At 41.7% G+C, this 123,620-nt stretch overlaps 6 protein-coding genes across 15 annotated transcripts in view; 4 read left to right on the top strand and 2 right to left on the bottom strand.

Annotated features, from left to right (window-relative positions):
- Positions 1 to 16,714: 16,714 nt before the first annotated feature.
- lmbrd2a (LMBR1 domain containing 2a) lies at positions 16,715 to 28,646 on the top strand. The gene is made up of 17 exons (XM_078285259.1): positions 16,715 to 16,888; positions 17,285 to 17,388; positions 18,732 to 18,830; positions 19,053 to 19,220; positions 20,886 to 21,096; positions 21,408 to 21,482; positions 21,651 to 21,764; positions 21,949 to 22,132; positions 23,057 to 23,238; positions 24,000 to 24,133; positions 24,382 to 24,487; positions 25,241 to 25,338; positions 25,665 to 25,768; positions 26,266 to 26,312; positions 26,460 to 26,568; positions 27,328 to 27,427; positions 27,999 to 28,646. The coding sequence occupies exons 1-17, from the start codon at positions 16,715 to 16,717 to the stop codon at positions 28,060 to 28,062; spliced, it is 2,073 nt and encodes a 690-aa protein (XP_078141385.1). The 3' UTR covers positions 28,063 to 28,646.
- An 806-nt stretch (positions 28,647 to 29,452) lies between these two features.
- golm1 (golgi membrane protein 1) lies at positions 29,453 to 39,402 on the top strand. 2 transcript variants are annotated; one of them, XM_071917995.2, is made up of 11 exons: positions 29,453 to 29,624; positions 31,259 to 31,400; positions 33,082 to 33,261; positions 34,044 to 34,098; positions 35,309 to 35,411; positions 35,844 to 35,967; positions 36,545 to 36,722; positions 36,967 to 37,194; positions 38,155 to 38,316; positions 38,741 to 38,839; positions 39,015 to 39,402. In XM_071917995.2, the coding sequence occupies exons 2-10, from the start codon at positions 31,272 to 31,274 to the stop codon at positions 38,836 to 38,838; spliced, it is 1,257 nt and encodes a 418-aa protein (XP_071774096.2). In that variant the 5' UTR covers positions 29,453 to 29,624; positions 31,259 to 31,271; the 3' UTR covers position 38,839; positions 39,015 to 39,402. The 2 variants fall into 2 exon arrangements, with proteins under 2 accessions (XP_071774096.2, XP_078141409.1); XM_078285283.1 differs by having other exon boundaries at positions 29,455 to 29,499.
- Positions 39,403 to 44,715: 5,313 nt separating this feature from the next.
- LOC139926304 (trypsin-like) lies at positions 44,716 to 47,635 on the top strand. The gene is made up of 5 exons (XM_071917981.2): positions 44,716 to 44,777; positions 45,490 to 45,652; positions 46,513 to 46,805; positions 46,889 to 47,028; positions 47,143 to 47,635. The coding sequence occupies exons 1-5, from the start codon at positions 44,741 to 44,743 to the stop codon at positions 47,296 to 47,298; spliced, it is 789 nt and encodes a 262-aa protein (XP_071774082.1). The 5' UTR covers positions 44,716 to 44,740; the 3' UTR covers positions 47,299 to 47,635.
- A 712-nt stretch (positions 47,636 to 48,347) lies between these two features.
- Positions 48,348 to 62,665, bottom strand: naa35 (N-alpha-acetyltransferase 35, NatC auxiliary subunit). The gene is made up of 23 exons (XM_071917979.2): positions 62,607 to 62,665; positions 60,407 to 60,535; positions 60,198 to 60,231; positions 59,094 to 59,208; positions 58,359 to 58,433; positions 57,534 to 57,701; positions 57,015 to 57,081; positions 56,753 to 56,796; positions 56,593 to 56,643; positions 55,587 to 55,670; positions 55,294 to 55,408; positions 54,554 to 54,732; positions 53,898 to 53,957; positions 53,535 to 53,641; positions 53,291 to 53,357; positions 52,837 to 52,935; positions 52,123 to 52,301; positions 51,802 to 51,938; positions 51,594 to 51,661; positions 50,917 to 51,057; positions 50,616 to 50,738; positions 49,840 to 49,920; positions 48,348 to 49,310 (listed from the first exon to the last, which is right to left on the bottom strand). Exons 2-23 carry the CDS (start codon positions 60,525 to 60,527, stop codon positions 49,251 to 49,253), a joined length of 2,175 nt encoding a protein of 724 aa, XP_071774080.1. The 5' UTR covers positions 60,528 to 60,535; positions 62,607 to 62,665; the 3' UTR covers positions 48,348 to 49,250.
- A 343-nt stretch (positions 62,666 to 63,008) lies between these two features.
- agtpbp1 (ATP/GTP binding carboxypeptidase 1) lies at positions 63,009 to 97,811 on the top strand. 2 transcript variants are annotated; one of them, XM_071917975.2, is made up of 26 exons: positions 63,009 to 63,106; positions 64,433 to 64,491; positions 65,997 to 66,127; positions 73,655 to 73,722; positions 74,570 to 74,633; positions 75,149 to 75,295; positions 76,304 to 76,435; positions 76,591 to 76,684; positions 76,865 to 76,902; positions 77,564 to 77,772; positions 78,509 to 78,686; positions 80,210 to 80,310; positions 81,001 to 81,117; positions 81,646 to 82,451; positions 83,250 to 83,333; positions 83,569 to 83,658; positions 83,913 to 84,061; positions 84,433 to 84,520; positions 84,923 to 85,067; positions 85,787 to 85,937; positions 86,313 to 86,493; positions 87,300 to 87,429; positions 87,747 to 87,878; positions 89,511 to 89,687; positions 90,689 to 90,849; positions 94,872 to 97,811. In XM_071917975.2, the coding sequence occupies exons 2-26, from the start codon at positions 64,460 to 64,462 to the stop codon at positions 95,047 to 95,049; spliced, it is 3,783 nt and encodes a 1,260-aa protein (XP_071774076.1). In that variant the 5' UTR covers positions 63,009 to 63,106; positions 64,433 to 64,459; the 3' UTR covers positions 95,050 to 97,811. The 2 variants fall into 2 exon arrangements, with proteins under 2 accessions (XP_071774076.1, XP_078141437.1); XM_078285311.1 differs by having other exon boundaries at positions 94,869 to 97,811.
- A 23,521-nt stretch (positions 97,812 to 121,332) lies between these two features.
- ntrk2a (neurotrophic tyrosine kinase, receptor, type 2a) overlaps positions 121,333 to 123,620 on the bottom strand; it is a 77,151-nt gene continuing 74,863 nt past the window's right edge. For all 8 annotated transcript variants that reach the window (XM_078285133.1, XM_078285136.1, XM_078285132.1 and 5 more), the window contains one exon: positions 121,333 to 121,586. In XM_078285133.1, the coding sequence (XP_078141259.1) occupies positions 121,401 to 121,586 (186 nt within the window). In that variant the 3' untranslated portion in view covers positions 121,333 to 121,400. The remainder of the gene's footprint in view (positions 121,587 to 123,620) is intronic.

Here is a 123,620-nt window from a genome sequence, read left to right as displayed (position 1 = left end):
ATATTTACCAAGTGACGGTGGTACAACTGGTACCATGCAACTTTTTGCTGTGAAAGAAACAATCTGTGCTAACAGGAATGATGACAAACTGTGCTTTGGAGTCCGGGGGGGGGGTTTGGTATCTTATGAGCTGACTACTGTGGAAGTGAGCTACACACAGGCCAGTCCTGACAGGGCATACACACAGAACAACACAGGGGACACAGAGTTTGAAAGGAAAGTTATTTTGGCTGCTCACAGGAGCATTACAAGTTTAGTGGAGTAAATTTTATCTCAGGGAAGCTTGGCAGCAGAACTCAGGAATTCTAAGTTGGGCTTGTGCAATGCGATTGACTCTGTGAGTGTGTGTGCGCGGGCGTTTGTGTGTGTGGGTCAGGGTGTATGGGTCTGAAAGAGTGTGAGAGAGAGATAGAGAGGGGGAGAGGAGAGGGGGCAGAGGAGGGCATCCTTTGTGACTCATACTATGGGAATCCATGTTTGGCCGTGAGCGTAATAAGGCTGTGAAATGTTTCAGCTGTCAGTCAGCACACACACCGTACCTTATACTTAAATGACCTTCGCGACATGGCCTCCCCCCGTCACTCTCCCATGTTTCCTGTCATTATGCAGGACGCTGAACTGTCTAAGAAAGCAGAAATACCTTAAAAAATACATAAAAATTGGCCAGTAGATTTTTTTTAGAGGGACTTTCAAATATTTCCCACCCCTCCTGCCCTGCTGACTGTAAAAATCAGTTAAACACTTCCCATTCACTTGTTTTACCTCATTTCTGTTCTGTAAAGAATAAATAATGCTTTCATCTCTGGCAGTATAAAAAGGTATAACAACATAATCTCCAGTTGGTTACAACACAAGACAGCCAACCACCAAATGAACAAATGACAAAATAAATATTCAAAATAAAAGATATGACAATTATACTTTGAAAAAGTAGTAGTAGCACTACTAGTTGTAATGGTGGATTCAGCATCCCACTATTCGAACAGACACGTGGGCACGCTGCAGGTCGAGACCTTTGCAAGCGCAGAGAGAATCCTTGGGGCTGTCAGCTAAAAACATCATTCATAATATTACTGAGCGACAAAGAGAAGCATCGGATTGTTAGCGATATAATCGTTCCTCAGAGATGCTTAGATAACCATCATTAGCCTTGGACAAACAGGCAGTTAAGGGCTGAATAGCAGAGAAAGGGAATCCCCACAGTGTTATGGTCTTCCTCTGTCTTCCCCAGGGCCTCAGAAACACTGGACAGCTCCTCTCAACACTTAGGCTAAAGACTGGAGACTGGGCCAGAGCCACTGGCATAGTACACATACACACACTGGCTATTGCAGTTGTCAGTGGCAGCCATGTCAGAGCCAGAGATCCAGCTACATCGCTGCTGCTGCTGCTGCTGCTGTGCTGCTTATATTTAAACGCAGAGCCATTGATTACTGTAAAAGAGTTTGGACATCATTACCTTTGGATTCTCATTCTTGGAGTGTTGAGTTTCTGACCATGGTGATGTTTTGTTGGGCAATGAGTATTATAGATGTATTTGCAGGACGCAGTTTGTAGATTAGACAATAATTGAAAACAGCTGAATGCAGAACATGTCTGCACAGGTGCCTATATAACTGAAAAGACCTCAGGAAAACACCCATCATATTGACATGACAGTAATGTTGGAAAATATCTATTAATTACCTAGACCAGGGATAGGAAAAATTTGCAGGGAGTACTTGGATGTGATAGGAATATTCCTATTGCAATGGGATAATCAACAAGCAGCAACATATTCTGCCCGATCCTACAGCGCATTTGTGCTGTGGGACTGAACAGTTTATCTGAATGTGATCTCAGCTTTCTGAGATCTGGTCGGAGGAAACGTAAGCCAATTTCGGTGTACAGTTTTTCAAACTGGAAGGTTTAATGACATAAAGACCGTGATTCACTTGACCACACGTGAGTGACAGTACTAGTACTTTTATATATTGTCAGAATCTGCATTGTTTGCATTTGTCTGTGCTAAAAATTTGATTTTGAGACCTGTTCCACCATACAATGGCAATGAATGGGGAGAGAGAAAAAACACAATTCTCCAATCATCTCTACCGGAGCAACAGATAACAGAGAATCACCAATTTTGGGGTTATATCATGTCCAGGAAGCTACACAAGCCAAGGTCCTACCAAAGTTCAACATCACTTTAACATGTTTACTAAGGCAACAGTGAGAAAAACGGTATGGTATGAGATGGCCGTTTGAATCATTCCCCCCTGTACTGTAACATGTTATATGTTATCTGTTACATATATGCTTTTGCTTTTATGTGTAACAAAAAGAGAACAGACACAGTGTTTAATGCTGAAAGGATAACATTTTTTGTTATTTTATTTCAGAATAAGGATCAAGCAGAGGTCTGCGGGGGTTGAAATTGAATGTAACAGAAAAAAGAAAAGAAGAAATGCAGAGAAGGCTTTGTGGGAGTTCTCAGTCCTGCTGGGCAGTCAGCCTGTGGAGAAAATAAATAAGAAATAATTACCCCTCAAAACACAAGGAAAGGTACCAGTTCATGAAGATTAAAGATTGACCATTTTGAATGTTTCTCTCTATTTACGTTTGCACCATCTTTGAACATTTACCTCAGCCTCCTCTTCTGCCAGATGGTCATTCTTTTCTTGGGAGCATCGGGAGAAGATTCCTCAGCGATTTCTCCTGCTGAGTTGAAATCTGCGGTACAGTATCCATACTTCTGTTGCCACTGGATTCTGTAGGCCTCTTTCTTGGCGACCCACTTCTTGTACCGCTCCTCTTCCTTACGCCTGAGCGCCTCCTCCTTCCTCTGTTTGTCGGCCTGGTTTTTCTGCATCCACTCATCAAAGCTTTTGCGGGTGTTGCCCAGCCTCTCCATCGCACTAGGGGGCCTTTTGCAGGTTCCCAAGGAGCCTGTGCTTGCTGCTGGTTTGGCTGTTTAGAGAAAATGAAGACTCATTAAGCAGAGGTGGGGACTCGAGTCACAATTTTAATTGCTTGAGACTTGACTTGACTTGGGTTCTGCTGACGTGGGACTTGACTTTGACTTGAAAAGATTTCTAAAGTCTTGGCAAAAGATCTTGTGTTTGTGTAAATGACTTATGAGATTTGTTCCACCAGACAACTGAATTTAAATTCTGTCTTCTGACTTTATATGGAATGATTGAATTTGTTGAAGTTGAAACTGATTATAGGTTATGATGCTCTTTCCAAGTTTTTATCCTATTAAAAAAATATTGCATTGAAAAGTTCTAGATATTTTGTTTTCTTTAAGATATTAAATTGATACTGGACTCTTGATTGGTTCTGGCTTGACTTGGTATCTACATTTAGACTTGAGACTTGGGACTTGACTTGAGACTTGTGCCTCAAGACTTGAGACTGGCTTAGTCACACCTCTGTCATTAAGTACGGATAACATTGCCGATCTAAAGTTGGATACAGAAAGTAGAGAAGATCACTGGAACTACTTTGTTGAAACTTACCTGTAACGTAGAGGTGATCTCCCTCCGCCTCCTCTCCTCCTCTCTCTCTGATCTTTCCCTCTTTGTGGTCTTTCGGTTTTCCATTGATCCACTTGAAGGATGGCGATCGATGAATGCTTTCATCTTTGGCCTTCACATTGTACTCTTTGGGCATTTCAGCAGCGGCCAGTTTTTCTGGCTCCTTCTCGGTCTTTCCAGCCGCTTCTGTTGACGATTCTTGCGTTTCTGTATGCTGACCTGAAGGTTTTAGCTGTTCGCCCATCTGTTTCTGGAGGCCTCTATCATCATCATCATCATGCTGGGATATATACTCACTGCCCTCTGTCTCGGGGGTGACCCAGTTGTTGAATTTAGGCTTATGCATGTGTTTTGCCTGCTGGGTCTTCTTTTCCTCTCCCTTCTGTGTTTGGACAACTCTCAGCGGCTTCGCTCTCTGTTGGGTCTCCTCTCTCTTCCGTTCTCTCTCTTTCTCCAGATGAATCAGTCTTCCTATTCTTTCAATTTCACTCTGTCTTTCCTCCTGGAGTCTCTCCATCTCTTGCTGCTCTTGTCTCACCCTGTCTTCTTTCATTTGTTTCTGTCTGCTCAGGCTTCTGATTGCGTTATTTCTTTCCTCCATTTCCATCTTTTCCTTCTGTATTTGCTCCAGCACAACGCGCTTTCTGCGCTCAAGTTCAAGTTCTTTTAGTTCTTCATACATGCGTCTCTTTGCCTCTCTGTCTTTCTCTCCTCCTCTGTTAGTTTCATGTCTTTTTAAGCTCTCTATCTCCATTTCTAGTCTCAATGCTTTACTCTTCCGTTGTGAAATGAACACACTTTCCACTAAGTGCTTTGTGATGTTACAGAATGTCACAGAATGTCCTTACAGACTTAATTGTGGCATCACTGCCTTAGAAGACGTGTTCTAGAAGAACTGTGGACTAAATTGAAATTGAGGAGTTATGGATTATTAATAGAAGTAATGATAATAAAAACTGTAGTTTTAACATTATAACATAACTTTTAATGCTATAAAATAGAATAATAAGAAAAAACAATAACAAACAATCACGTGTAATTAAGGAAAACATGCACCTCATACTGGTCTCTTTTAGAATTACAGCCATTTATTTCTGTCTACACCGAGTTTACTTTGACCTCAATCATTTTTCAATATATGCTGTATGTGATTATATTTTTAAACATTTTAACATTTTTTTGTTGTTGTTTATTGTGTTGAATCTTTGAAATTAACTGCAGTCCTAACAAAGACGTCCCAAATAAGCAGACGTGAATGTGACAATAAAGTTTGTAAGGCGACATGTTGCTGAGGGATTATTTCCTGGTTGAGACTTCAATTTCTTCCTGTGGGTGTCAGGTGATTGACAGCAAGCAGAGCATAATGTAATTCACGTACTTATATGTAAACACTCTATGATAGAACAGAAACTTTGACTAAACCAAATTACGACTTCATATTTATTGTGATGGATTATCCATCTTGGGCAATTTTCAAGCTGTATTTCATATTGTACAAAAGTGAATGGCAACAAATGGTTTCTTCTGAAGGGAGGACATCTACAACTACATTGACTGTGTGCAGATACGATAGGAGAGGGGCAACCAAAAACTTCCAAAAACAATGGTATTATCCTTTAAGGCCACTCAGCAGAATAGAATTAGCATATTTTTAGCAGTCAAATCAAATAATGCACCCACTGTATTTGCTTGATTGATACATGTAGTTAGTTATTTTAATTTATATTCAGGATGGTCCTGTTTCTAGCAGATTCTCATTCATAATTCACTGTGTCGGTATTGAGACAGTAACGCTACCCCAACTAATGCTGTGAATGTAGGTGCACACATTATCATAATGTGCTATGTGCAGGGATTTAATTTTACTTAAGCAAACAAAATCACATGGATAGTAGTTCATTAACCTCACTAACTCTCTTTTAGTCAAAAGTCGCAGATGTGATCTCCTTAATCTGTTTTGGTCAGTGCAAGACAGTGGTGTGTGTGTGTGTGTGTGTGTGTGTGTGTGTGTATGTGTGTGTAGGTGTGTGTGCGTGTGTGTGTAAAATAACTGATGCGAAAAAATGTTAATGCTTCACCATAGCCCACAGGTCAATGAAACCGCATGCAGACAAACCACTACTGCTCCTTTTAGTCACACTTTTTCACCCTCCTCATTGTGAAACAGATTTTTCTACTTCCAACTAATCTACCAAACCATGTCCAAGTAAAAGAATCAAAGTAACAAATTGTGTGTGTTTGTGTTTGTGTGTGTGTGTGTGTGTGTGTGTGTGTGTGTGTGTGTGTGTGTGTGTGTGTGTGTGCGCGCGCTTTGAAGGAGCAGCCAATTCTTCAGTGACACCAAACCAAACAGGAGGACAAATTCCTGGTTTTCCGCTCATTAAACCTCAGCTCATCTGGAAGGCGTTGAATCCCAGACTCCACCATTCTTTACTCTCACCACAGCGACCCATGGCATCCGTCACACAGCTATCCCAACAAGCAACAACAGACTCCTTTGTCTTCGCAAGACACAGCAGGGATCGGCTGGAGAGGATATAGCTTGTAAATTCAGGAAAGGAAGAGTGAGGGACAGAGAGAGAGGCAACAGACAAACAGGTGAATGTGACACATCACTGGATGCTGGATAGAATTTGTCGCCTTTGGAGTGTGTATGCATGCATGTGTGTGCGTGTGCGTGTGTGTGAGTGAGTGAGTGAGTGTGTGTTTGCTTGTGCGAACAACCCCAGAATTGTTCAAACATGAACACAGCTGGCAAAGCTACAAACCTACATATCATCTAAGCAAAGATACTTTCAATGAATAAACTTGCAACTGCAAATTATAACATTTTGACCAAATCTATCTATCTATCTCTCTCTCTCTCTCAAGTGCAACTACAATGGGTTTGTCAGATCCTCCCCTTTCTCTCTCCCGTCCTTCCAATACAAAGCCATAAAAATATAGAAATACACAAGTTCACTGCACTTGCCAAAGGAGCAGCAGGGTGAGGAAACTCCTTGAACTCCTTGAATACTTCTACTTGAATACTGAATACTTGAGCTAGAAGTCTGGTTTCAGCTCTCTGTTAAATAGATTACAGGGGGAATGTGGAACGAAATGGGTTTGTGTTTTTCCACCCTGATGTGATGATCTGTTGATCATTCCTCGTCGACGATAGGAGCCCGCATGTGACTATTGGTATCACATGTTCTGTGGGGATTTAAAGGGATCAAAGATGTGGACTCAGACCCAATTGTGTTATAGCTGTATTGGCAAAAACATGAGCCAGTATGGAAAATGCGCTGCTTTTCTGCTCATTAATGTTTTGTTTTAGGCTTTGTTGTTGCCTAAAACAGGAAACAGGTTTAGGGTTGACTTTGATTTTCAGTTTGTTTGAAAAAATCAAACATTTGCAGAAAGAGGTAAGGCATCTTTCTTTTCCTGTACAGTGAAGGAAATAAGGCTAATGTGGTCATGTGCGAAATGCTGGGCAACTTCGTCATCTCATCCCAGCTGCTTTTGCACTGCAACTACAGTATATGATGTCATCAGCAACCTATAGTCATTCAATCAAAGGCCTGGATTGTAGGTGACACACACACATACACACACACACACACACACACACACACCCACAGACAGGCCGTGCCCTCAATCTCAGCGTGGTTGAGTGTGTGTAACTCTAGCTGGCCCAGGCGGCCCTAGCAGGCCAGTAGATTCAGATGGGAGTGGTCCTCTCCCAGGGGGGTGATGTATCCAGGACAGGTTATAGGATCTGCAGTCTACGGTGGCCCTCTGGGGACACACAGAACTGGGTCCACATTGTTCACCGGCATCATTGTGCACCAGGGTTTCCCATGGATCAAATGTTATGGACTTCAAACCCCGGGGTCTCAGCGCGCTCGTAGCTGTTGTTCAGTGGGCACGCTGGGAGACGAGGCTGTTCACACACACAGGCTGTTTCTCACTGATCTGAATAAGGCCACACTGGATCCGGTCCCACTGACTAACTCCTCGTCTGGCTGTGGACAAGGAGGGAGGGGAGCGAGGCAGAAGAGATGCTAGGAACATGGATAAGGAGACGGGGAGGCAGAACAGTAAGGAGAGAGAGAAAGAGACTGAGCATCTAGAGGAAGCGGAAGAGGCAGAGGAAGTCTAGACACTTGGTAACCGTAGCAGACTGGGTTCAGAAACAGGGTTTCCCACAGAGGAAAGCAAACATCCACCTGTCAGCCAAGAAGGAATCCCTCCTGGTGCTGGGACGTTTTTAGGGTTTTGAGCAAAGTCATTCTGCTGCACTAGAGAGGGAGGAGGAAATGTCAAAAAGACACCCGGAACACTGAGAAACCTGGACCTTAAGTCTAACGTCTAACGGGGTGAAAGAAACAGGATGAGCAATGATAAACTATAATCTCTAACTGGAAACAAGTTAAGAATTAAGTATACAAGGCATGGATTCAGAAACAGCTGTTAATACAAGTCACTTTTACAGTCATGCATAGTCTGGTCTGGTGGTGCTGCCACTGGCTCGTTTGCAACCTTTCCTCTTACATTTGTAACTTCTACAAATGAAGTGAATGAAGGACAGTGCAATAAAAATAAGTCTATGTTGTGAGATCATCATGGTTTTTTTCTATACTGAATAAAAATATAAACGCAACACTTTTGTTTTTGCTCCCATTTTTCATGAGTTGAAATAAAAGATCTAAGAATTTTTCTATGCACACAAAAGGCTTATTTCTCTCAATAAAAGGCCACGCTAAAATGTGCAGTTTTTATCACACAACACAATGCCACAGATGTCGCAAGTTTTGACTGCAGGAATGTCCACCAGAGCTCAATGTTGCAAAACTGTTCTTGCAGGGGCCTGCATACTCACCAGACATGTCACCCACTGAGCATGTTTGGGATGCTCTGGATCGGCGTGTACGACAGCGTGTTCCGATTCCTGCCGATATCAAGCAACTTCTCACAGCCATTGAAGAGGAGTGGACCGACACTCCACAGGCCACAATCAACAACCTGATCAACTCTATGTGAAGGAGATGTGTCGCACTGCATGAGGCAAATGGTGGTCACACCAGATACTGACTGGTTTTCAAAAAATGCATATCTGTAGCCCTAGTCATGTGAGATCCATAGTTCAGTGCCTAATAAATGTCTTTTTTCAAGATAAAACTGCACATTTTAGAGTGGCCTTTTATTGTGACCAGCCCAAGGCACACCTGTGCAATAATCATGCTGTTTATTTAGCATCTTGATATGCCACACATGTCAGGTGGATGGATTATCTTGGCAAAGGAGAAGTGCTCACTAACAAACAAAACAAAATTAACAAACTAACAAAATTTGAGAGAAATAAGCCTTTTGTGTGCATAGAAAAACTCTTAGATCTTTTATTTCAACTCTTTTATTTCAACAAAACCAAAAGTGTTGCGTTTATGCTTTTGTTCAGTGTAATTTGACATATCCACCATGTGAAATAAAGTCAGAATTACTTTTACAAAATCGTAAAATAAACCATGTACTTTTCAAAGGATGCTATGTAACTTAAATCATTGGTTGTCAAGATGATAACACTTTTACAGACTAAATCCTTTACGTTTTAGAAATATTGAATGATGAACCTTTCCATGAATATAAAGCATTTTGTAATTGAACTTCAGTTTATTTATTTCTCAAGAACTTGTGGTGTGACAGCGGTATATACAAGTCATTTCAGACAGCACAGGGCCCGGGTGCAAGGTTTAATTTTCCTTCCTCGGTAATCTGTGCCCTGTGGTGCCAAGGGGAGTGACCAGAAACCCGACCGTGTCTTTGTTAGCAGTGTGTTTAAGGTTACGTTCCCTCTCAAAGAATAAAACACGACACTCATCTTTATTGTCCAGTAAACAGCTGGTGTAAGAAGCCCATCATTTTGAATATGAATAGAAGATGAAAGTATGACAATAAGAAGAAAGAGGGATGATAGAGTGAAGGAGAAATAGAGCTGTGTATTTAAACAAGTGAGTGGGAGTTCAGACAAGACTATCTCAGCTTATCACTGATGCTGCGATTGTTTGGTTTCAGTCTCAGCACCTTAATACCCATTTCAATTAAACTGGAGGCTTACAAGGAGGGAAGCAAAATGGCCACAGAAGGGAGCTGTAACACAAAATGAGAGAAAATAAATGGACCTTTTATGGGTGCAATTGATTTCTTCCGTAAATATTTAGAAAATGCAGTTTTGCTATATGCAATTTCCCTTTGCAGAAGAAGCGTAACACTACATTACTGTGCATGTGGCTCAGTTTGTGTGCTAGGCCATCATGAACTGCCACTATATGACATATATTTTGGCTAATTTCAATATATAGTATATTGAAATATATATTAAAATGCATGGATGCATGATGTGCCAGTTTTGTATAATGGCAGGAGCGTTAACTGGATGATCCCTGCTTGGCTCTGTCTCTCTCAAAATTTGTTCTCTCAAAATTCAACTCTCCAGTTGAACTGTGTTGAACTGTGTTGAACTGTGTTGTCTCACTCGACTGGTAGATTTTGTTTTACTCATTTCAAGAAATCACAGTGAAAAAGATTTGACCGGTATCAACTTAGTAAAGACTCTCAGATGCACTCTACATGCTTTTGACTTGTTACAAAAAAAGGATTAAGACCAAGAACAATCACTTGTTCAGATGGATGATTGTTAGTCATATTGTTTGTTCTCTCTCTCTCTCTCTCTCTCTCTCTCTCTCTCTCTCTCTCTCTCTCAATTCAATTCAATTCAATTCAATTTCAATTCAGTATGCTTTATTGGCATGAATGTCAGATGAGCAATATTGCCAAAGCGTCAAGGATAATACAATTCAATAATGAGATGTGAAAAAAAATATATATATACAATTCATTAAATAAAATAAAATAAATAAATAAAAACAACAAGAAAATGGCAGAAAACAGTAAACACGTTTTGTGTTTGTGTTTCTCTCTCTCTCTCTCTCTCTCTGTCTCTCTGTCTCTCTCTCTCTCTCTCTCTCTCTCTCTCTCTCTTTTGGCGTATTCCTCCACTTGTCTGAACTTTGACTCATACAATTACCGAGCTCTGAGGTCGCCTTAGGATGCATAACTAGCAATTCCATTTTTTTTTTCTGCTCACTACACAAACAGATTACATAAGTGTTCTTATTGTTTTCTTTCGAGAGAAGTATTTGAGTGTCTGGAGTTGTGACCTGACAGTGCTTGACTGAACAAGACTGAATGAAATCAGATTCTGAGGTAATTTGATAAAAATGCAACACACTTTATTTTAGTTTTATTAGGATTAGTTGCATTAGCTGGCAGAGCAGAAGTAACTAGTCTCTCTGTTGTCCAAAAAACAAACATCTAATACAAAACTTTAATATATTTATGTAAGCAGAGCATAAAGCAGAAAAGATAAATATATATATATTTTTTTTAAATACTGCATGTGTACTGATATACACACAATATGCCAGTACACATGATATAACTATGCAGTATCTGATTCCATATTTCTTCCTATAGTGGATATGTGAGACTAGGCTCTGATGAACATAATATTTAATATATGCAGTGGGTTATTGGTTCAGATTTAATCACAGATGTGGAAGAATGTTGTTATTTCCCTCAAATGCTTCCAAAAAGATTGCTAAGAAGTGTGTTGCATTTAATAATCTTTATTAACAAGATAGATTCCATCCTGCTCTCACCCCCTCACAATTTCCCCATCCCTTTCCCCCGGTAAGTCGTGTAATGAGATGTAAGAGTAAGAGAATTCATTAGCTCCATCTAGTGGTGGCAACTGTAAAATAGATTTTCATCTGGAAACCGACTGCTGACAACAGGTGAGAGGCGTTCAGTGTAACCACACCTGTTAGTTAACTATTTACCTAACCGACTAGCTACGGTTATCAATGGGAATTTCCATGACAACAGGCAGCAATAGTACTGGATCATGCTGAACTAAGTTGCAGAATGGCTCTCTACATATTAACAACTAATTCTACAGAACACATCCACACTGTTGCCTCACATCAAGAAGCTCCTGGGTTCGATTCTCAACCCCGGTCCTGTGCAGAGTTTGCATGTTTGCACGCTCCGGTTTCCTCCCACAGTCCAAAGACATGCAGGTCAACTGAACTGGAGACTGTCATTGTCTGTCTATCTATGTTCACCCTGTGATGGACTGGCGACCTGTCCAGGGTGTTTCCCTGCCTTCTGCCCAGTGCATGCTGGGATAGGCTCCAGCCTCCTGTGACCCTGAGTAGGAATAAGCTAGTATAGAAAATGAATGAATGAATGAATGAATGAACACATCTACACACTGAGTGCAAACTCTTAAAGTAGAGCTACGACATTGTGATTCACTCAACAGCAGTGTGAACCACATAACCATCACAAACAATAATAAATAGATAACAAATACAATATAAAAATCACATTGAGTTATTTAAAAGGCCAATGGCAGCAGGGACAAAAGAGTTCTTAAGTCTATCGGTCCTGCATCTTGGCAGATTGTATCTGCGGCCAGACGGAAGCAACTTGAACTCTTGGACAGGGGGTGGCTAGAACCAGCCAGGACTGACTGGGCAACAAAAAGGTAACAAGAGGTAACAAAATTGTCCAATCCAGTAGCAGAATAATTTTTTTCCCTCAATAAACCCAGGCTCTATCTGTCATAGTGTCATATTCTTCCAGCAGGCTTGAATGAAGGAGAAATTAATGAATGGTTGAATGAATGAATGAATGAATGAACAGGTGAACTGTCAGGTCTATGCATGAGAATACTGAGCGCATAAAGGCATAAGGGGCTGAATGACTGATATATAGATGTATAGATAGGTAGATAAATAGATAGAGAGAGAGAGAGAGAGAGAGAGAGAAAGAGAGGAGGATAAGGTGAAGATAGACTGACAGATGGCCTCACTAAGCTGGTGCTGACACTGCCGCAGCACAGCATGGATCAGGACTATTAGCCTACCTACTGCAGGGAGAAAGACGCAGACAAAACGGCAGAAAGAACGAGAGGAATAACGCAAAAGTACAAGCAGAGTCTACAAACGAAACAAAGGAACTAGGAATGGATTATTAATCTACACTGGCCTGCATTATGTACACAACGGAGTTACAGGATTTATTTGGTTACTGATGTGAACTCTAAATAACCGTATAAACCAGATGGAGCTGATGGACAATCTTCTAGAGGACTGGCCAGAGTCTCTGGACATTTTTGGGTCGGTGTGGATGGATGCACTGGGCGGGTCCGGCGCCATTGAGGACTGGTCGATTTGTCTAAACCTTCTAGAACACCTGTGTCTGGACTTGCTGGGCCAGATGGAGTTCCTGCTGGACCACCGGGCCGTGTGCTTCGACCTGCTGGGCCCCCTGAACGCCGATGACCCCTATGTGTGGATGTTCCTCTGCAGCTAAAATGGGTTGAGCATGGGGACTTTTATTTTGTTCCTTTTTCTTTTAGCATTTCTCCGTGACATTTTTACTTGGGTGGAAAGGCCTGTGAAGCAGCATTTAGATCACAAAGTGAAACCAAAACTCTCCACTGGAACCAATACCAATGCTTTTTTTTAGGCAGGGTGCAGCTGATTTAGTTGAGGGGATCCTCCTTGCCTTTTCAACGGTAGGGGAAATACAAATTGTTTTATCGGATGCTTCTGCTTTAACAGACAGTGTACAGTTGAGAGTGACAGGAAAGATGAGAACATCCATGGCTGACATCCCCTTTGTTCCTATAAATAATACAGTTGTAGATTTTAGGGGAAAATGTAAGAGAACATGCTGTAAGAGTACAGCATCACCCTTGATGAATTTTGACAAATGATCTGCCAATTGTAACTGGACATTGCATGTTGAAGAACTGAGCTGATGGGACCGAACTGCAAAGCAAAAAGTGTTGCTGCACCTTGCTGCACTGCACAACAAAGTAAACATAAAGGCATATTTTGCTGAGGTGTCGTAGACTTCTAAGAGAACTAACCCACTGAGCACTAGACGTCATTTCAACATTGCGTCTATGCTTTGGCTCTCACACAGCCCAGGATCTTTTTGGCAATGTATAGCCCAGTTTTAGACCAAGCAATACATAAATTATTATATATTTAAACAATGCATAAACAGCTGTAAATATAAAAAAATATGCACCAGAGAAGTACAAGATAATGCTTTATTTTTGTCATTTACTCCAGAAGACGTAGTCTAAGATGTAGATGTCTACTAAATCTTCACTGTTAAACTCTATGTAGACTCATTTTAGACATCTTTTAAATCAGTGTAAAATTGCTCAGTGGGAAGCCAAACATATGTATGGATGTCCAACACCTGAATCATTGTAGCCTACTGCTGTCATATTCCATCATCATGCCAAATTATTTATTTTCATGCTGGGCCAAGCTGCAGCAAAGAAAGTTGGCCCAAACTGTACTGTACTGCAAGCTGGATATGTATAACACATGCTGGAGCCGACACTGTGAGAGAAAACTGTTAATCTAGCCTGAACATAGCTAGAGGGGCACGAGAAGATGTGTTCTCTCTGTGCACCAAGCCATGGGTTTTAATCTTCTGGGTTCAATGTATTTGGATCAGCGCTTTTGGGATGTTCCTCAACAGCTGAACTGGGTGAAGCTGTAGGTGGCCGATTCATATTAACTGAACCAAACTGGGTTGGGATACATTGCGTTGTACTGAACTGCATGTGGCAACATTGATGAGACAATGTACAACAATTAAAAAAGTGGAAAAAATATGAGCCTGAGCTGTACTGGTGTAGTACAGTACTTGTGTAGCATGTGTAGTTAAGTTACATTACTGCTCAAGTGACGGTTGACAGTAAAGTGTAAAAACAAATGTGACTCTCAGCACTGAATGTAGAGGACATTTATGATAAGATGATGATGGGCGAGTTAAATTGCGTTTTTGTCTCCTGGGTTGCCTTTTTGAATCCTCGGACCAGTAGACTTTGCTGTACTGTGCAACTCCCAGGTGAGAATATGTGTAACTGAAAAAGTGTTTAGCAGGGTGTTGCTGAAAACTCAGCATACATGTTCAGCAAACCTTCCCAGGCTAATTAACAATGACAGTATGTGGGAGCATGATTCAATTTTATTCTATTTCAGAGGACTGAATGTGCGTCTCACATGACCAGACCAGAGCTCTGACAAGATGTGGAGCAAGCAGCAAGGTTCATGCATTTCTGGCCAATTACTCCTGCATGCAACAAGTTTGTCTGGCCTCTGAAAGCCTACACTTTCCAAATTGATTCAGTTTTTTTGCTCAATTACCTGATTTCGGACTTTGAAGAGGCCAGCTGCACAACAAGGAGGGCAGGATTGACACAAGGAATGAACAGGATTTGTGTGTGTGTGTGTGTGTGTGTGTGTGTGTGTGTGTGTGTGTGTGTGAATCTGCGGTAAAACATCATGATGTACACCTGAAAATCTTTATTCAGAATAGTGTGGCTAAAACATTTTAATATGTGAAATTGGATGAGAACCTATAGCTATTCAGGGAGAACTGTGGAGGATATGACAGCTGTTTACGGAAAATCTTTTACACCATTGCAACAAATTATGTGATAATATGATAAAATCTGTGAAAGAAGTAAAGACGTGCGTCTGGAAGTAATTATTTTATTTTTATTTTACATTCAGCTCCAAGACTGTTGGTTATCACTTCATCACCATGCACGACCATTATCTTTATCTTCATCTTTATCTTTCAACATTCCTGGACACTATCAGTTTGCCCACTATCAGAAATAGCCTATAGAGTTTTACGCTGGGTAAAACGCTGGGTAAAAGTTGGGTAAACGCTATTCTGCAAATAAAAAAGTGGGTAAACTGGGTGTAGGTGCGTTTACCCGGATGATAACCACAGTAGGGAGAGTCAAATATATGATCAAAACAGTCATCCTTACTCATTCTGTCATTGATAAAATTTACTATTCCTCATTTTTCCTGGGACCCACTGCAACCCCATTAAAAAACACACTGAAAAGCCTTATTTTCCATTCTCCAGCATTATCTCGCCTACAATACCCAGAATTCCGCGGAGGAGCCAGCCGCGCTGTATGCGCGTTACGCAATGTTGTTTCAAAGGTTGTGTACACTTCACGGATTCCACGTTTCGGGAACACAATGTGACTGTAAGTTTATGAGGAGCAAGGCCGGGTGGATTTCGGCTGCAGAGGGGAAACTCGTACGGTAAGCGAGAATACAGCTCAGCTCTGCTTACTGTAGTTTTATTCGTTCATTGGAAAAATCATAAATCAGAAACTCTCGAGCAGAAGATAATCGCATGCCCTGTAGCGTCTGGACGAGCGCTGGTTTAAATCAATAACATTGGAAATTTCACATGACCCAAATGCCTGATGATGGGCAGAACTCGTGGAAATAATCAGCGCTGTCCACAAGTTTAACTCTTGGGACTGAGTGTCTGGCTGCACCATTACGACAAGAAACGATAGTGATCTTTAGTGAATAGTAATAAATAGTAATACATAAAATTACAAAACTACATATTTTATCCTATAGGGATATTATAGAAATGTTATAGTGTAGGAGATGAAAAAATACCATGAGGTACGATAAGGTCACTAAAATTCGCTATTGAGTACCACAGACACACTGCAAGTCCCCAATAGGAATGTTATAGGGACATTTTGTTCCCCAGTTTTTGTGGACATAGTCAAGTCTGACACTGCAGGCAACAATGTCTATATGTTTGGATGTTATTCCCACCAGACTTAAAGCTTAAAAGCACACATCTGTCAGACTTTCTCTGTCTCCTCTGACTGCCTGTTGTTGCTCATTCTCCTCTCCTTTGTCCCTCCCCCTCTCTCCTACTCCTACATATTTCACTCTCTTCCCTAATTCCCCATCCCCCCCTCTCTCTCTCCCTCCTCTTCTCTCTCAACCTCTCCTTGCCTAATCAGTGTATACATCATATGTGTTGTGTTGGATGTTCAGGTCATACTGTTTCTGTCTCCCTCTCTCTCTCTCTCTCTCTCTCTCTCTCTCTCTCTCTCTCTCTCTCTCTCTCTCTCTCTTCCAGAAGATAAAAGCTGATATCCAATTCTGCTTAGAGTTTCTCCAATGAGTTTCCTCTCTCTCTCTCTCTCTCTCTCTCTGTATATCTTCCCCCCCTCCAGTCTGTCATCATGACTTCCTGACGCCTGTGTATTTGTCCCCGTCATCACTATGAGTGGTGCTGCGCTGGCCGTTGTGGTGGTGGTCGTCTTCTTCTTGGCCCTCTACCTCCTGCAGCGCTATGGAGACTTGCAGAAGCAGCAGCGGATGGTGCTGTTGGGAACGCTGCTGTCCTGGTTCCTCTGCTTCCTCATCGTCTTCATCCTGCCGCTCGATGTCAGCACGGTATGAAACTACTGGAACTATATAGTGTGTGTGTGTGTTGCATGTGAGTATGGTATGGAAGATTAAAGATTCAGTCATTTATTTTATTGTCATATCAACCATAAGTTGCTAGGAATTTCTCCAAACGTGCTCAGGATAAAAAACAGGACAAGACACTTTGTGTGTGTGTGTGTGTGTGTGTGTGTGTGTGCACGCGGGGCTATCTCTGTCAGTGTGTGTATGTGTGCCTGTGTGGGGTCATTGTGTGTGAGTGAGTGTGTGCTGTGTGTGGGACCCCTCTGTTTATTTACTTTGTTGCCTCCGGAGTCTTACGTGTGTGGGTGTGTGTGGGTGTGTGTGTGTGTGTGTGTGTGTGTGTGTGTGTGTGTGTACACGTGTCCTCCGCTCCTCTTCTAGACCATCTACAAGCAGTGTAAGCATGATAACGGACAGCATCCAGTGACCGGAGTGAGACACACTGATCAGACAGAATCCAACTCATCTGTTTATCCAACCGGCAGGTAAGTGGGACTCTGTTCTGAATGATTGAAGACGCAGTTTCTTGAAATGCAGAAAAACTTGGCCACATGTTCACTCCAACATGCTGAACAAAATATCACATTTTGGCTAAAAGATATGTATGAAAATGAATGAAAATAATCTTGCGATGGTAATGCAGTTGTTATATACATCCAAGCTATGAATTGGACATTTTAACTTGCATCGTTCCTCAGGTAGAGGGAGTTATGAGCCTCAAGCTTTGGACCTAGACAACAGATATTGGCTTTCAGGTGTTCATTGGGTTTTTCACAGACGAGCCTCATTTATTGATCCCTCTCACTTCCTGCTGACAGTTTAGATGTGTTTCAATGCTTTAAATCTTATGAACTCTAGCTTCCATGGTGTTACATTTGACATAGCTTTTATTCTCAGCAACTTAGTAATGTGTTAATACAAGCCTGCATACTTTTTGTGGGTTGATACCATGTCCTAGGGATTGAACTACACATTACTAGTTTGACTTAGTCGAGTAAAGCAGATAAATCACTCAAGACGCCACATCCAGAAAAGCCTTGGAAGGAACACCCTCTGTCTGTTGTCTTATCTGAACGAATGGCCCCTGACGCACTCAGTGTCTGTTGTTTAACAATCCCTGTGATACTTTGAGTGTCTCGCACAAAATGTTTTTGCTGGTGGCAGTAACAGTGTGTGATTATGTGACCTAATCTGTTTCATTTTATATTCATGCAGTTACTGTTAGGTTCTCTGCATAAGAGTGTTGACTGAAAAAATGGCTTGTGATGATGCCATGGATTTCTAAATTTCACCGGTTTTGCAGGAAATTGGGTTGGATAATTATGGAAGCATAGCATATCTAGTAGCTTTAAACATGAATTTCTTCAGAATAATTGGACACCTTTTTAATCTTCCTAAACAATGGCAGTGAGACAGTAAATGTAACTGGTTAAATTGTTGAGTAACAGTTGCACCTTTAACTCACGGGGCTGACTAGTGGCATGTTCAACAGTATATTTATCAGTGTGCTTTTGGTTTTTGTAGATAATTCAAAGTGTGTCATTGCACTGAGGTTGGAGGTTTCTGTGTCCCTTTCACAACAGCCAATAAAGTTATGTCATCATCGGTCATATGATGTAAAAAGGTTACATCGAACTGTTTGTCTTTTACCTCAGTTGATAAAGGTGTAAGCATATGTCCAGTGTGTTGTAAATGGGAAGAATTTCACTGTTTGCTTTGTGAAACTTTACTATGAGTGTGTACACACGTTTGCTCACACTTGTCTGTGTGTGTGTGTGTGTGTGTGTGTGTGTGTGTGTGTGTGTGTGTGTGTGCATGTGTGTTTCAGTGTACCCAAGGTGTGTGAGGAGCCATGGAGTTACATCCCAGATGGCGTCCTACCGGTGTTCTGGAGAGTGGTGTACTGGACGTCCCAGTTTCTCACCTGGTGAGATTCTGCCACTCACACTCACTTACACACACACACACACACACACACACACACACCCTCACTCACTCAAACACTGACTCACTCAAACACTGACTACAGGAGCTATCACTTTCCACCTTTTTTTTTGTCATTTGGTATATTCACTGTCTCCGTAAACACGTTCACTTTCATGCTTGTGTGTGTGTGTGTGTGTGTGTGTGTGTGTATCTGTGTGTGCAGGCTGCTGCTGCCCTTCATGCAGTCCTATGCGCGGTCAGGGGCTTTCTCCATGGTTGGAAAGATGAAAACAGCTCTGATCGAAAACGCCATCTACTACGGCACCTACCTCCTCATCTTCATCTCTTTACTCATCTACCTGGCTGCTCACCCGCAGTGGCAGCTCACATGGTAAGTAAAGCACACTGTACCATTGTCAGAACTTGGCCTCTATCCTACATTTGCACTGCGGGATTTTCCATACAGTTCTTCTTGGGGCAGAACAGTAGTACGTCAGTAAGTAAAGTTTATTTATATAGCACCTTTCACAGAGCAAAGTCAAAGTAAAATAGTTCAAATAAGACCATAAAACACTAAAAAACAATAAAACATAAACAAACAAGAGACATAAAAACACACAGAATTACAGATACAAGAGGCTAGGCAAAGGCCAGTCTGAACAGATGAGTCTTTAGCTGCTTTTTAAAAGTGTCAGCAGAGACCGCAGATCTTAAGTCCAGTGGAAGAGCGTTCCACAGTTTAGGCTCAATCACCTTTTGTTTTGAGTCTAGAGCGAGGGACAACCAGTAAGCCCTGGTCAGAAGGCCTAAGTGACCTGCTGGTGATGTAGGGATGGAGCAGGTCGCACAGAGGTACACAGGTGCCTGACCATGCGGGGCTCTATATGTGATTACACAAGAACCTTAAATTGAATCCTAGACTTGATGGGAAGCCAATGTAAAGAAGCTAAGATGGGTGTGATGTGTGATGTGAGACGTCCTGCTGGACCTGGTCAGCAGCCTTGCAGCAGCGTTCTGGACCATTTGTAGACCAGGTCCAGGGATGACTTGCTGAGGCATGTGAAAAGGGAATTACAGTAGTCCAGGCGGGATGATATAAAAGCATGAATAATCATCTCCAACTCAGGTTGTGACACAACAGACCTGAGTTTGGCAATGTTTCTTAGATGGAAAAACATGTATGGGTCAATGACTTAATATGTTGATCAAAGTACATAGCCTGATCAAAAAGGGACCCAATACACTGAGCAACCTTGGAAACGATACTGTCTGAAGCAATAATAAGGACCTCAGTCTTGTCTGCCTTAAGCTGTAGAAAGTTGTTAGCCATCCAGTCCTTCATGGCAATCAGACAATTGTGCAAAACAGACAGTTTGTCAGTCTTTTTAGTAACGAGCAAAGTAGCAAACGTCCATCATGACTCATACTTCTGTCTTTAGCTCGCTTCTCCTCTTGATCTTTTCTTTTTTCCTAAACTGCACACCTGATGGCTTTGACCTCCTCCTGATGTTGTGAAGGCTCAATTACTAATGCTGGGGTCAATTAGGGTCAATTACTAATCCTATGCCATCAACCACCACTGCACCGGTCACGTCAAACTTCCCAGTCTCCTGTCCTTTCTCTATCTTTGTCTCCTTTTTGTTTGTATACACTAGTGTGAACTTCGTCCCTGCAATCCTTAGTTTAATGATTAAGGAAAAAATAAAACGCAAGCGACGCATCACTCAGGACGACATCACCCAGAACTTCCAGCACAGAGACAGAAAGCAACACTTAACTGACCGTACATCAGTATTTTTCTTCAACTACCTCCCGACTCCTGGGATGTCATATGATCTTTCATTACTGAGTGCAGTCCAATAACAGTTAAGCCAAGGGATTCAGGGACACACTTCTTTTTAAACATCAAAGAAAAGAACAGAAAAGAAAGAAAAAAATAACACCAGTGAGTTCACATGAATGAGCCTCGCTGCCTGAAGTTGCACTGTGTGGCAGTGTTGTTCTGCTGGCCCCATGCCAGTGTATTGATTTGTTTGCCTTTGTAAAACTTGAACAGGACGGAGCTCCAGACCATCGGCATCACAGCGGCCAACACCTGGGGCCTGTTCCTTCTAGTGCTGTTGCTAGGCTACGGCCTGGTGGAGATCCCGCGCTCCTATTGGCTCTCATCTTGCCATGGTTACCTGCTGGCCAAGACCTACTTCAAGGCAGCCAAAATGGCCACTGAGAAGGCGGAGGCCGAGGAGAACTTAGCAGATGTCATGGAGGTGAGCGGACTGAAAAATGTGTCTAGTGGTACAGTAGATGCTCCTCCACCTTGGATCTATCCTGCGTTAGTATGGAAAAAAAAATATCTTGAGGGTGGAGCAACAGGGCAGCAGCAGTGCTGTAAAAACTAATCTAAAAAGTTCATTACTTACTTTCTTTGCAGAACAGAATCAAAACACCAATTTTTCAGTTGTACAGGGATCAGTATCTTTATCAGAATCTTGGCCCAGTCCTCCTTGATATATTACAACACAAATTCAATATAATGTCTTTTTTTACTTAAAAAATAAAAAACATTTATTTTTATCAGGAGGTGGCAACTGCCCATGAATCTGTCAGGTACAACCATTGCCTCAGGAAGTATGTGGACACCATTTTGAGAAAGGTGAGAAACCCTTCATTACTACATCTACTACCTTTACTACTGTACCTGCCTATTTGTGTCACATTTTACAGTCAAGGTTTTGTGAGTTTTTTCTGATAATCTTGTCCTATTTATATTGACATTCCTTGTTCTATGGGACTATGTTCACTGTCTGTCGTCTCATTTCAGTGTCCTGCTGAGTACCAGGAGCAGATGGGGAGAGATGTGGAAAGCCGTGTTGGTGGTGACAGCCAACAAAACATCCTTCCCACCAAGAGGAGCCTAGTCAAGCTTCATAAACAAGTAACTGTTATTTATGACAAACATAGTGCTGTGATCTGGACAGAAACACAGCAAAAAATTGCAAACATGAGACATGACAGCATGCTGTGATTTGAATAATGATGTCTATTGGCCATGGTTGTGTGTGTGTGTGTGTGTGTGTGTGTGTGTGTGTGTGTGTGTGTGTGTGTGTGTGTGTGTTCAGGTGATCTCTGCAGTGCAGAGACAGGGTCAGACTCAGGTCCAGTGGTCCATCCTGTTAGACCAGGCCTTCCATCTAGAAGACGCAGCTAAGAGCCAGAGCAGCCCGGCCCACCAGTTCATCCACAGCTTCCCCTCAGCTCAGCACCACGGCTGGCTCCGCAGGTTCATCTACACTCCTTCTGTAGGTGAGTTCAGATCATGCTACCCAAGTGCCAAATTCCTCATCCTACACTAAGGGCATTATGTGTTTTCAACCAGCCACAGCAGCAGGTGAAATCAGAATTTCATCCCCAACCAGCCGATTTAAAGTCCTAGCTACCAAAGTATTTTTGTTATAAAAGAGAAAAGACATCTTTAACACAGGTTATCTGCCAAAGTGGTGAGTCAGAATGACAGACGAAGAAGCCACTGGTCATTTTTTTGCCACCATTTGTCTAGCTAGTATTAATTTGTAATCAGATGCTCTCAGAAGTACAACATGAAATACATATCTGATGTACACTGTTGACCTACAAGCATCTACTATACTACAAACACAGTTAAATGCCAAATGATATATGATATGGTAACATAGTGCAGCATGTTGTAATGGACGTAACACAATACTACACATCCCCTGCATACTGAAGAGTAACAGACAGTCACTGTACACTGTACAGAACATAACGCATCATCAGTGTCAAATATGAAACCTTTACATACCACCATGGAATAATGTAAGATAATTTAACACAACAACAACAACACATATCAGCAGCTTCAATACAAAAATACTGGTATTGGTATTGCCCTTCAAAAACCTTTGATAGAATAGTACAAAAGTGCAGTACTCATAGAATTAAAATCCATAGAAAGGACACTTCCTGGTGTAACTTTTTGTGTTTGTGTGCACATGCATGCACATGTCATGGGGAAAAAAGTTGTTTCATTAAAGGACAGTGTATGAGACACAGAATTCTAATTGTGTGGCGGTAATATAATCCTCTTTGCTTTTGAGTGTGTTTGTGTGTGCGTCCATACATGTGTGTATCATGTGTGGACCTGTATGTGCATGTAGACTCATGCATCATGTATGTGTGTGTGTATGTGTGTGTGTTTGTCCTCCTCAGAGTGGTACTGGGAGTGTGTGTTGCGGCAGGGTTTCTGCAGGGTGCTGGCGGTGCTGCTGGCTCTCCTCTCCGCAGCAGTGGTTTGGTCGGAGTGCACCTTCTTCAGCACACGCCCCGTCCTCTCCCTCTTCGCTGTCTTCGTTCAGATGGCTGAAAAGCAGTACAACTACATCTGTATCGAGGTGGGCACATACTGTACACATGGACGGACGGGGGAAGACTACACTCACAAGCACACACTCAGACATGCATTCTGTCTTGTCTCACAATGTTGACACTAGTTTCTAGGAAATTCCTCACAAGTGAAACTGCCTTGGAAACAAGTGGAATCATCTCACCTGTTTAGCAGCATTTTTCACAAAAAAGGCTGAATATGAGACTGAAGGGATGGAAATTATTGTATGTGTATGAAAATATTGTAATGTAGAAGTACAAGTAGTACAAGTACAAGTAGATGTAAAGGAAAAATCCACCCTAGGATATCATCAATCTGCTGTAGATGGAAACATCTGGACGTGTCGTCACATTTTTTACGTTTGGCCAGTTATCCACAAAATAAATTAAGAAAGATACACCACCAAACAACACAATAGGCCCAGATGCAAGGCACATGCGTCTGGGCAAAATACATGGCCAGCTGTTTTAACAGCTGTTTTTAACAGCTGTGTTAAAGTGTGTTAGAGTGGATTTTTCCTTTAATTTGGGCTTTAGCTCTGCCATCTTTGGGGTGACCAGAAACCAAAGATACATTTAAAAATGTAAAAAAAAATGTCATCAACAAAAAAATCTCTGGCTAGAGCACTTCTTAACCCAGATGTGAAAAGAAATTTTTGTCACTAGCTCAAATGAGCCAGTATACACTTAACATGTACTCAACTGTACTGAATGAATCCAGCTAACCTGCCTCCTCTTTCTGCCTGTTGTGTTGCTTTCTCTCCACCAGATGGCGTGCTTTGTCAGCATCTTCTTCCTCTGTGTGTGTGTCTACTCCACAGTGTTCAGGATACGAGTTTTCAACTACTTTTACCTGGTGCCACATCACCAGACTGACGCTTACAGCCTGCAGTTCAGCGGCATGTATGTCCCTACTATAATTTGTAATAAAACTGATTTCCAGACTAAAACATCAAGTTCAATTGCAGCAGAATTTGTGCATTTAAGTGTTGTAATGAAAACTGTGGGAAGTCTTACAATAAACAGCTGGACGAATTAGAGGGATACAATGTTAGGAAGCACAATTCTGAAGGTGGAGGCTGAATTTGGTCTGACTTTGACCCTGTTTGGTCACACCAGGTCTCTCTCATTCTCTTCTTCTTTGTGGTCAGGTTGTTTTGTCGCCTGACTCCTCCTCTGTGCCTCAACTTCCTGGGTCTGATTCACATGGACTCAGCCATCTCCCACCAAGACAGAATACAGACCTCCTACACTTCTGTAGGTTACACACACACACACACACACACACACATGCACGCACCAACACATGCACCAACACATGCATGCCCACATACTTGCTTCGTTTAATATACTGTTTTTATGTTTTATTGTCCTATGCTTGTTTTTATTGCTTTGTTTTAATTTACTGTTTTTATGTTGCACTATGGCCCCGGGGCACTATATTTCATTCCTGCTTTTTGCATAACCTGTAAGGAGAGGAATGACAATAAACTGAACTTGACTTGACTTGGCATACGCAGGCATTCATAACAACAAACACACACACAACCATGCACATGCACAGTGTACCTATCACAGTCACGAGCCTGAGAATGCTGGCTATTCTTTCAAAAACATTTATAGTGTTCACAAGCACTAAAAACCTACTGTAGATATTTCAAATTCGGTTTATTGTGCAGACCAAATTGACTGGTGCACTGAAAATGTGGAAATATCTCCATCATGCCCCTTACTCCTCTCTCTCCCTGTCTCTCTCTCCCTCTCTCTCTCTCCCTCTCTCTCTCTCTCTCTCTTTCTCTGTCTCTCTCTCTCTCTCTCTCTCTCTCTCTCTCACTCTCCCTGTCTCTCTCTCCCTCTCTCTCTCTCTCCCTGTCTCTCTCTCCCTCTCTCTCTCTCCCTCTCTCTCTCTTTCTCTCTTTCTCTGTCTCTCTCTCTCTCTCTCCCTCTCTCTCTGTCTCTCTCTCTCTCTCTCTCTCTCTCTCTCTCTCTCTCTCTCTCTCTCTCTGTCAGATCATGGGCTCTATGCGTCTGCTGTCCTTCATATCTGATGGATTCTACATCTATTACCCCATGCTGGTATTGCTGCTCTGCTTTGCCACTTTTTACAAGTAAGAAATGATAAAACAGTGTGTATTAATTCAATACAATAATTAAACTCATGTTGTGTTCAATTTTGTGTTAAATGATCAACGACAATTATGAAATTACTGTGATGATGAGTTGAACCAGCTGGTCAGTCTCCCCTTCAGCTCCAGCAGCTAGTTGGTGTGTATGTGTGCATGGGTGCGTGTATCAAGAATTATGAAAATAATTGATACACGCAATTGAAACATTGTTTTTTATGTGTGTTAAGCAGGATTCGACCCATGTATCAGTTTATCAATACTGACCATGTCATCCACCTCTGTGTGTGTGTGTGTGTGTGTGCGCGCAGCCTGGGCTCTCGCTGTTTGAACCTCCTGGGCTTCCACCAGTACATTACCAATGATGACTTGACCTCTGACTTGGTGGATGAAGGCAGGGAATTCATCAGTAGAGGTAAGTTCATTCACTCGTTCAATCCCTCGCTTCTTTCTAATAGTTCTGTTCAGGCACAGTGTTTGTTAGGCTCATTCAGTTGTTGTTCAGTCGCAGACTTGTTAATTATTTGTTCCTTCTCTAGTTATTAAATGAGGCAGGTTCTTTCACTCATTCATCGGCTCATTCTTTTATATTAATTTGTTCACAATCCAGTTAAAATTAATTTGCTGTACTTGTCGAGGTATTCATTTGTTTATTTGTTAATTAATTGTTATTGCGAGCAACAGTGCAGCGTGCATGTTAAAAATGTAGACCTTACAGTACGTTTCAAAAGCAGGCAGGCAATTTTTATTTTTTATTTCGTCATTTTATCAAAATAATTCAACATTCAATAGCCCATAAATAATAGGTGTGCCTGGAAACAGGAAAAATATTGAATAATAGAGTGAGTATTAATAATGTAATAAGAATGTACCTACTTTTGAAACACCCAGTAATTTGTGCTTTCTTTGTAGAGAGAAGAAAACGACAGAAGACAGAGGATGGGGGGAATCGCAGATGGGTTAGAAGAATTAACTCTGTCATTTCTCTGACAGTTTTCTAAGAAGCCAAGATTACTAACATATAACAACCAACCTGTTGGCTCACTGGGTGCACTGGTTTGTGGTGTGTGTGTGTGTGTGTGTGTGTGTGTGTGTGTGTGTCTCAGGCCTGGAGGGAGCGGTACGGGGTCCAGGGGGCCACAGGATGGACGAGAAGCGGTTACTCTGAGTTAAAGGACGACGACAGCAGCCCTTCAGTCGAGGCCAAGACAAGTGGTAAAGATTAAAGAAAACTATTACCAAAGCATTAAATAATTCACTGTGTTGCACATGCATTTATGTGAGTTTTAAGAGTTAGTTTGTAGAAAAATTGGAGAATTGAACAATTGATTATTAAAAATTCCTCTATGGAGCAGATTGAGTTTAACAGACTAGATTCAGTCTTTCATGCAGAAAACCAAGGCCAAGGCTTACAGTATCTCAGGTTGGGTTACTTTGCTCCCTTTGACTCCCAATCCTCCCCTCACAGACAAACCTATCCTCAGCGTGCAGTAGTGTAACTACACTGAATTCAAATCCACCTCACCCACATGCATAATCCAACATCTATTTCTCACATTTCTCTCTTTTACATTTATCCTTACAAGGCTTCAGGCATGGCCACTCCGCTACAGTACAACAAATCCACTCCCAATTTTATCCTTTCTTTGTGTTCAGTGGCTTTGAGCAGTGTGCAGTTTGTCCATACTCAACAAAAAGAGAATACTGACATTATTTTAGATTTCCCTCCAAAATCTGTAGACTATGAACTAAAAACTTTAGATCAGGAGTATGCATTACACATTTTGTGTCATGAAGCGACACTCCACCCTTCATTCTGGTTCAAATTCACCCTTTGTGGCTGAGGATCACTTTCACTTAATATCTATTACTCAAGAAACAATGAATTCCTGCCGTGTGTGCATGTGTGTGTGTGTGTGTGTGTGTGTGTGTGTATGCTTGTGCTTATATATATACATTGTTCTCTACCTGCAGCAATCCAGTTCTCTTGGAGAGACAGAGAGCAGAGGGAGCAGCAGACTGGCCTACTGCAAGACAACAGTGATGATGACCTCACAGGCTCACCAACCAAAAGGTATGGCTCTGATTTAACTCACGCCACAATGAATCACAAACTAAATTGAAACTAATGCTTACTTGGAGAACATTACCACCACCCTCACGGTCATCAGTCATCTCTGATGCTGTTTCTACCTGGATGTGAATTGCAAGTTCTGCCCTTGCTTCTGTGGATATTTTAGTGGCCCCATCTCTCCGCCGCATGTTGCCTCTTTCAGCATCATCTGTCTCTCTGTTTTTCTGTTTTACTCTTTTCATTGCCCATGTTCCTGTCACTGTTTTCCCGGCACACCTATTGCACGCTCAGACGTCCCGGTGGGGGATCCCTCGGTGACTCGACCCGCCCAAGGTTTCTTCCATTTCTTTTTCCTAACAAGGTTTTTTCATGGGAGTTTTTCCTTGTATGCACTGAGGGTCTAAGGCTGGTGATAAAGGGCTATATAACTAAACAAACTTGACACTTGAAACCAGTTGGCAGCAGATGAGACGTTATGAAAACAAAGAATATGGCCTACAGAACTAGATCTAGTGATTGAGCTGTCTCATTCTTCACCATCCCCTCTGTCTGTCTGTCTCTGACGCTGCAGGTTCACAGGAGGACAGTACCTGTCTCTGTCGCCCTCTCAGACGGGCATTTTCGACGATGCTTGATAGAAGAAGAAGACACAGAGGGAAGGCAAGATGATACTTTTGAAATACCTTTGTGAGGGAAGTTCACATGAAGGGATAACGCCTCAGGAAACAAAGAAGAAGAAGAGAATGTATCTGAGACGTAAACATGCAAGCAGGACATGGATGAAAGTGAAAACAAACTCTCAGCGATGAGTTTCACACCTCATCGTTATCGTGACCGACTACTGTAACTGGATTATTCACTGGTAGATTGTAATGGGATTGGACCTTTTACCCTCATATGTCTCTCATCCAAAGTCGTAACCTGTTTGTGCTTAGCCAACTCTTTGAAAGTATTTTTTAATGGTATTTTTCTATTCTTTTCGTTTTTATTAGACAGCACAGATAAATAATGGATTGGATTGAGGAGAATTGATAGCACGTGGCAAAGTTATGCACCTAACTGAGGAGAAAAGCATTCAGGCTGGCCCCCTAGTCATTTACTGTATATGGCATTTCATTGTCGTCTGAGGAAATGGCAATAAGAGTTGAGAAATTTCATTTTCAACCTAGAATTAAATATGTCACTATGGCTGAAACAAAACTGTTATGAACCAAACATAACTCGGTAATTTATTTTTCTTGTTTGACATTTTGTGTCTGAATCCTGTCTATTTGCTATTAAAGGACAAGACTCTTGTTCATATCTAATGAATCCTGCAGCCATTGTTTTCTGTAAAAGTAGGATGTATAGGTGTGTCCAACATGAATCATGATCGTGCACTAAACAATAATTAGTTTACCCTTACACACAACCTTGTTGGATTATGAATGACTTTAACTGTGATACATCATCACATATGAAACAATGTGGACAAACTACTAAAATGTTGGATTATTTGTACCTTCATATCAAACTTCAGAAGTGGGCCTTTATCTGCTAAATGGTCAGTGTATCAGTAGCTAAGTGAAAAGAAATGACACAACATATGCATTAATATTCCAAATTATTTCAAAAAATAGGCCTGCTCAACACATCTACTAATGTGTAATTAAGAGTTACCTTTTTTTTATCTTAATTTTGAGATCAAAGTGCGTGAGCAACAAATCCTTCAATGCTCTCAATTCGTTTCCTGAACAGACCTGCTGCCTTCAAGTGCTCTTTGTAAACTCCTACTTCCAAGATTAGCATTCGACAGTCGAGCATTTAAGTATATTTGGTCAGAAATAACAACATCGATTCTGTTATAAGAGTGCCTTCTTGTGGCTTATGTTTCATTCTATAAATTAATCTCGCAGGGCCACTTTGCACATCAGGCATGAAATTGATGTTTGAATTATTTTATTAGCCAAATGTTGTTGCGCTCCATTCCAAACGGCGATATTTCCTATAGCAAGTGGATGCAGCAGCACCCGTCCCAGTCCCACACACAACAGAGGGACACGCTAGCATCGATTAAGGAGAATGGACACGAGGTAATTACCTATTGCCCCGTTAATAATTCTCGGAGAAACACGGCAAGATTATCAACTATCAACGTTGCAACAACTGGACACAACAGTTGGTTCCTGCTTTGGGAGTCAAGTACACCAGTTAAGTGGTAAGTGAAGTGTGTGGCTGCTAGCTACGTTACTGGCTAACGGTGTTAGCTTGCAAGGTAACAGCTCAGTCCGTTACTGAGAGCAACACTGTCGACTTAAATCAAGAAGAAGTGATTATGTTGACTGAAATTGCCTTGACTTGTCTGGTTTGCCGTCAAAAACGCGTTATACTGGTATTGAAATACATAGCTCATCATTACATTGTATGTTTGTGGGGTGAATGTTTACCAACCAAACGTCCAACTATTAACCAAACCAGTCTTCCGCGAAGCTGGTTACGATTCAGCTTTTTGGCTATCTAATGTTAACAGGTAGCTGTCAGGTTAGCGGACTGGTTAGTATTCCTCACAAGCCCAAACTTGTCTATAACCCACTCACAGGCCTGAGCTGTGATTTGGCTAGCAGACGCCAGATTTTCTCATCTCACCTTATCCCCGAGGCTTGCTAGCTAGTGCTGAGGTGGACGCGTTCACTCCCCTGGCCCCGGGCCAGCCTGTGCATCAGTTACTTGACACAGGGCTGGTTTCAGCATCGTTAGTTTGGTTTGTGCGATGCACCAGCCTCTCCTTGGATAATTTACAATTGAATCTAAGTATTTTTCCCCTTAGGAACATTTGATTAATCCCCCTGCCCTGGAATTATCTTTTATCGTGGGCCATAAGAAGTTTGCATTTTACCTGGTCCATGCTTTTATCATTTGCATTTTGGAAAGAACCCAAGGCAGCTGCCTGAGGGTTGGGCATGTACAAGGCTGTATTACAGACTAACTGCCTATTACCAGTGTAAACAATCCTTTGCACCTGGGCCATGCTTTTGTCATTTGCATGTTGTAGAGAACCCCAGGAGGGTTAGGGTTGGGCATGTAAAGGCTGTATGCCACCACAATGCAATATGACACTGTAGAAAGCCATTATTGTCCCGGAGAAATGAAAGCCTTGACATTGAATCTTGGCATGGGTGAACGATAACTCATGTGATCCATGGGAATGTCTTGCTAACATGTGCTTTCTCAGCATCCTGCACTGGTACTAAGTGTTGGGTATTTGGTGATACTAGGTACAGACCTGTGTACTTTTACTGACATTGACCGATATAGCCATGCTTTTGAAAACGGTTTACAAAGCAGACATTAAAAAAGTGTTGTGTTAAAGTGGACACCACACTTTCTGTAGTGGAATTAATAAGCACAATTTCAGTATCATCAGATAACAGAGTTCTCGTTCTCTGTTCTTAGTATCTGGACTTCATGATACCAAGGACAGGAAGTTGAGTGTGAAATCTGCTTGATACACAATACCCATCCATGCACAATACAGTTATCAGCATTGGTACGCCACTATTACATTACATCAACGTATCTCTGTATTTTATACAATTTAGGTAGGTTTTTTTACATCTGGCTATTGCTATTGACTTTCGTTAACCTCTTGGAATTACACCAGACATTGTAGTGATCTACTGTGTGTCTAAAACCAACATGCAAACCCAAGACACATGAAGTGATTAGACCGGTGTGTCATCAGCAGCACCTGGCCTCACATCACCTAGGATTAACTGTCTAACTTCAAATAGTCAGTATAGTTGGTGGCTTACAGAAGCTTAATTCAGAACCACTAATTGTGTCTGTGTTCAGTCTGTAGGCAGCCATGGGTGGGCTGGGTAACGGTCGTCGCGGAGGCAGGTCTCCTCCTCTGATGATTGGTGCCCTGATCGCCTGTATCCTGGTGCTGGGGTTTAACTACTGGGTGTCCAGCTCCCGCAACCTGGAGCTACAGGTAGGTTACTCTCTCTGTGTGTGTGTGTGTCTGTACTTGTGATTGAGTGATTGAGAGATATTTTTGCAGTTTTCTTACTAATCTGGAGGGTGCAAATATCCCCTTTTAAAAGATGAAGAAACCAGCTGTTAAAAGTAGTTTAAAGTATTCTTTATTGCCAATCATGATATACCTGTGTCTTCTTGCCAAGCCACACTTCAGTCAATGTCTTTACTGTAGTATATTGTATATGTGTGGCATTTGTGATGTCTGTGGCTCATCGTGTTTTTTAGTCACAGGGTAGGTACAGTACTGGAAAATTCTCATACTATGGTTTGCTGCTGAGAAGTACTTTGCTGGTTTTTGCTGGGTCAGCTATCAGCACTCGTTTGAGACTGTAGTTGTTCACATTTCACATGCTCTATAGGATAATACTGTTTCAACTGAAGAAACAGGTGCTGAGTATTGCCTGACTTTGTTGGCACAGATCTTTGGCACAATTTCCAATGCATGATTCTCTACCGGCAAAATTAAATTACCTTTCTTATCAACGGTCTTCCTCGTTTGATCATAAGTTAAAGGTTGTGGCTGTGGGAATGTCTCTTTCTTTGCTGTTGCCTGAACTTTTGTTGCGAGGGACACTCATTTTGTTCATCTTCCTTGCTAGGAACCAAACGCTAGGAACCAAAACAGTAGCATCAATATCTAACTTGAGTGCATCATTGAACACAGCCTTAAGGATGGACTTAGGGCAGACTTAACAGTTCTGCTTTTTTGTGGAAAAAGTGTTGCTTCAACCAAGCTGATCATTTGAAAAAGTGGGTTGTGCATAACAACTAGCTGCAGTAGCTGCCACTATCAGCAAACGGTTCTTAGGTACAACTCTGACATTTACCAGAAACTCCCACAGTGCAGCCAATGTGCGTCATATTCTTCATATTGACTCCTTATGATCAGAGTTTCTGGGAGTCTGCTACTACTACCAACATTTCTACCTGTGTTTTCTATATTTATATTCTGGTTGTAGTCATAAACTGTCAGCTGCTTATGTACTGTGAAGGCTCGCCTCTTCTTCCTTGAGATTAGTCATCTCACCAGTTTAGCTCTGCCAGGCACCGCAGTGTCTTTCCAAAACAGCTGCTTTCCATCCACCTTACAGGGGCTCCCTCTTAACTTTCATTTGAAAAACGTGTGAAAAAAGTTTGATGAAAGCAGATTTCCTGCCGACTGCTGTCTGTCGTCATTTGCTGTTGGAAATATAATTATGAGTTGAGCGCACATGAACAAACCAACAAAGTGTTTAATAGGACTGGGAAGGTCAGGATTTTCTATTACCTGAGTTTCAGAGATGTGACTGTTAGGGGGCAGAGAGCATGGAAGCCATATCAACTGTTAAAAAGTAATACATTTTAATTTGATCATATTATTGTTATTGTGGGAGGGAACTCGACAAAAGAGTCAGGGATAGTTGGGGCACAGGAGACCTGGGTTGCAAAGAAGGCAAAATGCCTAGTTCTCATTCCAAGGTGTCAGAAATACTTTCACGAGTGAATTTCTACTTGGGGAAACTTGGCAGCAGAATCCAGTGTGTGTGCGTGTGTCATGATTTCTAATTAAATTTTGGATTCATCAAACTGTGCGTCTGTGTGTTTTTTGTGTACATACTTTATCTGTGTGTGTGTTTGTGTGTGTGTCCATCCAGACCAAGCTGTATGAGTTGGAGGGCCAGGTGCGGCGAGGGGCGGCAGAGCGCGGAGCGGCAGAGATGAAGAGGAATGAGTTCCAGGAGGAGATCCAGAGACAGAAGGATCAGATCAGCCGCATAGAAAACCTCTACAAGAGACAGCTGGAAGGAGCCCAGAACACCTGCAGCCAGGACAAGGTACACACAGACACTGTCAATGCACATTGTTAACTGTGTCGTCCTTGGAAACTGCATCAAATGCATCAAGGCACACTTTAGATATACGAGACATCTACTGACTCTAGAAGAGTCCGTAAAAATCCATAGAAGTAGTAGTTGTTCAGTTCAACTACGGGACAACTCAATAAAATAAATATTTGTTTTAATCAGTGGTTGCAATCCTCACCACCCACTCATTTCCCTAACAGTGTTGGGAGTGTTACTAGGAAAAAGTAATACATTACACCCTACTCTTTACTTTTCATGAAGTAATTAATTACTTATTACTCCCCGAGCAAAGTAATTAGTTACGTTACACCCTAAAATGAATTTAAATATTGTAGACCTAAGCCCACATTACCAGCAGAAGTATCTAAATAATGACAGACACAAAATCTTTCTTTTAATCACTGTAATGTGATTACTGAAATTTGAACAGGATTGCCTTACTTTACTCCATTACAGGAAGAAGTAATGTGATTACAGTAATGCATTACTACCAACACTGATCCCTAATGGTTTAGCTTTTGACTGATACTTAAGCTACTGACCTGTCCTTAACTCACCTCTATTCTATCACCCTAATGTATAATCCATGTTATTTGTGTGTGTGTGTGTGTGTGTGTGTGTGTGTGTATGTGAGAGAGAGAGAAGCAATTGTCATCTGTAGAGTCTGTTGTCTCACAGTAAACGCACACACACACACACACAAAATGTCAGAGAACTTTGGATATTGACAGTTGCTGTGTTTTTGCTTTCAGGGCACACTGCAACAAAATATTTCCTCCAGTACCAAAACCATACAGGAACTCAAAGGTAACAGATACATTTAATCTATGGGCCCTATCTCACACCTGGTGCAAAGCGCAGCGCCAGTGTCATTGCTAGTTTCCGACCGACGCAGTTGTCATTTTCACGCCCAGCGCCCACGTTGTTTAAATAGCAAATGTACTTGCGCCCATCTTTGCGCCCACGGGCGTGTTGGTCTTAAAATGAGGTGTGGTCAGGCCCATTGTTGGCACATTGCTATCTTGAGGCGGCGGAAAGCGATTGTGCCATTGACCAACAAAAACCTGGTCTAAAGTCTGGCGCAGTATTTTCCTGCTATTTAAAGGGCGCATTATTCAGATAGTAAGATGCGTCTCTCTCTCTCTCTCTCTCTCTCTCTCTCTCTCTCTCTCTCTCTCAAACACACACACACACACACACACACACAACGTTACCATGCAAAATAGAAAAATAGGATCATCTACTATGAAAATTTGCACTTCGCTCCTGACATGTATTTTGTTGCCAAATTGCCATATGCTTTCACCATTACGCAGTGCCAAATGCGCAACGTGCATGTCCCGTTAACCATCATCACACATTGCCAATTGCTAAAAAATTAAATATGTAAAAAGCACAGCCCAACAAAAAGTCATGAAAATAAACTGCAAAGGCATCTTACCTTCACCCGACGCACAACATAGGCCTACCCGACGCACACACATTGCCATCGCGCACGAGCAGATCATTTTCCTCAGTAGAAAACCGTTCGTTTCTCCAACTTGCCGAATCCGCCATTTAAATAGTAATGCGCCAAGGTGCAAGCACACCTGGCTCTTAAAGGGAATGGGAGATGACACTCTGATTGGTTGAGTACATGTTACGCCCAAAACACACCTATGATTAATTAAGGGACTTAGTACAACCCCTTTGCGCCTTGCGCCTTACTTTGCGCCCACATTGTGCGTCGTTTAACTAGCATTTTGGATTTGGACACGCCCTAAATGCACTTGCGCCATGCGCTCTAGACCATGCGCCATGGATCGTTTAAATAGGGCCCTATATGTGTAATTGTGGAAGCACACTTATCATACAACATTATACAGTAAATTATACAGAAAATCCAAGGAAAATGTTATGTGGCTCTGCAATGGTCTCTTTGTGTTGATGTCTTTTGTGTGTGTGTGTGTGTGTGTGTGTGTGTGTGTGTGTGTGTGTGTGTGTGTGTGTGTGTGTGTGTGTGTGTGTGTGTGTGTAGGTCAGTTGAAGCAGTTGAATGATGACCTGGGGAAGCTTCAGAAGGAGCTGCAGAGTTGTCAAGGCAACCTCAACACCCTGAACAAGAAACTCACTTACGACATGTAAGAAAAAAAAAATCATTACAAAACTTGCATATTATATTCATACAGAGGCTTCATCTCTGTTGTCATTAATTTCAATTGCAGCCCTCTTGTAAAAACTAATTCTTTTATGAAATTACAAAAACCATAATTGACCACGAACTCGGTTACATCACATTTTACCAGTAGCGCTGTAGTGAATAAGACTCGCTGTTTATTACAATGAATCTCACATGGTCTGATTGAAAAATATAGGTTTTGCTCCAGACATATCGCATGCATGTTATATTCTCTCCTTGTTTTTGTCATGTGTGAAGGAACCATTGTTGTACCTCAGTTCTTTTCCCTCAGGCAGCTAAATATATCTCTGTTGTTCTTGGTTAAACTGTGTGTGTGTTTGTTTGTGTGTGTGTGTGTGTGTGTGTGTGTGTGTGTGTGTGTGTGTGTGTGTAGGACCCAGTGTAACACCCAGATCCTGTCCCAGAAGGAGCTGTGTGATGAGAGGGTGGCAGCCTCTAAAGTCGAATTTCAAAAGAAGATGGATAAGCTCATCGCTCCTCCAGTTGCCTCCTCACAGGTGAGTTGACTTTCTCCTCTCACACTGAACCGTAGAGAGGTGAGTGGAGAGGGGGAAAAAAACACATTCTGTTGGAGACTGCTGTCCACCTACATTTAGAGTAGTCATCTAATGGCCTCAAATTTGTGCGTTTGAAATTATGTTTATTCTGTATGTCTATTCATAATCTATTCATATCCACTTGATTCAAGCTTTTCCCTCTAATATTGTGGATTGCCTTTCCGGCTGCATGATTATAGCTAAAATGATAGCCCAAACTATTTTGTTAGATATTGTGATCATGATTATGATATGAGGAACAAAAATATTTTACTATATATTGTTTTTTTGCATTATATCAACATTATCATAAAAGTTGCCCAGCCACAGTGGACATTTTAAATCAAATGAGCTGTGTCAATATTCAACAATTCTAAATTGTTGAACATAAATTGCTTATATATTTACACTTGATTAGTTGCGCAGACCTAATAGCCGTTGGCTTTGGCTGTTGCTATTATTACGATCCTTGTCTACCCAAGACGTCCTTGTGTTGACGTAAAGGAATATGATAAACACACTGATGTTGGCTCCTCAGCAGGTGAATGGAGCTCCCACGCTAAAGGGAGAGGAGCAAGTTAAAGAGGAGGCGCCTGTGAAGGCCGGGCTTGACGAAACCAAGACGACGCCTGTTCTAAGCCACACCCTCGACCTCTCCCAGCCCAAAGCAAACGAGCCGCCTGAACTACTGACCAATGAGATCGTAGTGGACAAAGGTAAAAGACACAGATGTCCCAGTGGCTCAGTCTGCTGGTAGTTGGAATACTTAAAGGAATGACATTCATATTTATGTATGTGTGTGTGCGTACACTGGATATTTTTCTGTGTGTGTGTTCATATTTGTGTATATGCGCACATTAAATGGCCTTTGTACTTGTATTTACAAGTGTATGCCTTATGCATTTTTGGGTGCTTCTTCACTAAGCTTACACCCCCCACCCTCCCTTTGTTATTTCCCAGCTCTAGATCCCCCAATGATCCTGTCTTCTCCAAAGGATCTCTCCAAGCCAGAGTCTGAGTCCGTTTCCACAGTTGCCACAGCGAAGCAGGACACCCTGCTACCACCAGAGGGGGCTGTGGGGACAGACGGAGATGACGAAGAGGCCAGTAAACTGCAGAAGAAGAACCTGACTGAGGATAAAGAGGTGGAGGTGATGGATGCTCATGGAGAGGACACACAGATTGAAGGTAAGGAACTTGCATTTTATATTCCAGATAGTGGTAATTTAGCCTTACATTGGAACCAAACACATTAAACACGCTAGTACTTGTGTTTTCCCACCAGAAACAGGTCCAGTGCCCATTTTGGATCTTGACCTAGTAGAAACACTGGGATAAACTGTATTTGTAACTGTTTCACACTGTAATATGTGGCAGTTGGATTTCACCTCAGTGTTTCCTCCAGATCTTTTTCTTGGAAAGGCCTCTGAACCAGCATTTAAACCACAACACTGTAAAACTATTGAAATCAATACAACATAAATAAAAAGCATAAATAAAGCTATGGCTCCTGCATCACATCGCTAGCTTGTCTGGGAAGCTAAGCAGGTCTGGCTGTGGTTAGTCCTTGGATGGGAGACCACCTGGTGCTGGAAGTGGTGTTGGAGGACTAGTAGGAGGTGCTCGTCCCTCTGGTCTCATGAATAATATCCCCAATGCCCCAGGGCAGAGACAGGGACTCTGTCCTGTGAGTGAGCACCGTACTTCGGATGAGACGTTAAACCGAAGTCCAGACTCTGTGCTCAATAAAGATCCCATCGGCACTCATCGTAAGAGTAGGGGTGTAACCCCGGTGCCCTGGCAAAATTCCCCAAAACAGGCCTTCCTTCTATCATGGCCACCTAATCATCCCTCGTTACCTAATTGGATCTTTCAGTCCTCACCCAGGTGGGTGCCCCCCCCCCCCCGAAATGTGAAGCGCTTTGAGTACTTAGAAAAAAGCACTATATAAATGTAATCAATTATTATTAATTATTAATTATAAATGTTCTTAGGCAGCATGGCAGTTCTTCGAGATGAGGCAGTCTACTCTACTTAATTCTGTGGTAGTGGTGATACTCAGTCATCCCTTTGCAGGCATTCTCAGCGAAGAGGTAGTGAGATTTTCATAAACAAATCATTGATCTGAATCCTGGTTTGTGTCTCCAGAGGCAGACCCAGGGATGGAAGACATGCTGATTGGCCAGGGGAAGGCAGACGAGACTCCTATCGGTCACAAAGTTGACGATCCGGAGGATTACGACGCAGACGAACAGATAGTGGGCGGAGTCGATTTGGAGAAACCACAGAATCAGCAGGGCGAAAATATAGGTGAGTGTGTCATGGTGGAATCTAACTGAGAAAGTCTGACTGTGTGTGCGAGCAGAGAGAGCGTATGAGAGAGTGAGTACTTCCTTGTCTCTGTCCTGAGTAGGACGGCTGTGTACTCTCAACACTTTGGGGTCTGTATAAATGCACTCGACCAAATCCGCTGACATTTTGTAGGTCCTTTGAAAAAGGGCCATTTTAGGTTAAGGTCTAGGGTTTGTAAGAGTCTGTTGTTGGTGATCATGTTCTGCTGCTTGAAGAAAGAGGTGTGTGTGTGAGAGAGCAGTGTGCTTTGTTAATAAGCAGATTCTGCTGTTTGATGGATAAAGAGATGTATGTGATGTCGGATGTCGTAGATAACTACCTTGTACTGTGCTAAAGAGATGTGTGTGTTTGATGTTAATACCCGTGTTGTACTGTTTGATAGACAAGGACATGGAGGAGGAGCTAGCTGACTATAATGGAGACGACGAGAACGAGGGCGAGTTTGAAGCAGACAAACAAGCCGAGCTCGCTCAAATCTAAGGTACACACTCAAACACACTCTCTCTCTTTCTCCCCCTCAGGCTGATATAGTAATATATTATTGACCTTACAAGTTACACATTGCCAGAATCACTCAGTTTCAGCTCAAACATATATCTTCCATGACAGAAAATTAACTTGCCTGAGATTCACACAATATAAAATTTGTCTTGCAGGGCTGTTGAAGAGCTGGAGAAGGATCCCACGCCACATTCACAGATAAATACTGAACCAGGAGCTCTTAGACTTCAGCACAACAGCATCGTACAAGTTAATACCGTCACAAACACAATTGATGCAAAACAGACAGAATTTGTGTGGAAGAGTTCTGTCATTTTTGGTCTTTATTGGAAAGTATTTTATACCAGATATCAGCCAAGCATGTATACGCATTACTTGCATTTCCAGCTACCATTGTATCCTACAATTCCTTGAGACGTGTCTTAAGACAGATTGGTGAACACAGTGTAAGACGTCTCAAGACAACTCTATTAGGCGTCTATTAGACATCTCAGTGTGTCTTGAAATCAGTAGTGTTTTGAAGATGTCTTTGGATGTGTTCTTTTGATTCAGCCCATTATGCCTATTCCTTTTTATATATTCAATAGGAATCTTATGTTAATTAATGTTTGTGAGCGCAATATAAGAGATTCTTATGAACAGCTTATCCCAAACAAAAAAGACCCTGACAGCGCTGTGAGTTATGTGGAATACTAAGTCCACGTAAAAGATCAGAGTGACAGAACTCTTCCATCCATACGGCGGCTCTGCAACACCAACCTCTGCTGCTCTGCCAGAGGTACAACAGCATCTCACAGTTTGCCTTAAGTTACTCCTGGGCCCAGTATTCACAAAGTCCTTCATAGGCCTTGGGTCAAAGATGTCACTCCGTGATGGCAAATGAGGCTTTCCGAATTGCTGGCACTAAATGAAGGGAAGTGTTGAGTAGCTTGTGAGACTCTGACGCTAAACCCAGTGGATTGGATAAATAAAAACGCATCCTCCCCCTTGCTGCCATAGCAACATCAGCAAAAGAGATGGTTCAGTTCAATAGAAAGCACAGTATTTGCCACATGAGAAACAGACAAATAAGCTACTGGTTTTATCTGTTTATTTAACTTTGTCAGGTTTTAAGTCATAGAACATTATTACTGTAAAAACGAGCATGGGATGATCAGTGACCAGCTGTTTCTGAAGTGCCACTTTCTTGAAATGCTTTGACATATTGTTGGCAGCAAGGTTTTGATGCCCAGCTATATTTCAAAGCACAAAATGTTGGATGTGTGTTGAGCTCAAGAGTTCAGCATGTTTCATCTCAAAATGTTTAAAGAGTCTACATCGGTTATTTTAAAAGGCTTTGTGCTGACCCAGGATCAGTAAAACAGTTGTAAATCATGATGAAGGGAATGGTTAGGAAGACCTTTATGGTGTTCTTAGATCAGCACTCCTGTTTTGAGATGCTTGATATATACAGGCCTTGCCAGTCCTGTATATATCAAGTTTCCCCTAGCACAGGTAGGACCAGTTGCTCTTGGAACAGTTTCTTCCTTTAATTCAGAATAGGTAGATTGGATAAAGAGCGGTGGTACCTGGTTAATGATTTTAGATCAGTACTCCTACTCAGAGGTTGTTGAATTCACTTTGTGGATACTGGCCCTGGTCTGCTGAATCGAATGGACTGTATAGATTGTGGAGAAACTGGAGTGGGATTTCCGAGAACTGCTGTAAAACTATGAATGAAGGACATTTAATTGAAGTAGGAACAATGTGTTGTACTTTCAGGCACCTGCAAACCAGTAGATGTGAGCGTTCAACAGCTGTGCTTTTTTTAATGTTTAGCCCACATGCAGTACAGTCTGCTCAACTCAAAACTAAACTGAATTGAAAATTATGTGTGGGTGAGTACAAACATTAAAAAAGTTAGGCATGAAAAACAGGTGTTTATGTTAAATTTTGTGGCAGGATCCTATATTTTGTTGCCTTGTGTTTTATACTTTCTTTCTACATCTTTCTTATAATTTCTTTTGGTTTCCACAGGTAACTGGCAGTCTGACTAAATACTCACAGTGACTCACTTAATTGTAACTACCATAATGTCTGTTGTGCATTGATCATTTCTTGTTAATCCTGACCATTAATGTGCATTACATTCTGTTCTGCGTTAGCTACCCTTGTACATTTTTAAACACAGAATCCATAACCCTGTAGTAGAAAATTGTTATCTTCCTACAGTGCCGTCTTTTGCCTATCTGAAATGACTTGCACCTGGGTGGTTACATATTGACACAATGTGAAATGGGATGTTAGGAACGGTAGTTGATGATTTTAAAGTCCTTCCAGGGAGAGTTCAACCTGTTAAGTCAAAGTTTTGAAGGTAACTTTCCCTCCTAGAAGAAACCTGGATTTTTAACTTATTGTTTTATTTTTATTTTTATTTTTATTTTTTTTACCTGGGCTTGTTTTCATCACGTTTCATACAAATTAAGTATATAATAAAATAAGAATATGAGTACTGATTGTGGATCACCGGTCAAGTTGCAACTTGTCAACTTCACAACTAAAAGGCAGTTATAGAAAGGGATAGCACAGTGAGCTAGAACAAAAAAAAGTATATACTGTATATAATAGTGTCAGTAAAATTGCCCATTGACATTGTCCAAATGTTGCTCATGTGTGATTTTCACAGGAGACTAACCGGGCCCAAATCGGCACTCCTGTTCTAAGTTATGAACGCGGACCCTCAGTTATGTTGATGAAAAGTGTCTTGTGTCTGCCTTGTGGTTTTCCCCCTGGTGAAACTCACAAGGCGCACTCCACTCGTGTACAAATTGTTTAAGTTCTAAGACAAGATTTTTATGGTGTATTGTTGTTTTGTAGATGTCGTTATTCACTGTGGGTTAGTTTCTCTGACACAGCAAAGCTTGGGCTGCCACTGCTTTGTGTTGTCAGGGAGTAATTTTTGTCTGCCTGTTTGTGTAACAAAACCCACCGTTTGAACTGGAAGTCTGTGTACCTGGAGAGATCATGATTTGGATTCACATTTTGTTAATTTGTTTTGAACTTGTTTGTATTTTATTCTGAATCATTGATGAACAAATTTGTGAAAGGTTTGAGTAATCATAGGCTTTATTGAGGCATTAAGAGACAGCAGGATAACAAATAAAAAAAAAAAGATGTTTTTATTACCACTACAAAGGCATTTGTTTCATTCAGTTTGGGAGATGTGGGGTTTGTAGTTCCCAGTCGCTTGGTGTGGCTGTTTTTTGGAAGATGCTAATGATGTGGCCCAGACAGACAGACCAACTCTCACACTGTCAATTTGAAAATCTCACATTTCCCAAAAGTGAGATTTTAGGCAAAGGTTGGTCATGGGGCAAGGAAGAATTGATTAACTTCTCACACTGATTGGCCAAAGGGGGTGTGGCAGTGGGCGTGGCTTCTCACAAAAGCATATAACTTCCGGATGGATTCACTTAAACACCATGAAACTTTATGGCCTGTCAGCAGATGGAAAAAGAGACAAACCCTCCATTATTGGCCCAATCAAACAACATGGAGGCACTGGAGAGCTCATTTTCAGTTTAGACATAGCCGCCCTGCTCATTTTTCCAAAACTTGGTCTAGTTGTAGAAGGGAAGCCCTAATGGCCACTGAAGAGATATAGAGCTGATTGGCCTTGTGGTGTTGCCATAATCGGTTTAAAAGTGGCTAGAATCTGAACAGGAATATCTCATGTCCCTTTGCAGGTACAGTCATGAAAATGTGGGCATCTCCTGATGTTAGTTGAATTTGGAAAAGGTTTAATCACACACACACACACAATCTCAATGGAAAAGCACATGACGCTATAAATTCAAATTCAAATAATGGCAGAGTGTCATTTTATCTCTGCTGTTTAAACACAGTAGGCTGTAGTCAAGATAATACAATTTCCTTACGTTCCAAGATAGACTTCTGATTGCAAAATATTTGCATTTGATATTGTGTAATTTAAATGTATTCGCTATTCACTATACAACATCAAATCATTTATATTTTAAGGTAAGGCCCTATTGTTCCCCATTTAATATTCAATTCATCTGGATGACCTGAAAAATTTAAATATAAAATAATTATATAAACCTCAACTGAATAGTTCATACTTACATACATGCTCTCATTGCCAGTTCTCCATAAGACACAGAAGATCTAAACTGTGGAGTATTTATGTTGGGGTTAGGGTTACAAATGCAACAAATAGACAAGTGACACTTTGTTGAACATCTACTTTTTGTCACCTGATTATTAGTTTAGTGTCAACATTGGACTATCCAAATAAAATGTTACTCCTTCACCTTCCTTACACATTTTTCCATTATAATTTTCCTCTGTGTTGTCATACTTCTTGTCAACTTATTTTTGCTGTCATCACCATATAAACTACGAGGGGAAACTGTTTTTACATAAAATATTGAATGAACTTGTTGGCCACAGTCACTTATACTAATACTGTTAATATTGCAATACTTAAATTCCAATTCTGATTACGACAATGTTAAGATACCTTTTTATACGATCTTTTATTTATTCAGGTGAAACCTACCATTGTACTGTTACACTATGTTGTGTCGGGCTGTTCTTTGTATTGTCTTTACTCTTGTTCAGAAAGCACCGTGGCCCCAATAAAAAGTTTTTTTCTTTCATCGTGGCAATGGAATGAGAATTAAGATTAATTAAATTCCATTTCATATGGTGGCAAGTAATACTGTATATCTAGACTGAACAGCTATGTAGGCAAGATAACGTCTTCCATTTATATCCTCATTTGGATAAAAGCCTATGACCATTGTCCCATATTCAGTTGAGTTTTATATAATTATTATTTTATATTTTAACTTTTCAGGTCATCCAGATGAATAATAACATATTAAATAGGCTACCAGCCTTACAACAATTTGATGTCTAGTGAATATTTTCAAATTATAAATTGCAATTAGAATTTTATCGTGGAACGTAAGGAAATTGTATTGTTTTGAATATACTGTCATGTTTAATCAAGCAAAAGATACTGTGTGGAGAGGGTTATCTATACAAATTCTCTGAAACCAAATGAGATGAACCTCTGCCATTATTCCCGTTTCAACATTTACTAACATTTGTAACTTATGACATAAGTATGAACTAATTGTTTGTTCATGTCTATTAAAGATTTGTTGAAGGCTTATTAATGAAAGTTATTATAAAGTGTTTCCCATCTGGTTGGTTGCCAAATGAGTGGTGAATATTCAGTTGAGTTGCTGAAAGTGGATAATCTAACACATTTCTTTAGTAAAGTATGGAGCTTGAGGAGACTGGTAGCAAACATGGAAGTCAAAGCACTGTTCTAGTATGTGAAGTAAGGGTAAATAAAAAAAAATACTGCAATAGAGTGTTAAAAGATATTGATCTGATGAAGCCAAAAAGCGGACTTTGCTGATGATACCCAGAGACTTTGCCACTATTTCAAACAAAGTGCATATGGTTTTTCCAGTTCAGAGGAAAGCATGACTCACCATAATCTGGTTGATGAAACTTGGCTAATTTGCCCTTTTCAAAGGGGCAGCATTGTTTTTTTTTTTTGCAGTTTTTCTTTTGTTTTTTGCTATGAAAAAGGTAAAGGTAGTTTTTTTCTACAGTGCTTTTCCAGTGTCCCAACACTGTCTCTCCTTGTCACACCCTAACAGTTTATTACACTGTGGTGAATGAGCATTGATAGCCATACATGGCTATGAAAGGTGGGGTGGTGAGTGCGTTGATGGCCACGTATAACTTTGTCTCTGCCCACGGGGGCATCCAATAGAAATAATGTCCGAATCTGATACGTTTAATATAAGAGTTGAAGCATCACCCAGTCCGTCACTTACACTGATCCAGAGGGACCGCGATGAAGCCGTGCCTTGTTCTGCTTTTGATGCTAGGTGGTGAGTTTTTCATCTTTCAACTACATTCAGATCTTCATTTTTTAGAGGAGCTAAAGGGCATTCCACTCTGCTTTGGAGGAAGCCAACGTTATTTTTTCCACTCCATATGCTTTTCAAAACGTGTTCCAAGTGTCTGACAGATGCATTGGAATATTTAACAAGAAAAAACAGTGACAGGGCTTCCTTGCATGTATAAAACAATAACACTTTAACAGAAGTAATTGTGTCCACATGTCAAAAATGAACAGAGGTGGCACATCTTCCAAAGTCAAGAACAGAAACATTCAGGTATTAACTTCTTACACACAACACATTTCAACCTAGATGGGTCTTCTTCAGGCAGTGTAAAAGAAGAAGACCCATCTAGGTTGAAACGTGTTTGTCTGTTCATTTTTGTCATGTGAACGCAATTACTTCTATTTAAGCTATTTTTTTTCATCATCATCATTTGCTCTGCCATTTTTGGGCCTCTACTCTTTCCAAACTACATTTAACAAAACGCAAAAGCATGAATGGAAAAAAAACAGTCTATGTCAGGGTCTTCCAAAGGGCCCAAAACCCAGTAAATGTATCCTCATCTTCTGACCCAGGCTCAAACTAGAGCTCCCTATGTGTGAACCCAGGCGCACCATGACGTGACCGGGGGTTGAAGTCATGAGAAACCCAGAAACCCAGGTGTATGCTGTGTCTCTGCTCCTCCTCCATCTATCAGGTGCGGCATCGGAGGGCGTTGAGAAGAGGGTTGTTGGGAGTAAGCCCTGTGGAAAGGAGAGGCAGTACCATGTCCAGGTGGAATCGATCCAAGGGGGAAGCTTCTGTGGAGGCTCTCTGCTCAACACCCGCTGGATCCTCACTGCTTCTCACTGCGCCGAACGGTAAGAAACATCCAGCGTGAGGGTGTGTGTGTGGAAGCATGTGGGAGTGAGCGAGCGTGTGAGTCGGTTTTGTTGTGCTGCCAGCTGCCTGTGGGAGTCGAATGTATTCACTCGGGCATAGATGTCATGAAATATCGTGGAGAAATGTTTTCAGTAACTTTACATTCAATGTTCATTAACTAATGTTACCTAATGCATTTACTAACATTAATTAAACATGAATAACACATTAACAAAGATTAGTTAAACACACATGAGTATTAATTAATGGTATTATACATGTTTGTTAACTGTGTTTACTAACATCAATTAAGCATGAACAGTGACATTAAGAAAGATGAGTTCATATTAAATGCACAATAAATTGCAATAAGTAATGTTGTTGTTTGTTAATGCCAATGTATAGTCTAAATTGAAACCCTTCATTCATGTGCATTTAACATAAACTAATCGTTGTTAATGTTGTTAATCATGTCTAATTCATGTTAGTAAATGCATTAGTTAACATTAGTTATTGAACACTTAATGTAAGTGTTCTTAAATAATGTAAGTAATCTTATATGCTGCCAAATCCTTTCCAATTCCTTGAGGTATATGGTAGGCTGAATAAAATACAGTTGACTACTAGGAAAAAAAAAGAAAAAAGGTTGATCTTGTTAGATTAGCCTAGCTTGCAAAGAAAAAACAACATTAGACTGCCCTGAGAGACTTAGGGGCATTGAGGTAGGGTGCATCAGGTAGGAAAATAATGTAAACGACAACAATAAAGAAAGAAATAAAAAAGACCAGATAAACTGTTTTACTTATGCCATGGGTATGATGGATGTCTGTCTGAGTTCACCTTGCCTCCTCTTTTGCAGGATGGTGAAAGTGAAGATTGGCCTAAACCACGATGTGGCGTGGTATAAAAACGCAATCTCCTTCATGAAGGGGAAGACAAAAAGAAACGAGCAAGACATCAAAGTTGAACAACAGTTCACCTTCAAAGGTGAAGACGAGAAGGCTCATGACATCATGCTCATAAAACTGAACGAAGATGTTTCTTCTAAACTCCCCATCATCGAGCTTCCTCCTGCCGACTCCTGCGCCAAACCCAATCAGGGGACGAAGGTTCGCATTGGCGGCTGGGGAGCCAAGAAGGCCGACGTGACAAGTGAGGCACACCGAGATGCTAGATTCAATTTCGCCTGTCAGAAGTAGAAGATATTTTTCTGACCTTTCTTTTAAAATCCTCAGAAGTGAAAACCCCCAAAGACCTGAGGTGTGCCACCACAGCCATCGCTGCATGTGGTGAGGATGCTAAATCGGATGAGAAGTACCACAGTGACGAGACAAACACCATGTGTGCCTGGAAGCCTGGTGTGGAGGCCTGCCAAGTAAACCATCCGTTTTTTTAAAAATTCTATCTTCATTTTTTGTTCATATACTGTAAGTTACTATGTGATACTGACCTACCGATGAAACCCTTTCTCTCTCCATCTCGCTTGCAGGGAGATGCAGGTTCAGCTGTGGAGGACAACGGAGTCTTGTATGGTGTTATTGTCAGCAACCCTGTTGATGAGTGTGCAAACCCAATTAAAATCCTAGATATTTGTCACTACAGACAGTGGATTGATGAAACCATACGTAAGAATTGGCAGTTGTAGTAGCTTTTATTAGTGCTTTGCAGGTGGATTGTTGTGATCCATAGATGGATCTATGGATTGTGTGTTATAACAGTTCTCATAATGTTAACACAATACCTTGGATTTGGATTTAACTCCATTTAAAAAGCAGTTTTACCTGAAAAACAACTTGATACTGAAAAAAGGCTTTTAAAACAATCATGTATCACGTAACCCATCGTGTGTCTCTTCACCATTTTATTTTCTACCATTATTTATCTTCTTTCTCTTCATATTTAATTGATTATAGTTAAGGTGCAAAGTGCACAAGCAAATTAATTGGAAACTGAAACTCTCTAGTAAGTAAATTGTAAAAGATTTTTAAAAAACTGTCTCATCCATCCAGTTTCTCAATTTTCAGTGGGCCAGAGTAGCAAAACCTGATTGTCTGTGTGTTATATCTGTCTACCAAACATACAATTTGCAAAGAGAAAATTAAATCTGAACTGAATATTGTTGGTAATTTCTTCACAACAGGATCACTTTTGCCATAGCATTTTGTGGGACAGTACTGTGTAACTTCACCCTCCACACCACTGCAGTGGCAAAGCAGGTAGTTTATATCTCAGAAATACTTATATACGGTATACTTACTTCTTTCTTATATTAACTCAGCTGAAAATGAAGTGTGGTTAGCTGGAAGGCTATTAGGTCATGAGGTAGTTCAGTTTAACAGATGTCTGCAGTTCGAGGGCGTTTAAGGGTGATGGCTTGTTACCGCCATTTTTTCTCCACATGCATCGACCTAATTAGCCAGATTTTAATGAATGGTTGGGGAAACATTACATACTAACACTGAACAAATTGCAAACCAGCTATAAACACGAATATCCATTTTGTGTTTCTATGGCAAAACCAACTTTTCAACTAGAATTGGATACGTTTTTTACTTTGGATTCTTTTCTGATTGACATGTATGTTATTAGAAATTGTTTTATTGTCTTTTAAACCAATAATGGACAAATGTGTGAAATTCACGAACAAGTAAGGAATTGAGTGACATTAAAAAATAACAAAAAAAACAAAAGAAATAACACAGTAAAGACAAGTTTTATTCAGTTCCAGAGATGTGTGGGAGTTGTAGTTTTTCAGTCCTTTGGGTTTGCTGGTGTTAGCAGTCGATTGAAGATGCTCTGGGTTACAGATGATGAGTCTCTGGCCTGGGAAAGTATCTCTAGCACAGCTGTTGGATGCACCTTGTATCTCTAAGATCTCAATGTTTCATGGCCCTCTTTTCATAGTGACAACCATATACTTGGTACTTAGACAGCAAAATGTGTTTTCAATGGGTTTCATAGGCCTTCGGTTCATGCAACTTTACTCTTTAAGTTGTCAATAAAAATGACTTGCAAGATCTTCATGTGGTCCTTCTCCTTGGAGCGCCCTGTCTAGGTTTCACAAGACAGACTGATGCCATCCATCAGTCACATGTGACTGGTGCTTTACAAGACAACATTCCCATTCAGATCGTAAGCATGTACATAAAAGGCTTGCTGCTATTTGTTTTCAATCCTTGACAAGTATACGGCTAGAGATTGTTTTAGATGCAGCTTACAACATTTTCCTCTGGCCAGTTCATCACAGTCCCTTCCTCGCACGCAAGCACCTTAGCTTATCTCTCCGACACATACACACACATGCACTTACGTACGTACGCACACACACATACACACATACACTTTCACAGATGCAGATGTGAATACTGTCACTCAGATTGGGTCCGGTTGATGGATCTCTGGTCTGGGTTCACGTGTCACATCTCCCGTTCAGGTGAAGAAAGGATTGAGTGTATCAAACACTCCTTGTAGGTGTATCACACACACTTGTTCAGACAAGGACTGGATCAGGGCCATCGCACACTTGTTCCGGTGAGGGTGTGGTCTTTACAGGTGAAGCGTTGAGGTTGTCACAGCAGCTCGTGGTGCGGAGCAGAGTCAGATAATCTTGACCACTGGGAAGTATTTGTGAGCCGAGAAGTCAAACTCTGGGAGCACCTAGGGATGGACAGATTTGTAATGTTTTCATGATTATGCACAGCTGTTACAGAAGACACCTAAAATAAGCCCATCAAGTTGCCTGTCATTTATAGTTGTAGTTGATTTGTATTAGTTCTTATCAAGGCTTAAATTCTGTAAACTGACATGTATCTGCCACAAGTACTGATCACAGTGAGTTTTTGTAACTTTAGGCAGTAATATTAAGCCCACTGTTACACACATACATCACAGGATTATTATTTTTTTATTGTTTTGAATAAAACATCCATTCCAGAATTAGAATCTGGTAACTCGTGTTGAACCACTGTCACCCCACTGCTGGCTTGGTTTACATTTCCATTTATTGGATGTAAATGTGACTTTTACAACTTCTTTGAACTTCTTTGAAGTTGCTAATTGTTCACATTTATACTGGTTGTAAAAACAGGAGCATAACAGATTCATCAGCAAGTCTTAACATAATAAAAATAATAATACTATTAATAACAAATGATAAGGGCTCTAAGGAAAGTGTGTATCGTGTTACCTTGGTCTCCTTCTTGTGCCCTCCAGCCAGCAGCTTCATCACTACGATGTTGGGCTTGGCCACCTTCAGGATACGGTTCACCTGTTACCAACCAATCATAATTGGTTATTAATCTTTTGTACTGTAGAGGACATAGGAATGGGCAAGCACATTTCTCTTCAGTAGCATAAAAGTCAAACTAATTAACTTAGGTTGCTGCAATACAGCAGCACAATGTTGTGAACCTCTGCACAAACACACAGCTTTTCAATGTCCCAGTGCCAGTTTAATATTACCCGCATTATCAATAAAATTCATTCTAAGACATCATTAAGACAGATCAGTGGTTCGCATGGACCAATTCTCCAGACTGGCCTTGGTCTCTTACATGACATAATCAGGTAGTTTTCCAACTCTTATCCTGGAGAGATTTTTTGCAACCAACTGGGCAGGCTATTATAACTAATAATTAAATACTAACTATATTTTAGGCTACTACTGAAGAATCTACAGTATTATTCTATCTACCTTCTATTGCAAACGCATGAAGCTTTGGAGACTGTAAACTAGTGAAGGTCTGGGGAACATTGGTGTGATCCCATAAGACTGTTCTAATTAATTTACCATATTATAGAGTTAATCAAATAATATTTGACAAGGAGGTTGACAATTAAACTAAAGAAGTAGTGGAGAATTTTGGGACTCATAGTTCCTGAGCAATGGAATATCATATGCTGAACACCAAACTGTTTTCTGTAAGAGCGGGGATTTCTTTCACACTAGTCAAATTTGCTGACCTCGGGGTCTGGGCTGGGCACGTTTTCTAGGATGAGCTTGGCCTGCTGGAAGTGTTTGCTGGCCGCCAGGTAGAGGTCGGCGGAGCCCGGCGGAGGATTGTACTTCTTCAGATCGGACATCTCCTGGAGGAGGCAAGAAGAGGGGGAGGAGAGGAGAGAGGTGCAGGGAGGGAAAGAGGAGGGAAAGAAGTAGAGTGGGGAGGGGAAGGGAAAAAGAGTGAGAGAAAAGCGTCTGACTGGATATACTCTAGTGTGCTTATACACACGTGTGCACAGACGAACACAGACAAACGCACACTACCTTGAACTGGATGTAGTGCACAGGTGGGGGGGTGACCACGCTGTTGAAGGGGGCGAAGCGATGCTCGTAGCGAACCTGCTCGCTGTCCAGCTCAAACTGAGGCTTACGCACCTTCCCATCCATATCCAACGCTACCATGGTCTGCGGAGAGAGACGGAGAGAGAAAAAGAAAGAGAGAGAGAGCGAGAGAGAGAGAGAGCGAGAGCGAGAGCGAATTACAGGTAGGTGTAAGAGAAGAGGGGTCAGCGTGTCTATTAGAGATGGGACAATAACCGGTATTACTATATATTATGACACCGCCCTGAATTTGAATTATCGCGACCATCGCAATAATGGCGACTTGTTTCCCACAAAAGTTGGAACCCTCTAAAAATACTTTATTTTAGATGCTGTTATTGATTGTGATTGATAGATTGCTGTTTATTACTTTTGTTTTTTAAGAAAAAAAGTATTTTACATAATTTGTTTTTGTTTACATATGTTCTACAGTCTTAAAACATGTTTAAAAAAAGAGGAATGTCTGATAAATTAGTTTTTAAGTAACTAAAGCCTAGTCCAGTATGTTTTTAAGGTTTTCATTGTATAATAATCATAAAGATTACTGTATAATCGGCACAGGCCTAGTGTCTATATGACCTGTGTGTGTGTGTGTGTGTATTTATATCTTTATGTCCTACCTTGTACATGCCAGCACACATGTTCTGGTAGGCTTGGCTCATGGTGATCTCCTTGCTGAGCGGGCGAACTGCGCAAGAAACCCAAACATAAGATCAATATCCGCTGTTAGCCGGCATAGAGCCTCCCTGTGGACTCGGGCTAATACAGTGTGGTCATGTCATGCACAGAGAGTCCGCCTCAGCCAAGGAGTCTCCCAGCAGAATGTACCTTTCTTCTTCTTCTTGGTTTTCTTGCTGCTGCGTCCTTTCTGCTGCTCCTCCAGGATCCTCTCCTCTGCCATCTGAGAGGAGTCTGCTCTGCTCAGAGTGGACATCAGCCAGGCATACAGGAACTCTGACAGGTACCTACACACAAACACACACACACACACACACACACACACACACACACACACACACAGGCACAAAAATCAAACATGCTGAGTAGGTATTGCATCATGACAGTACTAGTTCAGTTCCACTAAGGAGGCACTGGACCGTAATTCTGATTATGTGCCAACCAGTGAGAGACTTGAGTGTGCGCTCTTACCAGTAGATGTAGTAGTACTCGTGCATGCTGTACAGCTCCAGTTCAAAGCCACTCAGCAGGTACTGGATCATGATCCTCAGGTTGTGGTAGAGGATCCAGGTGCCCAGACAGGCCAGATGCTGTCTCTGAGGCTCCAGCTTCATCAGCAAGCTGTGCAGCGCCGCATCCACCTTCTCTGCCTGCAGGGCCAAACACACAGAGACAGTACGTAGCTTGTTTATTGATTAGTCGAAAAACAATATGAGGTTTGCGTGTCTTGTTCTATAGTTTGTCCTAAACAAACTAGTGCTTATATGACCTAAAAACCATATATTCCACGCTGCTGAAAATATGTAATCTGATTCTAAACTGACCCAATTTTTCTCTCAGCTTCATCAGAAGCATTTACAAAGTCTCATCCACTGTGAACGCCTACAGGATGGATAAGAGTAAACCCATAACAAGGAGATAAGGTGTTATGGGTTAATGGAAATATAGGGGAGCATAACTAAAATGCTCCCATCTGAATCTCTATCTTACTTTACCTTTAACACGTGCATGTCCACCGTCTCACACAAAGCCAAGTGCAAGCTCACGCACACATGCATATGTACACTACACACCTCATTTCACAGGATCCTCAATCATAAATTCTGACAGATTTTGACTGGAAAAAGAGAGGAAAGAAAGAGAGATGGACAAGAGGTGGCAGCAGAGGAAAATGCTGAGGCGCACCTCATCCTGCAGCGTGGCAAACTCTTCAAGAATGTGTCCCAGCTTGTCTCTCTGCCGAGCTCGGTTGTGTCCGTGGATCTGGATCAGACTGCAGAACGGCTGTGGGGAGAAATAACAGACAGACACACACACACACACATTTATGTCAAAGCTATCAACACTATCAAACGCTGATAGCTCTGCTCACAGTTTCAATGGCACGCCCAACATTGGAAAACTGCAGAATCCTAAAATGACAATCCTTTGATTTCACTTGATGCCACAGCTCCCATCAGCATCTGTTTTATATCTCTCCTCATAAGCATTCAGTGTAATTCAACTGGGGAAGCAGACTGACGCCGTAGTGAAAGCAGCCCATAAATCGCACTGAGCGACTGAGTGAGTATTGGGATGAACCAGACCGTACAGACGATAAATCTGCAACCTGTAAGGTGCAGTTAGTCAGGTAACATACCCTGGAGCAGTGTGTGACAAAGGAGTCAATGTAGTCCTTCGCCTGGTGGTTGTTGAAGAGACAGCACCTGGAGAAGCGCAGGCATAGACACACACACACACACACACACACACACGCACACAGAATACCTAATCAAGAAAGGCTGCAGATAGCTCTCTTACACACAGCCATAAACAACGCAATGAAACAACACTTACTTTAATAGTCCTAAATGATTCAAGGGTTCAACATATGGCAGACTTACTTGGTCGAGAGGACAGGCGGACTGACGAAGTATCTGAGAGCATCTTTGATCATGTCCTGCATCAGGTGGGTCCCAAACACTTTCTTATTATCGATCAGGAACGTTGTCTGGAGTTAAAGAGACAATTAATTTAGTTTTCACCCTGGATTTTGAGTGAATATCCTATTGTGTAGCATCATCTGAAAGTAATTTGTAGATATTATTACAACAGTTTTATAAATTGTTGCATTTGTGCCAACTATAAAAACTGTAAGCACACTCTAGGTGACAGAGGAGCAACCCTTATAACTAGACCAGTTAGAGGAAGGAATAAAAGCGGTGACTTATCAGACGCACCAATCAGAACAGTGATTTTTAGCTCACCTGTAGTAGAGACCTGGAGAGCACACAGGGAGACTGCTCACTGAACTCGCAGAAGAAGTCCTGGAAAAGCCACAAACACAATATTCACATCAACGTCAATGTCTCTATCACTTTTTATTTTGTTACCTATTTTGTTTTTTGAAAGTATGTGTCTAAGACCTTGTTAAGATTCAGTTCCAATTAAGCCATCCGACAAAACTATACTCTTCAGCACTGGCTATTCTTGGCAACTGTACCGGTGCTTCCGTCTTCTTCTATTTGCAAAGACCATTCTGAAAAATAGCCTCATCTTTAGTGTTCACAGCCAGGAATAATGAGTGAGTGTTAATGTCTGTCTGATTTTATAATTGATCCAGAGATAAAGAATTCATTTCATCATTTCGTTGTGTGAAGTGTGGTTTTACCATTTTGTGGGCTCAGAAATCTGAACATCATGAGCAAGAGCAGCAAATTTAAGGTTAGGGGTTCTGGTTTAGGATTAGGATTGGATTAGGGTAAAATTAACATGACTTCCTTGTGTAGGGGGCGAGAGAACAGACTTTCTCCTTTTGGGGATCAACAGAATATCAAAAAAAAGCGAAGCAAGTGGGTTTAACTTAAGGGTTGGGGAATGAGTTCATGTGTCCGAGTGTGTGTTTACGGGTGTCTGTGTTTACCAGAATGCCGTGCAGGTTGGTGGTGTTGATCACGTCACAGACGGTCTTGATGCGTTCTATGAGCTTGCTGAAATAGGCCACCATGTCCTCCCTCTTGATGATCTTGGCGTAGCGAGGAAAGGTGGGGGGCAGCAGTCTCTGGTTGACCAGCGGCTCGAAGCCCATCATGATGGGGTGGTCTGCAGCACCCAGAGGTAACACACAGGTTAGGACTGGTCCACAGTACACAGTTAGGAACAAATTTAGCTTCAGTGAGGCCGTCTCACCCAAAATTTGGAAAACAGAGTGAGATAGAAAAAGCTCTGGATTTGTGAAAATGTGTTTCAGCGGTAAAGGCAGCACATTCAGTGTGTTTGTGTGTGCATTTCCTTCTTTACTGGTATCATTCTGTAGCTGCTTGAGGTGACATGCCGACCACTTTATTGGAGGGCTGGAGGGCAAGAGTGTGTACACTATATGAGAACTTGCATATGTGTGTGTGACAGGTCCTTTGGTTGTGTTGTTGTGACTGGTTTCCAAGATGAACTGTAAGCATGTGTGGTATGTGTGTATGTGTGTGTGTGTGTGTGTGTGTGTGTGTGTGTGTGTGTTTATAGCTGGTCCTTTAGTGCTGTCATTTTATGAATTCATGCCAAGCAAGCTGAGTGCTTGGCTTGACTTGACTGGATGGCTGAAAGACAAATGTGTGAGTGTGTGTGTCTGTGTGTGTGTGTGTTTGTGTGTGTGTGTGTGTGTGTTACCTCCTTTAGTGGTGTCATTTTGTGACTGGATGCCATGTTGAATACTGGAATGGATGGCTGATAAGAGGTCAGCTGCCTGAGCCATGAGCTTCTGGGCTTCACCCACCGAGCTGGTCTGAGAGGGATACAACCATAAACACAAAACACACACATATACACACACATGCACACAGTGTCCGTAAGTACATGTGATTCTGTTATTTATTGCTCCTCAGCAGTGAAGAGCAATAAATAAAAAACACAAATAAAACACTTCAATGTCTATGAAGTGTGTGTGTTTGTAGGTATATTACCTCTTTCTTAGTAAAGGCGATCAGTGCGGTCAATAGAAGGCGTGTGAACTTGATTCTATTGAAAAGTGCCAAACACTGCTGATGCTGGGAAAATAAAGCATATGGAGAGGTTAAACAAGCACACACACATGCAATACAATAAATATAGAATTTTCCTGGCTAGCTTTTCAAGCTCCACAAGATACACCAAATTAGAAATGTGTATTTTGTTTTTGTTTAGGCCACCCTCAAAGAGATTAGTCCATTTTGGGATTTTTTTTTCCATTATTATTATTATTGTAGTGAAACAGCTGGAAATTCCAGAGCTGGGTCTCTAAAGGCCGTCTCAGTCCCACAGTCTGATAGCTAGGAGAGGGGAGGGGTATAGATTAAGACAGCCAGAGACTGAGAGGGGAGACTTGGGATTTATTTCAATACTGACAGGAACAAATGGGGCAGTAGGCTGAATTGGTAAGCACCAAGGACAGTTCCAGCCAGGCAATCTGATTGGCCAACAATGTTTTATGAAGATGTGGACCACACCTGCCCATGTTTTACAGTTGTGGTAACCAGAGACCTTGTCAATCATTTTTCTCACTTTGACCTGTTCCTTATCCTATGTTGTAGAGAACTTGCAACCATGTCAGAACAAACACCTTTTACCTGAACGCATCACCATCATACCTATAATCACGCTAAATAACACACTCCTGTATTATCTGTATATTACTGAGTCTTGTTGTTATGAAAATAGAAGAATGTTTTTGATGATGATTAGTTAAACTGGCAGATCTCTAGTAATTACCAGCTATTTCTAAAAGTCACAAGACAGACTGACTGATATAGTACATCCCCATAGCAGTTTCCTGAATAAAGCCAGAGAGAAGGTAATTTATTGTGTATTAGTTTCAATAGAGAGCTGTGATTTCAGATGGTCTAAATGCTGCTCCGGAAGCATTTCCATACAACAAATTAAAAACAAATATGCAGCAAAAACTGCAAGACATGGATGAATGAACTGACTTACCTCCAGCTCGACCTCTGGGTCTCGCTGCTCACCCTGTCGGCTGCGTGTGCTCTGAGGGAGAAACAACAAAACAACGTAATAATCAGGAGCAGCATTTGCATCAGCGGTATTTCAGTAAAATGGCAAAGGCTGAGACTTAAAACCGGTCAAGAGCAGTTACCTTAACTCTCCTCTGTAACTCATCCTCCACGTCTTTCAGCATACCTGGTAGGGCGAACGCACGCATCAATAAACATGGGACACAAATACCAAAAGGAAAGAAAATGTCAAGGAAAGAAGGAAAGAAAATGTCAATGTAGGAAAGAAAATGTCAATTATATTTGTCTTCCTTAACCAACAGTTCAAATCTGTAATGACTTAAGCTTTCCACAGTATACATAAAGTTGCAGCATCACTGGACTATTATGGTATAGCGCTTTTACCTGTCACCCGCAGGTCTGTAACATTGTTGGCCATCTTGAAGCCATAGGTCATGGCCTGGAAATCCTCCTATAAAACAATATAAAGCAGCGGATGACTCAGACTATAAACACAACATTGAATCATCAACAGCAACTTACAATTTCAACTCTCTTCAAAGAAATGTTTGCATAAATGGAAATCTGCAGAGGATAATTTGCATGTCTCAGAAAATGAAAGATAGTGCAAAATGCCTAACCGAAGACACAGAAAAACACAGCGATACAAGGGATATAAAACCTAGGTAATTAACTAAAATCCAGACATAAAGATTTACTTGAAAAATAAAGTCTCTCCTCTATAGAAATGCTTAATTGTAGGCGTGTAACTTCTTTTTCTTCTTTCCTTTTCAAAACTGCTCAACTTATCATGTCCAGATTTCATTGGTCCTCACAAGTGCAGTAGTACAGATATACACACACACACACACACACACACACACACACACACACACACACTGACACACTGTAAAAGCTGCTTACCTCCTCGAACACAGCGGCCTTGTTGACTTTCTCCCGGGCGATGTCACACACCTTGAGGATGCCCAGGGCGAAGGCTTTGAGGGCCGGGTCCTCGATCAGGTCGGGGTTGTGGACGTACAGACAGGTGAAGACTGTCTGGGCCAGGGAGTGGCCCTCCAGCCATGTGATCTGAACACACACACAAACATACACACACACACATGAATGTCAGGGTTCCCGCACTGGCCCTGATGTAAAATTCCTTTCCATGGCTAAGTGGAAATGCCTCCATGTCCTAAAAATGTTTATTATTTCCTGGTTTGTTGTTGCTTTTCAGCTCAGAAAAGTTCTAAAAGTGTAAACAGACATGGCAGTTGGGCTTGCTATGGAGAGGAGAGGTGACCATATAATGTGTAAAAACAGCTAAAAAACATCATCTAGTGCAATGAATGTGTGAAAAAGCTGTAAAATACATTTTCGTATATACTCCTTTAAGGTCCTCTTTTAAGATTCCCTGATGGTCCATGACTTCCCAAGAGAATTCCCTGACTTTCCCTGTCTGAAATACACTTCTCTGAATTCCATGATATTCCAGAAATTCTTTGACTGGTGGGAACCGCTGTCCTGCTCCCCTGTAGCTGACCCTGAGCCAAGTGAAAGCGGAATTTCCCTCTGGGTATCAGTAAAATATCACATTTTTATTACTATGAAAAAATGAGCTTGTCATCGACAGAGAGCAAACCTCAGGGCCCATACTGCCTACGTATAGAGATGCACTTTGATGGATTCCTAACTTTAATCTGTTGATATATAGGCTGGATAGCTGGTCAAGCAAGTGAAACGTACCAAACAGCAGAAACACGTGTCTATGATCCCGATCAATTCAGGAAGACTCAGGTCCTTCACCTTGATGGCACCGTCCTAGAAGGGAGAGAGAGATGGATATGAACGGCAGAGAACCAGGTGGAGGATGACAAGGTTAGGCCAAGTTTGACAATATAAACAATCAATTCACAGATATGGAATCATCTACTCTGAACATTAGTTCAATTTACATGCATTGTGCTTTCTTTTATTATTTAGATTTTAAAAAATCATTTGGCTGGTTGAGAAAAAAATATTTTCCAAGCACAGGTGTTGTGAACATCCGATTTCCACATTCTTGTCAAGGAAACTTGATTACTGTGACATTATCATTTATTTATTTAGTTTATTTGATTGGGACAATGCAAATTAACATAGTGCCACTTCAACTGGTTACAAACAAGTTGATGCAACTGATGTTCTGCATACAGAGATTATAGCTATTGCTAGTTTCCAACTCCTGTCCCTCGTGCCATCTTGATTTTATTTAACATTGGCAGAGAAGAGGAAGTTGGAAGTATCATTTTAAAATTGCTCAAGTCCTTCTGGGAAGCATTCTTTACCAAAACACAGCAAAAAGCTGAATTTAGCAATACTGCCTTTCACAACTGGTATTTACAGTATATGCCAAGTTTTATGACCCCGCCCAGGAAAACCGTTCAAATCCCATTTTCACTGTTGACCACTCACAGCAGTGAGTGGTCAACAGTACTGTACCTTGACAGCTTGCTCAAAGTTGAGCACTTTCCTGTTGACCTGGTTCCCAATCATTCCAGCATCCATCTTAGGATCCATCATCTCAATGGCTGACATGGCCTCAAACAGGCCAAACCTGCCACCATAATAGAAAAGTTAGAGTGTGTGTGTGTGTGTGAGTGTGAGTGTGAGTGTGTGTGTGTGTAGGTGTGTGTGTGTGTGTGTTTACAAGGGTTTGATGAATATGCTTTTTTTTTAAGGCCGATACCAATATTGATATTTTTGGACTGAACCTGCCAATAGCTGATATTTTTTGCAGATATCACTTTAAATTTGACATGTTCATGTTAAAAATGACAAGGATTCAGTGTTTCACCCCAAATTTAATTCTTGTCAAGGTGGAAAAGCTTCTGAAACCATGGGACACCAAAACGCTCCATTGAAACCCATACTAATGTGGTCAGGAAGGAACATCCATCATACTGGCGGTGGACAACAGTGACTGTCTGATATCCTATATTTCATTACATGCCAATAACTGCCCGATATTTTGGTAAACTGATATTAGGCAAGTTCGCACGTTGGTGTCTCAAAATGGCAGCGAGAGGTACAGTAGCTATTTAACAAAATTGAACTACAATATGAAAAATCATGTAAAGTAATGTCAGTAAACTGCAAACAGCATGCTCATGTTTACCAACCCACCCGGTCTGTAATGCTTTATACCAAATGGAATAGAGAGGCAAAACATCTAATATTTGTGAGTCCAAATTTCTCTGGACAGAGCGCTGGCTAGCTGCCGTTTAGGAGACAGTTTGAATTTCACTCTCAAGTTTTGATTTGTCACTTCCAGTGGCCAGAGAAGTGTACATCCCCAACACCAGAATTTCATTTGGGCAAATAGGGCAAATCTACAGCCCCACTTTGTGATTTAGGCTGATAAGACAAGTGCATTTTTGCATTAAAATGTTGCCTTGTAAAACCTGTTTGGTAAGCTTTGGCTCCTTCACCAAGGGCCAGGGTGTATGCAGTCAAAGGCAAATTCATTGCAATTCCATTAAAATCTCTCCAAATAGCATGTCTCAATCAAGAGTGAGTGTGCAAGAAATATGTTGTCATACTCACAGTTTGTCATGAAGCAACTCCCCAAGGTTCAATTCTGCACAGAGGAACACAGAGGGAACAAGTCAGTCCTTTCATAATTGCACAATCTCTCCCACAAACACTCTCTCTATCCCTCTCCTCTCCCCCCCCCCCCCCCCCCCACACACACACACACACACACACACACACACTCACACACACACACAAGATCACTAACACAGTGTCTGTACCTTTGCATGCCCCCTTGAAGTCATGTGTAATATCAACCCAGTTGGCATTATTCTTCATCTTTTCTGGGATGCCCAGTCCCCAGCCAGCATCATCGTCTTCAACGGCCGACTTCATCACCATGGTGACCGCTAAAGACGAACGCAAACAGAAACAGAGCAAAGTTTTCCAAATATTCTCCTCTCCAGCTTGGGATCCAAACTGAATAAATTTTGTCTCCGTATGGGACTTGCGCTGACTGAAAAAGATATCATGTCATGAGCGGATCCACCAGACAGAAGGCAGCGACCCACTTTGCATCTTCACCCTCACTAAATTTGGTTCCGAGTCTGGGCCTTGGTTCCCAAAAGTATCGTAATACACTATGATCATATTTGTCCATTGGATTTCCACGGGGCAAAAAGATCTTTGCACTAAGATACAATTGGAAACACAGCTATATAGTTTACACGTCACTTTCTACTTGGTACTGGCATAAAAATAGGCAATAAACAGAAATAGACACATTCAACTGCTCCATATTTCTAGCCCAAGGACTCTCTGTGAAGTGTGACCTAATGGAGAGCCTCTAGTCTCATAACATTGCCAGTGTTAAAAGTATTGAGCAGTTGGCTGTGCAGGCTTTAGCCTATAAATGTATAAATACAGGACTGAAAAATACAGTAGCACTCAAACAATCATTTACTACAGACCTTCACCTTCTGTCTGGACATTCCAAAGGTTAGTTGGCAAACATCCTCCTGCCTGATCAAACTCTGAACATACAGTGTGAATAGCAGTCAAAACAGAGCCTGAGTTTAGGCTATATCTCTATATGTCAACCACTGAGCAGCCATGGATGTTGTAATAATCAGAAATAGGACAGAGTAGTCCAGCTATATCAACCCTTTCTCCCAGTCATTGATATCGCTCGAAAACGTGTACACTTCCCTGCATTATTATCTCTTCAATGCCACTCAATACTTTTCATCTCAAAGCAAATCAGAAATATGAATTACCAAATCTGTCATACAAACTGTTTTGCATATTTTCTTTTTCTAAGAGTTGAATGAACTCAGTTAGCATGTTTTCAAATGTGTATTTATTTCTCCTATAGGTTGCTGTACGCTCTCAGAATCTTTAACTCCCATCACAATAAAGGCAGTGTTACTTCTCCAAAAGCTAGGCATGCCCTGGTGCGGGGTTGGTATACTCATTCATGAGTGTTTATATACTTCCTCATCAGCTGAAGAAGCAGTTCAGCATGAGGTCAAGTAGGACAACAGTGAAGGATTACCATCATGCTCTGTGAAGCGGCTTGGCTTCAGTTAGAGCCTAAAAAGGTGTAAATTGCAGGCCTGAGTGCACTGGAAATCTCTGTGACGAGACAGGCCCTTGTGAACCAGGGGGCCGTCACTACTTTGAAGGCTAAGTGGGTAGTCTGGAAAAAATCAGATCCCGATCCTTCCTGGCTGGATTTACAGCCCTGTTCAACTGCGCTTGGAGGCATATTTACAGAGAATATTGATACACCATTTATCTATCTATCTATCTATCTATCTATCTATCTATCTATCTATCTATCATTGCAGACTGAGCTGAGAGGCAGCAGGCATAGTGCTTCCATTGTCAGGAGCAGTGCTTTTTTTTTTATCATTATGAATCCACTCATATCAATCAGCAAAGTCTTATGTAGGCTATTGACAGTCATAATTATGTAAATTAGGGAACATATTGCTACATTTCCTTCAGAGAGTCATCTTGTTGAGAGAGACAGTACTTTTTCCTCAGAACATACTAACAGCAGTAACAATAGTTAACATGGGTTATACTTTTTCCATTTACATTTGAGCCATTTTATATATTATGAAGAGCACTTTAATGAGGTATAAAATGCAAATAAAGTTTTATGTCAGACTAGAAGGAGTTACACAAAGATGCAAGGTGAATGCAACTCAGACCACTCATGCACAATATATTGTCAAACAAACAGAACATTAATGTTAACGCTATAACTCTAGCTCGTAAAAAAAAAAAAAAAGTCAAAATATATCGTATGCTAACAAGCTAACTACTATTGACCACATTGGACGTTTCATGTGAACAAAGCCTGAACATCATCCATTTAACAGATCGTTCAATACCAGATGTTAATGAAACATCTACAATACGAATGTTGTTATCAATGTGTCATATTTTCGTTGTGTGAAAATGAGAACGTACCTTGTTATTTCTTATTAACCATGTAGCTAATAAAGATCTCCTCGAAGGCTGGAGAGACGGCGGCGCACAAATGTAACGTCATAGGTCTATGTCAACCTGGGATATGTAGTCCTTCATCAAAACAATAAAAGACATTGAGAAAACCCTATCGCTGTTTTGGAGCTTGCATATTAACATCTGTCCAGTAGATATAAAACTCTATACATTTTATATTTTGGTGAGGGTTATAAAGGTAGTTTAATACATTCATGTTTGGGTCCCGCAAGGGCTTTCAATCAAACGTCATTTCTGCGCGACCAGTTCCCCCAAAACTACAAACGCATTCTCGCGTTGTTTTCCCCTCTCCACTGACAGCTCCCTCTGACAGCTCCAAAAACGAGCAGGGTTAGGGGCTTGTATCATCATAACATCAGGGCGTTTCAGGCAACGCTCAACATAGCGGTACCTTTTGTCAGGGAATTGGTTCGCCCTAAATGGGACAACAATTCCTTTTCATGCAGGTTTGTAAATCCTCGTTGTTTTAAGTATTTTACGGGCCTATCACTTTAGCTAACGTTACCTGGCTGTTCTTTATCCAGCATTAGCGTTTATGTTAGCATTCTTACGTTAGCTAGCTAGCTGGCGCAGGCAAACGGCCGTTACTGAGTGACCAGTTCAGCAGGTGCAGCGGATACGAGCCTCTGCTACCTTAGCAAGTCGTCTCGTAAAACAGTCATGCCTAACTGGTTACCTTGCTAATAATAGCTTAGTGTTTGTGACTAACCCAAATGTCCAGGCGGTCAGGTGTTGTGACAAGATTATATATTTGCCAGATAGTAGTTAGATAAGGCCCCTTCTCTGCAGAACTTGACACCTAAAGTTAATTAGTAGCTATTTAATGCAGCATCCACTTGGCCAGTTGCAGTGCCTGTCTGCTGTAGTTAATCATTCATCCACTATCATGTTTGTACTGGTTGTGGAGGGGGGCAGCCTCATGCTTGCATGCGGGGTTTTGGGCTGCACAGCCAGGCTATGATCTTTATCTTGTTTTTGCGCTAGCTAAGGTTAGCTAATGTTACAGCAGTGTTGTTCATGACTCATCTCATCTCAGCTCATAAATGCACCTGTGTGTCACTGTCTGGTCTAAAACTATTGGGAGATGTGTGATCATGCATTACACTAGACTGTTGCTGTAGCTAGGCTACTTGCTGTTTTTTTATTTGTTTTTTTTTTGCTTATAATGAATGTAGATGTACTTTGCTAGATTTTTTGCTACATTTTTGCTTGATATAATGAAGCTGGGAGTTATTGTAGCGTTTCCTGTGTTGCATATTTGGGTCTTATGTTATAAAAGCTAAGAACTAATTTATAGCTTAGTTTAGATGTCTGCTTTTACCACACACACACACACACACACACACACACACACACACAGAGCTCTGGTATTTATTTACCTAAGTGCTTATAAAGCTTGTAATGCTTTTCCTGTTATTGCCCCTGGTGTTTTAATTACTTGTCTACAGCTCTTTTGTTTCTAGACATCTGAGATCTACAATGTGCACCACAGCCCCTTTGTTTTGTTTAAACCGGTCAAGGGAGGTGTGCAGCTCTGTCCTGTTACACTGGATATGAGCCATTTTAGGATTTTTGGTCCATTTGGTTTTGGCATTGTTGCAGAGCTGATGGCAGCATTAGACTACAACAGAGGGAGTAGATTGGGATCTCTTTTGACACACAGGAAGAAGGTTGCTCGTCTGAAAGGTTACTTTGTATGTTTACGCTTATTCTATCACTTATCAGAGAACTGAGCAGGTTAGTACTCTGCTAATTTCTCTTTTCTCTTGCAGATGACCTGAAATGTTGATGCTGTGAAAATGAATAAGCCCAAAATGACTGCTGAGAAAGGGTGAGTAGCTTTGCTATTCAGAGACGGTAACAGACTAATGCGCTTGCGTACACACACACACGTGCACGTGCATACACACAGGCTGTGACTTGTGTGCATGTGTATCTGTGAAAGCTCCTCTGTCACAACCATCTGTTCAAGTATTCTCTGTCTCGCTCACTGGTTGCTTGCCTTTACCCTGCCTGATTCTGTTCTTGTACTACTTTACACTGGTGTTTGTCTCACTTCTTGTCACTGAGAGAGAGGCAGAGAGAGAGAGAGACAGAGTGAAACACTACTGATACGGGTCAGTCTGGGCCAGTATGATGTCATATACAGACTCTGGCTAGGTGAAACGTCTCGTACCATTCAGTCGCACAGATAATCACTGATTTGTTTTCCATATGCAGCATATTAATCTGTTATAAAGCCTGATTTCCTCTTAATCCAGATGAACTGACGTCACAACGTGCTTCTCTCCTTATCAGGACCAGAGTAACCCAAGTAGCCTCATTCAGATTGAAACTTAAAAGTGATTCTAAATGTTTTGCTCACAACACAGCAGTCCCACTACTTGCCAGTTGGTAGATAACATAGTTGACCTTGCTTGAACCAGCCATATTTATTTGTTATGATGACTAAAAATAACGGCACTTATCATAAGGCATAATATCTCAGAATGCAGTGGCAATAGGCCTGGAAAAACCTTTCACCATATTTGTCCATACCAAGAGTATTACAGTGTGTAACAATACAATGTATTTATTTAGGCTGCATTCCCTCTCACTATGTCTCTCTTCGTGCACATTTATATCTCTGCTTTTCATTATTCTTTCCGTTTCTTTCTTTTTCTAACTCTCTTTCCATCTCTCTCTCTCTCTCTCTCTCTCTCTCTCTCTCTCTCTCTCTCTCTCTCTCTCAGTCTGTCTGTCTGTCTCTCAGTCTCTGTCTTTATAAGGACATATTTTGAGAAACTCAGCTCCACTGGGTAGAATTTTAGAGTTTTGATTTGAGTCTCTCATGGTGGTTGTTGCTATGCCAACAGCTGACCTTTCACCCTGTGTCTCCAGCTGAGCACCATCTCCATAGAGTGGGAAATCACAACAGATTTTTTTCTTTTGGTTTTAGCATATGCTTTGTAGCTTATGTGTTAAACAGACATGTATCCATGTAGCATCAAGTCACACTATACAATGTATGTTGCCGATGCTTCTCTCTGATCCTTCAGGATGGACTTAAACAAAACATTTTGGAATATTTAACTTTGTACCTAGGTTTTGGTGTATAATCATTATTTAATATTTAGCTTTCTTCTGAATGCATGAATGCATTACAAAACTGAATCATGCAGTTATATACATTCAGTACATTCTAAAGTTGTGTGAAAGAAAAGTCCTACGCACATAGGACATTTTAGAGTTAGATTAGGGTTACACATTTTAGAGGTTTAGGGTTCAGAAATGAATGAAAGTCAGTGGAATATTATCACAACTATAATAATATATGTGTGTGTGTTGTGTTCCCAGTGTCCCCAGTAACTCCAGGGTGCTGATGCTGCTGGGCCAACTGGAGAAGATGAGTGGGGAGGCCATGGTGACGGATGCCGAAATGGCACGACAGCTCACTGCAAAGATACTACATCTCATACAGACGCAGGGTGAGAGCACACACACACACACATAAACACACACACACGCACACACACACACACACACACACAGAAAAATATAGTGAAGAACACACACATTCAGTATAGCCTACACATAGTGAGAAACACCACACCCATGGAAACACATGCATACCTGTCAAATACACATCTTTATTACATCACCGTTACATTTCCCTTGGTATCTTATCGTTGATACTTCATCTTATTGATTTATAAGATGTTATTGTATGCAGAAAACAGTTGCACATTTATAACTCTGTGGTGTAAAGCCATTGAATGGAATGGATGGATTTTAGGACAGTTTTAGAGTTATGGGAGCATTCATCAAGTGCAAAATAATGTAAGAAGAGCATTGTTAGCATTCTGAATAATATGCAATATAATGTAGTCAAACTGCAAAAATAGACAAGACAGAATCCTCCAACACAGGCAGAGTTTTTTTTGTTTTTTTTCCAAAGAAGAAGGGATATCTGTGGCTGACAGGATTCCCACCAAGCGTGACAACTTCACCAGTGGGCAGTGTAAGTGCTGCCAGCTCTTGGTACTTGCCAGTTTACATTATTTTATTGGTCAAATGATGGCATTGGCACGTATCCACATTTTGCTCATAGATTATGATAAACTCATTAGGAAAAGTGTTACTTGTGTTAATTATTGAAACAACGAGGTCAAGTGTAAAGAAATCGACCATCAGTGTGTTTTTTCATTACCTATACAGTATTTTTTAGAAGATACATTGAAGTAACCAATGAAAGAAAATAGCATGCTGTCACAAAAAGCCTGTATGGATAGATAAATTAATAATTTCATTTGAAAATCAATGTCAGTGTTGGATCAAACAATCCAAAATCTGTTTGACCCAAGTATTGACGTAGACTTGGTGTCATTGGGGATTAGGACGCTGCTGTTATGACGCAGTATGTAATGCACTTGACAGGGTCAGTGGACACAGAGGGGTGCTTGACTAATTTGAATGGGAGTTACTGTATTATTTACGAGCATGAGAGAACGCTGGGTGGATGGTTGGCAAAGTTGTCCCAGGATAGCATGTCTAAAGTGTTGGAAATATTTCAGCAGCAAAAGTGAGGGAAATGTAACCTACTGACACACAGACATAAGGCTCTCTCAGCTTTCAGCTCAGCGGGAGTGCTAACTGACCTACAGCCCCCCCCCCCCCCCCCCCCCCCCCCCACACACACACACACACACACACACACACACACACACACACACACCCCATCACCTCTCCCAGTTCCCCCTCCCCCCAGCCTCCCCTTCTCAATGTCCCTCTTTCTCCTTCATCTTTTCTTTTTTCCATCTCGTTTTTCTCTTCCTTCCTCTTTCTCCTCTCCCTTTCTCACCTTTTCCGCTCCTCAATGTTTTCTCCTCAATTCTCGCTCCCTCTGGCTCCTCCTATCCTTTTCCTACTCTCTGTCCTTATGCTGCTTCCTTTCTTCTTACCCCTGTCATCCTAGGTAAGTATCTAGGAAGTGCTACTCTCTGTCCTCGTCACCCACCCACCCACCTACCCCCTCTACCCAGAGAGGCTATTGTGTCACAGGGAATATTGACAGCTGATTAAAGACTTCAGCCTCTTTCACTCTGCTATTACCCAGAAACACCCTGAAGCAACCCTCCCACACACACTGACAGAACACATACATAGGTGCACACACCCTGCATATACAGTACATTCCGTAAAAACACTTTAAAATGTCATACATACAGTACATGTATGAACCAGTGTGTTCTCATGTTCAGGTGTGCACAGTGCACACACATTAATGCCAACTAAGTCAGAGGAAATAAAGTGTCATAAGACAGCTAGCCTGCTGGGTGTTCTTACATGCAAATGTTTTTCCCTTGTGGAGATTAATTTCACTTTTCAGATTGACGTCATCTTGTCCTCTAGACCAGGGGGCCGAGGAAGGGAGTGTGTGTCTGAAGCAAAAAAAAAAAGGGAAATGTGGTAGTGGCCAGACACAGCGCACAATTATACAAATCTAATGCCAGTAAACAAGACAATTAGTTAGTGAATCCCCTTGGTTGTAATTTTTAAAATTTGGCTATTATACAGTTTCATTATATAGATTTGTTCCTATTTGGAGTTTTACATTTCATTGGCTCAATTAATTAATTTAATGTTTCAGAATTTGGCAGTGGACTGTAATTCACTGGTTTTCATTGATCTTGGACCAAGTTAACTGAGCTAGGATTGAGTCTTGTGGTAATACATTACTTTTATTGGCAGGGTTGCCTACAGGTTCTTGTGACTCACATACCCAAAATGCTGCGAGTGTGGTAGGAACAAGCTACAGTACAATGGCTGTGCCAACTAGGATGTGGGCCGTGCTTTAGGAACAAACGACAGAGGCTGCATATATTTCTTTTACTGTGTGTATAAAAATTCAGTGTTTCTGACCCAAATCGGTCCTCTGTCCATATCAGCTATCTGATACCTCAGGAGGAAAACAAACGCATAAACAAGCTTCGTTATTAAGATGCACGACAAGGCAAGACATAAAAATGTCAGAGAGGCTTGCTCCCTCGGCATAGCAGTGTTGCTGATACTAACCTTTGTACATGCACACACACATACACACTCACTCATCCACATATTTACAATAAATATGACAAACATTTAACGCAAACACACACACACTCCCTACAGGCATCCAAATCTTGGCCTACTTGACAGACAAGATTCACTGCATCTGGCCAGAGCAACGATCGTTTCACATCTCATGATTGATATTGGCTAACGTAACTGGCATTAGTGAAAGACATTGATAGGCACACATAATCTATGTGTTGATTTTAAAATGTCTCGACACACAGCTAAATCTAGCTTTATTACTCATTCTAGGCTCATATTGCCTTTAGCTTGATATTTTATTTTGGGCATCTCTGACTTCACATTATTCCATGTTTAGCCAGCAGGGGGTAATGACGTGCTTACTCATGCTCATACTTAGAAAACAAGTACTCACTAGTACTCTGGTGTTGGGGGAGGCCCTAAAATGCTGATCTGGGCTCAGTTAAGACAATTCTTCATCAATGGTCAAGGCTAGGAAAGGTGAAAGGAAATTTGAACCCTTGCCTGTGCTTATGGACAGCTTCACCTCTGATTGGAAGGTATTCAAGTTAGATGAAGCTGATTCATTCACTGAAAATGTCTCCAGTGCATTTGCTGTGTAAATAGAGATGGGTTTAGTGCAGCGGTAGTCAAAGTGTGGATGGATGGATACAGTGTCCCCTAGTCTGGTTTCTCTGATTACCCTTCTGAAAGAAGAGCAGAGAAGAAGATATCACAGCAGAAGAAGAAGGCAGATTGCCGTGTTGCTGTGTAGAATAGGTTGAAACATGAGTGTGTCTCTGTCAGCGGGGCACCTCTCTGCGCTCCGGCTTGTGAGCTGGGAAGGACATAAATCCCTGATGCCAACCTCATTACTGGATAACCAAGGTCCATCCAATGGTTCTTCTTTCTAAGCAGAATGAAGAATGAGTGGACAGTGTTGTCACAGGCCACTGCAGGAGCCCAGAACTAGGAGTATTACACATACACAGTTTTACCCATTGTTAGTATGGAAAAGGTCTCTTAGACTGGCATTACACAGTACAACTTCCATACAATTAGTTGCAGGTTGCAAATGAAACTTTTACTGTTGCTATGTCACCAAACCCATCCTGAACATTCCAATGATGATAGAAACCCAATTCATGATTTTCATTGGACATTTCTCCTACAGAACTCCAACACAGCTAACACAATGTTGCACAGAGCTGAAGTTGCATTCAAGTTGCATCACGTAAAGCCAGCCTTAGATTAGGCTGATAGACATAAAAGTTGCTTCTTGTTACAGAATTCTTTTGCATTTGGTTTCTTTATTTATTGCATTTTGATAGAACCAAAGCAAATAGGATGAAAGACATTTAGGGCTGGATTTCTATTCAATGGCACTAAAGTTGAAGTTATTTTGAACTCCTTGCTTCCTTCCTCTTCTTGCCCTTCTTGCCCTCCATTCCTTCCTCCCTCTTCGAAGTGAGCTAGTGGCTCACTTCGAACATCATGATTGATGGGCACAGTGGAAAGCCTGCTGTCTTTGACCCATTCAATCATGATATATCAGCTGTTCCACTCCTCTCTTATGCTTGGCTGGCTGTCACGCCCTGCCTACAGCCTCGACTGGAGACGTGTGCGGATTCGAAGCTGGGGTTGGAGGGGGGGCTGTGACCCTGTTCACAGTAATCATACACCCCCAGGCCAGGTTTTGCTGTACTATCTGCTATGTCTCATGCTCTGAGTTTGAGGCTTTTAGGGGACAGTTAAGAGAGAGCGAGAGAGAGAGCAAGGGTGACAGGAAGAGAGGTATTTAATGGAAAGAGGCAAATTAACATGCTCAGGAGCTGTAGGTGACCACAGTGGAGTGGAGCATGAATTTAGTATTGGAGGCAATAAATCTCTTTCTTTCTCTCAGTTGAGCATGAGGCCTCTGTCTCATCTTCTTCCCTCAGTGCTGAGTAGGAGAAAGGGAGGAGTCAAGAGAAAGAGGAGAGGAGGCACGAGGCAAGTTAACATATACAGTTGTCAGTTTTGTACAGGAGTGGCCTAGTGGTCAAATTTCTGTAGCGTGCAAGGGGAGGTGCTGATTGCTAGGTTCATGGTGTACTGCTCTCTCAGTTCAATATGTTGGTACACAGTTGAAGGGTTGTAAGATGGACTAGCTGAAAATTAACAATTGTTTTCATTTGCCTGTTGGCTTCATGTAGAATATCAACCTCTAGAACATTTAAAGAGTTTCTCACAGTAGTCCTACACTGCAATCTGTTAGGACTCCAGAGGCAGTGAACCTGTGAATTTGGAGAACAGGAGACCTATTCACCCAAAGCTTGTTTTTAGGGAGGTTTGGGACCTTACTGTTAGGAGATGGAGTACCGCTACACCAGGAGATACAGTCAATCTGTGGTCTGCCCAGACTCACCAGGTAAGGTCCAGAATGATTAAAACATACTAGAAAAGGTTTCAGATATTTTAACTTCTCGGGGTGTGCTGGATTTCACTTGCCTGACACTTGATCAGCCTCCAAAGAAAGTGAAAGTGCCATTGCTCAAAAGAGGTAAATCAAGGGACACTCGTGTTTCAAATATTTGAAATGTATCATTTTGCTCAGCTCAGGAGCAGGGTTAAAACAGCCGCTCCACTGCAGCCTCCACACTTGCCATACATTTGGCTGTCAGCCTTAGTTGACTAATAATTGCAGTCACTTTAAGAGTAATGAATGATGGCTATTGAGTAAAATGGTGCTGCTGCAGGTGTTGGTGCAGATCACAATTTTCTGTGGGCTAGCTGCATTTACTGTAACTATAAAGCTATCTTCTTTACTTTTGAATGGTATCGTAAGACTTGGTTACTTCTTTGTAGTACACAAAGTTTTAGAGGACTTAAAATGGGTGACACAGGCAAGATGAAATCATTGCAAATTATTTTTAACATAAGCCTATGAAATTCAAGTATTTAAAATGCCAATGAGACATGATGTACTGTATATCTTGGCAATGACTTTGTTTTGAGATGCATTTCCATTGATTTTGTGCTGTTATACAACGCAGTGACTATAGCAGTTCACTCTGCTTTGCAGTTGGTACTGAACTTCATGGCAATTATTAGTGCTAAATTATAGTATAGGCTTATAGTATAGGCTAATATTACTGAATTGTTACTAGGAACCTGTGTCAGACACAGGTTATTCCTTGCTCAAGAAGTGTCAGGGTTAATCCTAAATTAACTTTTATATTAGTGGAGCCCTCCAATGAAAGACATTTCTTGTCTAGGGCTGAGCTTATTCTCATCCATGTGTGCACTTAGTGCTTCATTCAGTAATCGGTAGTTTATAGAGTTCCTGAAATGTTGAAAGCCTGTTGCTGTTTCCTTTTTATTCAAATAAGAAAAACTATCCTTCTGTTGTTTTCTAGTTCATATTGCTGCATTGCTGTCTCTTGTGCTTGCGACTTGCAATTATGCTGTAATTATGTTGATTTATTGTACTTTTTGAGCACAAGCTAAATGCCTTAAATGTAAATGCAAATGCAGTAAATGAATAAATAAATTGATTTATAGAAATTACAGTAAACCTTATCTGTGTGTTGTAGTTTTTTCTTCCCCACCCAGTAATGCTTCTGTGCATATAGCCTCTAGTAATTTTGTTTTTGGTGTTGAGGATTAGTGTTGAAATGTCATTTTGTTTTGAAGAGCTTTAAAAAGTCTGGCATGACAGAAATGTTTTTAGAGGTCACCACTCTCCCAGCTACTGAGAAGTGTGTGTGTGTGTGTGTGTGTGTGGGTGTATATACACACATACACAGATATGCACATAGTTGTGCATGTGTGTTTGTGGAATGTGTGTGTGTGTGTGTGTGCATATGTGTACACTTATTTGCCGTGTTTCCTTGCTGGTCTATGTTTGAACTGTCACATGCTCGTTGGTTGGCGTGGCACAGCGTGGTGCGGATCAGCTCAGTTTAATTTTCAAGATCATAAATCAGTGATGAAGGCTGAATGCTTGACACCTTCCATCTCCATGTTCGCCATGTGTCTGCACGGTCATGATGATGCATCTCCCACCCGCAGCAGTATGTCACACTAGACCACTCTCCACCAACACGTGTGTGAGATCAGCACTGGGTGATGCAACTCTCCAGTCTGGGTCATTGTGATATGAGCTGAGCAGATTTCTGACACACAGATAGGTATAATTTATTGACGTTCAAGAAGTCTGATATTTATGATGTTTGACCATAGCTTAGCGTGCTAAGTGCATCTCCTTGGGTCTTCTATGGGTATCTGTAACCTTTGCTGTTGGGTTGAGGAACGCATTTGGAAAAGGTTGGAGGAAATGAGTGTCCGTTCCCTACTCCCAGTCCTGTGTGTGTGTTTGTGTTTGTGTTGTGTTTGTAGAGAGCGCTGTCCTGTCCTGACCTGTCAGGCAGCCCTCTCCTTTTCTCATTGAGGCCTCTTCAAAGAGGACAGGAATCTGTCAGCTCCTAAAGCATGGGGCAAGCATCGGGTGTGGGTCAAAGGGGGAAGAGGCGAGAGAGAAAAGGGGATGAGAGAGCAGTAGAGAGAAAGGGAGAGAGAGAAAGATGATAAAGAGGAGAGGACCTCTTAGCTTCTATCACCTCTCTTTGACGAATATGGATTTCACAGTTTCCGTAAGAGGAGAATGGCAAAGCTTATGTATTTTCCGACTGTACTGGAGAAACTAAGGCTAATCCCTGACACTGCTTGTAAAAATGTAGCCTGTTGATACTCCAATAACATGAAATGTAGCAGAAAGCTTCTAACTATATATAGCCTAGCACAGTGGCCTCCAAACTTTTAGGGAGAATGTGTCCCCTGTTACATTTGGATTTGTCTCTCATGCCCTCTCATGCATGCAGGACAGCATGCTGTTCTTAAAATAAAAGCCCTCTGTCTGTCTTCACGTTTCTGATGTTTTCTCTTTGTGTGTGTTCCAGAGAAGACCAGGAAGGAGGTCATGTCCAAAGGCTCCAGTGGCATGGAGGTCATCCTGGCTTCACTGGAGGTCAGCCCACTCATCAACACAACTTGACATGGCATCTTACCACATGATACTCTCTCTGTACTTTAGCAATTGTTTATTTTTCTGCATGAAAAAGGTTAAATAAATCTGCAAGCAATGGCCTTGCTGAAAGCATTACATGGTAACGGTAAATTTACAATCAAACTGCAAGTGGAGACTTTTCATAACCGCATTTCCTCCAAAGCCCATGAAGCTAGTAGTTGCCATGCCTACAACAGTTAAAGTAAATTATTGTCACTCATCAGCTTTTGCAAAAAAATTGAAAAATGCCACAAAATAGCTTGTGCAAATCCATTTCAGAATGAATTTGAAAGCATGTTTTTATGTTTGGAATTGGTTATGACCAAAAATTTCATGACATTGACATAATGACAGAACATATTCTATTATTGCCCCATTAATTTGATTAAGCTGCAGTCAGTTGACCTAGGTAAAAAATGTTTCTATACAGTACAAAAAACGAGGACACTCAGCAGTTGTACATGTCTTGATCTGAGACATGTCATGTCATGATCTTGGGATGTGATGATTGCCTGTTAGGTGCCATTTTTTAATAGAACTGCTGCTGTTGGATCGATTAATATGTCTGATTTGGGATTAGACTACACACCTAGGACAGAGAGGAGTGTGTGTGTGTGTGTGTGTGTGTGTGTGTGTGTGTGTGTGTGTGTGTGTGTGTGTGTGTCTGTCTGAGAGAGAAAGAGAAGGTGATTGCATACATTTCTGTAGCCCTCTGTGTTGACACAATTGCAGTGTGTGTGTGTGTGTGTGTGTGTGTATGTGCCGACATGCATGTTTGCTTAAAGCGTACTGTGTGTGACTTTGGCAGAACACTCGGGATCTCCAGACCACCCTGAACATCCTTTACATTCTCAGTGAGCTGCTGACTGTGGGTGAGTAGAGTCTCTTTTTTCAAACGGTTGATGAGCAATTCATTCCCTGATTTGAGAGTTGATAGGGAAATTTACTCCCTGACTGGATAATCACTCAGTGAGCAATTTTAACTGTCATTGCTGATTTGGGCAAATGCATTTTGGTGTATGTGTGTGCAGTTCAGACTCTTCAGATATTCACAAAATGGATCCTTTATGAATGTAGTAACTGTTTTGTGCCTTGAGAAGTAAATGTATTCTCAAGGCACCAATAATCCAGTCTGCCACTGTAATAACCAGTGAATTGGTAGAGTAGTTTGTGATTGATACGCTTGGATTGACCATGGAACAATGTGATGTTACAGGTTGTCTTATCCAGGATTTGACTTTTGACACCACTCCATTTCATTCCCATTTCAAATTCCCGTCTTCCTTTGCCAATTATTTCTTGCTTTTGTGTGGGTTGTCCTGATCACATCCGTAATTATGTTTTATGCAGAACTAATGCTGTTTTATTTATTTTTTTTCTGTCCTAGGTGGAGGTCGCAGGGTGGGAGTGTTTGTGTCTAAAGGAGGGACAGGCATATTACTCCAACTACTGATCACTGCCAGTAAAGAGTCGCCTCCCAGTGAGGAACTCATGCTGCAGCTTCACTCACTGCTGGCCAAGGTTGGACCAAAAGGTAGGCTTAGACCCTCACATTCTCACACACACGCATGCAATTAATGATTCTTTTTCTATCAAATAAACTGTCAATTATTTTATTGATTTAGCAATTTATCTGAATTTAAAATAAAAGAATTGCAGTTCAGCATTTCAAAGTTTATTAACATCAAACTACATTTCAGTTTATAATAGACCAAGATAGTCCAAACCCAAATAAGATTCTGCATTACAGCTATTGCACCTGCACAAATATCAGAGCACAACTGCAATGAGAGATGATTTCTAAGGCGCACTGGAAAACAGTAAGAATTTACTAGGAAAACTTTCACTAAATAAAACTTTTTCAACAATGTATCTGAGAACAGTTTGGTCATGAATAAAATAGCACTTGGCAAGATTTCCTTGCTACATAAGTATAGCAAGTTAGCTAGCAGGTTAACCTATCTTAAATAAGGCTTGCCATGCAACTGCACTGTCATGTGCATCAAATGGCACAACTGGGATTTTTTTTCTGTTCAGGTGTTCATGTATGGCATTTTCTGCTGTGGCATTTCATTATTATTGATTTTCTGTTTCCAGTGTTCCCATACTTTGAACGCTCTGGGATTGACAGCTTTGGCATTCTCATATGTACACTTGGGGTTTGCCGCAGCTGTGTTCAAAACAAAAAGACACATCCATCATGAATATGCAAATCAACAAAATTAGATAGTGAATGTAATTGATGATGTTAATTAATTGTTGTAAACACATTCAATTACACACCTATTTAGGCACACGTCAGGTCAAGTCAGATCGATTTATAAAGCACTTTTAATGCACTGGATTGTCATCAACAGAAAACAAAGGACACAAATACAACAAGAGATGATGCTTTATTTTGAACTGTCACTTTACATGCATTAAATAATCATGGACATGTGCAAACACAACTACAGACGCGCACACACACACGCACACACACACACACACACACACACACACACTTAGACACACGCTGACCTTACAACCTCTGTGTCTCCAGACAGAAAGTTTGGAGTGAAGGCACGTTTGAACGGAGCTCTGAATGTCACAGTCAACTTGCTGAAGCAGAACCTACAGAATACCAAACTGCTTCTGCCCTGCCTGCAGGTTCTCAGGGTTTACTCCACCAATTGTAAGTTAACTTTAAACTTTGGAGGACTTTGGAGGACTTTGGAGGAAACGGCAAACTGATACAAATACTGTAAATACTCTTGCTGCTATCTGTTTAGTGGTATTTGATGTCTGTCTTTCTCTCCTCCTGTCTATCACCTGTCTGTCTTTGTAAAGCGGTGAATGCTATTTCCTTGGGTAAGAATGGAGTGGTGGAACTCATGTTCAAGATCATCGGGCCATACAGCAAGAAGAACACCAGCCTGCTCAAGTAAGGAGCTGTCTGTGTTGATTGGCCAGCATGAATGTATGTGTTATAACAAACTACTGAAACATAAATGAATGTCAACTCAACAGGCTCTATCGCTTCTTGACCTCTGTCAGAACCATCTGTCTTTGACGGTTGCTCAGCAGACTGTGTAACTCATCTGTCTTGTCTCTAAATCAACAGGGTAGCTCTGGACACACTGGGAGCTCTGCTCAAATCCAGTGAGTAATTGGCTTTCTACTATTGATGTTCTCTTGGGATCCGTCAGTAGTGTTACTGTCCCCCCCGCTTCTGCCTTTCCTTACCTCCCATCGTCTCTAACCATATCTCTCTGTCTTCCTCCTCTCTTGATCCTCTGTTCTGTCTCCCCTCTCTCAACATTTCCTCCTCGTTTTGCGTTCTTTTCAAACCAGCGGATTGCCTCTCTTTCTAGCCAAGCTTTTTCAAATTACTTGATGATTCAGGGATTGGATTGCATTGGAACAAGACGAGAAGAAGAAGCTTTATTTGTTATATTGCACTTTTGATAGATAATAAACAGGAATAAATAAAAAATAATATTATAAATATTGTAAAATATTGTTCAGCTAAGATTCTCTTTTGAGTAGTAGTCAATTTCCTTTCATTTTGGCTTGATTGACAAGACAGTTTTAGACTAAATAATGAAGCAAGGCCAAGTGTTCATTCAGCATGGATGTCAAACTACCTGAGCCCGAACCTTCCCCCTTCCATGCTTTTGCTTTCCTTTCCACTTCTCCTGCTCTTTTCTTTACCCCAGGCCACAGTCGTTTATAAAGTTAATTATTTTGTCAACTGCTATGTAGTTTGATTTTAAAGTACTATCAATGCTTTCTTTCCTTCTCCTTCCACTCCTCTGTCCAGAAACCAATGCTCGTCGTGCGGTGGACCGTGCCCACGTTCCCGCCCTGCTGGCAGTATACCAGGACTGGCACCGCAATGACACACGGCAACGCCACATGCTGATCCGCAAAGGCCTGCTGGCCTGCCTGAGGAACATCACCAACATCAAACTGGGCAGGAAGGCTTTCATTGAGGCTGATGGCATGAGGGTTCTCTACAACACATCCACTGTGAGTGTGAACGCCACATATGACAAGCAAATAAAGCAAATCATCTTCTGACTACAGCTTGAAAAAATCATTACATTATATTATCTATTTCATTTTGCCACTGGTTTGTGAACAAGAGAATATGTTTTATTTGTTGGTCATGTTTGTTAGACTTCCAACAAGAAACTTTAGATGCAAAGAAAGTGTCCTTGTTTAAAATGGTACAGTATTGCTAAACCTCACTCAACACTATACTATACTAGACCAGTGGTTCACAACTTTTTGGCTCATGACCCCTTAAAATGAAGCAATGCCCACTCACAACCCCCCATCCATTCAGGTGGTGAACAGTTCAACTAAAGAATGATTTTCCCTTTTCTGGTTTCATTTGATTCATTATTAGAGGCCTAGAGGTTTAAAACTATTCAGTATTTCACATGAAAAAAGAAAGTAATCGATATAAGAATAAATCTGTATGGTAGATATATGTTTTTTCCTATCCCATAATCACCCAACCCCCAGGTTGAGAACCACTGTACTAGACTAGACTATACTATACTATACTATCACTAGAACATCACCATAACATAACTATAACATCACATTGCATCACTGCAACTCTATCTACCTTGTTGCCTGTGGATCCTAAATAACACTGGTGAGGATGAGAAATGTGCACACACACACACACACACACACACACACACACACACTCACTCTCACCTACCCTGTACCTTCTGTCTGGTTCTCTTATTAGGAGTGTCTCCCGGTGCGGACTCTGGACCCTCTGGTCAACACCTCCAGTCTCATCATGAGGAAGTGTTTTCCTAAGAACCGTCTGCCTCTGCCCACCATCAAATCAGCCTTCCACTACCAGCTCCCACATGTACCTGCTGGAGGGCCTGTGGCACAGATGTACAACCAGCCACCTGGGGGTGAGAACACACACACACACACACACACACACACACACACATCACTAGAGTGTACCCACTAGCTTATCACATCGCAGTAATGCCGTGTGTGCATTCCTGTGATGGTTATACAGTACACACACAGACACCTTCATATGCTTTTTTTATTTTATATTTTTATTTATTACTTTTATTACTTTTTTGTCCTTAGCCACCGCAGTCACTCTTTCCCCCTAGATTCAGACACACAAACGCGCACACACACAAAAACACACACACAGGCAGTGCTTATACCGCTGGACCGACTAAATGGTTTTTGGCCACACTCTACTGACACTGCTACACACAATGTGCCTTACAGGAGGAACAAGTTACCAGCTCTGCACCAAGCCCTTAAAGAAGGGTAAGACGTACGTAAGACACGGCTCCATACTTACAATACATAGACTCACTCACTACCGCTTTCTCACTCACCACACTCTCATACTCTAATTTCACTAGACTAACATTTGTCATAATACTGTACATACTTGCACATTACATAGTGCTTACTTGCTTATTAGTAGGCGTATGTACTTTCGCTGTACTCAATTCATTTGCTTCCCACATTCTGGCCACAGACTGCTTGGTGAAACATTTGAGCTCCTCTCCTCCTTACAGTTCTCTCAGTCACAGATGGCTTCAGTGATCTGAAATTAAAAATTTCCATTCAAAATCATAAAAATAATTCTCTTTCGTGTAGCACTGCGCTCGAGTGAACTGCTTGATGATGTGGGTGTCTACACATTTTAGTTCATTTCCTCCCTTGCATATCACCAGGCAGAGATAAATGAAGCGTACCTCAACTGTAGAAAGGAGCATTTCTGGCTGGAGGCTTCGGAAATTCATGGTGCAAAGCGCAAAACTACTCAGGTGCTCTGTTAAGGCACACAGCACAATTTTTGGGCAACTCCGACGGGCAACAGCACCCAAGTAGTTGCCTCTGCCATGTTGCTTTGCCCTGTTGCTCCATATTACCCCCAAAAATTGTCAAGGATGTCACCAACCCAACCACAGAACAATGTAAAATTGTACGCTACTTTACATTACATTACAAGCAGACGCTTTTGTCCAAAGTGACTTACAATAAGTACATTTTGTCAACAGTAGTGAAACCGACTGTATATCACAGTCTTCATCAGCTACTTATCACTTGACTTGTCAATGTGATCGCCAGCTCAATATATTTGAAGAAATCAGCTCAAAACTTCTTTCTTCTAATCCTCTCACTCATCCCTTGATCATGGCTGCTCACATCTCACCTCCAATTACCGTTTTCTCTTTCCTGTCACAGCAAAGAGACTCAGTGACCAAATACTACTATCAGCTGGGCTGTACCAGTCCTAAATATACATAGTTTGGAAGAGACAGTCTGGGCAAGGAAAAAACACAATAATATGTATGTCAGTTTTAATGATCACCTAACAACTTATGTTTGTGTATGTATGTGTATGTATGTGTGTGTGTGTGTGTGTGTGTGTGTGTGTGTGTGTGTGTGTTCCCAGTGGATGATGTGGTGGATGAAAGTGATGATAACGAGGAGACAGAGGCAGACACAGAGAATGATACAGAGAACGAGGAGGATGAGAAGGATCATCGTACTGGGGTACCACTCAACACACACACACACACACACACATACACACACACACACACACGTGCCATACTTGATGACTTCACTGTTCAGCATTGCAACATTTCTTAAGATGTTCTTTCCCGTTTCTCTGTCTGACAATGCTGTTATAGAGACAAACCCTGAACTACCTACAAAGAGAACAAGCTACAAAGAGAGACACAAAATTTTGAAGTTCTTCAAAATCCCCCAAAAATTAACCAACTGCAGAACACACAATGCTGGGCAACAGCTCTCTCATAGTAATGACATAGAAACAGACCTGAACAACAGTCCAAATACAGCTACATAACACACCATAGTCTCTGTTTATACATCTTTAATGTGCATGTTTGCTCCCTCTTCCTGTCCTTTGTCTCAGAACGATGACATAGAAACAGATCTGAACAAGCTGCAGCCCAGAGGGATTGACAGCACACACTGTTGTACCAGCATTTTAGATATGTGATTCTTGTCTATGCCCCTTCTCTGCCTTTCCTCTCTTGTTTCTGAAAATGAGAACGACATAGAGACAGAACTGAACAAGCTGTGTCCCAAAGAGGGCAGCAAAACTACCAGCTACCAGCATTTAAGATAGAGAATTCTTGTCTGTACCCACTCCCTTTCTTTCTCGCTCTCTTTGTCTCTCATCTCCCCCTCCTTTCTCTCTCTTCCTTCTCTCAGAATGATGACATAGAGACGGACCTGAACAAGCTGCGTCCCAAAGAGAGCCACGGCCGTCCGTTTGAGGAGCTGAGGGTCTATGAGAGGTTCTTCCTGGAGCTATCTGAAGACTTCCAGGTCAGTATCACCTGCTGGCCTTTGGCAGTAATGCTATGATACACGGGCAGCAATTCCCTCACACCAACAGTATTCATCATTTCAACACATCTGTCTGTCTAGTTTGGGACAGGAATTCTAGTGGTGCAGTACTTTCAGTTATGTTGGAATAGGTTTAACACAATATGTGCTAGTAAAACACAATGTGTTTCATCCCAAAATTAAATATCCACCTTTTTATTTTTAAATTACACCCTTTCTCCCATATTTACTGTTGGCATGAAATTTAAGCAAATTATGGGTTAGTATTGAAGTTAGGAGTCATCTTCTTTCTTATTATTTGCCGATAAAATAGTTCATTTTTTCATTTGTTCATTTTTGAAGACAGAATCAGTTCAAGTTCAGTTTCAAATATTGCCTGATGAATTTCAGGTAGCAGTTTTTTTCTGAAATGGATAGCGTTTTGGAATGAAACCCATATATTTTTAAATGCATGGAAATATAATGAAAGACAGTTGGTAAGGACATCAATTTCTCTTATTCCTACAGGGGTATAACTTTGACTGCCCAAAGAGTGCCTCCACCACATCTTCATCATCATTCTCCTCATCATCGGCCGCCACTCGATCCACTCGACCAATCATAGTGCCCACAGCTCAAGCCCTGCCGCCTAAGCGCGTCCCCGTCCCGACGCCTGAGGAGGAATGCCACCTCACCAAAGGACAACACACCGGGCCTCCTCCCTCTGTTTCTCCTCCCTCTGCCCCCCCTCCTACTCTCCCTGCTCCTCTGCCGCCGCTAGAACTGGACACCATCCACCTCACCACGGACCAAGACAAAAAAGACGACGCCCACACTCCGTCCCCGGATAGAAACACAACCTCTTCCTCCCAGAACAGGCCGCCTTCTCAAGAGGCGAGGCTAGAGCAGGAACTGGTGCGTGTGCTGGAGCGGGTCACTCTAGAAGGGGAGGGGCCACTGAGCGCAGGAGGAGGAGGAAGAGGAGTCGAAGGAGGAGGCGGATCTCCAGTCAACGCTACGAGACACATACAGTCTCCTCTGCTGTTGGGGGGCATCGCTACACGCCGTGTGGGAGGGGGAGGAGGAGGCGGCAGCGCAGGGGGTTCAGATTGTGGTTCGGAGGGTCCTGAGGAGGAGGGAGGAGAGGGAGCTGTTCTGGAGGTCCCAGACACGGCCCTGCTCCTCCCGCTCCACGACCCGGACCTGTACGTGGCGAAGGTGAAGGGAACGCATTCGGTCCCCCAGTACACTGAAGTGGCTTACCCAGACTACTTTGGACACGTAGCCCCGACCTTTAGGGAACACCTCCTGGAGAGAGTTTACGGCGTACAGAGGTGAGATATTTGAAATGAGGTTGGTGGGATTTAGAAATAATCGAATAGAACACACAAACTGAAGAGGGTATACATATTATAGAGATAAGATGTATATGAGGCAGACATAAATACGAAACCATGCAATAAAAAGGAATAGTATATAAAGTCCAACACCTTAGGCATGCCGCTGTTGTTGCACCTTGGACATAGTCAGTCCACTCCAGCGGAACTGAAACACACACACATAGGTTAGTTAATTGGGTGCAGGTGTACCTTGTTGAGCGGCTGGACCTCCTGGCTCTCTCTGCCTCCCGACCAATACTCAATGACAGTCCTGCTTACCACATATTGCTTTAGTAATGCTTTTTCCAAGTGAAAATTATGAGGCAAAATGTGTGTGGCAAAATGTGACAAAGCATGGTCACACTTGATTATGCAAAATACTGTATAATGTAACTGCTTGGTGACCAATTTTAGTCATGGATATGCTCTGTCCATATTATACCAGTTTCGACTGTCATTTGGGTGCATCTTTTCTGTCTCATGTACTTCAGTACTGCTCTCTACACATGACAAGCATAGCAACATGATTCAATATGCCTTGGTCACAGGATCCCAGGGCTACAGTTTACAGACTTTGCTGAGTGTGAGAGGATGGAAGGTCAGGGTGAAGGGAAATGGCATCTCTTAGCTCACATTATTCCAATCATCCCCCTTTAATTAATAATAGGTTTTATGGGAAATATGAGGGAAAAAATCGATTAATTTGCCCACCATCTTTGTTAACCACTGGCTTGTTCATTTGTGCTCCTGAAGGTCCAAGATATTCCAGGATATTGAGAGGCTGATTCATCCCAATGACATTTTGGATAAAGTAGTTTATGACCTGGACATTCCCAGGTGAGTCTCTCTTCTAACTCTCTTCTAACATTGTAGCTTTTGTCACTGGTGCTTTAACTTTTTTGTTCAAGTGCAACCCCAATGACAAAAGCTATAGCGTTGAGAGCCCTGACATTCACAAAGCAAATTAGATCAATTTGTCAACTATATTATGCAGCATATTACGTAAAGGGCAGTGACTTCTCAAGAGTATCATTTGTCCCCTATAAACGCTGTTGTTGGTGTTGTGTTTCAGTTGTCCTGTGATTGACGATGATGGTGAGTCACTGAAGTTCAACTCGCAGTTTGAGTCTGGCAACCTCAGGAAGGCCGTTCAAGTTAGGAAGTAAGCATTTGTTGTCTCAATTACAGTAGAATTAGTAGAATCAGTTGTAATTCCAAAATGACAGTACAATTACAGTAGAATTAGCTGATATTACATCAATAACAGTGAAGAACATCATTTCTTGCCATCGTGTTTACTTAAAATTTGACAGAAATTAGATGAAAAACAAAGAAACGATGTGGTACATCTGTACTGTATATGGTTGATGAAGTCATGGTGTGTGGTTGCCATTTATGTTATGTGTGTTTCTCCAGGTATGAGTATGACCTTGTTCTGAACTCGGACATCAACAGTAACCACTACCACCAGTGGTTCTACTTTGAGGTGAGCGGCATGCGCGTTGGAGCCACCTACCGCTTCAACATCATCAACTGTGAGAAGTCCAACAGCCAGTTCAACTACGGTGAGATGCACAACAACACCTAGATGAAAACAAAGACAGACCCAACACTAAAAGCCAAAACATAAAATTGGTTGCATTCTCCAACTGACTCACAGAAGGACGGACACTTTGTGATGGCTACGCTTCAGTTTTAAATGAATTTTGAAACTTAAAGTTAAAGACTATCGAGGCACACATATTATCATTTTGGACAGATACTATCAAAGCTTTAGCTTCTGTTTTCCTGTTTCAGTCATGTTTTTGGCCGTTTTTTTCAAGTTTGTCTTCCTCCACCAAAATATTAACAATATTCTGTTCACTCTATTTCATGTTATTTGCACTGAAACAACCCCTGTTGTCTTGTGTGTGTCTGCGGTTGTGTGGGTGTGCAGGCATGCAGGTGCTGATGTACTCTGTGCAGGAAGCGATCAGTGGCAGGCCTCGCTGGGTCAGAACAGGCGCAGACATCTGTTACTACAAGTAGGTAGACTCACCGGGTCTCAGAATGCACCAGACCCCGCATATATTGAAAGGAAATCCACAAATGACCTTTTGAATAAGGTGTGTTACAGCGGATCGTGTTAAAACGTGTATCACTTTGCTTATCACTACCTTTACTTTTTTATATAGACTGCTATTACTCTCTATAGGCTACTTTATAGCCTGCTACTCTGATAAAGTGAATTTGACAGGGTGATGACAGTGTGAACATTATTAACATTAATGTATTTAGTACTGAAAGATTTTCTAAACAGTTCCTCTAGGGGAGAAGCGGTGACATCAAAGTGCACAAAGCATCTGAAAAGTGGTCCCTCTATGATTTTCTGTCTGTATTTTTCTGCCATCGTTTGCTGAAAGTGAAATTTCCCCCCTTCTCCGCAGGAACCATTTCTCTAGGAGTTCCATTGCGGCGGGTGGTCAGAAAGGGAAGTCCTATTACACGATGAGCTTCAGCACAAACTTCAGCCATAAGGATGATGTCTGCTACTTTGCCTATCACTACCCTTATACATACTCTACTCTTAAGGTAGTATTACAGTACCACTATTTGTCTTTGTCTAGAGGTCTATAGTATTTCATGTTATAGATGCTCCTAAAGATGCAACAACAATATCTTTCCTTCCACCATCTGTTTTATTACATACTTTACTATGTACTATTTTCTATCACCTATCACTCTTGCACCTGCAAAATTTCAATTCTCATTATACTCACTGCATAAGCAGTACACGCTCTGTTATACTCCAAAACAGAATTTTGCATTGCTGTTATGCTTCTACTACATACTGTGTGTGTTTGCTTCTGCATGTAATAATTGCCGTATCGCCCTTTTGCTACGCCTCCCACTCTGCTGCTGTGTCCCCAGATGCACCTGTCTCCTGATATATTCTGCTGGCTACTGTTTTACTACTTATACAACCTGACCTTCCATCTGCCAGCCTCAGCTTTCAGTGTGCTCTGAACTGTCATCCACTCTCATTATGCCAATAATTATAATAACAATTACATTTTCTAGCCTATGCCTTCATCCAGAGTGACTATCCAGAGTGGCTTATAATAGGAGCAACAATAGAGAAGGTCACTGTCTGAATCCCTTAATCATAAGAGGCCTAGTGAAAAACAAGTGCAACAAAACAACAATACAATGTTAAGCACCAGACAGGAAAGGGGTTTTAAAATTAAAAAATGCAAGTAATTGTAATAATTGAAATGTTGATTAAACTGTTATCTATCACTGTTCCCCAGATGCACCTGTCCAAGCTGGAGGCTTTGAGGACCCCTCAGATCTACCTGAGGCAGGATGTCCTGTGTGAAACCCTGGGGGGAAACAGCTGCCCCCTCCTCACCATCACCGCCATGCCTGAGTCAACATCCAATGACCACATCTGTCAGTTTAGTAAGTAACACTTTGTCCGTGTGTGCCCGTGTGCATGCATGTGTGTGTTTTTTTTTCATTCCCCCTCTCATGCCTGAGCCTAACAACCTCATCTGGCATTAGGTAGTTAAAGCTTCTCAAGACGTTTTTAAGAGATTTGTGATTCCTGATGTTTGGCTTCTACACAGTTTCTCCAAGATCTACTGTACAAACTGGCTCATTTTACACATCTGAATATAATAAACTTGATAATTGTTCCTTTCTCGCTAATGTATGCAAGAGAGTTGGGGAGAATAGTATTGCATGAGAATAGGCTTGTGGGATCAGGACATGCCAATTCTTTTCTCAAAGTGGGTTGTAGTCCATTGTAGTTCACTGAATCGTTTCGCCTTCCAGGAAATCGTCCATTGATCTTCCTGTCTGCCAGAGTGCACCCTGGGGAGACCAATGCCAGCTGGGTGATGAAGGGCACGCTGGAGTTCCTGATGGGCACCAGCCCACTGGCAAACAGCCTGAGAGAGGCCTACATCTTCAAGATAGTCCCCATGCTCAACCCTGATGGAGTCATCAATGGAAAGTGAGTAAAAAGTACACACTCACTGACTCATATGCACATACAAGCATACACAATGGGCAGCAGCCCCCTTGAGCATAGCCTGTGAGAGGCGTACATTTCTAGGTAGCCCCAATGCTCAAACCCATTGAGTCATCAGTGGAAAGCAAAGGGTTTCTCTATGAAACTCAAACGTCAAAGGAGTAGGTTTGAATGAGCTTTGATCCCAGAACAAGGCTGAATATGGGTCCTAAGCTGAAAAAGTTGTTGTCTACCTGTTGTGTAGAACAGTGGTTCTCAAACTTTTTCACTTGTGACCTCTTAAAACGAAGCCACGCCTATTCACAGCTCCCATCACAGGCGTGCATATGCTTATACACAGTCAAACAAAGAAGATTTTCCCTTTTCAGGTTGTTTATCAGAGGCTTAAAACTATTCAGTATTTCACAAAAAAGCAAAAATTTAAGAAAAATCTGAAAAAATAGACATGATGATAAATGTGTATAGAATGTGTATAAATATGTATATAGAAATATATGTTTTTTTTCCTATCCCATAAATCATTTTGCAATTATCTCACAACCCCCTGGGTGGTCCCATCCCCCAGGTTGAGAACCACTGGTGTAGAACATAGGCACAGTGATGGACACACACATTCACAGAAGCATACACACTGGAGACACATATATCTGCACATGAAACACAACTTGGACCTGCATAATAGTCACAGCTTCATGTATATTCACGCACACAAAAATTCTTGTTCTGAAAAACTCTCTACCTGTTGCTCTGTCCTCCTCTGCTCTTCTGTCTTCTCCTGTCTCCTGTAGTCATCGTTGTTCTTTGAGTGGAGAGGATTTGAATCGCCAGTGGCAGAGCCCCAATCTGGAGCTCCACCCCACCATCTACCACACTAAGAGCCTGCTGCAGTACCTTGCACACATACAGAGGGCACCACTGGTATGACCTCTATTTATTTGCAGTTTGTCATTTAAATCCCTGAGGGCATTTTGCATGTTGAAACTATATAGAATTGTAACTGTACCTGTTACCTGCCCCTGTTGTTTTTGTTTGTATGTATGTTTGTTTATGTATTTATTATTTTAACATGGCCACTTAGAAAAGGACAGGCATGCAAGCACATTTTGGTTGACTGTATTTGTTTGTGAACAACATGCAATACACGTAATAAGTGTGTGACCTTCCTTTCTCTCTCTCTCTGTCTCTATGTTTGTGTGTGTGTGTGTGTGTGTGTGTGTGTGTGCATCCATGCGCAGGTGTTCTGCGACTACCACGGTCATTCCCGAAAGAAGAATGTGTTTATGTACGGCTGCAGTGTAAAGGAGACTGTCTGGCAGTCCAATATCAGTGCTACGTCCTGTGACCTGCAGGAGGACCTGGGATACAGGGTGAACACAACACACACACACACACACACACACACACATGCACACACACTGACTTCCTGTACCCATAGTCCTGCATGGTTATGAACGCACCATGCCCACTTTTCTAGAGGCGGACAGAAAGACACAATATAGACTCAGAAACAGACATATATCCTTTACACAAACACACACACAACCTACTGTGGACCTGAACAATGACCTGATGAATGAGATACACACACACACACACACACTAACACATTCACTAATACACACACATGACACACACACGTTAATCGACATACACTCATTACCCCAACACACTCAATCTTCCTCTCTGTTTCAAATTACTGTTCTCACACCAATGAATATTAATGGCGTTTAACTTAATGAGATCAGCTTTATTCAATTACACTTGTATTGTATTACATCAGAAAAGAGATTGCAATCGGAGCAGCCATAGGGAATGTTATCAGACTTTTACACCTGGCATTAACATGCGTCTCATATCCAGATTATGTCTTGGTTTGATGTAGCTGGATTATATTTACGCTGGCAAATGTGTCTCCGGTATACACATTGAAATCTGATTTCTCTTTCCCTCGCCCAAACACAGACTGTCACGCATGTCACTTCCACTCTCCTCAATATTTACGTCCTTCAAAACTGACAGTAAACACCTTGTCTCGCTTGTTCCCCATCCATGAGTATCCTGACATTTTTGGAAAGGATGATACAATCTGAGCTGCCTGCCTCCTGTTTGATTTGTGTGTTTCCTGGTTGGATGCATGCATGAAAGTTTATTTCCACTGACGTAGCTCCTCTGACCACCTCCGGAGGTGGTCTGGATGATCGGATCTTCAGTTTGTCTTGGGTACATTTACACCTGGATTTTATGGGTTTTTGCGATATCTGATTACAATCCGATAACCCAGGACACATATTAATGCCAGATGTAAAGGGCCTTTCAAGTATTTTGAACCAGTAAAAAAAAATGTTTTACTTTGACGTAAAACTGACTTTTTGTTTTGAGTTATGATGTCATGAAAATCTTATTTTCCATGTACCAGTCCAAACTCCAAATAAAATATATGGCCAAATAAATTATGGATTGGAGCTGTAAAGAGAAACACCAAAGCTTGGGGGCTGCTGAGTCACATCTTAGCGCCTGTGTCCACTGAGTACCACTTTTTTTTTTTTTGGTTAGCAGTGCTAAAAAGATGCTTGTGGGACATGCTATTCTCGTGGCTGCTCTGTAACTCTAGAAAACCTGTTTGAAGCGCAGTGCTCTTTTGGTGAAATCTTAAATGTTTTCATCTTCTTCTTAAAACACGCTTAGCTCTCTGTGCTCTGTGCTTTCTCTGAGCTTTCTCTGTGCTTTTCCATTGAGAACAGTAGGGAAAAACAAGCCAGTGTTATAAAGAGTTGTCCAGTGAACATACCATTTAAGGCTACATGCCCACAGCAAGCATTTTTGATAGCTGGAGCCATCACTGCTGCTTTTCCAAGCAACTGCTATCTACAAACTGAGGTGTTTGGTGTCCCCATTAGTGTGTATCTAAACTATATACCATATCTCATACACACACACACACACACACACACACACACACACACACACACAAACTTATCATCTTTCCTTTTTGATCTCAGACCCTTCCTAAGATCCTGTCCCAGATGGCCCCAGCCTTCAGCATGGCCAGCTGCAGTTTTGTTGTGGAGCGCTCCAAGGAGTCGACCGCTCGCGTCGTTGTGTGGAGGGAGATAGGAGTACAACGCAGCTACACCATGGAGAGCACGCTCTGTGGCTGTGACCAGGGCAAATATAAGGTGCGTGTGCGTGTGCGTGTACACATGCATTTACATGTGAGAGAGGCAGCTGGCCCAAAATGTCCACCAGGTGGAGCCACAGTCCTTGTCTCTCTCTCTCTCTCTCTCTCTCTCTCTCTCTCTCTCTCTCTCTCTCTCTCTCTCTCTCTCTCTCTCTCTCTGTCTCTCTGTCTCTCCTTCCCTCTTTCCCTCTCTCCTACTCTTTCCTTTCTTTCTCTGCTTCCCCTCTGTCTTTCTCCCTCTTTTCCTCTGACCCCCTCTCCATCTCTTCTCCCTCTTTCGTTCCTTCCCCTGGCCGTACTTCCTGACGAATTTCGCCAATGTCAACATCTGACAAACCCAGGGGCAGTCTTAGGTTGCCAGTTTGGCGCTGATCACCCCCCCACCCCCATTGGTTTGTGTGAAAGTATTTGTCCAGATGTGCAGGAACTAATGCCTAGTGAGTTGTGGTTGCATTTCCCCTTGGCCAGGCCAAGTTTAGATGTTCCCTCTTAGCTCTGCTCTGGGGAAAAAAGAAGCATGAAAGTTTGTGGGATGAATCAGGGGTAAGCTGTGTGTGTGTGTGTAAGTGCGCGTGTGTCTGTCTGTATGAGTGTTCATTTACTTGTGTGATTGAACCATGGTGTGTGGAGGAGGTAAGGGGTGCATGTGTGAGTGCATATGCGGGTGAATGTGTTTCCTGGGAATGAGATTTACTATCATATTTCCACATCAAAAAGCTAGCTCAGCGAGTTGCATTTCAGCGTTGGGGATTGGGGTGTTTGAAGATGGACAATCCGTTACTGAGAAACGCTCCATCCACCAGCTCCACAGCAGCCGTTTTGAAGCCGATTTCAGTTAGATCTTTGAAACATTTTTATCTGCATATTGGATATGTGCACATGCATGCATGTTTTTGTTATTGTGTGAGTTGAGCAGTTATGCATGTTTGTGTGTGCCAGTCTATGCTGGCAAACATATTAGTATTTTCTCTCATGTGTATGTGTGTCTGTCCTCTCCAGGGTCTTCAGATTGGCACCAGGGAACTGGAGGAGATGGGAGCCCAGTTCTGTGTGGCCCTGCTTAGGCTGAAGAGGCTGACCTCTCCCTTGGGGCTCCGCAACCACCAACACCTGTTGGATGTGGAGAGCGATCTCATGGAGACACGCTGTAAAGTGGCCAGGTTAGACACACAGAATGTGGAGAATGGTCTTATACAGACATTTTGCAAAGTCACCAGATCACACATAAACACTCAGGGTGTGCAGGTACACACAGCCACTCTGAGAATACTTACTGGACTTGCTGAGTGTCACTAAAGTGGCTATATCAGAAACAAGCCCACATACGCAGCTATAGAATGGAGGCAGTGATTGCTTAGAGACAAGATATAAAGTAGCCAGGCAAACACTAGTGTCATACGCCTCTGCCACTGGGTGTTGAGATTTCAAAGTAATTTTTTTCCAACATTGTAAATGCGATGTTTTCGTCCTTATGCAACTTTCCCAAGATATCTGGGTTTTAAAAGTGTTTTTCTATTTCTAAAAATTCTACCTGGAAAGTAGTTATAGACTGTTTTCAGTTTTCTCTGCACAAAACACCCTCATTACTGCAGCAGGCAGTATCCCCCTCGGCACTGATACTCAACTGTGCGACTGTGTCTCTAGCTCTCCTCTGGAGCGCTACTCAAGAAACAAATGAGGGCCTGCATTTATGCATTGCAACTATGAGCGCCATTGATATTCTATTGATGATCATGTGTGATGAAGATAATGAAAACTGGAGTGAGGCGGCGAAGGGGGATGAATAATTGCCGGCATTCTAATTATTGCTGTAAGAGTTTTTGATAAAACCTTCTACACCTACACAGCGGCACTTTCCAGGGCCACAGTGAGACAGTAGATAGTATAAGATGGCACCATTTGGACGAACGTGCAAACTAGTAGACTGCCTTCATTCAAAATTATGCAAAATTAGTTGTCAATAGACCAGAGGTGTGACTAAGTCAGCTTTGCTCATTCCCAAGTCAGTCTCAAGTCTTGAGGCACAAGTCTAAATGTAGATTACCAAGTCAAATCCATGTCATTAATGTCAAGTCTCAAGTCTAAATGTAGATTACCAAGTCAAATCCATGTCATTAATGTCAAGTCTCAAGTCTAAATGTAGAACACCAAGTCAAGTCCATACAGTATCAATTTAATATCTGCAAGAAAACAAAATATCTAGGACTTTTTAATGCAATATCATTTTAATAGGATGAACTTGATAAGAGCATCATGAGTTTGATTTCTATAATCAATTTCAACTTCAGTAAATTCAGTCATTCCATCCAAATTCAGAAAAGAGAATTTAAATTCAGTTGTCTGATGGAACAAATGTCATAACTGTCATTTACACACACAAGATCTTTTGTCAAGACTTTAGAAACCTTTTCGAGTCATCAAAGCATCAAGTCAAGTCTCAAGTTTTCTCTTCATGCATCAAGTCAAGTCTCAAGCAATCAAAACTGTGACTCGAGTCTGACTCTGACCGGGGTCGGAGCCTACAGCCTCTGTTTCGTCCACGAACTTTCCCATGCCCTCAAGGGATGGAAGTATCAAATGTGGTCGTAGTTCAGCCGTTAAGACAAGCTCATTAATTTAAACCATAATGTAACTGGACCTACAAGCCAAACCAATACTGTGCACTATGTGTACACATTGTTTGCATCAGTGTTTACACCTCCCTATCACATCCTGTTTGCTTTGCCCAAGGACATCAGCAGGGATTCATTAGGGCTTTGATCTTGATCTTGGTCTGGTCTCTCTCTCTCTCTTTCTCTGTCTTGCCTGCCACACCTAGACAACTCTTACCAAAGGTAGCTTTTAAATAGATGGAAAGGAAATTCCAACTGTTCCAACTGTTAATCAATAGAATTATTACATTTATTATAGAATTTTTATAGATTATTTTAGCATCATGCCATTTCTCATACCCTTAATTGAGGGATTGTCAAAGTTTTTCAGCCCAAAGCCCAATTTTAGACCCAAATTTAGTCTCTTACCTTGGGCTCATTTAAAAATGCTAGTAGCACCCATGTCACTTTTGAGACCATTTTGGGTCTTGGTCCATAGTTTAATAAGACACAGCTTCAAACCATGAGCCACCCTTCTTCTAAACCCAAACAATGACCCACATAGCTTTCTATCAAATCACCTCTATTAAAATCCCCAGTTCAGAAATCTGAGGTCCAAATAGATTATATTCTATTTCAGTTTAGCACCGCAAAGAAATGATTAAACCTGGCCAAACCCAAGCTCTGACCACACAGGTTATTTCATTTCTATCTTAAATCCTCAGCCATCTCTCCTCCAAAGCTTTGTTAAAGCAGTTGACGTGGAAGGATGGCTTTGTACTCACCACCACTTAATACTCAGGTCTCTCTTTCTGTCTCTCTTTCTGTCTCTCTCTCTCTCTCTTTATCTCATTGTCTCTCTCTCTTCTACTAGTCTACTCTCCTCTCATATTGATATATTCATTTATCATTTATGTGTCTGATCATTAAGGGACTCATAAAGTGTTCTGGTGGTTGTGTGTGCGCGTGTGTGTGTGTGTGTGTGTTTGCGTGAGCATTCTTTGGGTTTGGCCGCTCTCATCCCAGGTTTATGGTTTTATTCGTGGGGTTTGCTATGGTACCACTTATCATTTAATAGGTCATCACAACAATGATGTTGTGGTATAGAGAGGTTGCTGCAAATGACTGGGTGTTTGAGTGTGTGTGTGTGTGTGGGGGGGGGGGGGGGTGTGAGAGAGAGAGATAGAGAGAGAGAGAGAGAGAGAGAGAGAGAGTTAAGAGGTGGGCATTGAGAGGACATTGATGTGTAAGGTTGTGTGTGTATGGATGACTGGGTTGGCAGACAAAATGTGACCCAAAGATGTGTGTGTGTGTGTGTGTGTGTGTGTGTGTGTGTGTGTGTGTGTGTGTGTGTGTGTGTGTGTGTGTGTGTGTGTGTGTCTGTGAGAGTGGGTGGGTGGCAGGATTTCTATAATGGCCTTTAATGGTTGAGGATCTCTCACTCTGGGATCACAACTCTCTCTTTCTTTATCTCTTTGGACAGCATTCTGTCCATCCAGACTATTATACCATTACACACACACACACACACACACATTATCACAAACATACACACTTACTGTACATATACTCAATCACACACAATTTCTCTTTCTCGCTCTCTCCCTGTCTCTCTTTCTCTCGCTCTCTCACACACACACACACACACACACTGGAAGAGTGCATGGTGGGAGATCAGTGTCTGAGCCCCCTGATCGACTGTCTCCCAGGGATCACATTTCAGACCATTAACACCATTAAAAACCCACTAAAGCCACTAAAACCTCAAAGAACCAGCAACCATTTAACCATTAAGACCCACAGGAAAAAAACAGTCTCACCAGTGACAGCACACAATCACCGTTTGTTAGCAGCTCATATCCAATTATAATATTTCAATGTCTTTTTTGCCTGTATTACATTCTGGTATATTTCTGTGTGTGTTGGTGAACTGTACTGTGCAAGTTTCTTTTCAAAATGAAATGGGTTTGATAGATTATGGTGTGTTCTTTTATTGTTTTATTGTTTATTGTTGTTTTTATTATTATTGCATTCAGTTTATTTCATTGGACATTGTGGAAAGCAACAGATAAAGATGAAGAGAGTATAGAGTGTGAGTGCATTGAGATGGTTTAGGAATGTGACAGTAAAAGATGATAATATCACACGCTGCATGTCATTTCTTTTTCAAAATTGGTCTTTTGTCTAAAGCAACTTCACCTCACATCAAAAGAAATATCACAAGGAGGACATCCATTCAAATAAATGGGCAACAATACTCCTTAATTTTGTATGAATGTCCCATGTCACAAGTTGTGTGTGTTTTTGATTTGTGTTTGTTGTGTTTTCCTGAGACAGGCTTCTGAACAGTAAATTCCTAGCACCATGAAACCCATTTGAAATGCATTTTATAATTAAAAAACAAATGCATAGGCGTCAATGGGGAAATGCGCCAGTTTTTTCCTTAATTCCTGAAAAGCTGGCTTGATGGAGATACACATTTTCCCTCTAACAGCAGTAATTAATTTTATTTCTATCATCAACCTACAGGGATCTATCAGTCATACATGGCTCCCGTGATACTGATATTCTGGTTTGTTGTTGCTTAGCAGCAGCCCCACCACCTACGTGATGGATGAGGACGAGCCTTCCTTCCTGGAGGAGGTGGACTACAGCGCAGAGAGCAACGACGACGAAGCTGACCCCGACAACGACCACGGCAGTGAAGTCCACGAGAACCCCGTTCACCTCGAGCATCTGTCGGACACGGAGACCAACCACAGGGACTAACCCCGACACCGGACCGCTGGGCCAGGGTGGGAAACTAACACCAGACAAATAATGGTTAATTTATTTACTGTGGCTGATGTGTTCATCTCCTCAACACCAGGCGCTTTGGCATATAACCAGACATTCTTCGGATTGTCGTTTTCCAATCTAAAAATCGTTTTGACTGGTGAAATAGTAAACATTTTGAACCCACTTGTCACTCCAGCCGGTGAATAAAAAGGTTAGTTTCCCACCCAACCCCTGCTACACCCTGTTATATGCACTATATATCACTATACAGGGCACCACTTTGCGACAGACCTGGGGTAAACGTTGGTTGGTCTCTATGTGAAATGGCTTCAGGTACGATTTTTCCAGATGGATTGATCTGGTTGGCACATTGGAGCCACGTGTTGCTCCTGAAGGTGCACACCCCACCTACCTGTCACTCCAGGAAGGCTAAAATAAATCCTCAATGAGTAGCTGGATGGATTTCAATGAATGATTGACCCAGGAGCCGTGACACTATAACCTCCATGAACTATGAACTTTAACCCCTGACCTCAGACACCATATAGCCTCTGAGATTCACTTAGCTAGCCAGAACACCAAACAACGGGCACTCTGACTGCCGCTCCTTAACTTGAACCCTTTGAGACTGAAGTAGTAAACTAACTCATTTTACAGCCTACCTTGAAGTTACCTGAAAAGGCTGTGGTAGCATAATATAACCAGTGGCTTCTATGGATACTGATTTCCCCAAGAAATTGGGGGGCCATTTTAATTTTCCTGGGACCCATCTTTGGGTCCTGACCCAGTGTTTTTTGAAAAACACCAGTGGCAATTGAGGGAAACTGGAACCCCCCCCCCCCCACTGACTGACTCACACATCCAACCAACCTGCGTTCGTATTTATTTTATTTCCTTCCTTCACTCTCACCCTGCGCTTTAACTTATCTTGTTACTTCTTTCCTGCCTTTGTCAGTTTGGGCATTCCTTCCTTCCTTCCTTCCTTCCTTCCTTCTTTCTTTCCTTCCTTTCTTCCTTCCTGACTGCCTTCCTTCCGTCCTTCCTTTCTTGCTTCCCTCTCTCTGACAAGCCAAGGCAGTGGTGTCCAGATGGGATACAGGGATGACCAGACAACTCTAGATCATATGTAGATGATAGTGAAGACAGGCTTTATTTATTTGGAGTCAGGTGGATCTTTAGGGGTAAGAGTTTTGCTTTAGCTAGGGGTTACGGCTAATGTCATCCCCAGTGTCCCACCTAGACCCTACTCTGATGAGCTGCACTTGAGTTGTGACCTCACTTGCTGTACTCTGTAATCCCTCGCTCTCTGACCATAGTGCATGGTCCTGTTAGTCCATGTTCTATTTGCCTTGCTTATCCAAGAAATGAAATGTATTTAAAATACAACTATAGAATGTTCACGTCTTTAAGGAGACAAAACCTAATATGGTACAATACATGAAATGCACATATAGACGCACACAATACAAACCAACACAGATAAAGGTTTTGGTTGAGTATCTTGGTTGTAACTCCACTGAATTATCAGTGCGAAGTAAAGACAGAATGTATAGTATTCACACGCACTGGTCATGTTTTCACATTTTCATTATAGACAATATAACGTTACAGCAAGCAAGTATAGCAGTAATGCACAAATAGCATGAGCTGCAAAAAGCAGAAAACTCTTTTGCACTTTGGATATACATTATACATGTAAAACACAGACACGCATAACGTATAACATGTGAAACATCACGATACAAGAACAAAATGTCACATTTTGCAAACCTCAACTTAAGTCACCTCACCAGTTTGAAGTTCTCATAGCCCAGCCCAAAGCTGATGTTAATGTTGTAATGTTATTTTAAAAATGATACTGGAATGTTGTTTGTTTTTTTTTCTCTAATCTGTGTGTAAGCTTAGTGGATTTGCGTGTGAGAGACCCATGCATAAAGAAAGGATGGTGCTTTATACTGAGAGTAAAAAAGTAGTCGGTTGTATTATTTCTTTTCTCTGTTCATGGAAGTGATGAGATAACGTTTCCGTTGCATTTGTACAGTTAGCGCATGGCTATTTTGTGTTGTTTTTATTTTCTAATTTATTAAGTATTATTTTTGGGATGCAACTTGTATGTATATGAGGCATTTGAGTGTGAGTGTGGGTGTGTTTGCGCATGTATGTTACTCAATTCAACCAATGATCTTTCTCTCAGTTTGATCGACCCCCAATCCATCATGCCTTCCTCGCTCTCATTTTCCCTCTCCCTCTCTCACTCTACACCCCCCCCCCCCACCCCCGAATCATTCCCTTTCTTTTCCCATCAGTCTCTCTCCTTCCCCTCTTCCTCCTTCCCTCTAAACCGTTTCCCCTCCCTCTCTTTTGTTCCTTCCTCCTGGCTCGCCTTCCTTATGAATTCTGCCCATGTCAACATCTTACAAACCCAGGGACAGTCTGTCTGGTCATTGCTCTGGGCGTGTGTGTGTGTGTGTATGTGTGTGTGTGTGTGTGTGATAAATGATGCGTAACGTATGTGATGAAACAATGTCACGTTGTAGTACTATATGAGAAGTGTGTGTCTGTGTTTGTTAGTAGGAATTTTATGTCCACCGTAGTGCTGGGCAGCTAAAGGTGTGAAATATGTTTTGTTTTGTTTTGTTTTTTTTTTGTTTCTTGCGGGGTAAACAAGCTGAGATAGCAAACCATTTTAAGCTGATTGTAACGCAAAAAAAATTGAAGCTTACAATGAAGACATGGGAAATAAAATGTGAATGTGGTCAACTAAAAACAATCTGTCTCCGTTTTTTTGTTACCTTGACCGTGGAGTACAGGTGTGTGTGTGTGTGTGTGTGTGTGTGTGTGTCAGTGACACTGCAAAAAATAAAGTCTCAACAGAATGAACATTGTTATTCAGTCCAATTAATATTTGTCCACATGAACACCTCTCTCCCAAATCCATTCTGCCCAATTTTGGGAGCTAATCAACTTTTTGCTTCAGGTGTTACATCCAAATGAGTTTTTTTCCATTGTATCAAACACGAAATGTGCTCTTATCTTAGTAAAGTAACCATGAGTACTGTCTCAGTCTGTCTCCCATTCACTGTCGTCAGACCAGGAGTCGGCTCTTGATGACATCATCAACAGTGTCTTGGCTCTTGTCTCTGTATCTAAGGATTTTCCGATATCTTCCCCTTAAGTTCCCCTCAAGTTGTTTCAAATATAAGCAAGACTTCGTAGGTCAATATTGACCATAATCCACATTTCCCTATTCCCTGCTAAAATAACATTTTGATGTCATTAAACCTTACAACCTCGCTCTACTGTTGCTTTAAATTGAATGCTATAGATGTGAGCGAAGCCTGGTAATCCACTTAACGCATGTAATCTGCTCTGGTGCCCTCCTGCCCATCGGTGTAAAGTGTGTCTGTGTGTGCAGTGGCAGCAGAGAAGGACTGCTTCATTCCTGCCTGTCAGTTCTGTCAGATCTGTGCTCGGCTACACCGCTGATACTCCTGCTGCAGCCAGTTTTACAGCCCATATACCTCTGGCTGTAGCCGTGACATAGCTTGTTTGTGATTGACCAGCATGTTGGCTGCCAAATCTGTCGGGTTGTCAGATGCCATCTTGTTGCCCCGTCTCAGGGAGTGCAGGATCCAAATCTGTGTCGGATCCCTCCATAACACTACAGCAACGTGGATTTACACATTCACACAGGTTTATTTTATTGTATTTTCTATCTATCTATCTATCTATCTATCTACATTTATCATGTATTTACTGTATCTGTTTATCAGTTTATTTGTTAATGATTTATTGATTGAATTATTTTACTTATAGCTCTTTGTGACACAGATCACATGTTCTGATGCCTGTGGAAACGGGGAGAAACCACACTGGAGGAAATGTTTCCCCTTTAGACAGCTGTGAAAAGATGAGATCTGTGCCTCAAAGGATAAAAAAAAAAAAAGATTTTTTAGTTCCTGGGTAAAACCAGCTTTGCTGAATCTGGACAGAAGAGGCTTGGAAAATCAAAGATGATGTGATGCGCTATCCTCAGTCAACCCCTTGGAGCAGTAGCTCTCGGTCTATTTAGTCTCAAGGAGTAGAAAATGATTTTATTCTTGTCACAGAACCTATCAGTAATGGTAAAGCTTCCTTCAGGGACTTTTCAATCCTATTAAAACTAAAATATGACCTAATATTTGAAGATAGATGAGCTAATTAACCTAAGGAACACTTGGCAACATCCAGTCTCTGGCCAACTTTACGAATAACTGATTTGATTTGGTTGATTTTTGCTTGAGTCGATTTTGACTTATTGTTGGGCTAATGAAGCACAAGTAGCCACTGAATCATCTCATGTCAGTGGCACAATTGTACAAACATTTGTTTAGCAATGCACATCCGCTGTTTATTTAAGCTCCCTGAGAAACCTAATCTTTTGCAATTGAGGAAATGAAAGAGGTGAGAAGGGGGTAACGAATAAAGCCAACAGAATGTGTGTAAGAGAAGTAATGTGTGAAGCTAAATGTAAATGGGTTTAAATGGACAGAAGGATGCGGAGGAGGAGGAAAGTAAAGCAGAAGACTGAGAGGAGAGAGAGAGAGAGAGAGAGAGAGAGAGTGCAAGCTGGAGCGGAAGAAAGACAGAGAGGAGGAGAAGGAGAGGAATTTGGAGAGGTGGAGGAGAATGTTAATCTGAGGAAGGCAGCGTTTAAAGAGAAAAGCTCTTTTCCTCTCTAAGCCCCACGCCCTCACTTCCTGTCCCCGCTGTCAGTCAAAGCAGCTGAAGTGCAGCAGACAAAAGATTCCCCCCCACCCCCACCCCCACCCTGCACCCTCCTACCACCACCACCACAAACACCAACACCAACCAATTACTGCTCCGGTTGAAAGAGGCGAAAGTGTGTGTGAATGTGTGTGTTGCAGGGTGGAGGGTTTTGAGCTGTTCCTGTAGGTTGCCCATGTTCATCAGAGACCCCTAATTAGAATCTCTCTCTCTCTCTCCCTCTCTCTCTCTCTCTCTCTCTCTCTCTCTCTCTCTCCCCCATTCACTCTCACCCAGGCACCGTGCCCAGGCTCCAGCCTCACACTGACTAGCCTATTTCTGTAGTCTAAGTGTGGCCTGTGCTCTGTGGGCCTCTAATAGCGTGGCCAATTAGTGCCAGAGTCCGACTTGGCTGCCTCTCTAACTCACTGGTGGTCCCACTGAGGGAGAGAATGGCTCCTCTGAAAAGGTACAAGTCCACAAAGAACGGCCGGACAAAGAGGTGTGTGTATAGGCTGCATGTCACCGCAGCGCACAAGGCTAGAATGACCGTGTGTGTGTGTGTGTTTGTGTGTGCGTGTGTGTATGCAGTCTGATCTCATTGTAATTCAGCGTCGTACGTCCTCAACGAAGAGTTAAGCAGTAAAAGCTGTTACACAGTATGATAGGGCGAAGTGCCTTCCAGGATGGTTGAATTGTTAAAAATGATGCCCCTCACACTGAAAGCACCAAATTCAAACCACACCCAATTTTCTCCGCCTATCCTTAACCAAAATGTATTTTTTCTACCCAACCCTAACTCCAGTGGTTCTTATTTCCTTATCAAAGCCTAACCTTACCTCCCCAAAGTTAAACTGTCCCCGGACCTAAGCCTAACCGTAACGACTACTAGAGATGTTATTATTTTACGTAACCGAACCGCTCACTAGATGAGTCAAATGCCTCTTGGTGGCAGTGTGAGCATGACTGATCGAGACAGCCAAGGGTCCAACTAGACCAAAAGTCCTGGTCTTGTTTTCTCTTGTCTTAGCCTAACAGCACGTTGTTTAATACATAACTTACTATGGGTAAAAAAAAAAAAAAAAAATGTGTCATAGATGTGATTTGTCACTAGGGGGAGCTGCTTGTGATTACGCTGCTGTAAACATCCTACTAACCCGTGTGCATAGCTTTTCATAACGAGTCTACAAACACAATAATGAGAATATAGTGGGTTTGTGCATGCGTGTGTGTGTGTGTGTGTGTGTGTGTGTGTGCGCAGAGAGGGTGGGGCGTGTGTGTGTGTGTGCTCATACCACAACAGCTATTGTGGCTGCTGATAAACTGACATGAGACACAACTTGACACAGATGACATAGATACAAAAACACGACATTAAAATAAAACGCACCGCAAAAATTTCACAGAGGTTCACATGCACCTACTTTCCCTTTTGTCTATCAATAGACCGAGATACACACGAGCACTCACACACACACACACACACACACACACACATCGACATAATTGGTTATGTGGGGAGCAGAGCCAACTTGCACCTCTCGTTGCCATGGTAACCAGAGAGACTGATTTTTCTAGAAGCACTTACATCCCGTCTGTTATTCACTCGTTTGTTCATTCATTCTTCCTTTTAGCCTTTCTTTATAAAATGCTCTCTCTCTCTCTCTCTCTCTCTCTCTCCCTCGCTGGCTTTTCAATCCATCTCCATTCCCACCTCCCCTCCAATAAGATGCCCTCTTAGCAAGCATATGCAAATGAGGCAGACTTGAAACCAATTAAAAAGAATTGAATAACGGATGGCGTTGTGTCCTCAGCTGTTGGAGACGGAGATAGCAGCACAGAGCCACTGACACAGCAACCAACCAGTTGCATCTTTATAGCGTCTTTATAATTTACTTCTGACAGTGAAGCAAAGATTTGGTTTCTTTCTTCATGCTAGAAATCAGTTCAAAGAGCGCTCTCTCTCTCTCTCTAGGTGCGTTTGTTTTACCAACACAATGGAGACAGTTTGATTTGTAAAGGTTGACTCTTTTCTGTACTTTCTGCCTAAATATTGCTTTTCCCCCCCTCTCGTCTCTCTCCATCTCTTTCCCTCCTTTCACGTTCTTTGCCATCTCATCCTTTGCCTCTTTTCCGACACCCCACCACCACCACCACCCACCCCCCACCCCCCCTCCATCTCTCTCCAGGGTGTATCAGGTTATCATTGGCCTGCAAAACAGGAAACAGGAAGTATATTTCGCCCTGTAGCCAGAGCTCCGGAGATAGATGGAGGACACTCACACTCACTCACACACACACACACACACACACACACACACACACACACACACACACACACACACACCTTCATATCAAATAGCCCTGCTGTGTTGGAGCAAGAATGTTGTCTTTCTACACACAGAAGGGATTCACAGCACAGCAACATCAGACTTCAAAGCCCCAGTGCAGCAGATCAACCGTGGACAGAAACAGCTTGAGATTCTCAGAAGACAGGATCTGAAATACAATCACTAAATAATATTCAGATCTCTGTAACTCAAACTATACTAATGCAAAAAATAAACTATACAGAGTTTGATTTACAATATAGCTTTCAGTTACTATCAGTTCTTTCAATAGTTCAGTCAGTGAATTTGAGTGTGAACAGGAATACGTTTCTTTCACCCAGTTAAATAAACAACAGTGAAGTGATGCGGCAGCAGAGATGGAGCTTAACACACATTCCAGATTGGCCCACTAACATACAGCTGTAGTGTTTTGATGTAAATCTACTAAAGTAGGGATTAAGTGGAAGGTAAATCCATCTACTGTATACTCAGTTTATCCACTTATTTATTTGCAGAATAGAGTTTATCTTCCTTTTTAGCCTGACATAAATTGATATGACAGAAATCCTTATTATGCATCATAGTAGGTATCAAACTGATTCAAATTATATGAAGATAGGGTTTTCTTATGCTTTTCTGCAAGTGTAATTGATTTTTGTTTCTACTGATGGTGGTTTGCTTTATAATGGTTTAATAGTTTAATAGTTTTCCATCCTTTTTATTTACCATTACTTCAGTTTACATATGAACATAATGTGAACACATACATAATGCAGAACTGCGCTGGAAATAAAATTCCTATACTGGAGCAGAACGAAATACAGCAAGAAAGAAAAGAGCGGAGATATAAATACTGCGGATGAGAAAGAGAGAGGAATCAAGGCAGAAAGACTGAGAGAAAAACTGAGGAAAGAGAAGGAAGAAAATCATAGAAAGGTAGGTGAGAAAGAGGGACAGTCAGAGGGTTGGATAGAGGCAAAACACTGTAGGAAGAGAGAAAGAGAGAGATGTAGATAGTAAAGAGTGAGAGAAGAGGGAGAGAGCTCGGTGTCAATCAAGTAGAAAGAGACAGATGGAGAGAGACAGAGAGAGAGAGAGAGAGAGAGAGAGAGAGAGACAGGACAGGGGTCTAATAGTCCTGTGTCAGCGTCCAGTCAGACCCCAGACCAGGGCAGCTTGTGGGACGTCAATGGACAGACGCCAACAAGGTTAGGAGCCATAACCTTCAGGTTAACGCAGGGCTAGACACACATACACACACACACACACACACACACACACACAAACACACACACACACATACATGCAGCATGTTAAAGTACAGGACGCCAGGCTAGAGACAGTATGGTGTCTAATGAGCACAGTAAAACAGAGAGAGTAAGTAGTGATGACAGACAGACTGGCACACACTCTGTCTCAGGAGTGTAGTAAATATTAAGTTAAAGTATCTTCTCTGTTATAGAAATGAGTGTGGGGGCATATTCTCTTTCTCTCTCTCTCTCTCTCTCTCTCTCTCTCTCTCTCAAATTCATATTCAAGTAAGCTTTATTGGCAGGACAAGACAATTTGTGTCGCCAAAGCATTTGCAAGAATATAATCAACATCATAAGTCAAATATTATACATATTAAAATATTATAACAGTGGATATTGTACAACAACAATTCATATCCGTTCATGTTCATTCAGACAGCTTGGAAATATATACAGTCAATATTAATAATAAAGTAAGTTTATAGTAGCAGAGTTCAACAGCTTGGTCTATTCTCTCTCTCTGAGGCGGTGGCAGGCTGATCCAGATCCTGCTGCCAGTAACAGAGAGTCTCCTCCTCACTGAGGACCGGTGGCAGCTTTTCTATCTCTGACAGGCTGCTAAAACTTGGGAATATTTATTTAAATTTAGACTCATTTCCATGAGATTGCAGTGCTGCAGAGCCTCTGGTCTTTCTGAGTTTCCAGGTTTTTGAATGGTCCCCAAGTCTGTATTTACTAAGAATTTTTCCTTCTGTAATTTCATGAATGCTAAGATATTTGGCCAATTTAATTTCTCTGTTAAGTGTTTGATAGCGCTGAAGTTTATCTCTCTCTCTCTCTCTCTCTCTCTCTCTCTCTCTCTCTCTCTCTCCCTTTTTCTGTCCCTTTTCTTCTCTCTCTCTCTATCTGTCTGTCTGTCTGTCAGGGAGAATGCTGTTATTGGACAAAATTGCCAGTGCCAAAGTGCAAATAATAAAAACAAATATATTTTACAACACCGGCCCATATCTCTCATTCTCTCTCTATCTCGCTGTCTGTCTTTCTCTCCCCATCTCTCTCTATCTCTCTCTCTCTCTCTCTCTGTCTCTCTCTGTCTCTCTCTCTCATTACCTGACAGAAGAGATTGTTGAAGGAGAGATCGGCTGCCACACGGTGAAGGAATCTTAAACAGACGATAGGTGAGCAACAACAGCGGCCTGTTGGGAATACAGGTATGTGACAGCTGACAGATGCTCAGCATCCCTGACCTGACCAATCGATCAAAAGAGACTTTTCAAACGAATATATTATAGTCGAGCCAACAAAGTGATGGAAAAAGGTTTTGGCAGGGTTGGAGAGTGACGGATTACATGGCAGTAAATATAGTAATGTATTTATAAATATGGTAATTCAACTCCATTACAGTTAGTGTAAAAACACAACAATCAGATTACTAATTCTTTAAAAAAAAAAGGTATGTTACTACAGTAGGTGGATTAAAGGATAAGAAACATCTTTGAAGAAAGAAAAAGCATTGTTTTTGCTTTTACACATAATGGTTTCAAATTAAGGTTGATACTGGTTGTAAATGTCGGCAATAACAATGGTATTCAAATAGCAGTCCATAAATTGGGTTAAATTTTTACTACATATTCTATGGACTTTGGAGGCAAAGTAACCCAAAAGAAACTAAAAGTAAAAAGATCACGCAGCTCAGTAACCCAGTGGATTACGTTACTGATTAGATTATTAAGGAGCTGATCAGAAATCAGTGATGATACGTGTTTTGGAAGTGCTGTAACCCTACTAATTCTGACTTTACAAGACTTAAATGAAATGCTCAAGATCTCAAAGGACCATTTTACCAAAATTAATGTCAACAACCAACTGGAAGGTAATTTCTCAAATAATATCACATGCCATATGATAGTATTAATAAACCTGACGTTTTCTCGTCTAAATTAAGTTAAATCACCTGTGTGAGAGGCAAAGCTTTAGCACGGGGCAACACTCATGTAATTACCTGTCAGTCAGATGGGCCTTTGAAGCTAATTTACTAATTTGAAATCAAGCACATTCATGGGCTGTGTGCAAGAATGAAACCATCAACAGGGTTTTATTTGTTATTCAGATTTAACAAGGGCTGTGATAGGGAGGTAAAGCATTATTTCCTCCAGTATTTTCCCCTGAAGCAACAGGGACGCACATCATAATTTCTATTCATGTTTTGCCTTCTGCTTTATCTCTCCCTCAAATCACCTTTCAGCTGTCAATCAAAACATCTCTAATCCACCGAAGTCTTAACTGCGTGATCTCCTGCGTGACCCCAGAGTTTGACTGAGTGATTGTCAAGGTAATAGGTAGCTTCCAATCCCATCAGCAAAGGGAAGCGTCTGTATGGCCCTCCTCTAGATTTAGGAGGTAATTTAAGGATTGAGACAGGCAGCCGGTGTTGGGCTGCCGCTATTGACAGGAGAGCTGTTATCGATGCAGAGGGCAGAAATGGATGAGGGGTGAATTCCTGACTGAAAGGACTCTGCTTCAGAGGCTTTAGGCCAGGAATGTAAACAAGGACACACAGGAGCCAAAATACTTTAGACTATACAGTGAACAGTGCAGCGAGCGCTATCGAACAGGAAGAGCAATACATAAAGGCTGGAAAGTGAAGCTGACAGTAAGATATCAAGAGTCGGAGTCAAGTCACTGCTCTTAAAATAATTTTTATCACATTTTGTCTTATGCAAGATGTGTGCTGCTTTTTCTGATCTAAATTGTGATCTCTTTTTATTGTACATATTTTACTAGTTTTGTATTTTCTACTGTATTGTATGTTTTACCCCTGCTGCCATTTCTTGGCCAGGTCTCCCTTGGAAAAGAGATTTTGAATCTCAATGGGACTTCCAGGTAAAATAAAGGCTAAATAATATATATATTTAATTGCATATAATGTTAATTTGTCCAAACACAGTACTTTAGGAACCCCAAACTAGGGAGGATCCATATACAAAAAAGGACTGCACTTCTTTAGCTGTTCATCACCAAAAATACCTTGTGAAAGTGACTTGTGAACTGTAGTAATCGTTGAGTTATTGGTATTGATCGACAACAACCCTATCAAACCCCTGCAGATATACAGTGCTGTGTTATGGTCATTTTGTGCTATGGGGCAGTAAAAATTGTACTTATTGCACCTTTAAATAAAAGTGCCTTAATAGTTTTTTTTTTTTGCAGTGTAGAGCTCACTGTAAATGACAAAAACCCTCCATCTCTCCACAGGATAAAGCCTCACTCAACCCTCAGACTTCCTAACTGACCAAATGAATGATGGGGCACGATGAAAGGAAAGAGACAGTCAGTGATGCAAAAACATTTCATTAAGTTAAGGCCACTGTATTCAAATTTAGTTAGGGTCCTCCAAACTTTCCACTAGTTCAAAGGACCTCCGTTCTCCATAGGTCAGGATTTGCAAGGCTGTACTCCCATTGGGACACAGTGGGTAGAAGTTAATTGTACATTCTGGTTATAAATATGCCAGATTTCTGTTTCCACACTAACAGGTTAAATGAGGACAATCTTATTCTGGAGCTCATTCTGGCTTGTGGAGATTCAGATAAATAGAGAGAGAGAGAGAGAGAGAGAGAGAGAGAGAGAGAGAGAGAGAGAGAGAGAGAGAGGGGAAGATACAGAGACAGATGTGCATGCCTGCAAGTATCTGTTTGCTCATATTCTGTATTATGTGGAAAGAGAGCACAAACATTTAAAGAAATATGATTCATCAAACCTTCTCCATAAATGAGTAAACCTTTACCGGAGCTGTGTGATGTAGCGCGCAATGTGTTTGTTTAGTCTCCGGCACCTGTGGCTTAGTCACTCTTAATAACAACCATTGCCAGCTCTCTTTTTTTATTTCAGCTTCTCCCAGAAATGAGAGTTAAGAGTTTAATTAGTCCTTCATGACCCTCATCAGAGCCAGTCCACCTCAATAACACTCACCTCAATCAAAGGAACCAATACACACACATGCAGGTACACACTAATGTGAATGCATGTGCGCACACACACACACACACACACGCGCGCGCGCACACACACTCGCGCAAACACGCACACACAGAGAGAGGGCAGAGGTCCCCCCAGGATTAGTCAATTATTAAGCGGTCTAACCCTCTAAGAAAGAGTGTTATTGATTGATTATCACTATAGGTTTAATAATTTAGTTGTTTTAATAGCAGAGATATGGAAGCTGGGGAGGTGATGGGAGGAGAGGAGCGGAGGACAGGGTGGGGCCAGAGGAGGAGGAGGAGGAGGAGGAGGAGAGGGGACAAGAGGAAGAGAGGAGATGGAGGAGGAGAGGAGGAAAGGGAGAAGTCAGGGGAATAGATGAGGGGAGAAGGAAAAAGAAGCGACTGAAAGGGCGTAGCGGCGAGGCAAGCTGTGGAGATCAGTGACCTCTGGAAGAGCGGACGCAAATCCCCGGACCAGCGGGGGAAATCTGGACCGAGGACGTGAAGGAGAAATGCTCTCCTCTCCCTCAGAAACTACTGCTGATGTTCCCTTGAGCAAGTCTCTTTTCCCCACATCTGTTTCAGTGGAGCTTCTCGCATCTCTCCCTCAGCTGGGAGAACATTTGTGCTAGTTCTAGCTTACTGAATCCAAATAATTAGCAGTGGCTTTAAAGCGTAGCAGCAGCAACCCATGATTTGGAATAGACAACAAATCTAAAACATAATTGCAGGAGGATGATTTAAAAGTTTGGGTAAATAATAAACCCACAGGTTCTGTATTAGTACATGAAATACACACATACCGTAAATTAAGCAATACATGTTACCAAATGTAATGAATATCATCATCACTTACACTCATCTAAACTCTCAAGATTGATGCCACTATAGATGTACTTTGTGAGTAATATTTAAATAAACAAAGTAAGATGTTTGCCAATTATAACAGCCGTGGAGCTTATTCACTCTTTCGTCATGATACCATCTGTATCCAATTATCGGCTCCTTGAAAAGTTTTTACCAAAGGGCCCTTGTGGACTTGCTGATTTCTCCATAGGACAACCATCAGCTCGCCTGGAATTAACGTGAATGTGCGTCAAAGTCCGGCAGGCTGGGAGTGAAGGGAAATCAGCGCAGACGTTTGGGCTTCAGGGTAATTGCACCGTACATACAGGAAGCCTTTGACTCTCCACAAGAAAGGTACAGAAATCAGCCTCACTTAGAAACGAATAATACCGACCAAATATGACCTTAAATCACTATTTAAATGCATGTTGTCGTGTGTGTGAGTCCACCTGCTCTCTTTTGTCTTCCTTTCTCATAGCTCTATTTCTCTGGAGTCATTTGGGAACCAATTTCAATTCCCATGATCCACCATTGGCTCCCAAGTCCGAGTCTGAGTGTTTGAAAAGCACTGGTTTAAACTGTGAAAGCAAGTAAGTACTTTCTAGCAGACACCGGGTCAGCCATCCTTGTACCTGTGCTTTAAATCCATGGCATTTTGTCCTGTGTGTTTCTCCCTGTTAAAAATGTATGAGCCTACAGGAGAAGAGGCTCTCCGGCCAGCGAAGCACCGCTTCTCTGAAAAATTCATGAAAAGGGTTTTTATCCCCCACTGTTTTGGAGAGGTGGAGAGGGAAAGAGGAGAAGCGAGATGTCGTCACCCAGTGTATCCCTGACCCCGTTAGTCGCATACAAAAACACACTAGCCCTAAAACTCACATGCACACACACGCACATGCACACGCACACGCACACAGATACCGGCATACACAAACAAACACAGACCTTGTTACCCCATTGTGTCCTTTGGTCTATGATAGAGTATCATCTGTATGTAATTATCATCCTCTCATGTACTCATCCTCACTACAAAGAGAGAAAGAGAAAGAGAGAGAGACTTTGACACCATAAAAAAAATATTATATGTGTTTTGACAGTTACTGGAATGATTGTGCATTCACAAACAGACATGCACACACACACACATACACATACGCATACACAAACCCATTATTATTATCCAAAGCTGTTTAGGCTACTATTCCCTTCCAGTGAGTGCTGTGTAAAGTCTTGGTGGTCTAGCCACGGAGCTGTGAGCCAAGTCAACTAACTGTCCCACTGAGGCCGCCGAGGTTCAAACCCCAAATACACCACTGCTCTGCTCTGCTCTCATCCCCTGACCACAACTCCCAGCTGCCCTTGCACCACACACACACATACACAAACACACACACAGACACACACAGGCACCCATGCACATGAATAAATAGATACATGCACCAGTCCTACAATTCATGAACCAGGTAACTGTTAGGACTTTAACATTCCCCTTTGTTCAACACATTAACACACAAATGTATGCAAACACACACACATGTGTGCATACAAACAAACACACACACCAGCACATCCCTCTTCCCTTGGCAGTACAGGAGAGTCACTGGCGTGATTGCATTATTGATTGCCCTGGATATGTTTTTTTTTCTTCCTTCTTAAAAGCATTTAGCAATCTGGCAATTAGTTAGAGCTTAATGTAGGATGTCAAAACAGTGCTATTGATCCAGCGGGGCCAGGAGGAAAGATTGATCAGTCAACTCATTATGTTGCTGGCGCTGCCTCGTCATAAACACTCCAGATGAGACTCCATCAAAAGCCCATCCCTTGTTCACTGGCCCTCCTCTGTTGCTCATTCTCTCTCTCTCTCTCTCTCTCTCTCTCTCTCTCTCTCTCTCTCTCTCTATCATGCTCCCCGGTGTTTTTGGTTGTTGTCTCTTGATGGTTGATGTCCTCTATTTGAGCTGCATTTTCTCCCTCTCTTTTTACTCTGCTTATTATTGCACTCTTGCTATTTGGCCCTTATTTGACTGGTTGTTTTCTCTGTCTCCTGCAGGCTCTGCCCCTCTCTCTGTTACTCCCTCCTCTCCACTGTTCATTCCTTTTTCTTTGTCTCTCTGTCATTATGTCATCACCTGTTTATTGTAACCTATTTGTAACAAATGTATTTCCATCATTTTCTGTAGTATTCTGTTTTTCAGTAATTACCTCTCCTCACGTTGTTTCTTTCTCTCTTTGTCTTTCTAACACTCCCATGTCTCCATGTAGAACAGAGAAAATATGCAAGCAGTTATCAATACAATCTCAAAGTAAGCTGATTTAGTTTAGTTTGCTTCAATTAGATCTATTCATTAGTCAATCATAAAAAAATCAGACAGTTGCAGACACGCATTGATTCAATTTGCCGAGGCACACTGCCTAGCAGACACGAATAAAACTCACTGCTCAGCAGTCATTTTAGAAAGTGCCATATTGTTCAATGGACGGACGCTAAGCTCATTTAAGACAGCAAAGGATGCAAAATAATGAGGGCTGGCATTTATCAGGCACTTCACAGTTTGAATGTTGATTAGAATTGGTTTCGCTTTTCACATCAGAACAATGGATCCCAACAGAGCAGATTGCTGAGGGCAGCCATGGCTCCAGGTAATGATACAAGGGCAACTTCTTGAGGAGATTGAGACAGACAGTATTGCCTTCACCAGGGATTGGGGTTGACAAGCTGGACAAAATGAATGTAGTGAGCTTACTGGGTTATAAGAAATTAAAACATGACGACATTAGTAACTGTTAACTGGTTAAAATGGAGGCCGAGAGCCCAAGAGTCTGCAAACTACATTTTTGTTACCAACAGAATTATTTAGGAGGTGTTTTCTGGAAGACTGTGAGACTCATATACAGAAAGGTGTGTTAAGAGCTAACTTGATTGTGTGGCTTGGGATTTTTTTTTGCAGTGTTGGCATTGTTAGTGGAAAAAACTAATAAATTACACATTAATCCTGTCTTCCATGACACATTTTATGTAATATCTAACCGCCGAAACAAAAGAATGCAAGATTGGAGGACGGATAAAGATCCCAGACGTTTACCTGCCAGACGAGGAAGCATCGGATGGCGACTTGGCCGACGAGAACAAATGGAAAGCCCCAAGATTCATTGCGAGAATGAGGCATCACATCCGAGCAGCGCTGTAGTTACTGTACATGGTTGAAACAGCCGGGAAAATGAACAGCTGTGCGTCTTAATTGATTGTCGGCGTGACGTCAAGCACCCGGTCCATCTCAAACTGTAAGGAAGCGTCTCTGTGCTTACTGTCATGAGCAGATCGTTCTCTCCAAGATGACTCGGGAAGAACTTTCTCTGCAAGATCGACTTGACATTTTTGATTTTGATAATCAGCCCAGGTTTCAACCAGAGCAACCGAGAGCAACTAATTAGTGAACTCAGCTGGTGTAGTGATTGGTTTTCTGAGAAGCGACGCTTGTGAAAGTCAGCGTTTTATGTGTATTTTACATTGTATAGTGTAGCTACATTGGAAAGATTGTACCTTTACCTCTCTCCTTCTGGTCCTGAGATTCAGTAGAAACATTTAGTAGAGCCTGTGTCAGTTAAGCATCTCTTGTGCGTTGTTTGTGGTGCATTGTTTCTGTCTTGTCTCTCTGTCATTACCGTTTTCATTTATGTTATTGTTCTCTTGTGTCTCTTAAGATGAAGAAAAAAAAAATGAAATTAAAAATGTAACATAACAGATGTGGCTGATGGACTTTAAAATTCACCTTTTTTTTCCCAATCGCCTCCAGTCCACTGAGTCCTTTGTCTCCGCTGCACCCCTTATTTTCAGAGTGCTTTACTTGATAACAGCTTTCAGATAGGATGCCGGCACATTTACAGAGCAAAAACCATGGCAACATGAGAGATAATAAGAGAGATGATTATTTGGATCAAGTCTAGACATCTGTCCCTATCAAACTCCTCCCATCTCTCTCTGTTTGAATCTTTCTTTCCCTTTCTTTGTCTCTCTCTCTCTCTCCCTCACATCGTCTCTCCCTCTGTCTGCCTCTCTCGCTTTCTGTTTGTTTGTCGCTCACTTTCCTTCTGTCTCTCCTCTCCCACCAGTCCCATCTCTCTCTCTGTCAGTTTCCCCCTTCCCCTCTCTCCCTCTCCCCCTCTGCCCCAACAAGTGTCTTATATTTCCAATGATGATTCAGCTCATAAATCTTGATAAAGCCACAGGCTGTTCCGTTTCGGAGGAACAGGAAACTCTTCCAGGAGCAGCAGCAGACAGAGGATGAGGAATGGCTCCCGTTCCCCAGGTTGTCCTGTTTTTCTGTGTTTTCCATTTCGATGATGTCCTCTGGGAGATTGAATTCCTCTGTATTCAGAGCGCCTTCTGTTGTCAAATGACTGTATGCTGTGTGGACATGTACACACATATTCACACTAAGGGGTGTGCGGAGACGCTGCTATTTGTATTTGTATCTGTATTTCGATGAAACCGGAAATGGGCACTGTTTGAACTGGAAGTGGGCGTGGTTTACAGTGAAACATGAAAAATCCCCCAAATTCTTATTTTTTCCCTCCTTGTAATCATTGCCATTGCTATTTTTTGAAATATGAAAGCATTAAACTTGTGGTTTTACAATGACCCATCAAAAATAATGAAGTATAAAAACAGATAATTTGCTTTTTAAAGCTGTACTTAACAAACAACAACCTTGATGTTATGTAACCATAAACACAGGCTTTTATAAACACACCCATAACCAACAATAGTCATAACAAGCAATTATAAACAGGAAAAAACTCCACCCTGAACTTTAGGATTAGTTATCAAAATAATTATGCGTATGAACAAGTAACTTTCTCTCTTTCTCTCTCACTATTGTTTCTCTGTGTGTGAAGCAGACTGACTGAGAAACACAGACTCCGCCTCAATGTCCAATGAGAAAAGCCAGTCAAATTATTTTCAGTTGAATATGTTTTCTCCACAACTAAGGCGTTCTATTAAAACATCTGAATAATATTGGAAAAATTTGGAGGGAACGTTTACAAGGCATTATCTGTGCTTTGCAGAATGTGGTATTCGGAATCGGGAACATCCCTAATTCACACACACACACACGCACACGTGCATGCACACATCTCCCTGCAGTGGCAATGATGTCACTAACCAGGTGCAGCAGTAAGGGATTAACCACTAATGAGTGCCTGCCATTCCCTTAAAAACCTATAATTGTTCAACGTCATTACCAAAGAGCTTTGTGTCGAGCGCAGCCTCCACCGACCCCATTGTTCTGCCGCGTGTTTTCTCTGCAAGTTGATGTTTCTGCAGTGACACGTTTCCTCCGAGCAACAGTTGCTCTTCCCGGCTGCCTTTACAACCTTGGAAATGACGCTCTTGTTAATAGTATAGTATTAAGGCAGAGGGAGTTAGTAGTTAGTAGCAGTCTTACTGAGGCTTTGATGTACAGCATGGCTGATAGAGACACTAAGCCTATACCATTGTGTTTCCATGTGTGGAAAACGTTGGAAGATGCTGAAATATTGGGCTGCAAACTGATTTGATAAATGAAACAAGCCAAGCAGATTTCCATGAAGCCCCTACATATATTTATGTATAATACATATTTAGAATCGAATCGAATAGAATAGAATAGAATAGAAAGAGTATTTAACTCAATATATCATTCTCAAGTTCATTTTGATAGCATAGTATAATGGCTGTAGAAAAAACATCACCATGTAAACTGGTTAATTCAATGTGTTGCTCTCTATGTGTTTTTTCATCGGGATATGATTTCCCGCGAAATGTGAAAACAGAATGAAGACTCAAGGGTAATTTATACTTCTGTCTCGCAGCTACACTGTAGGTCTTTGTGGTACCTCCCTCAAAATGTGACTGTGCCTACGACGATGGAGCAGATCGAAGAGAGACTAGCTGACAAGGTTTGCAAATTATGTTCATTTGTAGGACATAAAGATAATGAGATGTCACTGAATTTGTGATGAGAAATATTCCAGAATGAGTTTCAGAGAATGTAAACACTTCTTCTGTTATTACTTCTGTGTTGAAGCACGCCACTGCTGTCTAGCATTTTGGTGGACATATGCGCAGAATCACCAACGCAGAACCACAAACGCTCCCACCGCCATAGACTTCGACGAACTTCGACTAATTTGGCCTTTAGTTTGAATCGCTCTACTTGTTCGTATTCAAAAAAAATACACAGACACGAACAGATGCTGTCCAGTCCCACAGCACCTAGCTAGGTGTGCAGCATCAACTGTTGCTGTAGTTGAAATTACTACAGTCCTGAAATAATCAGCATAATCATCATATCATTAACCCAATGTATGTCAAGAAGAAGAGATCCACAAAGAGATCCACTTTGCTATATTGCTATGCTCCAGTAGTTTTTCAGTATCATAGTAGCCTGTTAGCCAAAAACAAATGCAGATGGACGGAGACGCAGACGGAGCAACGGCAGGTAGGGGGAGAGGGGGAAACTATAGCAACAGGGTTTATGGGAAATGTGGTCTTAATTTTGAGAAACACTAGCTTTAGCAATACCACTTGGCGTGACATCGAGGCTACTAATCGTCTCAGCCATGATCTCACAGTAATTATACCGTGGTACTCCAATAAATTTGACAATGACACATTGATGTTTGGAAATGCTACATGAACCACCTTTATGGTCATGACATGCAGGGTCAGAGTCACTATTAACTAGGGTTTGAGCGTGTATAGATGAAGGTTAAGGTTGGGGCGATGTTTACTCTTCTTTTTCAATTATTTCCTTGGCATTTTTGTTTTATTTGACAGTTGACAGAGCAACAGAAAGGATGGGAGAGAGAGAGGAGAGTAACATGCAACAAATGTATTCATTTATCCATCTGAGCCACCAGGATGCCCTTTGGTGCGTTGTCTCCATGTGTGTGTGTCTGTCTTCCTGTGACATAGATCAGCTTTTATAGCCTCTCTCATCCTTACCACTGTATGTGTGTGTGTGTGTGTGTGTGTGTGTGTGTATGTGTGTGCGTATTTGTGTGTCCGTTGATTAAAAGTGTTATTTACGAGGTCGAAGTGCTGAGTACAGGAATTCTCTGCTGTACGCCAAGGAGAGTGCTACTACCGCTCACTTTCCCTACACACATACAAACACTTGCATACTGTATGCTGAGCTTGGGTGCTTTTCCTTCTTGCGCACACACACACACACACACCCACCCGTACACGTGCGCAGACACACACACTCTTACACCAAGGTGAATTTTGTGCCCCCTTGTGTATTTCTCATTTCTTTTCCAATGACGTTTTTATTAAAAGATAAAATGTAGACAGGGCTCTGTGTAAAAAGAACATATTAATTCAGCTGTTGCTTAATTGCATGGGGGATTTAGGCGTACTCTCCTGTCCAATTTGCTAGTACAATTCCCCGCAAAATCCCTCTGCTTGCTCGTAATCTGCAAACCAAGCAAGTGTGTGTGTTTTTTTTTCGTTTTTTTTTCTTCTTGAAAGACATTGGATTTATATTAGGATTAATAGGATGCGAAAAGATGTAGCAAAGCGTCACTCAAGCACTCTCCAGTTGTATCGTTGAATTCAATTAAGAATGTTTTTCAGATTCTCTGTCACACCGCCCTGAGCATGCCTGAGTGCTTTTTCTTTTTCTTACAAAATCACACAAATGCACAGACACTCACCCTCATTTTCTCGTTCACTTCCTCTCTCTCTCTCTCTCTCTCTCTCTCTCCCTCTCTCTCTCTCTCTCTCTCTCACGCACACACACACACACAGAAACTCACGTAACTTTTCAGTATATTCAGTGGCTGGAGCTTCGACGTGACATAACACTTTTTATTAATTACATTGTATCACGACAGACTGGTCCACGTTCAGAGAGAAATCAGATCACCATCATCATCACCATCACCATCACCATCATCATCATCATCATCGCCATCATGACTCATTATGATAATTCCCACCTCGCACTGTATGACTGTACAAGTTACCTTAGTGTGTGTGTGTGTGTGTGTGGTGTGTGTGTCCATAAACAGAGCACAGATGGGTGGCATCAGAAGTTTTGTGGCACCAAATAACAACCTGCTTGCACAGTCAGACTTTAGCTACACAAATGTGTTGTTTCCGTCGGAACATCCCAACTTTGAAATCCGGTTTGTTTCTGACATTTCAAAACCCCTTTTTGCTTAGAAATACCATAAAACTGAATTTATACTCATCTCTCTCATGTAGTTGTGTTTTAAGACCATGCAGTGTATTCGTCTCTGTCCTATTTTGAGCCTCTTCCTTCAAAACCTTCTACACACAGAGAGAAATGGTACAGAACCAAAGAACTGATGCTGAAAAACAGATATACTTTCTGCATATGGCAAATCACAGTTTCTTTTGCAGAGAAGCGGTTTGTGGTATTACATTCTTCAAGCGGCTGGGATCCCAAAAAGCATCTTAAGCACAAAGGTGATCTTCTTAAAGATGACCTTTATGATATTTCAGCTCTATTAGATAGTATATATATCAGACAGTGATGTGAAAGTTGTGTGAGAGAGAGGGGATTAAATTCAATATGGATCATAACATTTTCAAAGTCAGAGTATGCGTCATCCCACTGAGCCACAAGGTTCACCCCAAACTCAGCTCATCTTTATTTCATAGCAAGCTAATAGGGAAAAGAAAAGTATCTGTTAATATTGCTGATATACTTTTGTGAAACCCAGGTTTAGTAAGTTGTGTAGAGAAGAAGGCTGATTTTGGAGTCGTAAATAAAAACAATTATGTGATTCCATAAATCTTAGCTGCCATAATACTAACCTCCCTCCTAAAGTCATTTATCATGAAGTGGTGAACACCGACAACAAACCAATTCCTGATTCCTGTGTTGAATTTCTCTGCATTTGAACTAGGATTTGGCTGGAGTTTGAACCGACCCACGGATCGCTCCTGGCTCACTCTGGCATCAATCAGCCTTCTCCACACACACACTCTCTCTCACACACACACACACACACAGTGCCGGGGGAATGAGCAAACACAGCTCCACAATCCCGGGAGCCATATGTCATTTAGTGTCTTTGTGAGTCCCAACTATCCATTTCTCTTCCCTCCACCTCTAAGACAAAGAAGAAAATAGTACAATCTAGATACTGACACAGTCTCGGACACAGCAGTTACAGTAGCAACGCTTATTTCTTTCAGCAGCTTATTCACATTTGTACATGTTTTTTGTTCATTCCTCTCGCTGTTATTTCGTTTTAGAAAAACAAAACAAAAATGTAGCACTTCTAGAGACCAAAGTTTAAGACTATCACGTACAGTAGGCAGCATAGAAGAGGAAAGTTGGTAGAATAGTCTATTTTACAGTAGGTCACTTGAATAAGAGAGAGAGAAGTCTGTGATTGTCAGTCCCTCCTTTTCTGAGGTGTCCATTCATACAGCAGTTGTTTTTTCTCTTACGATCTGCGGCATCGATGCGAAGACAGCCGAACTCCGGCCTGCGATCTATTAACGTCCCACAGAGCATCCATACATAGTGCTGACAAGTCTTCATCGCAGGCTCATGCCAGACATCCCTTTTACAGCCTCTTCCTTGTAACACCAACTGTCAACCATAAACCATCATCAAGGTCCAATTTGACACAGTTCACGATTTACAAAACACAACAGGTACATACACACACACACACACAGTGCAGCCAACTGAGATGTTGCTTTGAAGTACTCTACTCTTGTGAATATCTTTTGACATCAGAGACATTCATATGCATACTGTGTTTGTCTCACAGTTTTTTCCAGCTAACACACAGGCCCTCACACACCCTGTCCTCTGTTATTGCACAGTATTATTGGGTGACAAGTTTTGAATAGGTTGAGTGTACTCATCCAGTGTAAACTTTACTATACAGCAGGGATGGATTTTGAGTATTTTGACCATTAGCCTATACCAGAGCCATCAGCCCCAAATTCTTCTTCTAGTGACAGTAAATCTGCAGTATGTCAGACTAAATTTACAAGCTCACAGGCTAGTAAAGCATCATCCCTGCCGTAGAGCGTACTGACAGACAGAGTAGCTGTTAACAGGGAGCCTGACATAACATCACACACACACACACACACCCAGGGTTATCTTACACTTTTGCTAAAACATAATCAATTAAAACAGTGATCCATTTCAGTAAGTTTGCTGTTGCAAAAGGCAACCTCAGATATTAGCATAGAAAGAAATGTACAAAAAAATGCCTCTTAATTTATAAAGGAATATACAATAAATCAATATAATCAACATTTAAAATTTCACAAACATCAATACCATCAAGTGCTGTTGATAAGAAACGAATAAGACGCACAATTCCAAACCATATTCTTACAGTATATGCATGTTGTAAATCTAACCGAGGCTTACTAAAATGGCTGTTACAGTGAACTGTTGTGAGTTTGACTTTGTTCTTTTTTATACCTCTGTAAAGTGTAAAATATGCCCTCGTAAAATGCAGAAACAAACATAAAATGTGTTTACGTGCATGCAAGTGAACTGTAGTATTTACAGTGTGTCTGCAAGCGCTTCCACTAGATATGTGAGCTAGAGAGAGTAAGCGAGTGAAGTGGTTCTCAATAATGGGGATATGTGGCGCATTATTGAGTTTATTTTCAGAGTGTAAGCAATTGGTAGATCGCCAGTAAAATGTGTGTTTGTGTGTGTGTATATGTGTGTGTGTGTGTGTGTGTGTGTGTGGTTGAGGCCAGCCATAGGAATGTGAAGGGAGTGTGAAGTTGAAGTTGTGGCTTGAAGAACAATCTGCAGCAGGCCGCAGTAATGATGGATGTTCACTCACTCGGGTTCTCTCTCTTTCTCCCTGAGGACATTCACACCTCCTCTCTCTCTCTCTCTCTCTCTCTCCACCATATTCTCTTTTTCTACACGGCCCACTCTCACCCCTTTTTTACACCCACTGTTTTCTCTTCCATGCACCATGGCTTCCATTCTAAACTCTCTCCATCCCTCTCCCCTGTCCTCCCTTCTCTCTCATCTCCTTCCTCTCTATTTCTTCCCCAATATGCATCAATACCTCTCCTCTTATTCCTCCTCCCCACTATACCCCTCATTCCTGTCCCTTCTTTCTCTCTCCCGTTGCCCTCTCCTCTCTCCTCTCTCCTCTCCATCCCTCCTTCCTTCTCTGCCATAAAACAATAAGTCTTGAATGTCTGTGAGGAGACTGTGCTAATGGAGCCCATTAGGCTGTAATGAAATATACATTACACCATTACAGAGGACGGGGCCTGGCTAAAGCACTGCACCGCTCAAATAATAAAACATGCACAATTCAATTTCCTTCTCAGGCCGTTTTGAGTGTCTTTCAGTGTGTGTGTGTGTGTGTGTGTGTGTTTGCGCGTGCCAGTGTGTGCGTTAGGAGATGAAGGGATGATGGGATAAGGTATATGTGTGTGTGTGTGTGTGTATGTGTACAGAATCTCTGCGGGAGTCTCTGTGTGTGTGTGTGCATCCCCTCTAGCACATGTGGTTTTCAAGGATGTCTGAGTGCTGAGAGCCTTGATGATTTAATATGGGTTGACCGAATGAACCACACCTTATACGGCACCGCGGCCCACACATCTGACCGTGATCTGACCACTCAAAACCCAGCCTCCCTTAGCAGCCTTAACACCCCCCCCCCCTCCCTCTACACCCCCCTCCACCTCCCTCCAAGACCTCAAGATTGTCAGACAGCTGCGGACAAATGAATCAATTGACCTCCGACACGAGCGCTTGACATCACAAGTGAAGCATCTGTCACTTCAAAAAAAAAAAAAAAAAAATGTAATGTAGTTATCATATTACAGTGCAGTCCAGGCCTGAGCAAAATAAATACGTCTCAAAACAATGGAAACACACAATATGCAAGTAGGATGTGAGTGCATATATCCATATAATGTATATCAGTCTGTTGCATGAGGAGATTTTGTTCATCAGTGCCATGAACTACAGATAAACCGAGGCAGGCTGAGCTTTGAGTACATTTAAAATATTTGCCATTCACAAAAAAAAAAAGAATTTTAAAGAACATCCACGCCCTTAATTATAGTAGAGTACCTCACCCCTTTCTCCTCAACACCCATCTTAATCTTTTTTTTTTTTTTTTACCTATAGCAGTTCAGTCCAGCTTCAGCAGGTGCTGTATTGTGTTAGTGAAGGGCATTTCCAACAGCGAAATTGACAAACCAGCAATCATTTTAAAATAGTCAATCCCCCTAATCTCATCTGACAGTCAGAATACCAGCTTGTGTTTCTTTTTTTCTCTCTTTTTTTTTTTTTTTTTTTTGGTCATCATATAAGTCCGTTACAGTCTATCTATTCCAGTGTGTCCATTGTCATCTGTCCGGTCTTTTCCGCAGGCTGTGTTTGATGACGATGTTGACGTTAATATTCATGTACAGTTCAGAGAGACAGACAGCGAGACAGACAGACAGACAGACAGACAGGCAGATAGACGGACAGGGAGAGAGGGGAAAACACAGTGTCTTTATGGCTCGACTTCACACGGAGCCATTTCCTCTGAAACCTCTCACCACAGTCTCATATTTACACGCAAAGGATGAAGCTTCCGGAAACCCCCCCTACCCAGCGAGCGAGGGATCGCCGCTCAGTCCTCACGATGACTCGCTAAATCAAGTCCCGTTAATTTCATCCATTTCAGCCCCAGTCAGTTTAAAGCATTTGAAAAGAAGAAAGTGTGAAGCGTTTTTTTTTTTTTTTTTTTCTTTTCCACAGTTAAACTATTCTTAGTAAATGTCTTTTTGGGAAGGAGCGAGGGTAAAGATGCACAAAGGAGGAGAGATGGGAGCGAGGAGAGAGAGAGGGAGAAGGGGGCGGTCGGGGATGTTGGGGGTCGAGGAATTTTTTGATTGCCTTTAAGAGTTTGATAATAGCTTCACATCCTGTACAGTGGTACCTTACGCACACACACACACACACACACACACAACGCACTACAAACTTCATCCACGGGTGTCAGCAGGTCCATCCAACCAAGTACACACACACACACACACACGCATACAACCTCAAATGCACACACATACACACATGTACAAGCATATGCACAGACAAGCACCCTCCACACACACACACACACACACACACACACACACACGCTCCTCCCTCCTGCTCCTGCGCTCAGCCCAGTATATCCAGGTACACAGGCGAGGCCTTGGCCAGATTGAGGAGCAGACCGTGGATTTCCTTGATGTTAAGTCTCATGTGCGGCTCTCTCTGCCAGCAGCCCAGCATCAGGTCATACACTTCTTTAGGACAGGTCCTGGGACGCTGCAGCACCCTGCCCTGGGTTATACACTCTATCACCTGGAGAGGAGGAGAGAGAGAGAGAGAGAGAGAGAGAGAGAGAGAGAGAGAGAGAGAGAGAGAGAGAGAGAGTGAGAGAGAGAGATGCTTAATATCTAGTTCAGTAGCAGCAGTAGTACTGGCCTTGTGTTAGGCAGAGGGTACAAAAAAAGATTAGGAACACCTTCATCCAGAGGTGAGACCAAGTCAACTTTGCTCGAGTCCCAAGACAGTCTCAAGTCTTGAGGTACAAGTCAAGTCCCAATAGTCTACATGTAGATTACCAAGTCAAGTCCATGTCATTAATGTCAAGTCTCAAGTCAGAACAAATCAAGAGTCCAGTATCAATTTAATATCTTAAAGAAAACGAAATATCTAGGACTTTTCAGTGCAATATGGTTTTGATAAAAATTTGATAAGAGCATCATGAGTTTGAATTCTGTAATCAGTTTCAACTTCAATAAATTCAATCATTCCATACAAATTCAGAAAACAGAATTTAAATTCAGTCATCTGGTGGAACAAATCTCATCACTTTCAAAGTCATTTACAAAAACACAAGATCTTCTGTCAAGACTTTAGAAACCTTTTCAAGTCATCAAAGTGCAAGTCAAAGTCAAGTCCCCAGAACCCAAGTCAAGTCTTACGTCTTCTCTTCATGCATCAAGTCAAGTCTCAAGCAATTAAAACTGTGCCTTGAGTCTGACTGAAGTCTGAAGTCTTGTGACTCGAGTCCCCATCCCCTTCAATCATGATGGGGAGTTGTGGATCGAGGAGAGGAGAGCCAACGACTGAGACATGAACTGTGCAAAAGGGAGCTACTCTCAGTGTTTTGTGTACAAAGTATGTATCATTCTCTGACGGCAGTTAAGGAAAATATATATACTGTTATTAGCCTGCAATGTAATTAAGCTTTTTATCATTTCCTAAACCATTAAATACAACTAGCTGCGTGCACAGAATGGAATAGCAACTAACGCGCTAATGGCTTCTTAATAAACTTAGGAAACAGGTGGTGTCTTTTTTATCCCATATAAAGAAACTCATTTCCAGAACGCTGTATATCCATTGTGAAAAGAAAATCATTACCTGAAGACCATTATTCAATATCTCAAACATTAAGGATCCAGTCTCTGTCGTAATTTTGTCAATAAAGCTGTTACCTACTATCCTTTAAAGAGGATCATAATTCATCGTCAGTTATAGGCTTTACTCTTTTTCTTTTTAAATAATGGATATCTCATTTTGGAACCAAACTCCACATCCTCTTTAAGTTAGAGCATACTTGATCTTGGGGTTTGGGCCAAGAGGTGTGTTAGGAATCCAGACAGACTTAATAGATCTAGGGAAATAAAAAAAAGATGGTGAGGAGCAGGGTAGGAGGGCAAAGGGTTAGTTTTGGATGAAACCAGAGTTAAAGAGGTCAGAGATACAGGAAGAGAGACTGCCGATACGGTTAGAAAGCTGTAACCAGAGATGAGGAAATAATGGGCTGAAGGTTAAGGTTGGGGTTAAGGTTAAGGTTAAGGTTAGGGTTAAGGGTGGAAAGGGCTTCTAACGCTGTTTTCCAGAAACTGGGTCAGGACCTCAGTGTGGTTAGGGGAAGATTAAAACGTGTCCCCAGATTATTTAGGGGATGGATAATGGATATTATTTATTTATTTGTTTGTTTATATTTCCTGGAAATTAAGCCATTGACTATGCTACTGAATGCTGGTTGAGAAAAAAATACTGGTGGGTACAGGGTTTACATTGCCTATTATAAAAAACAGAGGGTATTTTTGGGTCCTTTTCAAAATAGGAGTTGCAAATTCCTTTCCTCCTCAAAATGCAAACTCCCACCCTGACAGAAACGCCTTACATTGTGACAGCAACACCTTGCGTTGTGCTACAGTGTGAATGGTGAGGAGAGCAAAACCATCAAACCAGCCCAACAAAAGCCTTCAGTGCAGTTATATATTCTTCTTCTGCCACACAAACACGGCACCGCCTGCTCCGAGTTCCCCGTTGCTGTGTCCCACCTCACAATTAATTAAAGACCAAATTAAATGAAAC

Source organism: Centroberyx gerrardi, chromosome 8 (assembly GCF_048128805.1).
Source record: "Centroberyx gerrardi isolate f3 chromosome 8, fCenGer3.hap1.cur.20231027, whole genome shotgun sequence".
Lineage (NCBI taxonomy): Eukaryota > Metazoa > Chordata > Actinopteri > Beryciformes > Berycidae > Centroberyx > Centroberyx gerrardi.
The sequence above is the reverse complement of the archived record's forward strand: the minus strand, read 5'-3'. Positions and strand labels throughout refer to the sequence as shown.

What these genes read in the sequence shown, in the direction of transcription:
- lmbrd2a (XM_078285259.1), top strand. Translation starts at nt 16,715, where the DNA reads ATGAGTGGTGCTGCGCTGGCCGTTGTGGTGGTGGTCGTCTTCTTCTTG. An exon ending in ACAACTACATCTGTATCGAG is followed by an intron (nt 23,239 to 23,999) that starts GTGGGCACATAC and finishes TCTCTCCACCAG; the next exon opens with ATGGCGTGCTTTGTCAGCAT. An exon ending in AGTCGAGGCCAAGACAAGTG is followed by an intron (nt 26,569 to 27,327) that starts GTAAAGATTAAA and finishes CTCTACCTGCAG; the next exon opens with CAATCCAGTTCTCTTGGAGA.
- golm1 (XM_071917995.2), top strand. Translation starts at nt 31,272, where the DNA reads ATGGGTGGGCTGGGTAACGGTCGTCGCGGAGGCAGGTCTCCTCCTCTG. An exon ending in ACACCTGCAGCCAGGACAAG is followed by an intron (nt 33,262 to 34,043) that starts GTACACACAGAC and finishes TTTTGCTTTCAG; the next exon opens with GGCACACTGCAACAAAATAT. An exon ending in TGAGATCGTAGTGGACAAAG is followed by an intron (nt 36,723 to 36,966) that starts GTAAAAGACACA and finishes GTTATTTCCCAG; the next exon opens with CTCTAGATCCCCCAATGATC.
- LOC139926304 (XM_071917981.2), top strand. Translation starts at nt 44,741, where the DNA reads ATGAAGCCGTGCCTTGTTCTGCTTTTGATGCTAGGTG. An exon ending in TCTGCTTTTGATGCTAGGTG is followed by an intron (nt 44,778 to 45,489) that starts GTGAGTTTTTCA and finishes TCCATCTATCAG; the next exon opens with GTGCGGCATCGGAGGGCGTT. An exon ending in CTGGTGTGGAGGCCTGCCAA is followed by an intron (nt 47,029 to 47,142) that starts GTAAACCATCCG and finishes TCTCGCTTGCAG; the next exon opens with GGAGATGCAGGTTCAGCTGT.
- naa35 (XM_071917979.2), bottom strand. Translation starts at nt 60,527, where the DNA reads ATGGTGATGAAGTCGGCCGTTGAAGACGATGATGCTGGCTGGGGACTG. An exon ending in TGCACTACATCCAGTTCAAG is followed by an intron (nt 50,739 to 50,916) that starts GTAGTGTGCGTT and finishes TGCCTCCTCCAG; the next exon opens with GAGATGTCCGATCTGAAGAA. An exon ending in TGCCCAGCCCAGACCCCGAG is followed by an intron (nt 49,921 to 50,615) that starts GTCAGCAAATTT and finishes GGTTGGTAACAG; the next exon opens with GTGAACCGTATCCTGAAGGT.
- agtpbp1 (XM_078285311.1), top strand. Translation starts at nt 64,460, where the DNA reads ATGAATAAGCCCAAAATGACTGCTGAGAAAGG. An exon ending in AGAGTTTACGGCGTACAGAG is followed by an intron (nt 82,452 to 83,249) that starts GTGAGATATTTG and finishes GTGCTCCTGAAG; the next exon opens with GTCCAAGATATTCCAGGATA. An exon ending in ACATACAGAGGGCACCACTG is followed by an intron (nt 87,430 to 87,746) that starts GTATGACCTCTA and finishes ATCCATGCGCAG; the next exon opens with GTGTTCTGCGACTACCACGG.